The sequence below is a fragment of the Aphelocoma coerulescens genome, chromosome 3 (assembly GCF_041296385.1).
Source record: "Aphelocoma coerulescens isolate FSJ_1873_10779 chromosome 3, UR_Acoe_1.0, whole genome shotgun sequence".
Classification (NCBI taxonomy): domain Eukaryota; kingdom Metazoa; phylum Chordata; class Aves; order Passeriformes; family Corvidae; genus Aphelocoma; species Aphelocoma coerulescens.
Window position 1 is genome coordinate 52,445,260 of NC_091016.1, and position 144,179 is coordinate 52,589,438.

General features: G+C 41.5%; 1 protein-coding gene and 1 long non-coding RNA gene across 9 annotated transcripts; both read left to right on the plus strand.

The window, feature by feature from the left end:
- The first annotated feature begins 348 nt into the window (after window positions 1-348).
- On the plus strand, window positions 349-59,964 carry LOC138108119 (uncharacterized). 8 transcript variants are annotated; one of them, XR_011149867.1, is made up of 6 exons: window positions 349-545; window positions 3,253-3,317; window positions 7,154-7,226; window positions 38,703-38,805; window positions 57,520-58,454; window positions 58,921-59,964. It is a non-coding gene; the product is annotated as an uncharacterized lncRNA (long non-coding RNA). The 8 variants fall into 8 exon arrangements; XR_011149865.1 differs by lacking the exon at window positions 3,253-3,317; XR_011149866.1 differs by lacking the exons at window positions 3,253-3,317; window positions 38,703-38,805.
- Window positions 59,965-76,701: 16,737 nt separating this feature from the next.
- Window positions 76,702-111,711, plus strand: KCNK1 (potassium two pore domain channel subfamily K member 1). Its single transcript, XM_069010286.1, has 3 exons — window positions 76,702-77,230; window positions 105,798-106,193; window positions 109,115-111,711. The coding sequence occupies exons 1-3, from the start codon at window positions 76,876-76,878 to the stop codon at window positions 109,372-109,374; spliced, it is 1,011 nt and encodes a 336-aa protein (XP_068866387.1). The 5' UTR covers window positions 76,702-76,875; the 3' UTR covers window positions 109,375-111,711.
- The last annotated feature ends 32,468 nt before the right edge of the window (window positions 111,712-144,179 follow it).

The following is a 144,179-nucleotide window of genomic DNA, read 5'->3' on the forward strand; positions in this document are numbered from 1 at the left end:
TGCAGTCCCTGACACAGGCTGGTGCTTTTCTCCTGTGATTCCAGCTGAACCAAATGGTACAAGAGCACACCTATACAATGCTGTGCAGTTCTTCAGCTGCCAGAATGGTGATCTTTTGTTTGTTTGGTATACTATTGCTATTCTGTGTAAATACAAATGTTTTCTAGAAGGTTTCTTCATGGCACAAAATTTCTCTCTAGTCAGTGTGAAGTTATCTAGCAACAGCAGGGCCCAACTAAGGGGAAGGTGCTGCAAAGTAGCAATTAATTAGTCTAATTGAAACAACCTGGGGCTTAATGACTTGAAGAGCTGCTAGTGGTGGGCAGGGTTGACACAGCTGATGATTATGTTACTTGAGAGTCAAGGTAGTTATGCCAGTCTTGCTGCGCTGTGTTTTGGGGTGTTTGTTTCTATTACTCTCTAAGTCCTGGGGGCTAAATGTTGAGAGGTCTCTGGATTTCCTATGCTTTGCTGAAGCTGGTGGGATTTACTGAGATGTAGAAGTTTTGGTCCATCCAGGACTATCCCATGCATTCCAGAAGAAGGTATGAGGATGTTTGGGTAACTCCCCCATTGTTCCCTGTCTGAGGATTTTTGTGACTGTTTTTCTGCTGTTTGTTTTAGGCTGTCAAAGCTTAAACTTGATCTTCTGGGTATGGGAGGGTATCAAGGGTGGGTGGGTGTGTGTGTTTGTGTGCACACAGATGCATGTATTTATGCATGCATGCAAAGTTGTGTGTCCGTATGTGTAAATGCACACAGTGTCCACAGATTTTTGAATCACTTGAAGTTCTGAAAGATCTTCAGGCACAACACTGCAGTGAATGAAAAATTCTGTTTTGCCTGAAAGCTATCCAGTTCACTTATGAGCACAGGGGTAGATGGTGTGCTTAGCCAAAGTGATAGTGCTTGTATCCTCTTCAGTGGGCTTTGGGAATGTGCCTGGATCACTGTATGCTCCATATTGAACAATGTTCACTTCAGCTGGTGGCTGCAGAGATGGAGCTGCAGAGTTTGCATTGTGCATGAGCATAATAGAAAACCATGAAAAAGCTCTTGTTCCTGCTCATTTCACCTTTCCTAGCTCAGGAGCTTGTGCTAGCAGCAAATGTATGTACAAATCTTGTCAAAAGCACCGTTGTAGGCTTAGCCTTTAAATCATGTATGTGCCTGCAAGGTGGGACTGGCAACCATCCAGCCCTTTTGGGGGTCATGTCAACATGTTTGTACATTGCATAGGGGAATGTCTCAGTGGGATTGCTTAGGCATTATTGCAATGAAAATACTGAATTATGATTACACTAACAAGCATAAAAATGCATAGATATTCTTTCACCTGAAATTAGAGCTCTGTAGAGCTCCTGTCTTCAGTATGTACATTATGCAAATGCTACAGCAGTACCAGTCTTTCTGTGGAGATGAGAGGGAAAATGAATATTCAACAATTGTTTTAATTAAGCTGATGCTACTGTGGAATCTCTTGTTTCTCTTTGGCTTATTCTTTGAAATGCAAATTTTTAAAAAGCACAGAATTCAAGTGATGACAGTCAATCTTTTCCTCTAGGATACAAGAATTTTTCAAAAATAACTTTTAAACTCTTGTTTCCTTTATAATTTTTCTTTTCTGTGGCAACACTGATAATATTTGGGGGGGGGGGGGTGGTGTATAGAAGTGTTCATGTGTCTGGAAATAAAGCTGTTGGAACAGGATTGGAGTAACACCAACTATAGGAAGACGTCTAATCTTTCTTCTGTCACCTCACTGAATGCTTAAACTTACTTTTCCTCTGAGGATCTCCAACTAGCCACCCAAACACTTCACCTTGTTTTCAGCCTCAATAAGTGCACTTGCAGTCTTGAGTTTAGTCCCTCTGCTATTTTCTCCCTCTGGAGAGGGGGACAAATCCCTAGCGACATGTGGGGCTTTCTGCTCAGTGCCACCTTTCCCTGCTGGGCTTGTAAGGAGTGGCAGGGAAGCCCAGCTAAAAGGGAAACCAGTAGATGTCTAAAAAGAAATATTTGCTGAACTCTAACTTGTCTTTCATACAAAGAAGAAATGGCTATAAAAACTAAGTCCTTTGTTTCTTTCTCTCTGATTAGCTTACCCTTACCAGTGAATGTTGTTTAAAACTGTGTTATACTTGCTCTTACCTATAAACTTACATAAGAGGATTAAGTCTATTTTCTTGTCATCCCAGAGATGTCCATACACTATATAAACATAATAATTACAGTTATTAATACTGAGCTAATCAGTATTTGAACTAATCAATCAGCTTTAAGTAATGCATTATACAAAGGGACTCCAATTTGCCACAATCTGTCTTCCTGAAAGACAGAAAAATGTACAAGACTTTTTTTCACAACAAATATAGAAAATATAGTCCAAAATGGTGCTTAAAAGGGTCTTTTTTTGTCATCACACTATCATTGCCTAGAGTATTTTGATAGACAATAAAGATTCATATGCCACTAACAGTGCCTTGAGAAGGGGCTCTCTGTTTATGAGGAAAAAATGGCTATTTTGAATGGTCCATATGTGAGGTTGTGTTTGTAAGAGTTATTGTAAGATATTACAAGGTATTTGTAAGTTATTATTATATTACAATATTAAATAATATTGTAATTTATTTGTAAGAGACATCTAGATATGGGGGAACAAGTTACCTTTTTAGCCAAGGCCAGCCTGATATAAAGCAAAATGTTCCTTAAAAAGAAGTATTTTGCAGTACCTTCTCAGCGTGATAGCATTGGTACTGGAAAACAATTTTATGGGTGTTGCATAGCCTGCTGTCAGCATAAAGGAGACAGCAGGAGTGTGAGGAGAGATGCACATTTTCAGGTAGTGCTGTGATTTAAGCCCTGGAGATCCGAGGGAATATCATGAGTGGTGTTAGCAACTTGGATTAGAAGCTTCTTGAGACAGCCACATTCATTGCAGGAGAATACAAACCCCCTGGGCTCTAAATCTTCTCACAAAAAAATATGTTAGTGGGGAGGAAGAAAGGAGGGTAGGGAGTTAGATGGTTATTTTCCAGTGTGCATATAAATCCATAAGTTTTGTTTATCCAATGTGAACTGAACCATAGTGTTCTGCTAGAACATAAAGCCTTGTGACGTTGGTCAGGTTAGATACTGCTTACTGTTCCTTCAAGGCACAGCTTTACAGAAAGGAAAGGATTTGGAAAGGCAAATGGAGACTTTTTGCTCTTGTGAAGAAGTTTTCTGTTTCCAAAATATTCCTTTCCACAGCAGCCAGAAGAAACCCTATAACAGACAGCTGGAGTGCCCATCCTTCTGCTGCGTGTGCAGACATGGTGAGCTGGGGCAAAGTACTGGGGGGATTTAACTGCAAGTACTATGTTGGCTGTAGCTGCAATCATCCATCCACTCAGCCACCAAGAGGACATTCTTGCTTCTGGATTTGACTGAGCCTGGATCTGTCTCTTGCTCCCCAGAAGCAGGAGCTTCCCTCCCTCCACTTTCGCTGGACAGGAAGATTTTCTGGAACATCACAAAAACAACATGGAATTTCCTTCTTCTCTCTGTGTCTTTGTTGTGTTTACGACTTCTCCACCTTTGCTAGTGGCACGGTCCATTTAGGCATAAATAAGCACCTAAGCCATAAGCATGGCCTAGGTATTGCACCACAGAACTCAAACCAAGAGCCACCTCCAGTCCTTGTAGGCAAAAGTCAGCACAGAACTGGTGACCTGATAATGACAGGAAGCAGAATTCTTGTTTTGCCATTAAAATGATGGTTAAAGATTTCAGTCCAAATCCATGTGGGCAATTATACAGAAATTTGCTTCATGCAGTCTATCAGCCAGGACCTCCAGGCACACACCAGCAGCAATTTGTACTCTGTGACAATTAGCAAGCTGAAGTTTATCCTGTTAGAGATGCAGCCTGCCACTGCTGTGCCTCTCCAAATCTGTTTAACAGTGACACAAATATTGGGCTCATCTGCTATCCATCACTTGTCTTAAATTGCTTGACAGATTAATATGTTTCATTACCCATGCTGTGGGGAGGCTATAGTGATCTAAGCCTCTTAAAAGTATACTATTAAAAAAAAAAAACAAAAACCCAGAAATAATACTAGGAGTCACAGAATCAGGCAAGAAAAGAGGTATGAAATTGAGTTCAACCTAGGACCTAACACCACCATGTCAACCAGACCATGGCACTAAGTGCTGTCAGGAAGCCAGCAGGGAGACAACTATTTCTGCATAAAAGCAAAGAGGTGTAGGACTGAATTTTAAGCTAGGAGTGTGTGATCTCAGGTAGTCTGCCATGGATTATAGGTTCTCTCAGCTACAGCTGCTGCATTGCTGTTCTCCTGCCTATGGCTGCTGAAAAGACTGCTGGGGCTTGCAGCAGAGGGGGCCATCTCTGGGCCTCCAGAGCCAATTCCATCAATTTTGTGTCTGGGCATGGGGAAATTTAATAGATGGCTGAACTTTAATTAAACCTACTCCTCGAAGTTATTTGAGCTTTGAGATGAGGTCTTTGTTTTGCATATTGCTTTGTTACACTGGGAGACTGGGTGCCTTGCATTACAGCCAGCAGGTTTCTACCCATGTTGGAAGGGTGGGAGCTCGCTTACCTGAGAAAACTCTATTGTTCTTTACATGGTAACAACTTAGAAGAAAGACACTTTTTCTAAAAATTCATTTCTGCCTTGACATACACAGAGCAGGTGGGAACATTTTTCCCCAGGAACCAAGGGTGTTCAGTGTCAAGCACAACAGGGTTGTGTTCTGACAAGCTGTGAAGGCTGTTGTGGTACTGTACCACTGTGATTATACTAATGAAGCTGCTACAGAGCTGTATTTAATTCCTGATCATGTCAGGTATAACTAAACATTTCAAACCCCTATGAAGTGCCTACAGAACTTCTAAACTCCCAAGAATATACAGCTACTCTTAAAATTTTCAAGAAGTAGTATTCTGGGATTTGCTGTGCATTGGTTTTTTGGCTGGTGGGTTTTGTGGTGGCTTTTTAAAATGAGGCATAGAATGGCTGCAGCTAGTTTAATGGGAGTTAGCCTCCTGTGAATTTCTACTCGTGTCACAGGAGAGAAGGAATCCCAAATCTCTTGTTAGTACTTTGAAATGCCATTAGTTTCCCTTTCAGACTTCAGGGAGCCATTTAAAGCCTACAGACATTCTAGCATCAGTTGTACAAAGCTGGCAGCAAAAGTGACCTAAAACCTGAGCACAGAGTGAGTGGTGCCTAGAAAGGTGTCATTCTTTCCATTTGTGTTGGTAAGCCTGAAAATGTGTCCTGAATTATTTTGCTCTTGTTGCTTATAATCCATTTGCCATGATTTTTTCTGTGATGCAAGACAGAAAAGCTTCTCCTGAGCCTTTCAAATTCAGCTGTGCAGAGAATAAAGTCTTGCCCAGGGTTTGACCCAGAATTCAGGTTCAGCTCAGTGCTCACCCATTCTTTCAAGGTCTGTCTGGTGCTATGGCTGCAAAACAAGGACTCAAGAGAAAAAAGCCAGCACTAAGTGGCTTCTTATGTAAATTCATTGAATTTCTCCGGATATTTGGAGAGTGCTCTGGTTTCTAAAATTTTGTACCAGAACCTAAATTATATAAGTGCTCAAGAAGCCTTTTTAATGACATTGGAGCAAAATTATTTATTCTTGTGAAAGTTTCCAAGATATTTTCTTTTTAGTCTCTTTTTGGATTGAAAACAAACTTTGAAGTCCATGGGTTTCCTCAGGGAGAAGGAAGCTCCTTTTCAATAAGTTCTATGGAGAATGATCCTCTTGGAGCTTTGGATCCAGCTCCTACTTGTCACAGATGCAGACATAAAAGCAAAATTTATAGAGATAAATTCATTACTTTGGGATCCTCTAATTCTTAAAGGAAATCTCCTCTGTCCCTTCCATCCTCTTCCCCAACCTTACTGGAATTAAAGCTCTTTGTAAGAAGTCCTTAGCTTGCTGACCTTTTCCCTCTGTGCTGGAGAAGACTCATTCAACCATCTTTAGGCTGCAGCTCCGAACTCTGCTCCCTTGTTTCTGTCTGGAAAGCTTTCTGCAGGTTTGTAAATGACTAGTCATGAGCCAAAAGCACAAATATACTTGACCAAGATAGAGAGGGTCTTGAAAGTAATGTTATGAAAAAAATTATTCACTGCACTTCTAACATCCCTCGTATCCCAAGTAATAGTAAGCCATCATGATTCCCCCTTCTTAACACCTTTTCAAGACAATCCTCAGGCTCATCCTTCAGAGATAATGAGCAGAATTATGGTAGTCATAGAAACCGTGCTTAAATATCTGTTTTGCACAAACTCCAGGGTATGGCTAATTACACATGTGATAGAAATCTGTTTCTGCCCCATACGAAGCACTGCCATTTCATTATCTTTAAGCAAGCCTGTTCTTTAGCTGGGCTTATTGGTAATGAAACTAAGGGAAAATTCTGAACACAGTGCTTGCTGTCTGTTGGTAAAGGGCCCCTTGAATAAAGCAAGGCTATTGTCAAAGTTAGACGAGGTTGTCCAGGCCTTGGTGTAGTTGAGTTTTGAAGCTTCCCGGTGAGAATTCCTGAGAGCCGTCTGAGCACTTGTTCCTGTGCTCAAGAAGTTCATCACAACAGAAATGGTTACCTTGAGGTTTTCACTTTGTGACAATTGCTTCTTGTCCTTTTGTAATGCACCTTGAGCAATTGAAACTAGACTTGCTCTAGAACCTAGAGTAGGAGGTTGAACTGCAAGATATCCATAGGACTAACACATTTTTTTTTGTGATTCTGTAAAAATGAGGAAAGGAACATGTTACTTCAGGTCATGCAACATACCTGTGTTCAAGTCAGGAACATGTATCCTCTAATTTCAAACTATTGTTGCACTGAGTACTCTGTATTGCTCTTGTGGCAGAACAGTATTTCCCTGGCGAGCCTTGTTTAAGAACATTCATGATCTAGTAATAAACAACTTTTTGTTCTCACTTGTAAAAACCATAAGGGGATAGGGAAGAATATTTAAGCCTTAATACTTCCAGACTATCCTGAAGAAGTGATGCTTTTTTAAGCCCTGTGATTTGCCATGTGGCTTTTCTTGTGGAACTGTGTCTGTTTGGAGTAGGAGCCCCCACACTGTGTTCTAAGAGGGCTTTTCTTTTCTCCAAAGGTATTTTTCTTCAGAAGGGGTAATGGTTAAGGTGCCTCTGCATTCCTAGAAGTTCTGTTTCAAAAGAGAAATAGTAAGTATATTCAAATGCTAATATTTTCTGTCGTGATTCGTATCTTGATTACCTCTAATGATGCCATGGAAGTTTTTATTAGCAGGCAGGAAATACTGGTTTTTTCCTGTGGTTCCTGATGTAGCTGTTATTTCAACTGTTGTTGCTGGATTTTAGTCTGAATGGATTCTTCTTGCTGTCGATGCAAATGCCACAAAGTGTTGGGGGTGTGCGTAGGGTTATTTTTTGCTATATTAAGATATTTCATGAAACATAGCTCCATGAATCTGGCTTAGTAATTATGGATATTATTAAAATTTATTAAGACATCTGGTAATAAAACTGCAATGTCTTCAAGACTGGGAGGGGTGGAGAGGAACACAATAAAATCCCACCTGCATTGACTTAATTAATAAATTCTTATTATCAGGTTCCTGCAGATGTTTCTCATAAACTACATTTGCTGATTTCCCTTTCCTCTACAGTACAAAATGTGTGTGTTTATGCTGCCCAGCCCCTTTTAGCTGGTATAATAATTCTTACCCAGCCATCTGTGCTGTGCTGATCAGGCTCAAGAAATATAAAACAGGTTTGCTTTTACTATCTTGGCAGAGCCCTTGGCTGCACTATCATGTACCCTAAAATAAAACAAAAATAAATCAGCAGTTCCACAGATTAAAAGAAACTAAAGAAAAAAACAAGTTATTTATTGGCTATGGCTCTGTGATTAGGCTGGAATCCCTGCAGCATTTCCTTGCCTCTAGCAAAGGTCTTTGTCCTGGAAAGAGAGGGATACCATGCACAGGAGTAAGGCTGTTGGCAAGGGAGGTGGTGGCAAATCTGGCTCTCATCTCTTGTGCAAGACCAGGGACAGGCCAGAGACCGCTCTGTGCCTCAGTACACCCTCCCCACTCCAGCTCTGGAGATGCCAGCACACTTGGTTTGCTGCAGGGCTTTGAGCTTGCTGCTGCATTTATAAATCTAACAGCTTGATTCAGGCTCTCTGAAGGGACCCCTTGCATCTTTGGCCACATCCTCCTGCAAGCGGTTTTGCACCTGATTAGCTCTTTAGTTAAGAATATCTATTCCTTAAAATCTCTGAACAGTTGTAGCTTGCAAGAATGCTAAATTTCTCCCCTGGGCCACCATACTGGCAATTGGAAGGTATTGAAACACCTCCATGTAGGAAGGGTATATTCTGCAGGGAGCATAAGCTTTTGGGCTGAGACATAGGCAGCTAGCCTGGATGAGATCATGGAGTATGAACCATTTAAAAGTTATTCAAGATAATTTTTTTTTTTAATTGCTTCATCTTGACTGACATTGTTTAGGTTAAAGTCTTCTGTGGATCTAAACTCTGTGAGGTGACTTGGACCATACTGACCTCGTGGTTTTACTGTAGGTGAATAGTGGGAAGTGGCAGGTATAAGCTGTGAAGCTGAAAAAGCTAGACACAGCTGCACAGTGCCTAAAGTAAGCCTCATTCTTGGTGTCAAGATGGAGAGCAAGGCTTGAGGTTTTGGTGGTTTTTTTTTCTTCTCCTTTTTCTTTTTTTTTTAATCCCCTGCAAATCACCTCAACAGAATTGAATCTGGAAGGCGACAGAGAATGGAAGTAGGGAGTTGGTGTTGGTTGGGATGGTGGTTTGTGGGTTTTAAAATTGTTTTATTGCTTGAAAGGTTGATGAGTGTGTGTTTTCAGTTATCCCCATTTACTGGGGAGCGCTGAACTGTCCCCATGGCATCTATGAAATCCTAATGCTGAGTTATTTTACTGTTGTTTCTAAGCATCAAAGTGATTATGCAAATGTGAGTTAGGGGGAACAGATATAAGTCTGCCTTTTCATGGGGAATAACCCTTCATTATGGAACAAACTCCTTCAGGATCCACTTGGTAAAACTTAGATAAGTTACATGGGGACAGCCATAATGAAAAAATAACTTTCTAATGGACCTTATTCACTTGCTGAACTCTCATTAAGATACAGTCTGGTTCCTCTGAGAGGGCAGGGAATGGGGGAGAAAACCACAGTGCTCCTCTGCTGATTGTAGGGGCTCTCAGCTCAGCGTGGGCACTGACTCTTGTCTCTTCCACAGAGCTGTGGGCTAGAAGAGCTGTTTTGATTTGGCCTGAAGATGCCTGTAAAATAAACTTGTGTTCTCAGTTGATGACAGCAGCCCCATTCACCACACCCAGCTCTGCTGGTGACAATGGTCCTTCTCTAATCACTTCACTTTCAGACAAAGTGTGAGCAGCTCTGAGGCTCTTGAGAGGAATCCTCTGGAGCTGCCTATATCTGTGCCTTGCTCCTGTTGTTGGCTACACTGCATGTCTCTGCCTATCCTCTGCTGCTAGAGATTACTGACTGCTTTGCTTTCCTGCACTGGCTGAGTGCATCTGGCACTTTCCTGCATCTGGCAAAATCACCTGGGTTAGTCTCAGCTCCCCTGAGATGGTGCTTAGATGCCTTGGATGCCCAGCTGTCTCATTTGGCATTTGCTATCCATCAACGAGCTCCCTTGCTTCCACCTAATCTGCTGCTGCTGAGCACCCACAGAGCCACCTATGCCATGGTTATCAGCAGTTTTAGCAAGAGCACAATCTCTGAATACCTCAGATGGGGTTTTAAAACCACCCCACTGCCACCCACCAGATTATCTCACTGGTGTCCCCAGAGAAAATTGAAACAGAAGGTGCTCAGCCAATCCCCTAGCTTCTCTTGGGAGGTTTACAGGAAGTGTTATGTCCAAACCACCATGCTGAGATACTTCTGCTGTATGCCCCTGGGTACTGGAAGTGGGTGCCCTATTCCCACGTCTACCAGTGACCTGCCTTTTCTCTGACTGCACAAAACAATTTTTGACTAGCACTCAAACATCTTCCTCTGCTCATTAGAGGAATCAAAGCTTGGTTTAGGCTGTCTGTTGCACGCCAATGGCCCTAATGAAGGAAAAGATCAAAATAATGTTGTTGCCTTATCTGTAAAGTCTGCTTGAAAGCACAGTGGGCGGCTCACATCCATTGAAAAAATTTATTAATGATCCAGTTCCAATGATGAAGGTCAGGAGAGCAGTTCAGGTACAAAACCTAATACTTTGAATCCTCATCATCTCTTCTTAAATGTTTTGATAAGAAATACAAGGTTGTGGAAAGGAACAAAAGAGAGACAAAATTTTTGAAGTCTCTCTGGAAACTTGTCTATTATTTGATGCACAACTGACAAGTGAGGTAACTTCTGACCTGCACATCATTAGTTATGTTACAGGAAACTTAGTAATTTATAACTTGCCTCTTTAAGAAAACATTTCCCAATGTTGGAAGGAAGCACACATTTTTTTCCCCAAGATTTTTATTCTAACCCTTTCATCATCCTATGTGTGACAACCTAGCATGGAAAAATCTTCAATTACAATGCAGAGAACTCTTTTTGTAATTAAACTCTCTAGTTTGAAGGGGGGTTTTGGTTGGGATTTTGTTTATTTTTAGTCAGTTCTAGAGGTACAACACCAAATCCTGGTTTACTTGCTTTTCCTCTAAAAAAACCAAACCAAACAGGATATTGGACTGGAAGAATTCACTTTAATGGTGGTTTTTTTCCTTCAGTAAGTTAATAGTGTATAGTATCTGGAATATAATATTTAGCACCTGCTGTTAATACTGACCTGTCTGATGAAGTAGCAGTAGCCTTGCAATTTCCTAGACAGTTGTAGAGTGCCCACTGTGCCAGATACTCTGTACTGGGGATTAATCTAAACAATAGGCACAGCACAGAGAAAATTGGGAAACCCAAATCATGAGCCTTGAACTGACTTTTGCTGAGGATTGTTTCCCTGTGTAGCCCAAGGGGTATTTATGATTGCAGTATGTCTGTAAAGAAAATTGGCTAGCTGTAAGTAGCACTGTCTATACCATTAAAAAGAAAAAATACCCCTCCTTTTCTCACAGCTCAACAATGAGGGCAGAACTCTGCATCCAGAAATGCTCAAAGTCTGAGATGGAACACCAAGACATTTGAACCCTTTGCAGCTTGGCTTGATTGCAAGATTTACACAAGACTGTGGGTCTTTGCTGTATTTAATGAGCTTTGGAAAATCAGACTGTGTGTAAGAGCAGCCTGGAAAGGTTAGGCAGCTGACATTTTGGGAGGCAGCAAATAACACAAGTTGATAATATCAAGGAGTTGGTGCAAACAGTCTTTTGAGGGTTACAGGTGGGTCCCAGATAATGCTGCAATAACTGGCACCTTTGATTTAAAAATTATGTTTCCGGTAGCAATATTATTTCATGTCTGCCCGTGAGACTCACCTGAAATGTCAGACAGCCGTGGTGATATTTCACATGACATTTTTCTTCCTAGCTCTTTTCAGGGGCTGTAGAGGTCTTCCTCAAGGACAGCCTGTATTCCCTTCCTCCCTGTGTTTGTGAGCAGAATTTGCTTCCAGAATACAGACTGGGTCTTTGGGCTCCTAACCTACCCTCCAACACTTGTGCTGACCCCATGCTGATCCTTGCTTGCGCTGTGAAATGAATCCGAAATGCCGAACTGAAGGTTTGTGCTGCAGCGCAGAGCAGCCAGCTCCTACAATTAAACATGGTCAGCACCAGTACATCAAGCTGGCTTGAAAAGATAGCTTTGATAAGGATCCAGAGCTATCAAAGTCAGACAGACACTGCTTTCTTAAGCTATACCGTACAGTTCTGTAACGTAATTTTGGTCTTGGAAAGTGATAGCTGAAAACTTGTAGCCTTTGATGTAACTGAATTCAAATATTTGGGGATAATTCTGTCAGTGAGTAGTGAATCCCTGTCTGCCAATCCAAATATATTTCCTAGAAGCTGCTAGAGACAGGGTGGGGCAGGAGACTAAGTCAAACAATATTAAGTGATGGATGGAAGATGTGTTTAAAAAAAGTGATCTCACTGTAGTGAGTCAGATTCACACCCCTTGGAGCCAGACAAGAGTACTTCTGAATGCCTACAGCACGGAGGCAACACTGCTGCACCTCACGGGGCACCCACTGAGGGCTGGTTTTGATTACAGACCTCCAAAGACCTGCAGACATTGGATTCTTATGGCAAATATCATGTGAGCTTTCATCAGAAAAGGCTGTCATGCTTTCAGATCCCAGGGGTGCTGATTTTTCTCAAAGCTGCAGTTGATATGGCCTATCTGACTAGTACCTTACTTTGCTTCTGGGGTTAAAGCCGCTGTTGAGTTTTAAAGATTATGACTCAGTAGCTGAAGCCACCAGTTTTTGTAATTGACTTAAAGTGCAGAAGACAATAGAGATTACTTTTCACATGTGTCAGTGCTTGTAATTGCAAATTTTGCCACTTACTGAATTCAAATGGCTATGGCCAAATGCACTTCCATAACAGAGACTCTGGGCTTGCACTTTTAAACCACCTTGTCAGCTAAGCTCACTGGATCATGTGGACTGCATGCATACGTGAATATCAGAAATGTGGGCACAGCATCTTTTTGTATTAATGAAAAAGAAATTATTTTTGTGTCTTTATAAACAACATTCTCTCTAATGGCTGCATACCTATGTAACTACCACGTAAATGCTGTTACATGCTGCTGGGATATCAGTAGTATAAGTAAATTAGATTTTCTCCTGGAATTCTGTGGGAAAGCATCCTGGATTTGTGAAAAAACTGAGCTTTGATTATGAACTTAAAAAAGGAAAAGTTAAATTTCTGCTAGTGCCGTGGCATTGTGAAAAGATTAGTTTTGGTTTTAGATGGCAATTATCTTGTTTATCAGGCATTATAGACTTGTGACTCTTTGAATATCAGTTAAAAATTCAATGGAAAGACTTAAAGCTCTCCAAGAGGTGTTTTAATCAGATTCATTAATTCCCTTCTCTGAAAAAGAACAGAAATCCCTTGTGTGTCTGACATTTGTATCCCATAGTATTTACTATAGCTGGTGGAGGGGAGGAAAGACCAGCAGCAGAACCCCAGACATACCAGGCTGGGTATCAGGTAGCAGAGAGTGTCACCTCATAACTGGACAACAGCACATGACAACAAGTGGGTAAAATGCAAAGTCTGTCCCTGACACTTGCAAATTCATGCATTAGTGTAGGATCTTTACAAATTTTATATGTTTGTTAGCTCCTTTGGAAAGTATTTCCTTGGCTCTGTGAGTGATGTGTGAAACCCTAACAAGATATTTTCACAGCAAGCAGGCAGGCTAAGCAGGAAGCTCCACATCAGGAGGAGCTCCTTGGCTTGTGCTAATGGACCCACAAGTTACTAAATAACACGACAGAAGGACCTTGCCCTGGCCACGTCCTTCTCCCTTTCTTGGTACATAATCAGTCCCTTCCACCTGAGCCATACTGATAAATCACTTAAATTGTGGTTTTGAAAACTCCTTTTGCCCTGGCACTACAAGGTTTTAGGTACATAGACAAGGTATATCAAGGTATATACTATATGAGTTACTTTTCATTTGCTGAAGTTCAAAAACTTTTTCCCGCTGCAAGGAGAGTCTGTTGTGTAAGAATTACACTACTGCTTTTGAAAGAAAAAACTCCTTGATGCTGGCTCATATAAGGAGATACTTTGATGCTCTTGTAAACAACTCTTTTTGCTTGTTATAGGTAAGACATGGTGGTGACTCCACCTAGCAGGTAGGCTGAAACATGGAATTGTAATGAGTTAAATAGACTGTCAAACAAAATAATTTTTGTCACAAGACAAAGGGTTTTTTTGTTTGTTTTTTGCTATCCTAAGTGCCTAGAATACTCAGAAATTGTCTTTCCATGCTCTTTATCTGCTCTGAGATTGAAGCTCTGCAATTCCTTGGCAAAGGCCACTGTACCAGCTTCTCTTGAAGGACAGATTGTTTGCTTGTGTCCTAGTTTCAGCCAGGACAGGGTTAATATTTTACAGTAGCTGGGAAGGGGGCATGACCAGACCTCAACATTATTTGATGCCATCTCACATCATTTGCAAGAGGCAGGAGTCAGGAACTCACACTCCCATTTTCCTGCATGGGAAAGCATGGTGTAGTGGGGAAGAGCTGGTCAGTATTTTGTTGAGATTTTTCACCTTCTGGTTGGATTTGGTGAAAATTAGTTCTTCTCTATCAAGTAACATTTTGAGTCAGGATAATGGAATATTAGATGTGCTCAAACACCTCTTTTTACTTAATAAAATGTTATGGTAGGGCTTTTCTTTTTTACTGTGAGAAAGTGAAAAACCCTCTTTTACAGCTTCCCTTTATAAAAAGTTCACATACCCATCCCGTACAAGATGTTTTTGACTCTTCTGTGACAAAAAAAAAATTGCAAGAGATAAAGAATAAAAAGTTGTAAATGTAGGAGCCAGCATTTGAAACAGTCCATTGCTGACTTTGACAAGTGTAAGACGGGACATTGACATCTAAGGTTTCAGAGCAGCTCTTGTGAGGTTTCCCAAATCCCATCTACCCTTACCTGCCTTGCAGAAGAGGCACATGACACAGACATGAAATGCAGCATTTTGGTCCAAACAATCACATTGTCTATTTCAGCATCAAGCTTGAAAAAAGCAACTTTTAATTCCATAATCCTGGTATTTGGTAACCTGCCACATTCACACTATGCGCTTCAAGCCACTGTTCTGCATCGTAATCGCTCAGGGGGGCCCTCAGCTGAGAAATGACACTGCTCCTGTCAGTGCTCACAGAAGCCACGCCTGCCTCCACAGTCAAGGGTGCTGAAGTGCTCCTGGTAGTGGATCAGTGGCAGCAGCCAATGCAGAGCTGTACTGGGAGCACTTCTCAGAGAAGCATCACAAGACACTTGATTTCTGATCACTGACAGATGCCTCTGTATCCTGACCTTCAGGTCAAAAATGAGTGTGTCTCTTGGTTTATGTCATCTGGGTCAGATTTGGGATGGCAGTAGGATGGGACTAAAGGTCAATGCCCATTTCTTTATAGTGTCATTGACAGCACGAAATTGGACTCCTGTTTTTGCAGGCTCTGTAGTAAATCCACTGTAATTTATTCTTAATGTGAGGTGCCTGGTGAGGCTGGTGAGGGGCAATGACAGTGCTTTCCCACCCTGACCTCCTCACTGTCTATCAAGGAAAACAGGATGTCTTTAGGGGGATAAACTGAGACAGTCTGCTACCCATCAGTAATCCCTTACTGCTTGGTACCAGAATACATGGCAGAGTGGGACTCAGTCCTGCTGACCTACTCTGCTCTCATTTGGCTCACCATCTTCCTAGCAGCTCCCTTCCTCCTTCCAATCCATCTTTCTGTCTTTAGAACTCATTAACAGAATCCTTTCAAAACCTTTTACAAACCTGGTCCAAACCACTCTCGACTCAACAACATCCTTTTGCTTCAAAAGCAGAGCATCACTAAGCCTGTTCTTTCACAGCTCAGAACAGCCTAGGTTTGGTGTTTCCCTACTTTGTTCCCAAGCACATGAGGTTTCCTCTATTCAAGTGCAAAAACTCACAAATTTTCAGAGGAGGAAATAGAGTGATGTTTAGAGGGTATCCATTGCTGAGAGAGGATGGAGGAAGTGCAAAAATTGTGCAAGATTCTCTGAGATGCAGGAATTGGTGAAGGATTGTTCTGTCTTATATTCACCATAACTTCATTAGATTAAATAGTTTTGACATAGGTCCATAAATACCTCAATTCATGGAGGAATCAAGAAAATGTCAATGTATATCTAATGTGAAGAAGCTAAAATAACTAACTGTTAAGCATGGATAGACAGTACCATGAATTTCTGTGAAACAAATGTCTCTTGGTGAGCTACTGTATGCCTCTGTAGTGGTTGTCACTCTGGGTTGCTAAGGAACTTCGGTTTTCTGCATTTCTGCCTTTAACATTTGCTTTTATCCTCACACTTCATGTGGAGTATTTTCCTTCTGTGTTGATGCTGACCTTTTTCTTCTCCCTCATTAGCAGAAGCAACAGCTGAGCTGCATTTATCCTCTCCAAGTCTGTTGCTTTAATGCTTGGAAACTAAAATACAGAAAACCTTTAGTCCTGCTGACACTTAATGATATGGTCATTATGCACAATAACATAGTGGAGGAAAGTGGCTTCAAAGGGAAGGGAGCTCTGCTTCTGTTATTAGCAGTTATAATGTGGGCACTTAAAAGAAATGACTGAGGACAGATAAAATAATGTAATCAAAAGAAATCAATCTCCAAAAGAGATGTCAAGAGGTCTGTTGCCCTGCTTTGACATGCCATTACCTTTACCTGTATAATCCCTGACAGATGTCCATCATTTTTACAGAAATAGTGCTGCTCTGTAAGGAGAAATTCAACTAGATTCTTTTCTTTCCCATGTGGATGCAGAGTATAATCTGTTGATTGCTGTCTCTCTTGATGAAATCCCTTTTTATGTTTGCAGACTGTTGTTCTGTTCTCCTCTGCTTTTCCTCTGGACATTAAACAAATCCAGCTTTTTCATCTTTTCCTTACAAATGACACTTCTGAACCTTTGATCATTTGTGTTGCTCCAATTTGGACTGTGACTTTTTCCTACATTTTTTTAAAAGTGCAATTTCTCCAAGAGTGGACATGTTATTGATGGTGACTCTCCAGTGCTGAGCGGAGCAATAATTACCTCCCTCATTTTGTAAATTACTTTTTCCTCCCTTGTACCTAAAGCAAATCTAACACTGCAGACCAGAGGAGCCCTCTCCTTCCATCGAAGCACAGTTCATCCCCTTTCTCTCCCACTCTGGTGTGCTACTCTGCACTTCTCAAAATCAGTTCCAGCTTGCTGCCTTGAGACTGAGCTTGATAAATGGAAGAAACACTCTTAATTTTAATCCTGCCCCAAAGCGGGATTAAGTTTTGGGTTGGACTCTTTGGAAGGTGATTTGCTAGTCCATCACTCAAGTCAGCAGCTTCTAGTAGTTTCAATAGATATGAACTTGGCCTTTCTCCTGTCACAATTAAGGTGACTAATGTGTAATTTTACAGGAGCTTTTATTTTTCCATTTATTTACTATATCTTGGTGGGAAGAGCAAGAATCATAGCCATTGCTGTGTTCCCATCGTCCAAAGTTATTCAAGACTGTTCAGTGTGTTAGCTTTCTTCATTCCTGGATGAAAGCCACCCAGCACCTCAGGTAATTAGAGGAGGGAACACAAGGTAGATGGAGAAAAGAGATGTTAAACAGTGCATAGGTGTCTAGCTAGTATTTCCCTTCCTTGCAAAGAATGAAACAAAGAGCATATAATAAATTCAGCCTGTTCTGGACATAATTCCACTTCTTTCTTCTCTCAGTCACTAACCATGGCAGTGGCTCTTTACAGAAAATTTCACCATAAGAAGAGATGCCCAAATCTTTCCTGCTCTAGCAAAAAGCAGTGATTTTACACTCCCTAAATTTTCTTTTCTGAATTAGTATAAACAAAGCATAGTCATAAAACTGGAAAAATGAACACTTAGGACTAAAGCTGGCTGAAGAAAAGAACTTGTTTTGATTCATCCCACATGAAAAATATAATAATTCATGCCAGGTGCTTCTTCCTTGAATATTTGTGGAAAATGGCCCTTTGGAATGGACAAATATAGCAGCCCAAGAAGCTACCATGTTCATTTAGATGTAAGGTGTGCATCTTCTGTTTCTCATCAAGCACACAGGAGTGCTTGGAAGTCCTCACAAGAGATTTCACATTGTTTGTGCTTCACAGGTTGGAGCTGGTCATGGCGTCTGAAAGTACTGCTGCAGACCTGGGAGCTGAAGGTGTTGTGACTTTCTTGGTCCTAACTCTGCCTTAAGAAGCTTTGGCATAGCTTTTTGCTCCTGAATCATTCACAAATCTGGCATTCCCTTGTGAGGATTCAAGTACCTTAAATCCCAGTTCTGAAGCCTGGGAGCCTGAAGGATCTGTAGCCTTTGGGGAGCAATGAAGTACAAGCTGTATGACAGAGGTTGAAGTCACTTTTTAAAGCTGTTGTTTTGCCGTGAAAAATAGATCAAGCCACTGGAGCTGTCAAAAATATATCTTGGAAATATGTTATCAGTGCTAACTTGCTCCTTCTGGAATTAATGCTACTCACTGTGGAGGATTTTTCAGAAAGCATGTTCCTGTGGCTTGTAATGTTTGATACTTTTTAAATGGCTCCTGGGAAACCTCTTTCCTTGGAGATGCAAGGAGAACCTGAAAGAGTATATCAAAGTGGGACAGTAGCACTGTTTCAAGGAGTGTGACTGGAACACAGCTCAGCTGTATATAATGTTATTTCTTTTAAATTTCTCTGTATTTCTTGCTGAGTATAAATTATAATTTATCATATGTCTTCAAGTGGAAAACCATGCTTTCCAATTCGAATGGGGGAGAGATGGATTTACAGATTGATTTCAAAGTCCCATTGAAATTTGTGGGCATTTTCATAGACTTCAAAAGGGCTGAGGTGTGGTATGTAGCTGAAAGCAGAGGTTCTCCTAAACATTTGTGAGTAATGTGCTCTGGATATGCCTGTGTCCATCTGAGGTGCACAGCAGCAGCCAGATGTCCACTGAGAATTTATGGAGCACAAGGCAATCTCCAGGGTGAAGGGAAAGAGCGATGGTTCTGCTGCAGGCTCCATCTGATTCTGGGCACAACGTCGGGTTTTCTGTAGCACTGGGCTCTGAGGAGAAAAGAGGCCTCTCTTTTGCATGATTTCTTGTTCCAGGACAGTCTTAAGGAGAATTTGTCTCTGCCACTTTGGTGTCAATCTTCACATCCTCTTCTCCTACTGCTAAGTTGCTGCTACAGAGTTGTTCTGGGTTGCAGCTGCTGTGCACCTCTGCTGCCCCGGCACTCATGTTGTAGCTGTGCCTTTGTCCTTTGCTAACTCTTGGATATAGATGTCTGCTTGGTCCCCTGGCAGGAAGACCCTGTTTGCAACTGGCTATGCCACAGTTTGGCTGAATTTTCAAAAAAGAGCATTTTTCAAGATGTCTTTCATTGAAGTTGTTTACACGGTACCTCAGAACATTTCAGTCCATGACATAAAAGCTGTTTTCTAAACAAGACAAGTAGTTTTTGAAGATTTTAACAATACTGTGTGCTTTGTCCTCTGCCTAGGCTCCTTGTACCTACACTTAAAATAAGCTTCTCCAAATGTATCTTCAATAAATAAATAAACACCCAGATTTGCTTTCTACTTTCTTCTCTCAGAAAGTGGAAGTTTCTGGGGAGTTGGATAAGCCAGTAAGAAACTGAAATAACAGCAAGATGGAAACAGATTTAGTTTAAACTCCAGGAGCTGCTGTATCTGATGGAAGCTGAATGCTAAGTGAATCATCGTGACTCAGTAAATAGGATAATGGTCTCCCCCTCTGGGATTTCTATTCCTGCCTGAGAAAGAGAAGCCTTGCTAAGCCTGCAGACAAGTGAAGCCCAGCTTGCTCAAGCCTGGCTTGCAGGAGGGCAGAACATACACCTTTCCACCTGCTGTCATATACAGTAAATCTATCCTTATCTAATACCATCCCAGTTTGATCTGTATGGGTCAAGCATATACTGCGCAACTATCCCACCTATAGCATTCTTTGTCTTAATGTATGAGGAGTCTGAAATCCCTGTTCCTGAAGGAGCAGGAACACCATGTGTCACATACATGATCATAGGGATCCTGTGGTCCTGAGGTTTCCTTAGAGGAAACAGTTTTACTTTGAAGTGTATCTTCTGCTCCCCTACTGTCTCATTGTCTAGACACTAAATCTCCCTGGTGAAAACTGCAGAAAATAGCAACCTGCTTGTGTACATATTTGTGTTGTACTTTTTTAGAGTGTGTAGAATCACAGATTTGGAAGAGAGGCAGAAAGTGGAGTAGATGAGATGTGGGCTGGCTTGAGAGACAGAGAGAGCCCTCACGCAACGGGGAGAAACCAAAAATCCATTTTGGTCAGCCAGAGCTGCAAAAAGACAGCTCACAGCATGCTCAGTGCTGCAGAGAAAAGAGCAGGGGATGCTCACGTGGAGCAGTGGTGACAAGTCTGTGTGGACCAGTAACACTGCTTGAGTCACCTCAGAAGGCTGGGACTGCTCCAGAATGGACCCAGTTTGTGTGGTGCTGCACCTCATGTGCACTCCTGTTCCATGTGCTGCGGAAAGATGCATCTCCATTTGCCATACAAGAGAAGGGTTATGTCAGTTGCTTGTCTAAGAAGTGCTCCCTATCCCTTGCTTTCTCTGGGTGGTCAGGTACATAGATAAAGCAGCATCTGTGAAGTGTGAGAAGCCTACCATCAAGTGGGCTTGAAAACCAGCTCCAGTGGTGTTGGCACTTATTTTCTTATTTATATTTGGTAAAATTTTGCTTGCTGGTCTCTGCCCTCTGGATGTCACTGTTGTGCTCACTTAGATTCCTCTTATTCACAGGCCTGGCTTATCTTTCCTCCGGTATGTGACTAAAAAAGCTTCTAAGAAGTTAGTTTCCCTTCCTTATTGGCCTATCAGGATGTCTTGGCTGGAAAATGGGAAAAAGTATTTGTCTACATCATATCATGCAAATAATTTGAAAGGGTGATTGCCCTTGGAGGATTGGCTTAAAGGTACCCAAGGCAAGCACAGCACCATCTACTCCAGTCAGAACGTCCTTGCACTGTCAGAGACAAAGTCATCTTGTAAATGTTTCCCCAAGGTTTCCTGCTTTAGGTCTTCTCTGAACAACTCCTTGCTCCTTCCAGAAAAAGAGATGATATTATGAGAGAGAACAGTGGTTGCAATGTCTCTCTGTGGTTTTAATTTTACTTTATTTTTGTCCCCTCCTCAGAAGTGTCCAAGTTGTACAGCTACAGAATAGTTTCTACAGTGGGCAGTAGAAATCTCACCTTGATGCAAGTCTCTAAGAGCAGGTAGGGTAGGGAGAAAGGTCAAAATCCTGCTCCTCTGAGAGACCTAAGCTTACTGCAGCAGAGCCCTCCACATTTTGCTTTTGTGCTGAAGAAACCAAGCCCCAAGGACAGGTATGATGTTGCAGCTGGGGAGGCAACTTATAGGTCAGGCAAAGTGGGAGACAGTGATGGTTGACACTTTGATGGGGCAGTGACTGATACAAAAGGAGATGTAGTGTCTAGAAAACTAGACAGCAGGGGAGCAGAAAATACATTTCAAATCTATGATTCGAAGTCAAGACCTGTCAGGGCAGGGGACTCATTCAATTTGTTTTTACTTTCTCTCTCTTTATAAAGCACTTCATCACTGAAGTTCTTTCCCTGGCCAGATTTTCTGCACTGTTGGAGGAGGCTGTGTTTGTAGGAGCCTTTCGTTTTGATTACTGCTTTTCTACTTGTGATTTGCCATTTTATCCACAGACCACTGCAGGTTCTTTAAGATTTTTCTTATGGATCCATATCTTCTCTTTCTTACTCTTCCTGCTGAACCTTTCAGGACTTACGCTCACAGGAATAGGAATCCTCTGGTCTTCATATGTACAAATGGGCATTTTGAGGTGATGAAGCAGGACAGTGAAAATTTTTAGGAAAGTAGAAGGTTCTCACAGAATGTGCAGATTCTCACCACTTCTTTTTGTTGTTATTTTTAAGTGTGTGAAGTGCAGTGATGTGAAAGGAACCTATAATCAAGTGCTCTTAAAGTCTACTTTGTAGGAAAGCTGTCTCTTTCCCTAGGCAGCTGCTTTGCATGGCAGCCTGCAAGGGGTGTGCCTGCATCCTGAGGGAAAACATGCCAAAGAATGATTCCCCTGCCAGGGCATGGTTTGGTGGCTCCATGGGGGTGGAAAGGACAGTTGCCATGATAGCTGGAACCAGTAATTACTTTTCCCATGCTTTCCACCTGGCCTTGTCCTAGCTTTGGTTCTCCTTTCACAGTAGAACCAAGCCATGCTTTTAGTTCTGGCGGTGGGAGAAGCCTCAGAGACAGATGGGGGCAGCTGCTTATGGCAGCTGGATAAATGTTGCCTTTCAAGGAGAAAAAATAGAGATTCATCCATCCTCAGGCTCAGAGGTTATTCCTTCATTGAAATATTTGCTATCAGGCTCTGTACAATATGATGTTATTTTTTACTTTTGAGTGCCTGGAAGAAGCACTCTGTGAAGAGTGTTGTTTAACTTGCCAGTGTAGAGCTGCTGCCTACCTACGGACACAGCCTCAGCAGTGGCAGTGTGGAAGCAAGGTCATGTCCCCAGACAGACCCTGCTGTTTTCTCCTGGTGTAGTCTTTACATTTGACTCTTAAAATGCCCTGCTGTAATTCAAGGTACCATACTAATATGAAAGAAAACATACCTGGGAAGTATGATGGATAATAAAACAAGGCCATATAAGGACTATTGTAGTTTAGAATAGACACCTGTGAATAAATCCATTGTGTTCTAACATTGTCCCATGTGCAGAGATGATTACCACTGTGAGCAGTCCATGTTAGGTGGGGTTTGTTTGTTCTCTCTTGATTCTTTAACATGCTTGCAATTACTGCAGATTCACACTATATCTGTTGCTTGCACACAGTAACCTTTCATTGCTCTCTAGTGTATCACTGTGTTGTCTTTTTGTTTTACTGGGCTTTAAACTTCTGTATCCCTCAGAGCTTATACCTCCAGTTTCTTCTGCTCTGTCACACTGTCCTCAACCTGTAGCCTCCTTTCTCTCAATATAGCTGAAACATTTCAATTTTACATTCTCCAAATCCTCACTGGTAGGCTCAAAGGAAGTCTCAGCCAATTAGCCCTTCCCACCAACTACCTACCTGATCAATAAATGTGTCAGACTACCTTGGAGCCATGTTTGTTCCACTCAGGTCCTCTTATGTTGAGACCAAGAGGTCTCGGATTTTTGTGTGTTGCTTTGCATCCTCCTCTTCTCCTGGTTTTGTTCTCTTTCTTGACTCAATGTCAGCATGACATGTACTTTTTTTTGTCTGTTCAGAGGCATATTTAAGGATTATTTAAAGGCTCAAAATAACACAGGCAACAGAACAAGAACATATTGCACATAAAGGCCACAGGTATAATTCTCTTCCTTTGCAAATACATATTTTATGCAGGGGGTAGGATCTTTCAGTTTCACTAACTGTAGTTGCACCCAGAAATAATGATGGGTTACCTATAATGGTTCTGTGACCATTTTTTACTTTGTATCCAAGGGAATCTCATTAAAAGTTTCCTGAACCCTAAAACTTGGCTTTTTGTAGTCCAGCCTTTATCATAGACATTATAATAGGATTAGAAATCCTATAAGGGCCAGAAATTCTCTTTTCCAAATGAGTAGCAGGTGCTGATACAATTATTAATTACACTGTATGATATTCTGGTCATTAGCTGCAATGAGCAATGATTTCCTCAGAGACAGTTGCTCTATTAAAAATACATCAGTAATAAATGACCTTCTCTGAGGTTCCTGCTGTAGGAGGTACCTAGCAGCTCTGAGAAGAACCATTTCCAAAACAGATGTGAGCTGTTACATCTGAAGCTTGAGAAGAGGACCTTATCTTCATGTGAATACCAGGGCTGGTGATGAGCTGCTGCCACTGAATTTGAGAGTGTAACTTGAGCCCTGTGCTCTGCTCCAGGATCACCTCCTGTTCACAAGGACATCCTTCATGGCAAGGACCATTTGCCATTCTCCTTCTCTCTAGAGTCGTAGTACAATCCAAGCAGTAAATGCACATCCTACAGTCAGGTGGCCAATGTGCAAGATGGGTGAAGATGACCATTCCCCCTGCACCCAAAAAGGCTGTAGTCTTCATCTCCCTCTCCAAAAACAATGATGTGATACCAGGGTTTTGACTAGCATGAAGCACCACTGTCTGCAGCATCATTCAGCGCTTTCCTTCCCTCCTCTCTGACCAATTGCTTATTCTTGACAGACTCTGCCCACCAAGGGGAAAAAGGAAGCTCTATGACTGGATGATACACAGATTATAAATTGTTGACGACTCTGATATTCTTTGGTCTGATAATTGTACAAATATTTCCAAAGTTGTATTATATTAAAAAAAAAAATAAGGTTTGGGGGCTTTTAGTAGTTGGAAATTTTTTAGATATTTGGTGATTGCATGAAAGGCCCCAAAAGGGAAAACAGTGAAAAAGTTGGGATAAATGGACCTCCAGTGCATATATTTTCAAAATACCTCTATCCTCCACTGAGCAGTGTAAGGCTACCTTCTCACTTCTGCAACTTCAGTACAATGGAATATTAACATCTTTTAAAGTATTTCTTGCATAAGAGAAATTGCAAATAAAAAATTATAAATATTTTGATCTGTTGGTAAATATATGGAGAGAAGGACAGAGAGGATGTTAATTGTACTTTGAGATATTTACTGGTTTCTTGATGCCAATTTAGCAGTAAGAGATGTGGTTCTCCATGATTAATCAGCTCTTAGAAAAAAAAATTAGTGAACAGCACACAAAAAACTCAGAAAGCTAGTGGTCAAAGATGGTACTTTGCTAAGCATACATATAGTAGAGCAGAGAGAGAGATTCTTCATGGTTGTCCTGTGATTGAAGTGATTTATTCATCAGGACAATGCCCTTGTGATGTGGTTACTGCCTTAAAGAGTGCAGGGGAGAGTTTATAGACCACAATATCGCAATCATTACATTTCATTGTTTACCCTGGGTGCACTAAATACTTTGTGACCAATCCATTCTTATAATAAACACCTTAGACCTGTATCTTTTGCCAGCAATCTGCAGTGAGACTGAACCTTGCATTTCAGGAATGTGACTTCTCTAGAGGCATGATTGGCCTCCTGATCTAATTTTCTAAGTAATAGTTGATTGGTCCCAGCTGGATGAATATGGACAAGGTGTGCAGATTTTTTGGCAGAACACTCACCTCTGTTGTATTTCAATGCCCATGATGGGTAGGAAAAGAGTGGATTGTGCATTAAAATCCTGAGTTATACTGTTTACTGGAAGAAAAGGGAAGGCTTTGAACTAAAATAATTGTTTGAGGAGGAAGGTACAAGAGCTCTTAGATGGATAATGGGTTTCTTATTCATATGCTCAGCCACTAAAATGCAATCAGCAATAAAAAACTGTTCCTTTAAAAGACACTCCAGTACAGTTGTTGCAATATAACTTATTCCACTTATTCCAACACTTACTAAAGAAGCAATTAGTTATGGTTAAACCTGAATAAATCAAATCTTCACAGATGTGCATTTATTTATTTATTGCTAACTCCTTCATAATTAATGGAGTTTCATTTAGTTGAACCAGTGACTCAGTCACCCAGGAGAGCAAGAGCCATCACTCCTGCTGTGTACTCAGCCTCTGGAAAGCACAAAGCTGAGAGGGGAAAACTCATGCTGGCTAATGCTGAGGCCAGTCTAACGTAGATGAGAATGCCTAAATAAATGAATATTTGTGAGCAGAGCAGCCTCTGTGAGGAGGGAAGAAAATCTATTTAAAATGTGAAATGGAAAAATCCAGTGGCAATCAATCAGAATAGGTAATCAAAAGCAGAGACTTTGTAACTAGGTTCAAATGAGGAAACGGGAAGTGTAATTCCCTCACCCAATTAAACCTCAGGACATACTTGTTCAGCAAACAACTGCCACTGCATTAGGTTTTGCAAAGAGTCACACCTTTCCCTCGAAATGAGATGATTCATCTATCATGGGTAGAAGAGAAGGATGTTAAGTGTAATCTGTTGCTTGACAATTAATGTGGAGCAGATGACACTTTTGGAAAGGCTAATTTAGACATTCATCCTAAATGTTCCAACCTCCAAATATTAATCATGGAATAGTTTAGTCTGAAAGGGATATCTGGAGGTCATCTGGTCAAACTGCCTGCACAGAGAAGGCTTTGTCATTAGAACAAGTTGCTCGGGGTCTTGTCCAGTCAAATTATTATTATCTCCATGGATGAAGATCCCATTTTCCCTACAATGACTCAGTTTAGTGAGCACAAAGCTCAGGAGAGTGAGGGAAGAAATGAACAAACAAAAGGGAGTAAATTAATTGCATATACCTAGATAAAGACAGGACTAGTTTATGATTGATGGGCTAAAGAGAAAGAGGGGATAGAAAGTTCTTTTTCTTTCCCATAACAGCACAGCAGTCAGAAAATGTCTTGGACCAGTAACTGGAACTTGAGATGCATGGAAATGTCTGTCAAACACTTCAACAATAGCTGGAATAAAGAGAGGAACAGACTTTTCTGTGGGTGTTATTACACTGTGGGTGTAACAGATGAGCACGTGAGAAGTATGTTGATTCCTGAGGAAAATCTTTCTGATAGTACAGACAGTAAAACTGGAGTTGTCCTAGCGTAGGTTCTCCATCATGGGTATTTTCAAATAAAGAATCTGTCAGGAATGTCTTACGCACTGCTAATCTGGCCTTGTACTAGAAGGACAGATACAGTGATTTGCCATTTCAGCTCCATTTTCCCTGAGTATGTGATGGAAGAGCAAGAACCTGGAACCTCTTCTATGGTCTTCTTGTGAGCCATGACTCAAGGATTAGGAAGCAGTACACCAGTTCAGCCCTACAGATGTAAATGCATAAGATGAATGCTTGTAAACCAAGCCCTGGAGGCATGATATACCTTAGTTAAGTCAACTGTTTTAAAAGTAGAGAAAGCTCCATTTATATATTTATCAGTGGCTGACACACCAAAAAAATAATATGTTTTCAAATGATGGTCCCTTAAAAAAGGTGTACTCGATGATACAAGATCATTTTTGAGGGCTAAAAAGCTCTGATCATTACCCTATCCTTGTTTTCAAAAACTTTGTGTTTTGGATCTTATTTATAAAGCTAATATTCTTCAGTGAATGGTGAAACATCCTGAGACTTCACAGTAGTGACTGAGTGAAAGAACTGGTAAAGCAATATGGAGCACGGCTATTCAAATAACTGCACCAAATCCTGCCTTTATAATGTATTATAGCCATTTTTTTGTCAGTGATGTTATTTGCACTCCTAGCGAAGAAGCACTCAGATAAGAAAACAGCCCAGTAAGCAGTGCCTTTGGCAGTCCCAAGGGAGAGACCAAGGACTGAATGGCCATGTAGACTGAACTATATGCTGCAATTTCCAGATGGATGCACCTGGTGTAGAGAGCTGCAGTCTCTTTTTACCAGAGGATGCAACACACAGTATTCTGCAGAAATGGGATTATGAGAGTTCATAATTGCACTGTGTGTTCCCTGGAGACCTACCCAAATGCTTCAGTCTTTAACAACTACTTTTTCTTAAACTACTGTGCTTAAACAGACCTACTGCAGCCATAATATTATGCAAGTGTCAGCAACGACTGGAGAAGTGCAAATTATAGTCCAGTCTTATCCCTGTAGTCAATGAAGCAGGTTCTTGAAAACCTTGACATTCACTGCAGGTAGAAAAGATCCTTTGAATACCTTCACTGTCCAACTAAGGATTAAAAAGAATTTTTATAGTAAACTGAATGTGTGAAAACCAAATTTGTACCCTCAAGAAAAAGATATCTGCACCAAAACCTGCACATTGCTCAGCAATGTTTCTGCCCTGCATCTTCACTTACAAATCAAATGTAATCCATAGGTCCAAGTATTCACATAACAGCACAAATCAGACTTACTCAAGTTGCCATGTTTCTAGGAAATAACATATGACTTTGGGGGATCTCTACTTTGAGCTGCAGTGACAAAAAATGAACGAGACCAAGGATTTGCTTTTCAAATAGAAAGCAATGCAAGTTATGTTTTCTGTTTCGCCAGAGTTCAAATGTGTGTAAGTGAAGTTTGTAAGGATGGGAATGATGTTGATGAGTATATGAATGAATGAAATATGTTACTCTTGACATAAAGTGTATGTATTCAGAGATAGGATTGTATTCCAAAATTTTTGTGTTGGTAAGTCTTGTGCTAAACCCCATGGTGTGGTGATATATAGAACAGTGAGAAGGAGTGATGAAGGTAGGTCAGAACTCTATGAACTGTTTGCATGATTTATTTTTTTAAATTTAAATGCTCAGAGTGATGATATATTAGAATATCTCTAATTGTTAAGAAATTCATTGCAACTAACCAGGCTGGATACTGCAGGATCACACTCCTGTCTTCAGCACAGTTTTGGTCACAGTAACATAATCTTTAGCAAGTGCCACAAATATATAGAACATATGGTATTTCCTATGTTTGAAGAATAACAGGCAGGGAACTGCTCATTGTAACAATGTTTATAATATTCATAACTTACTATATAGAAGTGGACTTTGCAGAGGCACCCTGCAAGAGAGAATGCACTTAACGTGTTTCTGTTGGCTTTCCTGGTCTTTGCCACTTTTCTTTACCACTCAGCATAAAAACTTCCCCAGGAATTTAGGGTTCCCTATTTTGTTAAGTCTGACAAATTTCACTTATTCATGGAAAGAGATTGGGAGTGATGAAAGAGGGGAGTGTATGTATCTTTTGGGAGAATCTTTAATAGGAACTTTTTTTTTAATTAAATGCATGTTGGAATTCAAATCACACACTCATACTGTTGTCCCATCAGCAAATAAAGCACATGGGGGATTTGTGTTCCTTCTGAGTCTCCCTTCTCACACGAAAAGGATGGATGGAAGTTTTCCCCATCTTCCATTTTTGCCTGTTCTTGACCCCTGAAAATGCTTTACTGTTGTTATTGTGTTATGGCATGGTGGCAGATCAGTCAGAGCTGCAGGACACTGTAAGCAGAGAGACACAAAAAAATAGTGATTCCTCTCCCAAAGAGCAGAAACATAAAGGCAGACAGAAGGCAGCAGACAGATGCAGTCAGATGAGAGGCTAAAATGAAACAGTAAGAAAATGCTGGCTGCTGTGACAGCCAGCAATTCCCAGAAGACCCGCATCTTAATTGCTGTTAAATTTTTTAGGTGTTGCTCTTAAACTAGAAAAATAGCAAAGGAAGGCTTTAAAGGTGGCAATCAATTGGCTTTGCCTGTGTTTTGAATTTGTTCCCTCTAAGCATAGCAGGGGAACACAGGGGTCCTTAGAATGTGACTCCTTCAAAACATTACAAGGGTATGAAGAGGTGAGTTGACTTGGGGTGGAAATCAGTATTTATTTTACACTGTTTGTCAATAAGTCTGCATGTAAGTGAGGTAGAAACGGTGCTTTCTTTTAGCTTTCTCTTGCAGTCTCCTGGTTTGTGCTACCCAGAACCTTTCCTCCTGCACCTGGGACAAGTTTTGGATCCAGCTGGAGGGTACTTCATCAGCTCTAAGCAGCACAGTATACCAACTGTTCTGTAAAAAGTGTTATGTACATTTGGGAGAATGCTATAGTTTTCTTCTGAGAGTTAAAGTTTAAAGCAGTTAACCTCAAAGTCTTCCTTTTAAAATTCATATGATCTGCAAATTCTTTTCCACTGGCACTTCTAGCAAATGTGGAATGTTTCTACCACACAATTCTTCAACCATTTCTGCAATTTTGCTGTTATCAGTTTCCTAGGGGATTTGATTTGTTTGTTTATTTCAAAAGAATCCTATTTTTCTGGCGTCCCTTACACCTCCAGCAACCTTTAGAATTTCTTATCTACCTTTGCAGTTTTCCCTCTGCTGGAGACAGTAATCTTATTATAATCTATTCCAGCCTGCAGAGAATTCTAATGAAATCTCTTCAGTGTGCCTCAGCACACTTGTTATAAAGGCAGGGTGACTCACACGCTAAAGTTTTTAAGCCATGTTTGAGGAAGGAGAGAACTGGGTAATTCAGAGAACTGGTAAGGTTATCATGACAACTATTTCAGTTTTGAACCTGTTGAGAAGGATTCAAACTGTTCTGGGTTGCTGACTCTTTTACTGGATAATGTCAGATACTATCCCGGTATTTGCTGAGTATCTTTCATCCAAGAATTTCAAAACTTTACATATGTGTTCAGCCACAGGGAGCAGAAAGAAACACGCAGAACTGAGAGGAAAATATACCGAGAACATCTCTGTAATAGACTGAAATCAAGGACTACAATGCAGTGTTGTGTCAAGCCTGCAACAAAGCTGCTTGCATTTCCTGATCTTACACTGCTGTCTAATTAGGCTTAATGAGTTCACTGTGCTTTGAATGAGGTATTAAGTGCACTGCAGAATATATTTCAGCTGTTATAACCAGTAGAAATAATCCTGTTGAGGTGATTTGGCCAATTCCCTGGGTGGCATGCATAATGCTAGCAGAAATTCCAGTGTGCTGACTTTTATTTCCTTCATACGTGGGCATGGCCATATTTTTGTAAACCTAATGTGTAACAAAATGAGCAAAGAATCACCTAGAAAAAAGATCCTGCTTGCTTCATATTTTTATATTTTCATAATTGAAATCCTATCTACTAAACTATATTAATAAATTAAATCAAGCTTAGCAATGGTCCTAAGGGGGAAAAAACATTTAGCTAATATTCAGCAGACATTTATTTAGCCAATTTATTGGCTTAGATCCATGCGTCTTGTAACATTCAGAGTATTAGTAATTTGTTTTGCTGTTTAAATTTTATTAGCTCATGCTACTTAAAATTTCTATAATAAAATAAAATACCTGTAGCTCAAAACTCTCAAGCTGCAGAAAATGCTTATTACTTTCTCAAGGCTCATCAATGCTGAATGAGGAGCATTTGTCCTAACTAATTAAATGCTTAGGAATCTAAACACAGTGATTATATTTTCTAAGACAGAAATAAAATCACATCTATCTATCTATCTATCTATCTATCTATCTATCTATCTATCTATTTCCTCTTATTTTAAATAAATCTATATTAACACATCTACAGACATCTTCTGTAGCAGAACAAACCACGCCTCCCACTCCCCAAACCAGTGAGGAGAGGGCAGAAAGGACATCTTCAGTAGACATGACACCAAGCAGGGTCTTGATAAGCTAATAAAAATTTCTTCATGAAATGTTGGAAAGGAATGAGCCAATTTATCTTCAATAACACACCTAACTTAACCTTCTTTTCCATTTCTTGGTCCCATTACTGCATTGATGATACTGGTTCCATGCCAGCACCTTCCCAGTCATCTTCCAGTCTCAATCACTGTCCTTTCACTGACCTACAGGTAACTTTGAAACCACTCATTGTCCTGGGATTGTCTCCAAATAATTTTACATTATTTCTGAAAAAACAAGTCAGCATAAATTGAGATACAGGCAATAGAAGATTCTTCTTGGCCATGGTTGTGTAAATGGGAGGCAGCCTTTCATTTTTCTAAAGGGAAAAGTAAACTTGGATGAGCCTGAAAGCAAGTACATTCTCAGCATCTCAGGATGCTTGTAATGACTAATCCACACTCATAGGACTTTTAAAAATATAAATAAAGTGTAGGCATTTCCTCCTCCAGAACTCCACTTCCTCTGTTTAAATCTGTATAGCATAAGTTTATCATTTAAAAAGTCTCCTAAGCCTATTGCCCACCGGGAATCTGTTAGTAACTTTAGGAGTAACTAGGGCACATTCTTGCCCCAAGTTGCCACCAAATACTATTAAACTTGAGAGTTTTTCTAGCCAGCCCTTCTCTCCTCACACCACATCTGATTTCATCCCAGCTCAATCAAGTTATCAAATCAACGTCTTTAGTAGATACTTCTAGCACCTTTCTTATTTTCTCTTCATTTACTTTTGTTTCTTTCTGTGGAGGATAATTTCTAATTTTACTCATTACTTGTCTATAAACATGTCTCACTTTTAACTGATCTGATTTCACACTTGTAAAATGAAGATTGCGTCATCACCACAAAAGGCTAGAACAGACTTAACTGGAGATATTAAGATCAGTTTTAGGGGCCTGACTTCAAGCTTGCTGAGATCTAGAGCTATTCTAAATTGCTTCACTGCTGCAAAACATCTTTATGTCCTAAAATACATCTTGCGCTGATGTAGCTTATGGTTGCATAACATCCTTCACTCTTTTGCCAGTGATATGTGGGCAGAATTGGATCCACTTCCAGATCCAAATCTTGTTAATTTCTAGACTGAACTCCACAATAGTTTTGCCTTTAGATATAGAGTTTGAGGTCTCACCCTAAAACTAAAAACTATTTAGAGTATGGGACAGCTACTCCCAGTTTAACAAAATACTAAGAGCTGCCACCTACAAACAATTCAGGCTGAACCAGACACTTGGCATGAAGGACATTACCAGGAATCTAGACAGCAGGAACCAAGCAATTGTTCCTGATGGCACCACTTGCCTTTGTAGTAAATGGCAAAGTTTTAATAGTTATAAAATAGAGAGATAACATTAGAATCACTTTTTCAGTGCAGAGGAGGGGCTGCAAAATGTTCTTGGTAGCTCAGTGAGAGACTACATCTTGTAGTTGTGCTCTGCATTCAAACATCCTCACAGATGACTGTATTTTGCCTTTTAAGTCTTGATTGTGATGTGGTTAAGTCCTGTACAAAGCAGGGACTTTATTGAACAAAAGTATTTTTCATTCCAGTCAGAGGACCGTATATTCTCTCAAGAAAGGTTCTCAGTAACTAATTTTGGTACATTTCTTCAGTGTTTTTTTTTTTTGGTTTTGTTGTGTTTTTTTTTTTTTTTTTTTACAACGGTTTAATCTCATTATAAACTCAGTGGAAAAATTCCCCAGTCAGCACTAAGCTCCAGTCCCTGCAGTTCAGATCACAGAAACAGTCAATGCTCCCTGTTTTCGCAAGTGGAAGGGATTGAATTTTGATTGTCACCACAGCCTTTCCTGCTCTGCTCATGCCATCATAAATCTTCTCTTTAGAAGTATATCACTGTATTGTGACAGTTGTGCTTTTAGAAACATTTTCAGTCATCTTTACAACCATTCTATGAAGAAGTCTGCAGATAGGTTGCTCCCCTTACCTTTTGTTGCACCTTTTCTTCTACCTCCAAGAAATTAGAAATGTTTTCCTGCGATTGTTCATTTAGATATCTCCTTGGTTATTGTGTTCTTTATTTAATAAACCCTTTCTTGTTCTCTGCTCTATTTTTAGTTTAGTTTAGTTAGTCCTATTTTTAGCTGTCCTCTATAAAACACAGATCAGCCTCTTCATTTTTACAATTGAGACTTAAATTGTCTAATAATATTTTAAAATTACATAGCTGTTTTTTTGACCATTTAGATTTTACTACCGCTGCTGTCATTATCTGTCATTTTTACGAGGTTCTTTTAGACTGTGGGAGGCTTCCTTGCAGATCTGAATCTGGGTCTGAACTGATTTTTCCCTTCATACAGATACACTCTTTGAAGCTAAAGGCACCACACAGGAGGGCCTGAGGTTCAATGTAGCACAGCCATGTTTTCCTCCTTTCCATCTTCATTACTGTTTCAAATGAGGTAATTTTAGTTTAACTCTGTGCCAAGTTTCTGGCGGGAGAATGAGCAGAAGAGAAGTACTTTCTACCCTGATCTGCTCCTTGAAATTTTTAAAATGCAACCTACCTAAGTCTCGAATAGCAGAAGTGACATCATTGTGGATCAGAGTTTACACAACTGATCATACAAAATTCCTTAACGAAAAAAGGGGAACATTTATACGTCATATTTTTACTTTGGGTGGTATCTCTGGAAGTGTCTATACCACAAATCACATGCATGGCATGTTTTTGCACCTGTTCTGTGAGATGTAATACTACAACCTTGCAAACATACCAGGTGTGTAGTGTAGCTTCTTTTCCATTTTGTTCAGATAATCTACTGTAATTTTTTTTGACTGACTGCCTTTTAGGAGATGGTAATTGCAGCAATTTCAGAGCCTTTCAATCTATAGTTCATTACAAAGCTAGGTGTAGAATTATACATTATTTTACATTGACTGGTAATTGTTCTAAATTTCTCTATTAGAAGAAAAAGTTGTTGTTGTAGTTTTAGGTGCTGTAGGCTCTGCTGACAGAACATGTCAGATCTACAAGGAAAAAAAGAGTGGAAAAGAAATAAAGTGCTACAGTTGGTAGAAGAAGTTAAATTATACTACATAACATCAATTGAGATGTCTTTGAATATCACTGGTAATCATCCATCATTAAATGTTGTTTCTCAAACTGTATGGTGTATTTTATGAGGTATTTCTACCAACTCAAGTGCACGTGAATAACCTCTTGTGTTATTTCTTCCTCCAGATTTGTGCTGTTTAATCATTTACCCAACACACAAGCACTGTAGATAATTTCAATTATTCAGCCATACCAACCTTCCCACAGTAGCTTTCAAAGAATGAAGAAGTCACAGTAGGAGACTTCCTCAAGTGCACTTAAAATCATGTGTGGCCCATACCAGTAAAGATACCCTCATAAATGTAAACATGGTGTGGCTATGCCAGCATGTTTGTTTTATGACTATTATTTTAGACTGAGTAAGCATCACTGGGCCTTATGCTTTGCACATGAGTGCCAGCAGTTTCTATATGTTTATCAAAGGTTATAAAGTATTAGAGAAATAGAATATGTTCACACAAAGTCTCTGCTAAAACACGAAATGCCCTCATGAGCCCAGTAAAAATTTTTTGCTTATGGAAAATCTTCTCTTCATTTGATCCTTCCTTTCTTTTTATGTCTCCTTGCTTATCAAGGTTTTGATATGCTTACTTTTTAGCAATAAAAACTGGTGTTGGCCAAACTGATTCTTTCAGAGTGTTTGGCCAATCCAGTGCTTTGTGCTGCTCCTGACCATTTGGTCCCTTGAGCAGCACCAACACTTCCAGGGCTGAATTAGGGCATTGTTCAAGTTTTCAGTATTTGAGATAAAGGATGAGAGGAATAATCATTCTCCCAAATATCAAATCCTTACTGCATTCAACAACACTATTTTGTGCCTTTAAGTAAGATGGTGTTGTTCAAGACAGTTGTCTTACAGGGCATCTCTTTATAACTGTTCAGCTGATGTAACTACAATTCAGACTGAAAGATGAGGATCTGATTAAAGCAAGCTAGGTGTTTTCTGGCTCTTAAACATTCGGTCTTAAAGGCACCGAACTGTGTGGTACCAAATGGCACCATTTCCTTCACTGTCTAACTCAGCAGGTGCAGGAAGGCATGAACCAGCCTCTGAGTGACCCTCCTCTGAGGCAACACCAGTTTGCTTTCTTCAAGTTGATCCTTCCAATACCTGAAGCTTTTGGAAAGAAAGGGGATTCAGACCCTCCCTTAGCATCAGGCAAGTCCCATTTCTTCCACAGGCCCTAAACCTGACCATTGACTGTCAGTGAAGGGGCCAAGGCAGACTTCTGCTGAGATTTCACTGTCAGAACCAGGGACCATAACAAGTGGTGATACCAGTCTTTTTGGAGGGAGAGAGTAGAGGGAGAGACCATTTCATGATGGCTGCTGCCGCTTGTCCTGAGTTTGCTCTCTGGCACACTCCTAAGTAGGAGGTAGTGGTGCATTCACTACTCTGAGCTCCTCCAGTATCTGCTCACGAGAGCTGAGATGTGGTGGGGTCACCCACCCCACCTGACAACAGCACCAACAAAGAGCCAGGGCTTCTCCTCATCACAGGCAAAGCTTTGATGAAACATTCTGTTTCATGACTCCTGCTACATTCGCCTCAGCAGGACTCCCTTCACCTCTAAGAAAGAAAGGGCTTTTTCCTGGGTGAGGCAGCAGCTCCAAGCCTCCAGTTCCTGCTGAGCTTGCTGTTCAAGTGACTCTTCAGTGCTGCTCCTCCTGAGTTCAAAATCATACTGAGAGTTGTATAAGAAAATGCCTTTTTATGAGAAAAAGCTTTTTTGTTCTTTTTTCAAGATCCAATCTGTATTGAAAGCATTCAACTATGTTTTTATTTCTTAGGGAATTTATTTAACTACAGCAAAAAAGATTTTATATTTGATGACTCATTACAGGACTTAGAGATCTCTCCAGACCTCACTCAGTTTTCACTCTTCAATGGCTTCAGTGCAAGGTGCATCAATCTTTTAGTCCTGGAGCTGCCTGTTCTCCTCAGAATTTATTTTTTTGTTCATCTCTGATCTTCAAAATTATTTAGATGGCAATAAAGATGAAAATGGAGTGGATAGATAGAGTCACATACTATAGTCCAGGGATTCTCTTTGATGCAAGAAGCTTTCTCTCTGCAAGATCTTTTCTGGCAAAAGATGTGTGGATTGTGACCTTGATATCTGATCTATACTAGAGGAATGAACTTCCTTCCTCACCATATTCTCTGCATCACCTCTTGGGACTAGTTTTGTATATTTTGTACCATTCACCATTCTCTCTCAGAACTGAGACTTTTTCAAATCTCCAGAAGTTTAATTTCAGTTTGAAAACACACAAAAATTTGTTTTTTATAATGAAAACACAAAGTTATTTATAGAACTCTAAATGAAGTCTCAGGAGAACACTCTTCTTTGATACTGAGATTCAAAGTCACCACCATATGTTCCCACAAACACATCAGTTCATAAAAGCTGATTTCTTATTTCTACAGGACTTGAGCTCCCAAGTGTGTGTATGTGCATTCTGAAAACAAGATTCCAGACTAGCAGATACTAAGGGGCAAGAAGGGATTATTACAATTTCAAGACATGAGAAACAGGGCACAAGGGGAAAGAAGGATAGGGACACTTTCAGTTTAAGTGAATGTAAATAATACATGTTGATTTTCTAGTGGGAGATGAACACATAGTGCCAGGTGCTGCTGGGAGCCCAAGAGGGAATGGGATGGAACCAGCCTGCTTGCCTTAGCACTGTGTCCCTGGTCCACACCTGCATCCAGACAGGAGAGAGTAGTAAGGGATGCTGCTGTGCATTAGGGCTTGGCACAGGACATGTATGTAACAAGAACTGTAATATTGCTAAGTTAGTCCTTTGAGCTTCCCAGGGTGCTGCCACAGGAACATCTCAGTGACTCAGGCTCTGCTTTGTGTGCTGAGAAATCTGATCAAAGGCTTCATACATCTTGTCACCAGGCATGGGACATAAGACACAGTGCTCCTGCTCTCCCATTTTGGAGCAAGAAAGAAGAAATTAATTTCAAAAGTAGAGCTGGAGTTAGTAACTGTCCAGTGAGAGTTTACTCGTCCATCCTTATTTGCCCCAATTCTCCATTCCATAGCAGGTACATGGAAATCAGAGAGAAAACATGTCAACAATGTGCCCAATTAATTTTTTCAATTAAATCACAGTATCATTAAAAATGTATTGGTTCACCGAGCTGCCCAGCCTTTGTTCAAAACCCGTCAGGCTCTTAATGACTCATGACCAAGGATGTTTACATCTGCACTTCAAAGAGATGTCAGAGAAGCAGATCCAGTGTACAGAGCAGACTCCAACCCACACTGTGGCGCTCAGATATCACTTTGCTGGCTTGCAACACTTCCCATACACAACTGGGCAAATGATAGACAACTCAAATTTTTTTTTTCTAACGGGCTAATGTTTAGAAAGGGACATAGATGAAAAGAAAAGGGAAAGACAAAGATGTGGGTGCTGAAGCTTGATCGCAGAGAAATTTTTCCAGCTTTCTGCCAGCATCCATGTGGAGGTTTGGCTTTCACACGCACGCTGTCTGGAAACAGTGAGAGGTTTTTGTAAACTAATACCTTTATCTTGCAGCTGCACAGTTTGTCATGTTACTGACTGGAGAAATATTTTGAAATGGGTGTTGTAGAGTTTAACCAATCATTCTAAGAGGTGGATGATCAAAGGACCAATAACCTTATGCCATTCAAGTGAACCAGGTTATATAAACGAGTTTGGAAATTAATAAAAAACATTCCCTTCCTCTGGACCAAAGTATGCCTCTTTTTTTGCCATCCCCGGTACAACCGCGACACAAAGAGGATAGATCACAGAATCGTAGAATCCTTAAGGTTGGAAAAGACGTCCAATATCATCAAGTCCAACCTTTGACTGAACACCACCATGTCAACTAAACCATTGCACTAAGTGCCTCATCCAGTCATTTCTGGAACACCTCCAGGGACGGTGACTCCGCTACCTCCCTGGGCAACCCTTTCCAATGGCTGACCACACTTTCAGTGAAAAATTCCTTTCTGATGTCCAACCTAAACCCCTGCTGGTGCATCTTGAGATTAAATCCTCTTGCCCTACCACTTGTTGCCTGGGAAAAGGACCCAACCCCCACCTGGCTACATCCTCATTTCAGGCAGCTGTAGAGGGTGATAGGGACTCCCCTTCTCCAGGCCAAACAACCCCAGATCCCTCAGCTGTTCCTCGTGACTTATTCTCTAGAACCTTTGCTAGCTCTGTTCCCCCTCAATGTTTCTCTTGAAGTGAGGGGCCCACAACTGGACACAGTACTCTAGGTGTGTCCTCACCAGTGAGAGTACAGAGGGACAGCCATCATGACTGATGATCACAACAGACTCTGATCTCTCCTTACTCCCATTTGCTTTCCCACTTCCTGTGTGTTCCACATGTGGCGTAGTGGAGAGGGACCTGTGTTTGCATCCTGATGACGCAGGACTGATGATACACACATACTCCGACTGGAAATGTATCACCAAAAAAAATCTTGGCCAAGCACAAATGTAAGCTTAAAATGACAGCGTTCTACTGCCTACTTCTGAAGTACTGGCAGTGTAAACAGCTCTGCTCTCTCACCCCTCGCTCTTTGCAGATGCCCTCTCACATGAAAACTCTTTTGATTTCAGCTCCCAGCTCATTCCCAGACTTGTACAGCAGAGGGGCTCCAAAAGTCACCATCTGCCTTTAAAAAATGAACACATTTAGTAAACTCCCATCAAGGCTACACAGGTGACATCTCTTGACTTTATATTATTTGGTTGTACTTAATATTCTGTTAATTTGCTACATGCTTTCTTTGAGGTTCTGACAGTGCGTCTGCTGCGGTAAAAATCAGCACTGCTTCTTGGATCTGATTGCCTATTTCAGCACTGTCCTGTGGAAAACTATCTCACATCATTAAACAGCTTAATTTAATGAAAGCCTTCTAACAAATTCATTTAACAACCTTTCAAGGCCATGGAATGTACATATATTTTAAGGTTTTCAAACAAAAATGCCTGGAAAAAAGGCCAGGCAAACTGATGTACTAAGATGTACTAACTGATGTACTAGGAGTGAAAAAGGGACAATATTTAGGGTTTGGAGGTTGTAAAGATGGCTGAGGTTAGTAGAGAAAGAAAGAGATGGGGATTCAGCCAGGAAGCTGTCACTGTCTCTCTCTGGATTCTGGACTGGTGTCATTAAGGTCCCAGCTGACTTATGTGGCTCCAGACTACATGATTTGATTTCTTTTTTACTTGCTCAGGGCCTTAGCCAAGGACTAGTTTCCCCAATATGAAATTCATTGTGCCCCCTTTATAACCTGCAGTCTTTTAATGTTATCTTCCTTTAGTCTTCCATATCTGTTTTGACATCATCTATTCATGTACAATTGAAATTGTACTCAAAGAGGAGCTCTTTGGACTACTAGGGAAATCCACAAAATCCATCAAAAAATATTCAAACATAAAAAGAGCCAATTTAGGCTCAGTGAGATCTGATGCTGGACTTCTGAAATAGCGTTTGCAGCCCCAATTTCAGTCCTTGACTTCCTCTTTCTATTTCTTAACTTTTACTCTCCTTTGTCCATTCCTCAAGTGCATTTTCTCTTTGATCAATTTTTTAGTTTCTTTATTTTCCCTATTCCATGTGTAAGAACCCTTTTTTTTTGTTTTTCCTCTTTCTCTTAGGCCTTACACTTTCCCTTCCTCTACCTTTTTTTCTGACACCTTCTTCTTCTCTCCCTCCTTCCTTCCCTCACCACTCCTGGGGCTCAGCTGTGGCCACTGGTGACCCTACACCAAACCCACAAGTGGCTTACAGGTGTTCAGGGAGGGGACGTGACCCTGTGCTCCCCCCAGCTCAACCTGAGGGCACAAAACACTTGTGTTCCCACCTCTCTGTATCACTCCTCCCTGGGGAAAGCTGAGCAGACGCTGGACTAGACAGCCCTGGAGCCACATTCCAGCCTGAGCAACACTCATGCTGAAGAAACCTGCATGGCTTTTTCCCTGGATTTAGAGCACAGCAGTAATTTGCTGAATGTGAAGCTGTAATTAGGGCACATGAGGAACCAGAGCCCAGTTCCAGATCTGGTACTTAGACCTCTAGTGAATTGACTTCAGTGTTGTTCATGGGGACTGTTGAGTCTCTGGGGAAAGGATCTGTACTGGGAGGGCTGATTTAAAACTTTTCTTCTCTTGCAGTCAAGATCAAATATCTTTTAACAGGGAACACTCCTTGCCTAAGGGGCTTGATGCTGTCCTGCTAACAACAGTATTCCCTGAATAGATTTTAACATATTTTTTTCTTGTTAACTTAATACTACTTGAACGTGATATTTGAAAGTTTCCTTTAAATGCATTTAGACACGTCCCTGGATGATCAATTATTGCAATTCATGTAAAGTTCTCAGGCATGAGCATTCCCTATGACAGCAATAAATGAAATTTGGTAATAAACTCTCATAAATCTATTATGGCCCCTCAGCCACAGATCACCATTGTCAGTTCATATAATGCTTTCCTAGCTACTTAAAAGCTGTATTACATGCCATTACACTTAAAATCCCACTTACTATTAGTCCACTTAACAAACTCTCAAACATTTGGGATTGAATTTTACAGTCTCTCATCAGTGCCTCTCTGAGGTTTATCGTACCATTTCCTCTCTAAATGTTTTTGTGGTCTGAGAAAGGATTATTCTCATTGAAGTGTCATAAGCCTTGCTCAACTATCGGCAGTTGAATGATGGACCCACACTGGCAGGGAATCTGAATCGTTTATTCAAAGGAATGAGTTGGTTTTATACATTTTTATAAGGCACAGTATTTCCTCACATGGCGTGACCTATCCTGTGTTGTCACATCAGCAACAGTTTCCCAATGTCCTTCTATGGGATGATCACTCGCTGTTCACTCATCTGTCAGCTCCCGGCAGGCTCCTCTCAGTACGGGTCTGCCGTGTGACACCTCCTCTAACACGGTCCTGGCTCGTTGGGTTGAGCTCTGGCTTGTCCTCGGTCAGAAAGGACCCAGTGTTACTTCCACGATGTCCCCAAAGAACGTCTTTGGTGGCAGGGAAAGGCGCTGGTTAGATGCGCGTGCTGGCTCCTCCTCAGAGGAGGCACGACAGGTAACCGATGACTAGGGCTCGCATCGACCTGGAGGCAAAGGAATAGAGAGGGACCTCTGGCGTGGGTTCCAACAGAACTATTGCAGAAGGGTCCAGGGACCAGAAGGGCGCCAAGGAGGGTTGTGCACACCGTTTTATAGGGGGGTGGAACAAGGCAGGGAAAAGAGAGGCAACCAATGGGATACAATCAAGGGGGAGGATAAAATCTAACAAGAACCAATAAGGGAGACAGGGGGGCAGGAGTCACAACAGGGGGGAACTTTCTAGAACAGGGGAAGGCGGTTTGAGCCCAGGTGCCACCCAGGGGGATGCGGCCTAGACTTCGGTGCCACTTAATGACCCACCCTCTGATCCACTGTCTTGGGCAGGGAAACCCACCCCATGGATGGCCCTGGCTTGATTGGCATTTAACTGCTTCAGCCCAGTAATGGGCTGGGCCCCCACAACACTCCTCCCCCCAGGGTCCCATGGAGACAAGCCTCTCTGTGCTGCCATGTGCTCCTTTGTGCTGCCACGTGCCTCTGCAGGCAGGTTTTGCAGCTCACAACTCAATTCTCTCTCATAATTCCCCATAATTCCCCCTTTTCTGTTTTATTCAATTAAGAATTATGGCAGTGATTGAACAGATAGAACTTTGAGAAACAATGTAAAGTTGTCTGAAATTTTTACCATCAGAGTCTGCAACTGTCCTGTTTCACAGTAAAGACTTAGAAAGTCTTTCCTAGGCAAGACTTTTAAGTTTACTTCGAAAGAGGGTCCAGCTTTTGTAAGATCAAATTAGCAAGTCAAAATGACTTGATTACGCTTTTAAGGCAGAAAGACTTGGGTTTGATGGTATAATCCCTAGTCAGCCACAGCTAGGGCTTGGCCAGAGCCTTAAGCTTTGCCTGAGAGGGTTTCTCTAAAATACTTATAAAATTGCTTAAAAACTTTTTAAATATTATTCTGAATGTGATTGAAAAATTAAGAACATATAAACTTCTTTACAGTCCTTTCGCAGGGGGCACACCCCATCTCTGCATTCTTCTTTTTCTGTTCTAACAATATGTAACACAAACATCTTTCAATTTACTAAATTCAGGAAAATGTGTAACATAACATGCAGTTTTCTTACTATGAACAGTGAAATAATACATTTAACAGAACAACAAGCACTCACTGAGCAAAAATAAGCAAGGTAGTATCATCAACTGCTTAAATACTTTACCATTTTACAGAATGTATATAAATCCAGGCTTTGGACATTACAATTATAATAACATTAACTTTCTAAGAGGTTTTAAAAGGTTTCAAAAAGTAACAAGTCTAATTCTTGCTTAAATAAATAGCTTACAAATTATGATTATTATTCATCACAAAAAGCAATCAGAACAATGCAGGGTATTACAAGGTGGTGTGGTAAAAATGCCTATGGACCAGCTGCAGGAACAACATGCCTAGCCTGCAGCCATTCCCGCACAAGCTGGTGCAAATGCTGTGTGCTGCAGCCTCCCCCCCCGCCCCGGGGAAGGGGCTATGGGTCCACTTAGTCCATTTTCCCAGCACAGTATCAGCTTCCAAGAGTCAGCAAGGAACAGGAGCCTTGGCTGTAAGAGTGCGGTCCCTCCGGCTCGCGCAGGCCCTGCCGGCTCACCTCTTCATCTCTCACATGCAGAGAGCCACTTGCAGCCTTCGCCACGAGCTGAGTGGAGCCGCGGCCCTGCCAGCTTTCAGTACCGCTGATCCCGCCCATCCGCGGCACGGGAGCGACTGCTGGGCACAGCCGTGGCGCGGCTTTGCCACGTGCTCGCCGCTATGGCTCGCCAGCATGCGCTCACCGCCACAGCGCAGCTCTGCCATGTGCTCGCCAGTGCCATGCTGCCATGCACTTGCCGGCATCTGCTCCTGGCGTCGCGCGCTTGTTGTTCCCCCTGCTGCTGCTGCTGCTGCACTTTCGCAGAGGGCAAACAGAGATGGAAAATGCTACCAGGACAGGACCTCCCAGCTCCAGCCACTCATCGTGACCTGGCTCCAGCTGATGCCGCATGATGCGGGGCGGTGTGTGCTTTTCTACAGGTCCATCTGGCTTCCCTCCTGTGTCAAACAGGTCGGGAGATGAGGGGCCACCTTCTGGTTCTCCTCCCACAGCCCCGACAGACTTACGGTCACTCGCTGGTGGCGCAGAAGGGCTCGGCACAGCTGCTGTGGTGTCACAAGAGTCTTTCTTTGTCAGGTCTCTGGGTGCCGCATGCGCCATGAGCGCCTTGCACGCTGTCCTCCATGGACACAAAAGCTCTGTCAGCACTGCGTCACCACATGTGACTCGGTCCCACAACGTGTCTAAAGCGTCCCATGTCCAAGGATCAAAAATATCGGTTCTATCTAAAGTTGAATCTCAGTTTTTTGCCCAGAACAAGAATCTGTTCAAATCTGTAGACTCAACTTTCCTGCCATGTTTCTTTAAAATCCATTTTAACGTCTCTGGGACGTTCTGTTCTTGGAATACTCCATCCCCTACATCCCCCATGGCTCACCTACAACTTGTAGGGATTAATCGCTGGCCAGCATTCCTGCTTCTTTCAGCAGCACTTCAAGTCCCACAGGGCTCACCAACAGCGCACAGATAGGCCTATAAAAAATTCCTCACATGGGGCACCATTTGTTGGTGATTGAATCTTGGACCCAGACGGGCAGGGAATCTGAATCGTTTGCTCAAAGGAGTGAGTTGCTTTTATACACTTTTCTAAGGCACAGGATTTCCTTACATGGTGTGACCTATCCCGTGTTGCCACTTTCTCAATGTCCTTCTATGGGATGATCACTCGCTGTTCACTCATCTGTCAGCTCCCGGCAGGCTCCTCTCAGTACGGGTCTGCCGTGTGACACCTCCTCCCCCCAGGGTTCCGTGGACACAAGCCTCTCTGTGCCACCGTGTGCTCCTTTGTGCTGCCATGTGCCTCTCCAGGCAGGTTTTACAGCTCACAACCTAATTCTATCTTATAATTCCCCACACTCAACAACTCACTTATTTCTCCCCTCTCTATTCTTTATGCCTTTTTGCTTTTTCTTACTAGCCCATTTATTCTGTATTTCATTCAAGCTAACCCCTCTCAATGCAGATGACAGCCTTAGGTCCTGGTTGTAAATCTTCTGTGCAAATAGCCCTAGATCCTGCATGTTACTTGAAGTGCCAGGAAACAATAACTTCTGGGGATGTCATTGCCTTTTGTCTCGGTTTGAAAGACAGGTGTCTGCTAAGGAAGGCAGAAGCCTCCCTTGGAGTGGCAGATGTAACCCCTTTCCCTCTGAGTTATGATTTTGGAATCAAGGGTCTTTAGGCAAAGATGTGGGAAATAGGAATAACAGTTCTTTACTATATATATATATATATAGATAGATAGGTAGATATATAACCAGTCGAACAAAACAACAACAACTATGACAGTAACAGCAATCACAAACCCAGTCCCAGCCTTCTCGGCTGTCAGGCTATTTCCCCTTGGGTGCAGTTCCGCTCGCAGCCGGCAGGGATCGCTGGCGGCTCCCGGTGAGCAGGGCAGGTGCGATGGTTCCCCCGCGGCTGCAGGGGGCGCTCCGGAGCGAGCTCGGGGAACACGCGGCTGCTTTGGTGCCCTGGGATCCCGGGGAAGGATGGAACAAAGGAGCTCCACAAACCGGTGGGCAGCTGGTCCCGGGTTCCCGGAAACAGCAGGCTGGACTGGTAGGCTGGAGCGGCAGGCACAAACACAAATCCCGGGTGGCAGACGAGATGTATCCAAAAGGGGAACCCCCCGGGGCTCCAGGCAGGCAGGGTAAGCACGGCTACAGCGTAGCGAAGGCTCGAAACAGCAGCGGAGTAGGGCGGCCGCAGCCCACGCTCCAGCAGGGCAGGGAAAGCAGCCTTGGGATCCCGGTGTTGTTTCCAGCAGAAAGGAAAGACACCGAAAACGGGAACCAGCAGCTCCTCTCTCTGCACCTTCTCCCTCCAGACTCTGAGAGCGAACTGAACTGCCCGCCAGGTGAGAACAAAAGCCTGGCCGGGCCCTTTTGTCTTTCTTAAGTATGGCTATCTCCTCTCAAGTATGGCCATTTATCTCCTAGCAACATGCTATGGGAAAAAATTCCTTTAACAGAAAAAAAACCTAGGACTAAACTAAAAACCCCAACACCTTTGTAGCCTTAGCTGCTGTTATCTTATAAAATAAGCTTTACATCTCTGCTTTCCACTGATTATCTGTAAAAATACACAGCAGTCTGAATCTGTATCATCCCAACATCTCTCCCGGACAAATGACCCCACGTTCAGGTGGATCAGGTATGCTGACAGACCCAGGCCTGTGTTTCCAGCCTGAAATAGATAACCAGTTCTCACCTAGTGTTGCTGGCCAAGTAAAGTTCAAATAGGCTTTGCTATTAGAAAAGCCTCTGGAGCGTGCAAACCACAGTGAACTGGAACTATTGGTTTGTGTTGTCACCCTCAGACTTAGATCAGAGGGCTTCTGAATTTGCCAGGTGAGGCATGACATGAGTTTTACCTTTTTGTCATGCTTTCTGCAGGCAGCTTCTACAGGGAATGTCTGACAAAGTTCCCCCTGTCTGAACAGTTTCCTGGGCAAGTACATAACTGCTCAAGTTTACGGTGATTTTTGTCTCTGTAATGAAGTACGTCAGTATTACGTTGTAAAAGCAGCCATCCATAAACATTACAGCATCATGCTTTTGCAAGTACTTTTGTAGAAGATCCTCACAAGCCATGGGTTTGCCAAGAATCTGAATGCAGATAGAGGATCTGCTTGCCAGAGCCAAGAAAGGTGGACCAAGCTAACTGCTGATCCTGCCTTTACTCTTCCGCTTACCCTGCCAGTAGCTTTTTTCCCAGTAACACTGCACTGGACTGCAGGGGTACAGGCTTCCTGTCTTTCATAGCCCTTGCTGCTGGATCAGCCCCATGGATGGATATGGCTCAGCCTCTCCCAGGCTGCTGCTACCCTCCAAGACCTGTCTTTTCTTGTTGTATAGCTGACTTTGTCATGAAGTAAGGCTTTACCGACAAAATGCTCCAGCTTTTGTGGAAACACAGGAGCACACTGTACACGATGTATGGGTTGGAAAACAACTCCTGCCCGGCAGGCTGGCAGAGAACGGGAGCACTGCTGTGTGATCAATACTGTCCTGAACTTTTTACAGCTCTGCTCAGCAAGGGGCAGCCAGAAAGCTTCCAAAATCACCAGGACAAAGCTTTTCCCAGATAACACTATTAAGATCAAAACATGTCTTTCTATTCCTACATCTGTGTAGTTTTAATTAGGACTTTTTGGCCAGGGGTGGTTTTCCTCCCTCACTTGGTGCTGTAGGCTCCAAGACAGTTTTTTCATGTTCCTTGATGAAATGAAATTAAATGAAATAAAATGAAATTAAATGGTGCCTCAACAAGACAAAACAAAAGGGAAAGGACACCTTTTTCAGCAGAAGAAAACCAGCCCGATGATAAATCTCTGCCACCAGTACGGCGGCTGAGGCGCAGACACAGACAGCAGCCTCTGCGTGCTGGTACACAGCCACCCAACAGCTGCCTGCCAGCCTTTTAATCTGGGACTGCCCCTTCACCCCCGAGGGAACTGCCTGCTACTGGAGGATAGCAATGGGGAATTAAAGGCATTTGCCTCTCAGTTGCTTCCATAAAACATCTGGGTCTTTAGCTAAAAATTACAATAAAGGAAACTTTGTTTACGACTTCTAGGAGGTTTGGGGATGTGTGCCTTGCTCTCCCAGCCCCGCTGCATGGGCAACACTGGCAAAGAGGCCAAACATTCTGCTGAGGGTGGAATCACACCCGGCCCTCTGCAGCCTGCTCCAGAGAGTGGTCCTGCAGCCTCACTTGCCATGCCTGCTCTTGTGGAGATGCTTCCATTCCCATCTGGCCTATGCCATTTCCACAAGCACCAAGCTGGGCTGGAGCTTCTCCAAGGAAGCAAATGGCAGAAGACAGCACAGTCTGGTTCTCTAAACAGCTTTTTTTGGTGGGAAATCTGGATTGTCACACAGAAGCTTGTATCACCTGCAACCTATATATTGATAGAATTACCCCAGATCAAAAGGTAAGCCTTTTCTATATATTTAAGCTGTAGCACTAGTGATTTTGAAATTTCCTGAAAACCCCTTGCATGCTTTTTTCACATCAGTTTAAATTAGGTGGATGACGATATAATTATCATCTCTTTGTTTTGTCTTTATGGATGCTGTAGAAGGAATTCTTTTCTCTTTTGCACTTTGGTATTTTTTGGTCTTGGTATTATTATGCTGAGGCTTCAAACAGCTGAGTTGTCTGGAAATTCATATTTCCTCAGAAGAACCATTTGGCTCATCTGCTGATGGCAGAGAGCAAAAGTTGGCACACTTTCAAAAGAGAAAGCTTATTTTACCAGCAGCAACTGTTTTTCATTCAACCTGGACCAGGAGATAGGAAGCCAAGGGACTGTTCAAGAAGCAATTCCAGGCAAATTACAATCTGAAATCAGCTTTGAAAGAACTGTGATGAATGGCAGCTATATTATTTCTTTGAGTTTTTGTCTTGTTGTTTTCTCCCCTTTTGTTTTGTTTTTTTTTTTTTTTTTAAGAGAAAACTAGAGTCAAACCAATCTTCATTCAGGAGGAAAGTAGAAAGTATATTGATTCAGTTTCATGTCTTTCAGATTATTCTTCTCTCTGATTTGTGAGGTTCTAAAAGGACACTTTCCATCACTTTGGAGAGGTGATTTGTCCAATATTTGAAATTTGTGTATTTTGATTCCTCAGTGACTTCCTTGGCTTAGAACTTGGGGTTTTTTTATTATTGTATGGTATCTAGGCTTGAAATAGGCCTATGAATAAGCCTATGAAATAGGCTTTTGTTTTATCAAGAGACATTCTTTCATTCCTTTAATGAAATAAATTTTATTTTCGTGTGAGATCGTAATCTTGATTCTCTCACAGCTCTAATTCTACTGAATGGAGGACTGTGCCCTGTGGCTACACTTCTCAGAAGGGGAAAAGGTCCCACGTAGCAAAAGGTACAAAGCAGTAATACTGGATAGAGTTCCTGTTTCCTCCCAGCTGGTGGTCTTGGAGAAGAAAGCAGATGTGTTGCACATGCTGAATGCTGTGCCTTTGTGTGTGTACGTGTGCCTTTTCCACTTTATAACATGCCAAAACTTGGAGCAGTAAAAAACTGTACAAGAGTTTGAAAAGTAAGAACTGAGGCAGTAACTGCAGTGCACCCAAAGTCTAGGTCATATCGTTCTCCACCAAGAGATCAATACTCTAATTTGCTTTTGTGGTCTTTTATTGTAATAAAAGTCCTGAAGAGGGTACATGTGCATGTGGTTCTCCATGTTATGGTGCTGGCTGAGGCCACAGAACGCATCCTGCTCGTGGCCTGCAGGAGGTTGTGGGGACTCTCCTGCCATGGTGACCCTCGTATCGTGGTGGACACTTGAACGCATGTTCTAGTGCAGTAACACTGCTGTGCAGAAGGAGTCCAGGACACAGATGTTCTGTCCTAGGGCCACAGGCTGGGCACCCTGGTACCCACCTCAGGGCAGTTTCACTGCTGAAGGCATGATGCACTCATCCTCTTACTCTTTGTCATCCCATGGAGGTCAGCATCTCTCACAGCTCTTCTGTTACTGTCTTTCTCATGATATGGATGCCTGAAATAATGCTATGGCAGCCTAGTGAAGACTGTAATGGATATATAAAACATCTATGCTGTGTGAGTTGAAAGATTCACCCAGCCTCCAGCTGTGCCCAGAAACAGGTCCTTATGAGAGAGCAGGACAAATGCAAAGTGGGTACCTTCCCAGCTACAGGTTTTCATAAAGGGGCTTCCTGAGCCAAAGGTTGCATCCAGACAGTCACATTTACTCACCACTGGTGGACGTTCATGCTTACATGAATTTGTCTGATCCCTTTTTAAATTCATATATAGGTTTAGCCTCTGCAACCTGCATGAGCAGTCAGTTTCACAATTTAATTAGATGCTAGGGGAAAAGGCATTTCTTTCTCATTGTTTTAATCCTGCTGCTGATAATTGGGGTGCCTTCTAATTCTCATAGTGGGTGGAAGATTGAGTAATTGTTCCCTGTTTACTTCAGTTATCATTATAAACCTCTATTATCTCCCCTCTCAGCTGTCTCTTCTTTTCAGCTGAAGAGTCCAAGTCTAATTAGTCTGTCCTCATTTCTGCAAGGCTGAAACCAGCTCAAAATAATTGCCAAGCATGATCCTAGCACACTGTCCAGATCATACCTACAGTACTCTGGAGGTTATTGGGCTACTTCTAAAACCAATGCACACCTTTACAAGGCCTGCTGTGAATGCAAAGGGCATGTCCAGGGTACTCGGAGCAGAAGGATAACACAATAAATATGTGACATTTTTGTACATGGTGTCACTTTTGATCAGCTATAAGGTGTAACTGAATGTACTGGTAAAGACCAAGTGCTTTTATGTATACAGGATCTTGCACCTGGCACAGAAACACCTGAGAAGATGCCAAGTAAACTGTGCTTCAACTCTGATTTCTGCTGAATGGGAAAAATTAGGACAGACCTTTAACTGGCAAAGTTCAACAGTGGGAGTTCTGTAGTGGTCTGTTGTTTTGTGACATGGATAAATCTAGCTGCCAAGAAATGGATTGGGTTATTATGCACCAAGAGCTAAGATGTTTTGAAAGTAGATAAATATAATTTAAAGGTGTCAAGATTATAAAAAATCATGTTAGTAAATGAACCACAGGTACAAGAATTAATGCCTTTGGTATGCTTCATTCAAACTAGATTAATATCGGAATCCCACTTGTCTTAGCCAAATCACAAGGAAGGGGGTTCTGTCCTTTGATTATATTCTTCTCCCTGTTACACTTTGCAAACTAATCTTTTAATGTTCACATCTGTTACAGTATGTAAAAATGAGACAGACATAACTTCATCTATATGCATTTTAAAATCAATCTGATTTCACAAACCAAATTAAGAATGTGATTGTACTGAGTATAAAAGGAGTCTGCAATCATGAAGCTTCAAGTCTGCTGAAATAATTTGTATACGTTTCAAGTGAAGGGAATTTCGGTTAGATTTCACATGTAACCATGTGTCTCGGTTTTGAAGACAAAACTTCGGGAGGAAACACTCTGGAATGAGTGTCTCCTCCAAAGGGAAAAGGGCCTCCCCTTTTCCTCCACCAATAAGACAAGTGGGTCACAGCAAGGGAGAGTGGAAAACCCCAAACTTTTTATTAACACACAAACAAAATAGGGTAGAACAGGATAAAACCCGCCTCAAAATACAACAAATTCCCGGGGAGGGAGCAGACACATGGGCTTGGACCAGCCGGGGCCACCCCGCAGGCTCCCTGGACTGGCAAGGGGGGAAGGGAGGCAGTGAGGCAAGGGGAAGGAAAGGGAAGAAAAGAACAAGAGAAAAACCCAACAGAGCCTTTTCCCAGCTAGCTGGAACACAAAGGAAACCCAAAGAGCAGCACAGCGCTCCCGGGGCACTCCCTCCCGAGCCCTGCCGAGCCCCAGAGCCCCCGAGCCGCCGGGCCCCGTTCAGCTGCCCCGCACTCGGTCCTGTGGCCCCGGCCCCGGGTCCATCTTACAGGCACAGCGTCCTGGGCATTGAGCGGGCGGGTAAGGAATAAAGCGGCTTCAAAACGTCACCCCAGGACACCATGGCACTGCAACGTACTATATATTCAAAATAATCACATACAGATTTCTGTGCACAACCTGAAAAGAGTCTGAATTTCTCTTTAGAAGCACTTTTCCCTTTGACAGTATTTGTCTTTCACCTTCCATACACACAAACTGTGTTTTCACTTCCCACGTGGCTGTCAGGGATCCAGGAGTTTGGGTACCGCCAGGCACTGGCGAGGCAGAGGCACTTTGGCCTCCTGGGCTCCTGGTCCACCTCAGTATAGACTGTTCCCTTCCAGTTTATACAAACTTTAGAAATACAAACTTTAGAAATCTGGAATCCTATTATAGAAATTTGGAAATTTCTAGAATACTAGAAATACTGGAACTGGAGGAAAACCAGATTTTGAAACATCTAAATCCTCTGTGAGATAAAACTGACCATCTCTTTCTCACTCAATTCTAAACCTGAGGCATATTTCAACCAGGAATTTTATCACATGCAGAAATTCAATAACCTTTATAAACCAGAGATTTAAGTTCTGTAATGAGTCCCAGATTTTCAGATGACATTTAGGCTTAGAATATAGGTGTTGTCTGGGCAGCTTAAAGGGAGACGGAGGGAAATTCCTGAATGGATGTGATGTATCCTAAAAATAAAGAAAATGCAAGCTGAACACCCAGCTATGTAAAGAAAAACAACAGGCAAAGATAGCCAAAATAAGCAAAATTGAAGAAATACCACTTAAGAACCCAGTCAACTAATGAACATTCAGATCTCGCAGATTTAAGTGTGGAAAAATGGGATGTGAAGTGCAGACAGGCACCTGGGGAGTGACATTCTGCTGGCTTTGTACTTGTGCGTCGTGGAGCTGCCAAGCACAGGCAGAAATTGGGCAGTGAGGAGCTGAGTTGCCCAAAGTGAGTGCCCTGAATTTGCTCCCAGAGGTGCTCAATCCTGGCCACCTGGGGCAGGAGACATCTTTCAGGCAGTTTCTCCACATTGAAGATAGCACTTGCTGGACTTAACCTTGGCTCTTCTGAGGTTATTCTGCCTTGCCTTATTTGCCCTTCATCACAAATCAAGTGCATCTTCACCCACCTGAATGTGAATTATCTCTCTGGTAGTCAGCAGCACTTGCAAAAATCTTGCTGGCCAGCATCTTTTAAATTGCTTGGTATTTTCCACATTATAACGATTATTTGTACAGTGACTGTCAGTTGCCTCCTCCTTATCCTTCTTCTAGGCTAATAAAAAACATAGCTATTGATAAAGTCAAGAAACCTGGTATAGTACTTCCTAGATCTTTGAGATATCATGCTGGTCATGGAAAATCAATTTTCAGACTCTTGAAATGGAAAGAAAACTCCCTAGTGCAGCAAAATCTCAAATGTTCCTCCAGCAACAAACTAAAAATTAGTTCAGACTTTGGGACAGAGTCCCACATAACTGTTCTTCTTTGCTTTTCTAAAAGTGATATAGCGTCCTCATTTATGTTCAAGGAACTATAGTTACCTTCTTGTTCTGGAATTGGAATATTCTGGAATATTTCAAGGCACACATTTAAGGAAATGTAAATCCTGATATCTCATGGGTGGTGGGCTCTTTCAGTTTCCTTTAGGATTCAGAAGGCAGGCACAGGGGGTACCAGTCCTCTTGAGTAACCTATAGCTGAACGTAAAGCCTACATCTTGCAGGTAGCTGAAAGGAAAAAATCCTGAGTTTTCTGTAGTGTGGGGCTACTCAAGGATGACACATGGAAGCAGGTAGAAATGCATTGGTCCTGAGCTTTCATCTGTTCATTCCTTATGAGTACAAAATGAATTTGAAGTGCAAACTGAGAAGAGTTTTACAAGCACTGAACATGGGTGTAAATGATTACCCAGGCTGGGTGTTAGTAGCAAACAGTTACTGACGTGGCAGCAATTTCTTAACTCCTTCTTTCCTTTCTGCTAACCTGGGTATCAAGGAATGAATTGGGATGCATCAGTGGCTCACCCCAAGCCTTATGGAAATGCCCTCTCTCATACATGTGATGCTCTGTGTTATGCAGCTGGTGATGTGCCCCCTCGATCTCTATTTTGTTTCAGTTGTGATGTTTGAAGCGTTATAGGTGTGTTGCACAACATAACTATGTGGTGTGTTAACATGCTTTAACTACGGAGTAAAGCAATAAGGAAGGAAAGAAGCAGAGCCAAGACAGAAGCAGGAAAAGCATCTGTCAGGGAGTACAGCCTTAATCTCCAGTGACTTGTGCTTGCATTGATGTCAGTCAGCGTGAAGTGTATGTTCTTATATGTACCTGTGTGATTCCTGGTTGTTCTTATTTTATGTCTGTACTGCATTGTTTTCCCTGCAGCAGTGTGCCCTGGGTAGGTCTGATCCTCTGTCAAGGAGCAGAATTAGAGACAGTGGGGCTGTGTCAGTACAGCAGAAGTCATGCTGGGGTGGTGGGATTGTCAGCAGCAGCTGCTCTCAATGCAGCAGGGCAGCTCTCAGGAATGCCTGCTGAGTGCTAGAAAGATGCTTCTGATACAATCCCAAGCAAGCAACAAGGTTTATTTTGGTCAGTCTGTGACTCTTTTAATTACAGATGATTCTGTGATTTTGGAAATCATCTCTCCTCTTTATTAAAGACCAAAAAATTCAACTGTTCACCAAGTATAAACCAAGGTGGAGAAATGGTGATACGGAACAAAAAGTGCTGGAACATATAAGGTTGATATATCTTTTGTGTATTAAGAATCATGAACATCCATACTCTGAGAGGCTGGTTTTTCTTGCTGTGCTTAGTGGAGATCTAGTACAAGGAGAAACAGAGCATCTACTGATTCACTGATCTGGTATGTAGTAGATTTTTCAAGCAATATCCCCAAAGAGTAAAAGAAGAAAAGAATGTCAGTTATTGCATGCTAGAGACACAGTGCAGAGACAGTAGATCCAGCAGACATTCTGTGCTCTGCTCCTTATTTCTAAGAGCTACACACATAATAGTAGTTTTAAATTCAAGCATAGAATTCACTTTCTATTTACACGACATCAAACAAGTGTCACAGGATAACTCAGTCGCTGGACAGAATCAGTTGTATCTTACGATGAAATGTCAAAAACCTGCTGTGTGCCACACCACAGGTGTGACAGGGAAAATGGGAAATCAGCCTCATATCCATTTTAAAGGCTCTGTTTAAAGACTCCCAGTCCTGATCCATGTCACAGACACTGCACAGCAGCGCTCCTACATGGAGCTTGTGACCCAACTCTCACAGCTAGGGCTTTTCTGGGTCACGCAGATCACATTAACGTGCTTAAGTGAACTGAGGCATCCTTCCATTGCAGCTGAACTGATGCTTCCATTCCTCATGGTATGCTGGGAAGCTGAAGGTCCTTCATGGGTAGGTGGGACTCCTTTGCAGGCAGAGCACACCTACACATAGCCCTAAACAAAGTAGGGCAGAAGCCCTGATGCCTTCAGCCTTTCTGCTGCCAGTGTTTGCAGCAGTGATCACTGCACACCACACTGAGGGGGGTACTGTGCAACTGCCCAGCAGCCTCTCCTTCCCTGCCTTCCCACCTCAGCTCGCCTCTCCCTGTGTCCAGCTCAGCAATTCACAGAATTGAATCACCAGTTTTTCAAGGGCTTTCCTTATGAAAATGGCTTTGTTTAGATAGAGCTGCTCCTTATGCTCAAAACGTGTAAGCTGAAGAGCAGCAAGCTCTGGCTGAATATTTGCTTTTTTCCTTTGCAGATCCCCCTGGATCTACTCCATTCTGTCCTGCTCATTGTTCAATTAAGAACTGAAATGGGAATGTGATCGTTCAACCCAATACTGAGGGCCCTGTGGACAGGCACTTGATTTCTCTCCTATCTGTCGTAATGGCAAGTCCCCACACTTATTCCCCTGGTGCTCTGCTGTACTGCTCTGATGAGAAAGTCATTACCCTTTTCAGGAAAAAGCTCCATGACATGTAGTTGTCAAAGGCCTGAAAAGTCAGAAAGCTGTTACTTTTGAAACAAGAAAAAAAATGAAAGAAATGGAAAAACAGTTTTTGGAAGCTGCAGCAGTTTTCTCAAGGACAGCTGTAAATGGCACTTACTGCATACAAACAGGAGCCAGCAATGATGAAAAGAAAGCAACAAATAAACAAATCAATGACCATGCCAACAAAAAAGTGTTCAGCTGCCAAGAACATACTTTATCTCTCATTAGCATAATTATTGCTTAGAGTTTCAACTCCAAATGCCACAAACAATTAAAAAGTTATGTTATGCTTAAATATTTTGTCATTTCTTGGCAAGAAGGCAGGCTTAGGGAGAGGAGGGTATGAATTGCATCCCTGCCTTGTTCTATGAAGTTATCTCACTCTTTTGAGGAATTACCCTCTTGCACTGATAAGCCAATGGCAGCCAAACCTGATAGAAGCCAACATGGCCCCCCTGGAGCAGAGAGAGTAGAGGGAGCTGCTGCCAAACTGCAGCAGCTCTTAGATTTTTAAGATGCTGGAAACAGAATCAAGAATTTTCCCCAAAGAATATTTCACACTTAACTTTTTACTCCTAGGGAAAGGTTGAGAGAGGCAAAGAGCTGAGATCGGGTGAAAGAAAGTTGTTTCAATTGTTTATCATGGATATTGCTTCAGCTACCTCTTTCCCCAAACCTTGGAGCATATATAGACAGAGCCTAGGGACCCAGATGGGCAGTGAGCAGAAGTTTGGTGTCAGCTGGGAAGGAAGGAAAAGAGCAAGCAGTTGGGACTCCCTCCAGCCAGAGAAAGGAGATAGGATGGCATTTCCTAGTCCTCCTCAAAGCACTGCTTTTAACTGTGTATAAAATTAACACATATCCCTCCAAATGTAGCCTTATATTTAGGCAGTGAAAAATCTCAATGAAGACAGTAATTTCTACTCAGCCTAGTCCATTGCATTTAACTAGGAAAAGTTACTGGCGTTTTGAGAAGCAATGACATTCTTGAGTCTTTTATGAATGGATAAATTTGAACTGCATATTTCTGCCTAAATACTGTGCTTTCTTGTCTCAAGGATGGTCCATATTGTTTCCAAAATAAATTTAAGGGAGCTTTGCTGGTAACTTCCCTGGGATTAAAGTCCTGAAGCTGAGTGAGTCATGTATAATGGATCCACCTCTGAGAAGTCCCATCAATTAAAAACCAGGTGTGCTGCAGGAAAGTGCTCTGGCAGCAAATCACCATCAGAAGGACCTTTCAGAGTCAAGTCCACCCTTGTTTTATTGCAGGGGTCTGCTGGGTCATTACCTTCGGAAATCAATTCTAAAGTGTGACAGATGCTTTCAGCTTGCAGAGCTATGCACTGTGGCAGGCACCAAAGAGCTGCAGAGCTGCTGTGGCTTTTGTGGAGTTTATGGATAGCTGGTGGCTATAATTAGCAGAGCCCTTTATGCAACTGTCATGTCCCTGAGAGAAATCAATGCTGCAGCATTGTTTTACCTTACTTGCCTTACCTAGACTGCTCTAAATTGAAGAACAAATGCAACCACGAACTGCAGGCTTTGAACCGCATTTTAAAGAGCTTCACTAATGTAATGCAATGTTTCAGCAATAGTATCAGGCGGTGCAGAATAAAGCTTTTGCTCATATAATTGCCTGGGGAGACCTCAGGGCTGGGAATCTTTAACAGGTTGGACAGATGTTTATCAGGTATGACACAGTATCATTTATCCAGCTGGTTGGTTTAGAAGCCCCCCAGAGGTCCCTGTTTTCTTTTCTGTATGTGTGGGATGATTGGGTTTCTTACAAATTGTTTGGCAAACTGGAGGACCAATAAAGCTTAATTACACTCCTGTGTGGATTCCCTTACATTTAATAATGTGGATGGTGTTTACATTTCTTTCAGGAAAAGCATGTACAGAAAATTTTCCCTCCACAGAGTTTTCTGTTGCTGTAAATCTTACAGGACCAGAATACCTCTGAGACCTCCAAAGCTTTGACTGAAATTGGCTGGTTAGTACAGTAGTTATTAGACAAGTGCTGACACATCTACATGTGAGGAAGCACAGAGACTGATAGTGAGAGCCCTATTACACCATGAAATCAGGTTGAAATATGAAGCTGATGCAGGAGCCTTATGAAGCAATTTAACAAATGACCACTCTGCGGGAGAAACAGGAGGAGGCACATAAGGTTTTAATTACACTGGTTATGGAGTGGATTTTTTAGTGCATTGCAGCCGTAATTTTGTGATAATCAGGAAATTCAAAGCCATCAGAAGCTCTTCTTAAAATTTTCTCATTTATTTTGTGTCACTGGTAAAGGAACCTGGGTGTACCAGCGTATCTGATTCCTTTATAGTAGTCATCACTGGTAAAACACTAAGGACTGTAATATGCACTAAGGGCACATTAAGTGGGATTAAAACAAAGCACAGATTAATAGCATGAATTTTATGTGGAATTTTATTTTCGTATGCTTCAATGCCACCTCCTCCTGAAGGCAGAATAAGAGTTGCAGGTGATGAACTCATGCATGAGTTTAGTCCTGATGATTTTTACTTACAGAAGGTAAAGCTTTGGGGTTGTATTTGACTACCTGTGTACCATTGCAGGAGTATATCGACCCTAACATCTCTCAGAAAAGCACAGGAGAATGTACCAAGGAATGTTAGTTAGCTGTGTTTTTTCATAAAACTCTCTCTCTCTTAATAGTGACGAACAAATGGGGGAACTCCTTTGAATCTCAGAGATTGTTGCAGATGATCATTAAAAGTGTGGGTTGGAACACTGAGGACATGGAAGAGGGAGCACATCAAGGAACAGCATCCTCATTAGGGCAGAGAGTGATGTATTCCACACCCACTGGAGGTAGAAACGATGCCTTTCTTTCCCTATCTGCTGCTGACACAAGAAAGGATAAATAAAGTCAAAGGAATCACACTGAGACCAGGTCAGAGGAGCTAATGAAAAACTGTGTGGCTCTATCTAAAGAAGTACAGGGTATTAAAACAGAACTGACCAAGAAAATCAAGTTTATCTTTCTGCTGTGGTCCTTGCTTTTCCCAGTTTGTGCACTGCTTGCTTTCTCAGTGTGCATTTTTACAGTTTCATGCAAATTTATCCCCAGGGATTCCAAACAAGAAATGGCAGAATCGGATGGAAATATTTTGCTCATCTTTCATTTACCTGCAGTAGCTCTTCCCTTCTGTCTAAATACCAAATACTGCCTGTAAAATAACAAATGGGATGCACTGGAGTTCAAGACTGCAAACAGCCTAAGGGAAAAATGTGCCATTGATGGCTGCAACAGGCTAAAGGTGTTAAAAATGCCACTCAAGCTTCTCCTGCCTTCCTCTGCACACATGCATTAAGAGGAATCATCCAGGGGAAGCCACTGGAATTTGATGAACCTAGCCTTATTCCAGCTGATTTGATGGGCAGGGTGGAGGCCAGTGGGAGCAAGCCCTGGAAGCACAAGTTAAAATAGATTATTTGTCCATTCTGTGGCTTGGGGTCTTCTGCTGTCAAGTCTTACCCACTGATGGTGGCTTTTGCTGGTCTCTGAGATGGAGCGTGATGAGGGTCTATGCCTGTTTCCGGACTGCACTGGGAGTTTGAGACCTCTACCCTTATTCCAGCTCAAAATGGTGAGTGAAACATGCTGCCAGTGTGCTGCCATCCCTCTGTCCTCTCTAGGATGTTTATCCAGAGCTGGAAAGGTGGACACAGCGTACTACTGCAAATGGCAGCATGCAGACAGCTCTGTCCCAGTCAGACTGCTCAGGAGGGGCAGGGCAGCAAAGAAAATACGTTGTTTTGTGGGGTTTTTTTTGTTTGGTGTTTGGGGTTTTTTTTGGGTTTTGTTTTGTTGCTGTTGTTTGTTTTGGTTTGGGCTTTTTTGATATGCTTGTTTTTAATTAGCAGCCTATAGGAAAAAAATCACTATATGCAAAATAGTTTTTCCCTTGGTTTCTTAAACTCCCTGGTGCCACCTGTTTGTAGCGCATGGTGTACTAATGCTGGATACAAGAGTCCAGCAGCTGGCGTAGGTAACATTTTAATAATTCATACATGGTCTGCTTGTCAGAGCTGTTTTCTCTCTTTTCACACCAGCACACCAGCGCTTTCCTTACGTGACAACTGGAATGTTCCCTCCAGACTACTACTGTGCACAGTCACTCCACACTGCTTTCAGAGCCCAGGCAGCAGATGCAAGTGATCAAGGATGCATAAATCTTCAGCAGAAGACAAGGCTGGTACGCAATGAAAAGATGAACCACTGATCTCTGGATATCTTCCTGTCTTGTCCTGCCGCTGGTTATTTTAGCAATTTCAGCAGCTTTTTGAGGTATACCAACTCTACAGTTCGCTGCTGGTTCTTGTTAACAAAGATTCTTGCCAGGGATCATTTCTGATTAAAGGATTAAAGCACAAGGATGAAATTGAGAGAGAATCGATTTTGATTTCCAAGTCTTTAGATGCATGAAAGATGTTTTCTTAGCTCTGGAGTCAGAAAAACTGTATCTGTGCTGATATGTGTTATGTTTGCTTCATCCAGCTGCTGAAGAAAAGAGGCTTCACTCCCTTTGAAGTTTACCCTTCTGAGCTTAGTGCTGGTACAAGTAACTGAAGTGGCAGCTTTGCCCTTTGAAGATGACTCATTTCTGTCTCAGAGTTTCCTTCATTTTTTCCTCTGGAAGCTGATGGAGTTAAGGGAATACAGAGCCAGTGTGAACTCAATATCAGTAAGGCTCTAAAGTCCTGGTAATAAGAACACTGTAATAAGCCAAGTGAAGCAGTAGCATTATCATCATCAGATTTCATTACATCTAGCCCTGCCAGAAAACTCTTTATTTGTTCTGGTCTCTCCATGGAGTGTTGTGGTGTTGGAAGTGGCTCCCTCACCATGACTACAGAGGGGTGAGTCTTGTAACTTAGCACTGCCATTAGGTACATAAACCCAGATGAAGCAAACACTCTACAGCACCCCATCAAATCCATTCACACACCACAATTCCTCTAGCTCCTCAGAGATATGTAGTACTCGACCCATTTCATCATATATTTTACATTTTCCATTTAATTTTTCTATGTTCTTAATTAGCAATTAATTTTACAGCATCATTCTGTCTTCTTGATTATTCAAACTTCTTTATGTAATATACTATAGACAGATTAAAAAAAAAAGTTAAAAAGTTCAACCTCTCTCAGCCATTTTCATTATTAATTTAATCCATTTCTCATTTTTAATTGCCATGTTATCTCTCTAGCTCCCTTCCCACTCCAATATGTTAGGGGGAAAAAACCGATCCAGACCAACCTTCTGGTTTGTCCTAGCCCCTTTGGCTAACAGTAACTCATTCTAGGGTTTTAATTGCATTTTTAATTAAGGCTGCTACAGCTATTGGCTTTGAGCCTTTCATCATGCACAGTATTTTTTTAGCATGCAAAGCAGTGCACACTGTTCAACAGGGACAGCCTCTGACAGAGGCAGAGATACAAAGTGGAGCATGTTATGTTGTCTGCTTTAAGAGCCTGGGCAGGGAATATGGAGCTGTTAGTTAATTTCTTAGCTGTCTCACATGTTTGGGTTTAATTTAGTCACCTCATCACTGTCTCAGTTCTCTGCCTGTAAAATATCCTCTCTCTTCCCAGCTAGTGGCCCAACTACTCAGAAATAACTCAGCCTCCTTCTGCCTCAGTCATCCTACCATTAACCAGCATGTTCCTTGGCACATGCCCTCACACAGGTACCAAATAGCCCCTGCCTCAGCACCATTATTTCTGGCATTTGCAAGGTGCCAGGATGGCTGCCTTCTCTCACATGTGTGCCAAACCCCTGCATCAGCTATTTTCTCATATCTGAAACTCTTATCTACTGCACAGAGCCCAAGAATGAATAGAGTGATGTGGCTGCCTGTCCCTACCTAAACTTTGCCCTTCCTCTGCACATTTGCACATCCTTTGTGTGATCCAGGATAGGAGTGCATGCTCTCTGCTGTGGACAGAGAGAAAATCCATCCTGCCCCTGCTGAGTGCTGCAGTTGTGCCACCTTAAGCAGAGCGGTCACACACCATTAATGCCCAGCTAGTGTAGAGGACGCTCACCTAGCTGTGGGTTCAGTGATCTGCTGTTACTGCACTGTGTATGACTCATCTCTCTGACCTTGTGTTAACATAAAATCCAGACTGGTGCTAATGGGAGTCGTGTTTAAACAGTTGTAAGGGAACACCCTTGACACTGCAGTCATTAAAAATGGCATTATTTCATTTCCAAGAGTGCACAGATTTTAGCTTCCACATCCTAGCCAAATTCTAACTGAGTATTTATTTTTTGCATCTCAGAGTGGTTTCTGTCATTTTTTCTAGCAACCACAGTTTTGCTTCCTACCCTAAACCCTATTAGATAGCTCATGTACTGTATATAGTGTCACACAGAATGAAGCTGTTAGAGTACTTGTGTATTGGAAAACATTCTGAGAAGAAAACATATAATGTTCAAACATAAGAATGTATCTTATTAGTAATTGATACATTCTTTGAACTGTTCTGAGTGTTCATAAAATGCTCTGAGTTTCTCTGATGCAATGTGAGCTGTGAGAACAGTCATTGCTTACACAAACTGTGTAATCACAAATGAACCTGAGGTGTCATAATTGCTCTGCTTCCAGATTCAGCAGATTTCACAGTGCACTACAAAAGCATAACCAGTAATAAGACTGCAGGGTAATTAGTTCAGTAAAAGCAGGGTGGACTTCCTGTAAAACAAGCTAACATACCTCATTTATTTCAGCTTCTTCAGGAAAATCTCTTCAGGCTTCTGATAACCACTGAGCCAGGAGCTGACTCAAGCACAATGTTTAAGGAACCGGTATGAGATCAGCCCGTCCCATGATGAACCCCCCTGGCCAGGTTCTGAGGAACAACTGGTCAAGTTGGAGCTCACAGATTCCCCCTGCCCAGTGGGGACAATCCCAACAATAAGAAATGGAGCAGCTGCACAGAATAATTATAGGAATAATTCATTAATAACTTTCAAAAATTACTAGCATTTAAAGTCAGTTTCCAGAAAAAAACTACTCACTCTGGTATGGCACCCAGAAAGGTTTATTCCTATGGCTTCAGCTGTCAGAAGATGTTTGTCCAACTAAAGTGTCAGGTATTAGACAAGTCCCAAATGCCAATTTTTCAGTGATTGTTGTTATTCCTTGGAGCCAGTCATACTCATCGGCATTCCCATGAACAGAGGGACATTTTTCCCAGACAGAAAGAGTTTCAAAGCCCAAACTTCCTTCCAAATGAAGAATTTCTTCCAGGCAGCAGAATATCAGGATACAAAATGTAAGTGAGGCTTATCTATTCATCACAGCTACTTTTCCTCAGATCGTGTACAGAGTAGGGTGCACTCTCACTGGAAACGAAGCACAGCTCTATGCTGAACCATGAATAAGGCTCAGTGACTACAAAGAGACAGATGCTCACCATGTTTTGGCTGTTCAGACTTGATGCTGCAGAACAGCAGCCTATGGATTGAGCTGGTCACAGGGAGACTTAATTGACAGTTCATTTGAAGGTCTTACAGGGTCAGATACAAAAGTCCTCTAAAAATCACTACACCGACTCCACACCCAAGCTTAACAATTACCTACATTCTGCTCAGTGGGAATCACAAATCACCAAGAATCACAAATCAGTCCTTGTGATGCTCTTCCAGATGGCAAATCCAGATGACAAGCAAAGAGGTGTAGTTCTGGATGTAAAGAATATTCCTATCTTCTGAGCTGCTGGGGCAGGTAGATGACAGTGGTACTTGTAAGTAAAATTTGGGAGGTAGTTGAAACAGTCAGGTTTAGTGATATTTCTTAGAATTCCACCAAGTCACTTTTAGAAGCTTTTAATGTGTAATTATTTGTAGATCCCTGCTAGTGATTCATTAATGTCAATAATTTCTTTACGGATCCTTGAGTTTCACTATATTCACGTATACTCAATTTTTTAAGCTGTCTCCTTTCTGCTTTTTCTTGATAGTCAAAACCTTGTTTTCTAAGTGTTTTTTCTTTTTTTGTTTTTCATTACTTTTTCTTTTGAAAGAGAGTTTTAAAATAAAAGTTTAATACAATGCTATTTATTAGAAAATTGTAACCCTTGCAGGCTTTTGAAGCACTCTGTGGAGTTTAAAGGAAAATTGTATCTTCTGTAGAATGTTAGAAGAAGCCTCAAGAGTATCACCAAAAGATGCTTTTAACAGTTCAGAGGTTTTGATAGCAATTTTCAGTAGGACCTTTTGAATTTGTCCGTAATTCTCCTGCAACTTTAATAAGATCTCTTGGTACAATCTCAGCTCACTATTTGTTGATGGATTTGCACCATTTCCTTGAAAGTTCATGGCCTGAAGGCTGAATTGTTACACATCCAAGACCCTTCCCTTTGCCTTATTTGGGCACTATCAATGGGCCTTAGTAGGAGCGTATAAGCAAAAATGGGAATTAGCTACTATCTCTTTGTGTTTGGGAAGACACAAGTGATGTGTCTGAAAGACTTTCAAAGTCACAGGAAGGAACCACTTCTCTGATTTCAGTGGGTGTTGAGCCAGATGGTTTCCAGAAGGGGACTTTCCTTGCAATTTTTCAGCCTTTTGAGTAATCTCTGTAAACCTCTCTTGGCTGCTTCAAGTGCTTTGCATTTTCTTTGTTAATCTATTTTTAAATAACCAGACAGACACCCTATTATAGTTTGATTTATTCTTCAATATTGATTTTTTAGGGTGGCATATGATTTGCTCCCATGACTGTTTGCAGTGACAGATCTTTGGAGTCAGGAGTTTTTGATAAAAGAAATTGCATTGTTTCACCAGCCACATGGTCTGTAAGCAAGGAGAGCCAGGCAGGCTGGATCACCTGAGCTGCTCACTCTGGAAATCATGGCTGTACTTACATGACAAGTTAGTGAAAGTCCATGTATATGTCCTAATTAGATTTGAAATATCTGAACTCAACATTGTGTGGTACAAAAGGTGCCAAAATGGGAGATGCTACCTTACCTACATAATGTAAAAATTGTTCCTTTTTTCTTTTTATGCCAGCGTTTAAAGTTAACAGTTTAATTAGGTTAAAGTTTCAAGTACAGTCAGAATTCATGTGGGCTGAAGCATGATTTTTACAGTTCATTTCTGGCTAACAAGGGGAACTATTTCTTCTGAAAATCAGAGGTCCCAAATGGGAAAATATTTCCACTGCATTATACTTCAATTGATTTAAACACAAATCCAGCAGTGGCTGAACACCTGAGAACAAGGTGTACCTGGTAGAGGAGGGGATCAACTCTGCTTTTCTCAAGGATGGAGGCATCCACATCAGAATTGCAGGTGTAACAAACCATCTACATTGGTCTTGTTTACTCTGCTCAGTGCACCTTTACTTCCCATTCCCTCCACCCTGTCACTGCTCCAAGACTGATTTGGAGGGCATATGTAAGCTGGTCAAATGTTAGAAGTGAACTGGAAGACAAGGAGGGAAGGATCACGGAGGCTTGCAGCAGCTACTGCATGAGTACACATCACCAGGACACACAGCAGAGCCGTGAGGTGGCCAGGGGACACCACAGGTTTCCTGTGTGTCGTCCTCCTCTCTCCATCTCTCCACCCTATACATATCCTATGTACTATAAGATATGTACCCAGAAGACACTAAAGCACAGTAATGTCTTGATAGCCACATGAACCAGTAATATGGTCTCAACGGTTTCTTTAGGAGTCACTTTTTATCTTCAGTATATTTTTCAGAAAATATGTCTCAATTTGGAAACACGGGTGGATGAGTAAAAAACCTAACCTAATAAGTGATGGCATTATTGTAGGCAATAAAAAAACCCAACAAGAGCTGGTCAGTTGGCATCTTTTCTACAAAAGGACAGCAATATAAATATCTTTCATACTAATAACTTCTTTTTCTTTATTTATATAGTAAGATCGCAGAATAAGAAAAAAATATTACAATTGCTGAAATTCCACTGCTCTTTATGTAAATAGCACTTCATATACACAAACATCACTTGTAAAATACAAAATAGAGACATTTATAGTAAAATTCTGTACTATCCTTAGCTACAGATGAATAATTTTCCTCACAATCTTACAACACACAATACATAGAGAAAAGCAAATGAAAACAAATTATGCCACAGGAATGAGACTGAATCAACTATTAGATTATCTTTTCCAGCTGATATAAAGAAATACTCTCCTAAAAGCATGCCACAGGGTCATAATTTTCAAAAGGGGAAGGCTATACTCTGGAACTATATACTTCATAAGGACGACGGTCTGCAGAAATGCTGAAAGGCACTGAAAGGAGTGACATTTAAACCTAATTATAGACAGATTTTCTAACTCAGCAGACAATATAATTTCCTCTATAGTTTAGTGAAGCTATTTTAAAAATAGCTTTCCTGATTATTCTATTTTCATAACCAGAACCATTACAATATAAAATGATGAGGTGAAAATGCAGATTTCTGCTCTAACATGAAGCAGAAGAAATATGTCTTAGGGAGTTCATTTGGGGGGCTGGAGGAGAGATCTTTTCTTGCTGCAAAGCATCACACCATTTGTCATCAATTTAATGTATGAAAGAAGTGCCTTGGGAGCAAAGTCACAAAAGTATATTGCACAATTGTACGTGAAATGCTGTGATATATATTTTTCATAAATATTTAATCTTCTAGGGTAGTTACATCCAGATTATCTTTCAGTCTGAACTTCCCAGAAGACAGGGAGGATTTATATGCTCCTGTGGTAATAGCCCATTTTGTTCCCCCAAAATAATGTCTATCTATCACAGAATATGAATGGGAATGTCTAAGCAGAAAGGAGCCTGTGGCTAAAAATTTTGGAGTGTCTATCTTCATGTTTCAGAATTGGCATTTAGGGAATGAACCACAAGACTCTTGGCTTTCCTGAGCTGTTAGAGGTTCTTTTGTGCAATGGTCCTTCAGGCCTGTTGTCCCCTTTGCCAGTGGAAAACCATACATGAGCCACATAATGCCACATGAAGGAGAAGGCAGCAAGCAGCAACTGCAGTGTTCCTGGCACATGTCACACATTTCCACCACAGCCTGGACACCACGGGAAGTCACTCAGGCCAGCTCTGCCTGAGGTTCTATGCTGGAAGGTAAGGGCTGCACACCAGTAGGATTCTTCATCCATTGACATTTAAACTGGAAACAACTGTTGTTCTTTAGTGGGGAATAATGTTTGTTGAATCATTAGCAGGGAAGGGTGTCAAGTAGAAAGGGCTGATGGTGACTGGCATCAGAGTGGTTGGGACATGGATGAGTTTTGGACATGCCTGCATGCATACAAACATCCAGAAAATCCTGTAGGAATTACTGACAGGTAAAGAGTGTGGCCCAGAGAAGGAGCAAGGTAAGACCCTGCCAGGGAACAAAACCTTCTGGCAGAGGCCAGCTTGGAAATCAGACATCCCTTCCACATGCTGTAGAAAAATACTCTTTCCCTGTGCTTTGCACACAGACTTATTTGCTGGCAGCAAGCAACTGATTCCATCATTGCTTTCTCCTCCTTGCAGTGACTCCAGTCACTGGGGATTAGATGTTTAGGAGGCAGGCAAGTCCTTCATGAGACTGCAAAAAATGTACTGCTATCAACTGTACATGTCAACTCCTAATGATGTCAGTAGGGGTTTGCTGGCATTCCTGACTATGTTATTAAATGCTTCTCCCTATCTCATGGTGACTGGCTTTCAGAAACATATCTTCTGTTTCTATGGCTCTGTTTTTCAGATATAAAATGAGAAAACCAGAATTTCCTTACTCAGAGCCTGTCAGGAGATTAAAAGCACAGAAATTTTCTCTCTTTTCAGTACTCAAAATTATTAAGCTGTTCAGTAATTATGGCACAGTAATATATTTGATAAATTTTGTGCTGAATAGATAATAGCATGAGGATATAAATATTCAATAAGATTGAGGTTCGTTGCAACCCTGGACCAAATTGCTGTGGTTTTGGATAGTAGGAATAACCATCACCAATTTCTTCATCAATATAGTCCCATACAACCCCACCCATTGTGTGATTCTTGTAACTATTATTACCTGATAAATAGTACTTCCCTTCTAGTTGCCTTAAAGATGCCTGAACTCCACAAGATCCTTTCATTGATCTTGGCTAGGGGAGACTTGTCCTTGCTGAAATTCTGAGAGGAGCTCATTCAGCCTCTAGCCGCTTGCTGCATATCCTGCTTGAGTTCTCGTGCTTGCTTCCCTTGTGGAACGGGACTGAGAATCCTTTGAGGACTAAGGGATCTAGTCAGCACTAACCTAAATGCTTAGTATCAGTGAAACTTAATGTTAAATATGTATTACCATGCACTATTCTCACAAAAATCTTGCTGAAATGTTCTTTTATCACAGCCTAATTCTTCTGGTTTCGCTCCTTAGAACGTACTATGCCTTATATTGAATTATTGTACTCAAAGCTCAGATTAACTAAAGAAGAGTATACAGCCCCTAAGTTACTTCTCTATTAACAATACCTTCCTTTTGAATTCAGTAATAGGTTTTGGATGTACTGAATTTCATCAGCAGATTTATTTTTGTTCACCAACAGTGCTTTGTACTGTTGCAGGTAAATTGCACTCGATTAATAATGCTTTTCAAAAGGAAACATTCAATGTGGTGTGGCAGGCACACAGCATATAAAAGCCTTTGTATTTTATAGTCAACCTCGACATGGTAAGAATTTACCTGTAGTGAAATAGAAGACATCAGTACAATGTGAAAACTATTCCTTTGTCCCACTGACTAGTGATATTAAAAGTTACTCTTACATCCAATAATATTAGGGTTTCTCATTTGTCTTTCCTTCTCTGTGCACTGCCTAGTAAAACACTTCCCTTTACTTAATAAACACAAAATAAAAGTAACTGTCAATTTGGCAATACATCTGATTACTATTAGTTATAACTTTATATTAATCATTAATATTTTGATTTGTTTTATGTTGATGAGGTGTATGTTGTTGACTTGGAAACAGAGGTTCATCCAAAGCATAAATTAGGAAGTTTGTTCTAACACTAAGCTGTATATCTATTTGTAGATACAAAAATGCTGCTAGCAAGGATTTTCTTGCTATTTTCTAAGTCTGTGAGAGACTTTTCTCTCTCACAGAAGAGGTAGCAGAGTTATGCAAATGACCAAACACCTGCAGCCTTGAGAAGCCTTGTTTATGGTACAGTAGAAAAATATTTTGACAATGGATGTTTTAGGATTTTAGCCAATCACCCCAAGGGGCGGCTGATCCTTTGTCCAATTAGACTATGAAGAAAAAAGTCTATAAAGAGTTCGTAAAATAATTAAAGAAATCAATCTTGCTGCACAATTCCTGCCTGCTGGACCATTTCCTCCTCCTCCCTATGGCTGCGGGACACGGTGATATACCCTAGGGCTGCATTAATACCTACTGTCCCAAAATTAATTTAACACCAATTAATTCCAGTTTCACTGGAAAACCTATGCTAATGGTCAGTTCTGCAGCCTGGTTTAAGATTTGATCATTAGTTGTTTGCACTGAGGTAATGCTTAGGTTCAGGCTTCATTCATGAAAGGATAGCTTGAAAAATATACATAGTGTTAATTTTATTTCATTTTTATGTTTATGAAAATATAGTCCTAAATTCATTCTATGGGATGTGTAGAAGAGGACTTTAGGAGCAAGAAGAGGCACAGGTAGGACTAGTTTAAACAAAGAAGTGGGGGAGGTAGAGATAATCACAATGCAGCATAAAAAGAAAATCTACAGTTGGCAATGTTCAAAAGGGCTGCGAATGTTAGGTCCCAACCTAACATCTTCTCAACCTTTTTGTAGATCTGTCTTAAAATCAGGTGTGAGACATCAGCGGACAAATGGTGGCACAGTGAGAAATGTGGGGGTTTTTCCCTGGAAACTGGGGTATTTCAGTCTTTTATTCTTTATTCCTGGCCAGGCTGAAGACTTTTTGAAGGATAGCAGGCTGGATTCTGGGAAAGAGATTTTAAGAGGAAGGAAGGAATGATCTTCTAGCATGTGTTGTAGTTGTTTCCTATATATGTCTCATGAGTCAGACAGAATAGGATCAGGTCACTGATACTTGTTTTACCATAACAACAAGAAAAACAGATTTTGGTGATAGGGGTGGTGGTGAGGTGTTGTTTTTAAATTGCTTCATGCATTTTTGAAAGTACAGGGGAAAAAACTGTCTTGCTATTAACAGAGGTTCTTCTGCATAGACCTACATTTTAAGTCATTTCTTTAACAGCCTGTAGGCCAAATATCTTTTATATTTCTATACCTGGTAAATGTCATAAGAGTGTACAGTGCACTCTGATGGAAGTGGATAAATCAATGTTACTATTGTATTATATTTAAAATTAAGCAACCTAATAGTATAAAAGCTTATATTAAAGTTGTCTTACTTCACAGAAGTTTTTCTCTTTGTCCTGTGATGTTCTTTCTAAGGTGTACCTTTCCAAGGAAGAGTGTAGACTTTGGCCTTGCCGAAACGGTATTTTTTGTAAACTTTGTAATATCTCACATGACTCAAAATTTGTAAAGGTATAGGGCTGAGTGACAAAACCTTTCTTTTGTACTTCTGATTGGTTTGTTAGGTTGATTGAAAGTCAGTGGATGATAATAAGATTCAGCCTCAGTTTTGATTGATGAGTCAGATGACACAGTTGAGAAAAAGTAGGACACTGTAGCTTGTGCTCCCTCTAAGTGGATAAAAATAAAGGACTACATTTTCAAAAGATTCAGGTCACTGAAATAGGCTTTGGTGTTCATTATAGCAGGTGCATGTGGCAATAGTACCCATGGGCTGTTCCAGACATTGGTTCAGTGAGGCAATGAATAGCACTTATTAAAATTTAACACTGCTGAGGCAGAAGGGTTGCCTGGAAAACAGACCTGTCCAAATAGCATGGCGAGATGGGAGTATCACAAATTAGATGGTTTTGCCTGTGTTTCCTCATCGGCGAGTAGTAATTCCTGCTGACTTCATTGTGGTAATGTGGGCCTTCAGCTACAAGGAATAAATGCCATGGCTGAGGGTTTCTGGTACAGTGTGTTGGTTTGTTCTGCACTCCCAGAGAAGAACTGTTAGGCCTCTGAGCTATCAGGACCAACCACAGAAACACACAGATTTGCCCTGCAGGAATGGTGAGAGAAGGATGCCTATTTCAGTGCTCACCCCTGCCAGGTGCTGGCTGTAAACCCTGTGCCCAGAGAAGAAGTTGCCTGGGTTCTCCATCCTGCTAGGACATTTTCAGGGAAGCATTGAAACTTATGCCACCCTACAGTTAAACATTAAGCTCCTTTGAACTGTAGGATCCAATCAGCACAGGAAATACCCAAGGTCATCTCAAGTGTTGTTTTCAGGTATGCCTGAGTATCTGGGTTAGAATGTATTTTACATATTAGAGGCTGAAAAGATGGGCTTCTCATCAGGATTGCTCTCTAGGAGTCTAGAGCCCTGAAAAGCCAAGCTGCAGTACATCCTAGCTATCAGCTGTGGATGCAGCAGGAAACAGAGATCCTTTCCCAGATCTGCAACCCGACTTCTTCCACGGTTGATTACTTCTTGGGCAGCATCTAGGCAGCATCTGAAACTCATCCTAAGAACCTGCCCTGTGTGATCCACATGCAGGCAGCCACATCCAACACTGGACTTCCCTACTTCAGCGAAGTATCTTGGCCTGGAGGTGATGTGCACTATCCACTAGGTCTATGGGCTGGAACTGTTGTGTTGCAGGCATCCAGACATTCACTGCTACAAATGATAACAGCTTCAGAAACACCTCCAGTCCCTGGAGCCCAGCTGCCTAAGGCAGAGTCAAAGAGTATCAGTGTCCAGACCAGGCTCCAGCACACCGGCCCCAGTACATCCAGTCCAAGTGTGCACATGCTGTTCCGTCCAAACTCACAGCCCAGGGCAAGGAGGCCTTGGAGAGCAGTGCTGGGCTGTGTACACATGCTGGGGCCCGGGAACACAGAGTCAAATGGAGCTGAAGCTGAAAGCTGTTTTGACAAGTTAATGTGACCTTTCCATGAATGGGTAAGAGGGTGCGTGAGCTGTCAGAGAGAACGTCGCCACTGCTGGGTCCAAGATTTTGTCTGCCACTGTAATACAAGCTCAACTCAGCCTGTTGCATAAAATTGATTAAACAAGTACAAAAATTCTACAGCAATGCAAACTGAATTAAAACAGGCAAAAGGATTTGCCTGATATTCACCAACAGCACCACTAAACTAAGACTGGGACTGGGCCTCAGTTAACCAAAATCAGAAACCATGAAATTATAGCCAACTAAAGTAGCCTACTTTTTTACTAAAAAAAGTAATTACAGACAGACTATTTCATGCGTAATTCTTTCTGGGGCTGTGTGTTTTGAAATGGATCCAGAGAAAGCTGGTGGGCTTTGCTGACACCATCATTTCCTGGGTGCCCAAGAACTGGTACAACATCTTCAAGACAAAACCAAAATCGGTCCCAGAACTGGTAAGATCAGGATGGAGGGCTGGACACCCACAGTTGTGTAAGCCCACTTCAGCTACTTCATTCTTTTATTTCCCACTAAAACCACCTCTAAGAGCAGACTGCCAACCTGGGGGAAGAAGGATAAAACATTCTACAGAGTAGATGGAAGAGATATTAAGTATTTTGTGACTTGAACCCTTATTTTTCAGTATGAAGTATTAAGTATATTAACAATTTTTCTTCTTTTCAACATCTTGAACAAGAGATTAAAAAGACCAATTCTGCTGGGTGACTGCCACAGGACTTAGGAGGACAAGGTCACTTTATTGAAAACACTGAATTTTATTTAATGTAATTCTCTAATAAGGTCATGTTGACATCCTGAATTCTCTGAACTAATACACTTCTTTAGTGTTAACACATTCCTACAAATAACAGGTAATTACCTTTCTACAAAGATGTGGCACAACTTAGAATGTAATAGTGAGGAGTTTGAGGAGGCATGCTATAGATATAATTATATTAAACCATAAATGTATATACATGGATGCATGTATTTATGTACATATATGCAGCTCTCATCCCCAATGGACCTATACCTCTTGGAGAAACCAAGCTGCTTTCTGGGTAATGTCATTGGGTAAATCTGATGGGAAATACACATGACATTACTTTTTCCATTACATGAAATGCTTATCTTTATAAAACAGTTATCTATCAGTTATTCTACCTGGACACCAAGATTATTGCTTAACTATGAATACTTACTGAAACTCTAAGGAAAATTACATTTATGCTAAACAAGAATGACTCACTCAAGAAAGAAATTGTGCCTGATCATGCATATAAACTTCCTTGATTCTCACTACTACTTCATGATGTAAACCTTCCCCTAAAAATAGCTCCAAACTAGGCACATTCATTCCTTTGCTATCACACATCAGTGGTCTAAATCTTTGTGGATAGTGTTGCACCATTAAGTAAACAGCATAAAGTGGTCTTTTTTTGAGGAAATCACTAAATCTCGAGCCTTCTCCCTTCCCTCTCAAGCAGAATTTAGCCAGACAGGTTTTGTTGGAAATGGCATGAACAGACAGAGGTTTCGCTGACTCTTTTTCTTCCATGGCAGTATTTCTACTGTCACCAGTATGGCTGCTGATAAATTTTAAAGACCTAAGTACATCTGTACTCTCTTATTCCATCTCCATCGTCCTGCCAAATTAAGATGGGAATGCATCCCCTCTTCACAGATTACTTTTTCTCCTAAAAAGTCAGGCTCTGTTTGTTTCAACTTTTATAAGTTTTACTTTATTTGACCCAAATCTAGATGATTCTGTTTAGCCAAAATAGAAGACTTTACCCATTGGAAACAGAACACATGGCAACCCATCTGACTGCTTGTCAACTTAACTACATTTGTGTTAGTGCCTGTGAGGATGTGATTCTTATAAATTCACATCCTGCCTGCCCACAGGGCCATGACATTCAATCAGAGCCACTAGCCAACCTTGTATTAACTTCTGCAAAAGCTCGCAGATTGAGTATTTAGAAACAATCGCTCAGAAATATTTTCTTCTATAAAAGAAATGTATTACGTTCCAGCCTTCACTTAACAGATTGATCAAATCGTAAAGGATTCTACCTCTCAGTTTCATTTAAGAAATATATTAGGGGCAGAATCATTAATAGAAGTGAATTCAGAGAATCTTACATTTATGGCAACCTTTCTTCATGTACTCAGTCAGTCTTTAAGCTTGCTATAACTGCTGAATTTATACCCATGCCAAATTTGCAGAACAGTCCTGAGGGACAAATCAGTTCCCTGTTGCTAACTAATATTCAGCTGTCAGGGTGACACAGCTTTAATACTGCCTCATGTTCTCCCCACATACGTGTTTATTGCCTCCCACACTGTCCTGGTTCATCCCACCGTTCCTCACCACCACCTCCTCTGTTCCCTGTACTGTGAGGTCATACTGTAGGTATGCCAGAGCAGAACAGGTTTGGCAGGGTAAGTATTGCCTGGTAACTAATTTTATTTACCCAGCTTCTGGGACTTAAGGTTCTTCAACACAATGAGAGGAAGGGCTTTTTCTTCCAAGACTGATTTAAAAGTTTTGTGATCTGGCCATGAGACTACTCTTTTTGGGGGGAAAAAAAGGAAACAATCCTTTCAGTCAGCCTGAAGCTTTCTGTGCCTCTGAGTAATTTTCAGTTTTCTTTTTGGAGTTGAAAATATTTTATAGTCTTGATATTATTAACAGTGCCAAACATGGGCAGTTCCCTTTCCCCAGATGCCTCCCTGCTCACAGGATTACAGCAGCAGGGCCCCAGTGTCAAAGCTCCTCTTTGGCTTATGCCACCCACCACAGACCAGGCTCTGGGTACTGGAGCACTGCTGTGAGCTATTCTTACTTGTCACTGAAGCTACTATTTTTATCTATTGTCATTTTCATTCACTGGACAAACGACTAAAGTATGGTGATCCTCCTCTCTGGTCACTGTCTGCCACCAGGCTGTCTTCCTCTAGCCACCTTCTCCTTGTCTTCTGGTGTTTCAAGCACTTCAGCATTTCATTGGAAATGTTTTGGTAATTAAAGATTATTCTAGTTAACCAAAAATCTTAGAGAAAAACAGACTGCCATTAACACAAAGCCTCTTTACTTCTCCCAACAGAAAATGTCAGTGATTCATACAGCTCTGAGAGGGCCTTACACTTCTTATGTACATGAGAGGATTTTCTCAGCCTCTGGACTACGCTATAAGAGCTGCTAGCCCAGAGATGTGATAGGGGAGTTGTCCTACCTCCCCAAGCAGCAGAGTTAGAGACTACTAACTTTCTCTGTGGTTTTCTAGCACCCCAGGACACAACTGTGGTTTCTGTCTCAGTTCCATGGTGGATTAGAATGTCTGCCTTCTTTTCTGCCCATGTAGACAGGCAGCTTGTATTTGCATTTTCTGTAGCTCAGAGGGAGTTTTGTGCAATGGAGATCACCAGTATCTACCAGTAGTGAGTTTCTTCACTCTGCTTGCAGCTGGGCCTCTCCAGCAGTAAGGAGCCCAGCCACCACAGAGCATAGCTGGTGGACAAGCGATGTGATGATGTGGTACACTTTATTAACTGGATTCATGTTTTATTAAGAGGAATGATCACAGTAGAATGAAACTTCTGCTGGGTAAAGGCTGTTCTGTAACAGCCTGCTCCCCAATTTCAGTCACTCCCTGCTGAAGCACGTTGTGACATCCTGTTATACAGGACATAACAGAATTCAGTACACTGAATCCTTGACTGGCCTAGTCCTTGACTAGCAAAACAATATGAAAATGGATATAGCATGCTGTGGAATGAAGCTGGAATGCCATAACTGCATTCACATGCATCATTACCATGATACTATCACGGTAAGTACAACCACTCAAGATCAGATGAATATGAAGACACCTTTCTATCCCAAAGAAATCTGTAATTAAGGTATCAGTTATGTTAAGCGCTTTGAGTTAAGCCATGAACATCAATAACAGCGGCTAAAACTCAGACTGTCCAGATGTTTGCTTTGGAAGCAAGAACTGAACACTTTGGTGACACACTGTGACGGTCTGCCTTTGTTCCCCTCAGTCTATGCCTCCAAGAAGCTTTGGGGATAAAATTTGAATTAGAAGAGTATTGCAGGCTCTGTTCAGCAGAGTCCTCCTTTTCTCTTTAGCGCAGCAAGCCTCCAAGTGTGAGAGGCTTCTAAAAATGGAGAATGACTGATTCATAAAAATGGAAAACTGAAGGAGGATGGTAAATAAAACTGTTCAGCTACCCAGCCACAGTTTCCTATAACTGAAGAGAGGTGTGTTCTTAGGCAAACATTTTCTAACCTTTAAACAAATATTTGGCTTGAAGGTTGGGAAAATACTGCTTTATAGCAAAGACATGACCACTGCCTATCACGAATACCACACATGTGCTCCTGGCACAGTCATCAAGAGTCTGCCTGCTTGGCCTGTCTCCTGTGTACCTCCCACATCCCCCAGGCGCTCTACTGACCAACCGTTCAAGCAGCTGCTGTTTGCATGTACGAGCACATTTACATTTTAATCATGAAACAAGGGGGTGGGGGATGCGCTGAAGCCCCTGGAATGACCCAGCTGTGGCTGGCAGTGGGGAATAGATCAGGAACTGGATGAGCTGTTCTGTCAGGCCAGATTAATCCCATAGTTTCATGCAGCTGTTGTATAACAGGAAATGTTGACATACTGTTTTAAGTTTCCAGACTGAAAAATTGTTTTGTCCCTTTCATTTTTCTATTCTTTTCCCACAGTAGTCCTTAAAGCTTAGAGGTGTACCTCACAACTTAAGATAGGCTGCTGGATTTTATTTACCCTGTCCAAACTCCCTGGCTCAGTCCTAGTAAATTTCTAAATTGCAAGCTACTACTTTGTGTCTGTATAAATTGCCATCAGCTGAGAGGTGAATGGCAGAACTTTGTGACCAGGGAATCTTCTCTCTCTCCTTTACCACAAGCTGTCTTTATTCACTCTAAGGGACACTTTGGGAAGCTATAATTTTTACTGCTCTTTTCATCTGGTGGGGAACCTCATCTGGCAAATTTACTGTGTGGCTGCTGGTTGGAGTTTGAGATGGATGAAGAAAGAAGCATTCAGAGTGAAACTTGTGAAGATCGCTGGCTGGGACCGCACAGAGGGCTGGCTGCACAGCGCATTTGTATTCACTGTGGATGCTGCCCTGAGCACTAGCCAGGCACTCCACACCATTAAAAAGTGTCTCCAGGAGCCCTGCACAGGAGCAAAGACTCTTTTAGTTTGTCTGGGGAGCTGCTGGAGGTCAGCTGGTTCAAACTGCACCCCCAAACAGGCCCCATTTTGAAGTTACAGACCTGAGGGAGGACTTCAACGCCTTACATCTGGGTTTCTCCTTGAACTCATCACATTCTGCACGGAATGAAATTCAGCCTCTTGCTTCACACTGCGTCACGTTATTCCGCGTTGAAACGTGAACGAATGAATAAATAAGTAAATCATAACAAAAAAGAGTAGTGGAAGGAGTTGCTGTTTTGGGGGGTTCTCACTGCAGGGGGGCGGGGAGCAGCGGGGCAAGGAAATCTCCAGAGACTTTTGTGTGGAAAGGGGAATAAACCTCCGACGCAGCGCGCGGCGGGGGGGGAGTCTCTCGCTCGGCTTCTCTGAGCGCCAGCGGGGGATTCCACGCGTTACTCGGAGACAAGGAACTGCAACGAGAGAAAGCGCCGGCGTCCCGACCGGCGGCCGAAGCGGCGGGAGCGGCATCGGCGGGAGCGGCATCGGCGGCGGCAGCAGGAGGGGCAGGCCCTTCCTCCCGCCGTCCCTCCCTCCGCCGCGGTACCTGCGCCGCGCGGCCACGTGAGCGCCACATCAGCGCCGCTCCGCGCCCTCAAAGTCCGCCAGCGGCTGCAGAGGGGGCAGGTGGTGGCCGCGCTCCCCCTTCCCTCTTTCCCTCAGCCCCCACTCCCCTCGGCGGCCCGGCCCGGGGCTCAGGCGGCCCCGGCTCGGGAAGATGCTGCAGTCGCTGGCGGGCAGCTCCTGCGTGCGGCTGGTGGAGCAGCACCGCTCCGCCTGGTGCTTCGCGCTGCTGGTGCTGGGCTACCTGCTCTACCTGGTGTTCGGCGCCGTGGTCTTCTCCTCGGTGGAGCTGCCCTACGAAGACCTGCTGCGCCAAGAGCTGGGCAAGCTGAAGCAGCGCTTCCTGGAGGAGCACGCCTGCCTCTCGGAACAGCAGCTGGAGCAATTCCTGATGCGGGTGCTGGAGGCCAGCAACTACGGCGTCTCGGTGCTCAGCAACGCCTCGGGAAACTGGAACTGGGACTTCACCTCCTCCCTCTTCTTCGCCAGCACCGTCCTCTCCACCACGGGTAAGGCAAAGGCGGTTCGCCCGCCGCCGGAGGCCTTCCGGGGAGGCCCGGACCCCTGCGGGCCCCGCGGCGGCGGCGGGGCCGGTGTGGGGCGGCCGGGGCTGTGGGCACGGGCCGGGGCCGCCGCACGCCCAGGGCCGGGGACACGGAGCGACCGCCGGCCCCGCACCGGCCCCGCCGCCCTGGGCGTGAGGGGGGCTGCGGAGGGAGCGGTGCTTCCCAAACTCTCCCGTGCGACGGGCATGTTTTGTGTAGGATGCATCACCCATGTTTGAAACCCCCCCGAACGCAGCGCCAAGAGCCCGGTTGCCAAGTTCCCCACCTTGAAATCGTTGGCGGTTTCGAAAATCCGGCGAGGTGCCCATCTCTTTCTTTGAACTTTTAAATGCTTCTAGGGGTGTCTTCTTAAGCTCTTGGTCTTCTTTGCTTTCTCTTTTTTTTTTTTTTTCCCCAGGCTGATTTTCTGCAGTGCGGGGACACACACACACACACACACACGGATGGACGGGGACGGGCTGCTAACCTGGTTGTAGTGAAATTAAATTTCATTTTCATATTTTACTGTCAAGTTCCATTTAATATTTGCATGTAAGTGACTGAAAGATAATGCTTCTTTTCTTCCAAGTAGTGATTTGCAGTGGTGTTTTGAAAAGCTCGAGGAAACGTTCATCTGACCGTAGTTTTTACAAGCACTTATTTTTACAGTAGTTGCATTTCTCATACGATCATAGTGGACAGCTTTCTCTTAAAGGATGAGTGCAAGCAGTGCAAGCATTTGTGCTGGGAAGCTGGGCTCTGGTGATCTGAATGCAGGTCACTGCCATAAATAATAAGGGCTTATCAAATAAGAAGAGGTTTAAAAAAAAAAATCACCCTGACATTTGTACAACCAGAGAGGGCTTTGTGTCTTGGCAGTATATTGATATTACTATAAAAGATGCACCGTTTCTTTTTTCTTTTTTTCTTCCTTCCCCTGCCCCCAAGTTAGCACAGCTGATATTAGTAATGACATTTAATAATTTTCTTACCCTATCATATGTTAGTGTTTCCTGACTGATCTCAAACAGGCAATGCTTGTCCTATGAATAGTTGTCATTGAGTATACATATTAGGGTTATAAGGAAGTTTGTTTTTAAAAAGTGAAACAGGCTTATGGGTGTTGCCACAGCACCTCCCCTCCCCACTTCTTAGTTACTAGCGTTAGAGTTTGTAAGAAGAGAGAAAGTGACATACTTGTGGCAGTTAAATGCTTTCAGTGAAGAAATTTCTATGCATTAATCAACATATAATAATAGTCCTGGTGAAAAAAGCATGGAATTGTGATAGTACTTCAGCATTCAATTTTTTTCTTTCCTTTTTTTTTCTTTTTCATTCAGTAAAACTGTAAAGCACTTAAAGCTTAAGGAGTTGAATTGACCTTATAATGCTTGTTTTCATTCCTAATCAGTTACACTGTTAAGTATTTTGTCCAAGAGCTATTTTTATATTCAAATAAGTTTTTCTGTAATGTAATAACCCACATTTTAAAAAAAAAGATGTTGAAAAAAGTCCTGTTAGGTTGGTTTTTTTGTTGTTTTTGGTTTGGTTTTTGTTTTTGTTTGTTTGTTTGTTTTGGATTTTGGTTTTTGTTTTGTTGTTTTGGTTTTTTTTTTGATGAATCAGTCAAAAAGTGTTCACAGTTGGGATAGAGGGGGTGGGACTGAGTTGGTAACACCTTAATGCTTCCTGCTGATACACAGCAACTGGATGTTTGGATTCATTAGTACAGCTCAGGCAGGGACATCTCTTTCCCACTGCACATCTGCTGAAGGGCAAAGTATAACCCGGCCCTGTGTGTTCAGCTGCCTTGATCATAGAGGCCTTACAAGGGAAGAAGACCCAAGGTACCACTGTCCAAATGGAAAACCTTTTGGAAAATGCCACTTACATGGCATATGCTTAGAAAACCCAGAGGTCTGACATGCGTGAGTTTTCATTATTTCTGTCACCTTCATAAACTGAAGTCATCCAGTCATCATTGATGTAATAGACCAGGCATCAAGTGGTGGTTCTTCCTTTTGTGTCTGATAGTCCTTTGAGTTGGGCCCTTTTTAACCAAATTTGTCTATTTCTTGTTTTATGCAGTGGCCTTTAGCTGTACCTAATTCCTGTTTAATATAAATTAGAGTTTATACAAGTAGACAAGATAAAATGTAAATCCAGACCAATAAAGTGTGTCCAATGCGTGTTTGAATTCTCCCCAGAGCGCACATATTTCTGGTGGGGTGCATTTTTTTCCCCTTAATTAACTCTGCATCTGTGCAAGAAATCTTTCAAGTCTCTTGAAATGGTCATTAAAATGAAAGACAGGCAGAACAACTCACCTGGCCACCTCAAGCAGTTGTTCAGAAGTGTTTGAACATTCAAAATATGCTGTATTGTTATAAACTGTACACCTGAAATGCCCTCTCTTTGCCAAAAGGCAAAAGCAGAAAAGAGCAAAAGCACAAAAGAGAACCCTGGTACTGCTGGGTTGTTTCTGTGTGTAAGTGAAATTACAGGGAGCACCCGGATGTTCCTTATGTTCAGCTGACTGAATTTGTCTCTCATATGTAAATAAATACACACCTACCCCTTGTGCAGAGGACAAGGCTTCTTTCATAGCCTTTCAGTTTTCTATATAAAGCATGTAGGGAAAGTGTTTAAATTTGGCAACCCTGACTTGACTTCTTGTTCCCTCCTGTCCTTATTATAGTCTTTGGCTTCTTACTCACTAGAGAAAATCCTTGAAGAAAATGATAAAGCCAGTTAAGACTTTGAAAAAAAAAATCTTAAATGAAAGGAGATTGCAGAATAAGGCAAATTGCTACTTGAAAGCAATTAATATTGCTGTGCACATGGGCTGTCACAGGACTGTCACAAGCTGCCTGAAGGACGGGCAGACAAAGGGCAGTGAAATGGACTGGTGGTGAGGCTTCAGCAGATTGGAGCAGTGACTGGCAGCAGGTTTCTCTTCTGACTTTATTCTTCCCTATGCAACTTAAGCAGTTGTGCAGAATGCCATATGAGCTATGTGTAAGATGAAGCAATTTGATCATTAATAATTGACAGCATAAACACTAAGAATATACAGTTGTGTGCATTTAAATAGTGTCTGTCTTGGAAACTCCCTGTAATTAATACCTGACACACATCTATGGTCTTTGCTTGTCTCAGTGCTAGATGCCATCGAATCATCATACTGAAGCAGTTCTTTCTGGTTGGCTTTGTTGTGGTGCCATCTGTACTAAAGTCTTTTATTTCTAACAATAAAAATGAAGTAATTTTTTGCACTCACCTTTCCAGGTGGTGTTTTCACTTGTCTTGGCATGCTGTCAAGTGTCTAACATCTTATCCCATATTGGCACAATGGGAAAACACAAGTTGTAAGCAGAATGAAGCAACCAAAGAAATTGATGCTGGTTGTGTTGACAGATATGAAGAGTACACTGACTTCTGCTTGTTGAAGGAAAATAGGTAGGGAAGGAAAGGAGCTGCTGTTTTAGGAACTTGGGGCCTGTAGTTTTATGTTTGTTTCTGGAAAGACTCTTCTCAGTGTGTGGATATCCCATGGCATTTTATATGAATGGACTGTAAGTCTTACTCTGACTGTCCAGCTTTGAGTATTTTTCCCTTCTTCTACAAGCCTTGCTATCTACAAGCATGACTGGAGATTTCACATAACAGCTAGCAGAGGGCTGCTGAGAAAGAGCTTCTTTGGGTCCTTATCCTTCTCTGCTGTGATAGGGTTGGCAAGATACCCATTAGAAGGAAGTGAAGATCTCCTGTGCAAATCTCTAAATCAGGACAAGGCTAAGTGAGGAGAAGTTGCCTTGTCTACAATGGCAATGCATGTTTTAAATTTTTTGATGAAGGTCAGCTTGCCTCTCATGTGAGCCACAGGAGTTCAGACAATACAAGAGGAGAGGACTGTTAGTATTCAACCCCTTTGAATCCTGTAACGTGGTTGATGGCAGAGCGGTTTGTGAAAGCAGCATCTCCACAATTCAGCCTGTACCAGTCTCATTGTAGGTGCTGAGGATGGGTATTGTGCTGCATTCAGGGAATGTCACCCAAGATCCATAATGTACTGAGTTTGGGTTTGCTTGCTGTACTCTGAATGGAGTAAGGAACAGTAGTGATTCAGTAGTTGCAGATAAAGGCTGACAGAGGCTGTTACTTTGAAAGTGCTTGGTTAAGTGCTAGTAAAGATACAATATGGCTTTCAGGGACAGTTTTGCATTCAAGTTATTTAACTGCCAAGCCATATGAGGAGTTAATGCATATATAATTTGATTTGTAAGGGTGTTCTCTTACAAAAGGGTGTTCTCTCTCTCTGTTAGGTCTGACTCTCATAAGCATTGCTACTGACGACTTAGAAGAGAAACTAAACTATGCCTTTATTTATGAAAAGTAACAGGCTGTGAGTCTCTGCTGGAGTTGGTACTACAAAAGAAAGTACTGCAAAGGAAAGTGCATTCCTTATGAAGAGACCAGGGAGAGAGAAGCCTGGCAGTCTGCATCATTTTCTCCATGTTCTTCTCGCAAGTGCTTTATTTTCTTGCCTTTCTTTCCCCCCAGGGGAACAGGCCCCACATCCAGTGCTTATTCAGTGTGCATTACAGATCTTATCAAATCCACAGAAGATGAGAGAGTGCCATGAAAGCATCACAGTGGAGCATTACAAAGACATCATAAGATTTGTAGTCTCTTACAGTAGAGCCTTCAGGTGGAAGAGACTACTTGGGTCTCTGTTCTCTTATAGAAAAATGTGAATATAACTTAAATAGATAGGATAATAAATAAGAGGATAGTTCACTTTAGAGGCTTTAGGGAAAACAAGGGGTTTTGTCCTATGCTTGAATTCAATGTAAAATGCATATGTTACTTTTGCTGCTGTCAGAATATGTGGGCTGTGTCCCTGGTGATGCCTGTATTGTCTCATTAATACACACCAAATAAATGTGTTTCATAATTTATACCAAATATTTGTCTAGAGACCTGACATATGATTTTTTGTTGCCTCTTATCTGAAAATATACAAACTCGTGATGGATTAAAGTCAGATCTGTCTCGCTGGTAGTCACCCCTGACTCCAGCAGAACACTGAAGCTTCATTGTTCTGTTCCTCTGACTGCAGCACTCATAGATTATTTAAATCGGTGTGATGAATTGCAGCTATTCATCTGCCATTGAGTGAGAACGCCAAACGTTGGGAATTTTGTTTCTCTTTTGAGTTGTTTGTTACTTGGAAACAACATCTACAAGAAAAGGTAATTTGCTGTGGGTGATCTCAAAGGCAAAGGGAGGTTGTGCTGTGCTCTGCAACAGAGTGGTTTTTATACAGGAGAGCTTCTAAGAACAGCAAAGGAAATGATAAGGTAGGTTGAGAAAGATGCCAAAGGAGAAGGATTACATTCAGTAAGCCAACTGGTAGGATCTGAAGCCAAGTGGTTGAAGCCTACAGGGTTTTCTGGAACAGGGTAATCACAGCTACTGGCCCCAAGGCTGCTGGCCTCCAGATCAATAGACTGTCCTGGAACCAGGCTCCCTGAATATTGCATGAAGTGGTATAAACACAAAGAGTCATTCTGTCTGCCTGTGCCTGCTTCCTTCTCAGGGGAAGTTCCTTCATTTTATGCTCATGGAGCAGTTCCACACTTGCTGCTGTCATATTTTATTCTGGTCCTGGGGTTAAGATGCTGTCGCTCCTGGGATGTGGGAGGCTTCAGTTGAGTTCAGCTTAATGTTATTCTCAGGACAAGGATTTGAACTAGGGTTTTCTAGAACTCCTTAGGAAGAAGAGACAAAAAGACCATCAGCTAAGGAAGCTGTGAAAGAAGTTGAGTATGTATGGACTAATACTGAGAAAGTATCTTGAATGTTTCTGATATCTCTGCCTTACAACACAAAATCATGGGAATGTTCAATGAAATAGTAAAAAATAAAAAAAATTTCACATTTAAAACCAGAAAAGAAAGGACTTGCCAAGTTAAAAAACCCAAGCAAATGAAAAAAAATCCCGCAAAACAAAACCAAGCAACCCTGCCAAAACACACAAACCAAAAATGTGTTGTGTGAATATCTCCAAAACCCCTGTATTTTTTTCAAAATCAATGATAAATAACCATTTTTGAGAAAGATATTAGGCTCTGGACTTCAGGACAGAATGCACTGACTGATAAGAGATGAGTAATGGAGATGAGTTACAGCTGGCAGATTGGTCACATTATCTCTTGTGTGCCCAGGACAGACGTCTTGTTTTCTCTACTGAAGTAAGCAGTATCAGGGAGGAAATCTGGGTCTGTCCCTGTCTTGTGTTCCAGGCAGGCTGGTAGTTCCTGGTTTCTCATGGGATTACACAGCAATCAGCTGTGCCAAAATCCTGCTTGTGCTTGCTGAAAGAAAGGGTGTCAAAAGTCACTCTAGACCAATATTTGGCCTGCTTTACAGGCCAGTGAGTAGTAAAAAACCATCTCCTGACAGAAACTGGAGAAGCCATGGATTAGCAGGACTGTATTATTGTTTGGAGCAGTGCTGGCTGCTGATGGATGGAATGTGTTTCTTACAAACTCTGTCCTCACTTCTGTATCCTCCAGTTCCACTTGCCTTGCTAAATTCCCAATGATGAGGAGCCACTCCAGCAGCTCTCAGCAGGTGAAGGACTGCAACTGCTGCCTCTGTAGTCCTTTTATGTTTGCCCTAGGGTCATTCTTCCTGTCTGAAACACAAACAGTTGAAAAGCAAGAGAGTAATCTCCTCCAAAATCGCCTTTCATTAAACATTTTCTATTTTTTAACCCTTTTGTAAAGCTGAAATTTTTATTATTATTCTACTGACATCTCCAAATCAAATCCTAAGCTAAAAGTCATGTACACTTTCAGAACAAGACTTCTAAAACTTAACAACCAAATCCTGCAGTTCCTGGCCATTATATGGCAGGATTTTCACTTTTATCTGAATGTAATTTAAAAAAGGTATTTTAAATTTGTAGTTTCTCCCGTTTTCATTTATTTGTTGGCTGTTTTGGTTCTTTCTTTGTTTCACTTTGGCCCACTGCATCATCATTTTAATAATCTGTGAGGGTTTTTGGATAGAGGAACATCATAATCTGTGGACAAATGTCTATTAGTCACTGCTTCAGGTTAATTATAAAGTAGGTTACAAGCTACTTAGCCATATGAAGACCAAAATATTTTTTGGCCTGCGAAGAAGTGGAAGTTTAGCCTTTTGAGGAAAAATTAGGATTCCTATGAGAGTTTTGATGCCTTCAGGATTAAAGAACAGTAATAAAAAGTTTCTTGGGAATTAGCTATCTAAATCCCTACTGTTTCTGGGTCTGACCTGAGCTGCTTGAGAGTTACAACATTTGTGCAAAATTCAACTGAAGACCTACAGTAGTTACTGATGGTGACCCAGAAGATCAAGGAGAGATGTACCAGTTGTTTTTTTTCACTGAAGAACCTTGCCTAAACCTTAAACAGATTGTTTCTTGTGAGGACAAAATAGCAATGTGGTCCTGGTTAAGAGCTGGACTGAAAGGAATGAATGGAGCAAAGCTTTTCAAGTGGCTGTGCTTCACAAAAGTATCAAAGTGCCTCTTGGAAGAACATATGGATTTCCTTTTCCTTGGAAAGGAAAAGATACACATTCATCTCTGAAAACAGTCTGCCAGTGCCCTTGTAGGAGAAGCACTTATGAATCCAAGTGGTACACCAGCTGTCACCAGACTCCAAGCATTTACTATCTGATGCTCCCTAAGAATTACCATAGTCCGTACTCTGAACGGATTCTGTGCCAGTCACTTGAGCAGTTTCAGAAGTTATCACATCATTTTTGAGGAGCCGGGGAAATGCCAGTTGCAGGTTAGGCTGGGAAACAGGTTTTGCCAGTGAAACAAGCCAGCCCAGTAGCCCAGTGTTCCAAATACTCTTTGCTTGTGTGTGAGAAATTGAGTCTGTGCCCTCTGACAAAGTTGCATACTATTTACTGCTAGAAACTTTAACAGCAGAATTCCATCTTTCTCCTGAAAATTGTGAGTCCAGACTGTTACGGTAACAGCAAGTAGAGGCTTTCTGCATCTTTCTGCTGTCCTCTACTACAAATGGAAAACTTCTGGCATGAGCAGAATCTCTGTATAGAATGTTTTCAAGCATAATTTATTATCATTGCAAATGCAGCTTTTGAGAGCACTGTACTATGAGAATGGGGTTTTGTCATATATTTTGCTCCTTGTGCATTTCATGTCCGACACACTGCATGTTTATTCTGAATATGTTAGAAATAACTCAAAACTAAAATGAGAAGGTAAAAATGTACTTCTGAATTTCATTCTACTTGTAGTATGAGTACCTCCTTCTGTGTCTTTCAATTATTTAAAGACTGTTTAAATTGGCTCAGCTGAATAACCTTAAATTCTCTAATAGCAGCTTCTTCACAGAAGGTTTCTAAGACTAGATGTATAAGTTAGTTTAAGGTAAAAGAGGGACCAACCAGAATTAGATATTGAAATGATAAGGTTAAGACACATCATTGTTCACTTTTTTTTTTCAATAAGCAGAATGAAAGATGAATGTAGTTTCAGAATTGTGGCTTTTGCAAAAGAAAATGCATTTCAGGCAGTGCTTAGATTTTGTGACTTATTTTCTTTGTTGTACTGGCTGTATGATATTTCTAGTTGTATGTTGAAATGACTGTAGAAGTAGTCCTTCTCTCAGCTTTATTGGAAATGTTTATGGGAGCACCTCTCCTATGAGAAAAGGCTGAGAGAATTGGGATTGTTCAGCCTGGAGAAGAGAAGATTCTGGAATGATCTAATTGTGTCCTTCCAGTACCTGAAGGGAACCCACAAGAAAGCTGGAGAGGGACCTTTTACAAGGGCATGTAGTGATAGGACAACGGGAAGTGGCTTAAAACTGAAAGAGAGTAGGTTTAGTTTGCATATTAGGAGGAAATTCTTTACTGTGAGGGTGGTGAGGCACTTGCAGAGGTTGCACAGAGAAGATAGATGCCTCATCCCTGGAAATGTTTAAGGCCACGTTGGATGGGGTCCTGAGCAACCTGATCTTGTGAAAGGTGTCCTGCCCATGGCAGGGGGTTGGAACAAGATGATCTTTAAGGTCCCTTCCAACCCAAATCATTCTATGATTCTATGAAATACATACTAAAACTATCATTATTTCCAAGTGTGGGAAGATTTCTCAGTATTAAGAGGCAAAAGTAATCCTTCAGAAAATCTCAAATGGTGTAGCAATGACTGAAATGGGACTTACGTAGGATTTTATTTTAAAGTCTGTATTGAATTTTCTCTTATGTGACACTTGGTCTTCTACTTTCTTTGTTCTTTTAAAACTACATGGCACACTATGAGCACATATTTTGCTTGGTTGAGCTTTTAAAATGTGATTGGCAGTCTTAGACATTGCAACATGCAGTACTAGTGCCAAGGTCCAAAGGCAAGTTAGAGTAGGTATCCTCTTTTGTTTACAATATAGTTTTAAAAGGAGATGTTACTTCAGAGTCACCAAGTGCAAACACAAAGCAAAAATCTGATTTCACCTCTTCCCCAGTAGGCTGAGACTGTACTGTATGTGGCTTTAAAGTGGGAAAAACCCCCTTCAGAAAGTAGCAACATGTCCAGAGATCTGCTAAATAGCTTGGATGTTTAACTCTTGGGGACTTCATTATAGAAGTCTATACATCTCCCTCCACAAAATGGAGAAGAGTCTTAAAAGTTGATCATTGTATTTAAGATTAATATGGGAAGGCCTCAGAATCTCTGCTTAGTATATTTTTTAAAGTAGCTATTTTCCCAGCTGTATGCTGTACAAGAATGGCATAGACCTTTTCCTTTGAAGCCTACATCCTAAAGGAAATGAGAAAACTCTAAAGCAAACCAGAGAACTTCCATCTCTTGTAGAGTTTCAGAAGCTGTAGGCTGTATGATTTACTAATGGACAATTAAATTTTAAACACTTCACAGCAGGTCTTGTTACTTATTTATACATATTATATAGTTTGATGGTTAGAGTTGGTGATGCTAGAGGGTTTTTCCAACTTTAACAGTTCTATGATCAGTGATTTCCATGGCTCCGTTTTTGGTTAGTGTTGGAATGCTGACTCAGCAGTATAACAAAAATGGACAGGGCTCAAAGAAGTGTCATTGTGTTCCTGTTTGAAAATCCCAGCTACTGTAAACTGTAAGTGATGCACAGAAATTAACACAAAATGCTGTAAATAATTTGAGTGATTAGTACTTAGCAATGAATTTCTCTAATGTGAGCATTGTTTAATTTACCTCTGTGCATTTACACATTTGTTGAGAAATCCAGGACTCCAGCCTGGCTCCTGGTCCACTGCTGCAACTCTGGTTGGGCAACCAAAGAACCATGAACACAACAGGATGTTACACTGTGTAAATCAACAATTCATGTTGATAAGAAAAAGGTAAATCCAAGACTTATGTCAGGCCTTAGATTTAGGGCTTAGTTTATTATTGGAGTTGTTATGCATTTACATTCTGCCTACCTACAGTGCAAAGATACATCTTTAGTTTTCAGTTGTATCTTTTAGTGCAGCTCTGTTTACTTAGTGAAGCCACCTGAATGTTCAGGTCAGGTTTTCTAGGTGCCACCAGAGAGTATTTTGTATGCTGCTTTGAGGAAATTGTCAATTATCCTAGTAGTTATTGGTAGCCATGAATCTCAATCAAAGCAAAAGATGGAAGCTCTCTCAACATCTCGAACAGAAGTTTGAGCCCCAGGTCTTAACCTTGCATTATACCATGTCCTTGGATGTCATGAGGGAGATGGGGATAATCTTTCACATTTCTGAATAATGTTTTATCAGTAGATCTTGAAGCACATGCATACCAGGAACTGCTTTGCTCATTAGTGCCCTACTGTTATGTTCTGCATCTTGAGAGATTACAGTGACATTTCTGTATGTATTTTGCTAAAGGATGAACTAAGACAAAGGAAAAACAGTCATGAAAAACCACGTATGAGCCATTAGTATGGTTGAAAATAGAAGCCTGTGTATTTTGTCTTGCAGTTCTCCATTTCTGCTGCTAGGCTGTGTTCCCATACAGTAAGCTGATTTCCCATCCTGTGGATGCACTTCAGCATGCTTTTATTTTCTTGTATTTGATGTTGGTTTTTTTCCCTTTAGTAATAGTTTTTCTGCTCAGTAATATTAGAGGAAATTACAGCTACTTGAATAAGGTTTTACCTAGAAGCCATATCAAAGTGTGCAATGCACATTTCTGTATCTTTCCTTCAGTGGAGAATCCAAAAATATTGCTTCTCCTTTCTAGGGAATTGCTCAGTTGTGTACTACGTGTAGAAAACAAACTACACACCAGACAATGCTGCCCACATAACTGACCAAATGCCTGAGTAGCCTTTGTGAGAAGGTGGCAGTATTTTCTATGCTTTAGCATGCTGGATGCCTCTCTTTACCTAGTAAAGAGTTTGCTCCGGGTGTTGCAAAACAGAATGGGCTGAGCCTACCTAACAGCTTTGCCAGCAGCAGGAAGATGGCTTGAATCCCTGATTCTCACCCTGGGGTCCAACCCTGTGCTAGGTGTGTTGCCAACAGGACCACAGCAGTTTATTGGACTGGAAGAAACATACTCCTTTCCTGCTGGATTAGCTTGCTCTCAGTTATTACATTTGAGTAAACTGCAACCAATACAAGAGCGGCCAGAACCAACAGCAACTTTTTTCCTAGCGGTAACTCTGGAATTAGTTAGGCATTTCATGTAGCAGTGTGGTAAAAGAAAGCATCAAAAAAGCACAGTCAGATTGTCAACAGATATAAGAAAGGCACTGGCAACCTAAAAAAGTGTTTCCTGTAATGCTAATGTATCTGACATTTGCTGGCTGTCCCTTGTAAAGGAGCATTATTTCAAGCAGGATTAAAATGTCAGCAAGCAAAGCTGAAAGAATTTTAACTGGACTCCTTTTCGTTAATTCAGATGCCACCATTAAAATATTCCTATCCTGTGTATCTCAGGTACACGCATCTCCAGGGGAACTTCATTTTCTCCTGCTGGGTAGCTACTGTTATGTGGTAAACTGCATTGTCTTTGAAGTTAGTAAGGAAGCAATGCAGTCATACCATTGTAGCCAGTTTACAAATTCTTATCATTGACGATTGACAAGACATTGATGTTGACAGTTACAAGAAACTGATTGCGTTCCTAGGACAAGACACTTGCAAAGAAATCTCTCCCTTGTAAAGCTGTATTAACTATCAATTTACTCATTGCTGTTCAGGCTCTTCAGTGCTAGGCCTTTATTTTGGAATTACCAGCAATTTTACATTCCCCTCCCCTTTATGCTGAGGTCTGAGAGATGCCATGTAAGCATCCTGCTTTCCTTATGGAGTCACAGGTTGTATCAATCCAGCCTTTTTCATGTTGGTCATTGTTTGCAAATGCAGGTGCTGGCAGGAGGGTGCTGAACAGGAAACCTTCAGACTGGATGATTGCTAAGCATTTCTGATATGTGTGCTACCTTACTGGAAGGGGATTTAAGGAAATGGGTCTCAAAGTCATTGGTCAGTGTCAATGGTCTTTGACTGACTTGATGAGTCCAGAGTTGTGATTGGGCAACTGGAGTATTTTTTGATGAATTGTCATACTGATTTAATGTTGCCTGCTTTCATTATATGCAGGGCTGTCTTAGGGCTATTCTGGCCCTGAGAGGTTGGAATGATGTATTTCCATGAGGAAAGTCATCCTATAGTTGTAAGAATTTCTGGAATCGTCAACTATCCCACCAAGAGACATTTTTGTAGCTAAGTGAAGAGCATTGTTTTACAACAAATTGACATTAGTCTAGACAGACAATATATGTAAGTGTTGGGGTCTCCCCCCCTGCCATGGAGCCCTGGGAGAGGGGCCCTGGGGAGGAGACATGGGTTTTCCCTGCCCCTGGTCAGCCTCATTCCCGATTGGTTGGTTTGTGTTCCCCTCTGTGGGAAGGACCCTCGGTTCCCCTGACTGGAGGAGTTCCTCAGCAGAGCCCCGGCCATGCGGCTGGGGAAATAAACATCTCTGAAACATCTACCAAGAATCCGTCCATAGATATTTCCTTTCCACGGGACTCCTGGTTTGATATATGCATGTTACAGTAATCCCCGCTGTAACATATAAGGTTTGAAAACCACAGAGTATTTAAGTTGCTCTGTGTCTTTACATTGCTGGCTAAATGTCTTGTGTATGTAGTTTACTTGTCTAAATGCTACATCCCTATTTATTTCTAAATACTTTCTTCTAGATAAGCAAAACCCTCTACATTTCATTTCCTTGTGAACATAAGTAGTATGTTCAACTACAGTTCTTCTCCTTTCTCTTTATATACTGATAGGACATACAGTTGTGATTACCCTGGGTGTCCTTATTCCAGTGTAACTAATCAAATTTGTTTCCCACGATTCTTGTTTGCTATGTGGGATGCCCTTAACATGTGAATAATTGAATAGGACTAGTGTATCTATAAATCAGTTTATGGTTCAGTAAATCAGTTCTCACAACAGTTAAAGTATTTTCCCATTGAGATTTGCAAATTCGTGTTCTATTTTGAGCTTGATGAAATGGTGAATATATTCAGCTAGACTGTATTCAAACGAGAAAGTATCATCGAGTATCATATTTAGGACTGTGATTTAGAATTTTGAATAAGTCATGTGTAAAAGTATCTCACTTTGGTCCTTATGTAAATATTGTCTCATAATTTATCTTCATTATTCTAGATGGAATGTGCTTGCATGAAAGTGGAGTGTGATGCACTTCAGATCTCTGTGTTTTTGCTAGTTGCTTTAGTGATTTTTTCCCTATTTGTGTTAAATTGTTTTGCTTCTGTTTGGCTTTGTGTTGTTGAATTCTTCATGTTTCTGAGAAATAGCTATTAAAACAGAAGATAGTAATAGGATTTATTCACGTGGAGATACATTATGGTGACTGACTGACTTATATATGAAATATTGAAATACCTTACAAAAATAAGCAAGGACTATGTGTCTTCCTCTGCCAAACAACAGAGCTGATGCTCGTAATTTCCCTGAGTTCCACATGTCAAATCAATAACAAGATTAGAAGTAAATATTCCTATTCCCCTGCTGTATCTGGTAGATAACGCTTTCTTCTACGTGAGGTTGCATTTTAATGCAAAGATGCTGCTTACAGATTTGATTTTAACTCCACAGTGTGAAATGGCTTAATTTTTTAATGTTGTGTGATAATTCCTTACTGCCCACAATACTGCTTTCCTTCACTGTTTTCGTGCTCTGTTCTTTCTGATGGTGCAATAAAGCAATTTTTGTTTCAAAGTGGAGGTGGAAAGCATACTAATTTGCAGCTGGTTGTTTCTTTTTATTTCCAGATGGTAGGAAGAAAAGCTGTGGTTCATTTCAATGCAAGAAATTACTAAGTTAGCAAGACTAGATAGGTATTCTTCAGTGATTGGATGTGTGATTAAAACACTTCAGTAAGTGCCACTGCAACACATTCAAAGCTTTTGACACAACCCAGGGTGCATTTGGGATGGTAACAGGTGTGAATTATAAATTTTTAGAAATCTCTTTTCCAATGAACTGTACCTGGCTTCAAGCAGAGCACCACAGTGCACAGGTGCTGGGTTCAGCAGTGGCAGCTGGCACATCCCTGTGGTATACTGTGCATACTCAAGGGCTTACAAGTGGTGGAAAGCTGAAGTAACTGATTGAACTCTAAAACCTGTTATGTGAAAATTAGAGGCTGTGGAAAGACAAAGTTGCAGCATGAAATGAATCCATGGTTCCAGACCTTTTCTGGTAAGAAAAAGCTCCTTCTTCTATCAGTCTCTTCAGAAAGTGTGTGTCCTCTGACCTTCACTGCCAGTTAGATGCTATATGCGTCTTAGCCGCTAAAAGGAGTTTTTCCATAGGTGCAAACTGCTGGAATTAAAGACAAAATCTAGATGTGTAAAATCTATTGTGTGAGATATACCACTTTATGCTGCAGCCAAGGTGAAAGTCTCATCATGTTTTTTACCAAATCAACGTAAGAAGATCAATATCGTGGACAAGCTACTGGCTAAGTCTAATAAATAATGACACTTCTTCTCTGCCAAAACATTGTCCATGTTTAGGTTTTTTTCCTACTTTGAATATTTCAGGATGTGAATCTGAGGAAGAACTAGAAAGGCTTGTACCCTGCCCTGGTTTCAGCTGGGATAGAGTTAATTTTCTTCTTAGTAGCTGGTACAGTGCTCTGTTCTGTATTGAGTATGAGAATAATATTGGTAACACACTGAAATTTTAGTTGTAGCTCAGTGAGCTTACCCCAAGTCACGGACTTTTCAGCTTCCCATGATCTGCCAGGGAGCAGGTACACAGAAACTGTGGGGGCTCATGACCAGAACACCTGGCCTAAACGGACCAGAGGGGTATTCCATACCACAGAACATCATGCCCACTGTATGAACTGGGGGAAGTTGGCTGGTAGAGGCTAGTTGCTGCATGGGGATGGGATGGACATCAATCAGCATGTGATGAGCACTTCTGTGTGCATCTCCTGTCTGTCTTGGATTTTATTCCTTTCATTCTCCTTTTCATTATTACTATTACTATTGTTATTGTTATAATTATTATTGTATTTGACTTTGTTTCAGTTACTAACTTTTATTATCGCAACCCATAAGTTTTACTTTTTATTTCTAATTCTCCTCCCCATCATGAGGGAGGAGTGAGCAAACAGCCATATGGTGCTTAGTTGCCATCTGGGGTTAAATCACAACAACCCCTTTCGATACCTTGAAGTTGGTGTTGAAGTTCTTAGGAAAGTTTTTAAAGAACCTATTTCTTTGATTGCTTGTTAATCTTGATGATCAGTGGCTTTAAAAATACATTATTATGGGAATGCTGTTGCACACATTGCTGAACATTCCGGTGCAAAAACCTCATCTTGTTTTCCAATGTTTTGGAGGACTACAAGTAAAACTTTCCTAATAAAACTCGTTCACATTTCTCTTTTATCAAATTTAAGTTTCTCAGACTTACGTAGTTTGTTCTATTAGGAAACCTTCATAATAAAGTAGTCTGTTGGAGCCCCTACTTTGATACAGATTTTTGACCATCTGTTGCCTAGCGGGCAAGTAAACCAATAAAAGAATAATTGGAATTTTCCTGGCTGAATTCTCAGAGGAGCCTCTCAGGAAGTCTCACCTTACTTTTGACCTGTTGGTTGAGTTTTATTCAACAGACTTCTGTAATTTTTACTTCTTTCTCTGTTGAAAAATGAATCTGAGATAACAGAAAATAACTGTTGAAACAAGAGTTTTTTTATTTATGCTAAATCTTTGCTAGAGGCAGATCTAAAGATGTTATGTTTGTATTTTGGATAGGTATTTCTAGAAATGTGCTGTTACTGGGAGTTCTGTGGGGGAAAAATAGCCTAACACCAGATGGATCCTGGTTTGATTGCAGTTAAACTCTTACAGGGTCCTAAATCCAGGATGACGCTAAGAGGAACCGATTTCCAGTATAAAGACTTTAGACTTTAAAAAAAAAAGTGCTGTTAGCTTTTAAAAAAACAAGAACAAACACAAACCCAAAGGGCAAACCCAGAAATTCATGCACACCTCTTGACGATCATTTGTGATAGAAGTAAGGCCTGAATGCTTTGGCACAGAGATTTAGCAGACTTCTGCCTGCTGAAGTCAACGTTTAGTCTCTGCTCCTGTCCTGTGAAGCACACAGAGGACAGGAAATCTTTAATGACACGTCCAAAAAGCATGACTGAAGTTGTCAGGGCACCGTGGGAGTATGGGTCCAACCCACACAGACTGTGTGACAGGCTGGAAGTTTAGCATGTCCCAAGAAAAAGGAGTTTCTCAACAGGCAGTCTGATAGGAGCCATGTAGCTGACAGTGTTTGAAAAAATTTGCTCTTGCAGGGTAAGTGGGAAAGCTTTGCCTGCTGTCTGAGTGCCTGGAGAACATGTTCTTTATAAAGGAATATTTACTAGCCCTGGAATGGCAAATATGCCTCACCTAGAGCCCTGCCACCCTGTGTCACACATGGTAGGTATCTTTCTGGTGGCAAGGAACGTGTGTTTTCAAGTAGACTCTGCTGGGAGGGTGTAACAGTTCCCTTAGGTTGATAATACCTGTTTTGGTCATACGTAATCTATCCGGGCAGGATTAGCAAGATCCGGTGTTGGGTGGTGGCAGGAAAGAGTGCTATTATTTTCAAGTTAAAGTTACTATCTTTTGAGCTGTATTTCCCACTGATACTGTTGTTGAGAAGAGATAATATTGCACCAAACAATCATCTCAGATGCTGGGGGGGAGATAATGATTTCTGTACTTAATCTTACGTCTGTGTTTGGTTCCTATGCAGTGGATTCCATCTGTTGTTGTGCTGCTCTAGTAACAGCTACTTCCTTGTACACGCCCCCCACATCTTAACTGCTGATATGGGAATGATTTCATCGTTAGCATCACTGCTGTGGGGTTGTAGTGTTTTTCACTTACTTGCTCTGGGTAAATACTGTCTAAAACAGCAGTGACTGTAAATGGACAAAATGTTACTGCTTGCTGCCATTTGGAATTCCCATCAGACTGTAGGTGTGCCTTGCCTTGCATGGTGGTGTGAGAGAGACATGGATGATCTTTGTGATGACAGGAAATGTACAATATTGTCATCAGAATTAGGCGATACCAACATTTGTTGGGTTTGGCTCAGAGTTGTATTTAGTTTCCCTTTAATTAATAGAGCATCCTTGTATATTATCAAGTGACCTGAGGTTCAGGTAGGCTCACAGACTTTTAATACTGTTGTCATTCATCATATTGAACTATGATGGCAATTCAGAAACAGTAAGTGAAAGTTTTTCCTTCCAAAAATCGGGAGCCAATCAGGGAAGTATGGGGAGCTGTGATATTAAGCCAGTCTGGCACAACTCTGCTGTGGAATACCAGTGGAGGAGCTGATGCTAGGGAAGCAAAGAACTCAACTTCAAAATCTGAAGGCAGCTGAAGTCTGCCAGATTTCTTGGCCCTGTAGTTCTGTTTGGTTTCAGATCAAGAGTGCACTACAGTTCATTCAGACTTCCTGTTTTGGTTCACACTTGTGGAGGAGTTTTGGAGCATGTAGACTGGACTTCTTTCCAATTAAACAGCCTGAAGCAGTGGAGAGTACCTCAGCTATTACTGGGCATCCAGTCTTTGTGAATAGAGTAGAGCAAATCTGAAGCAAACCCTGGCTTCCCTAAATGCAATCTTGAATTCAGGTACATGCTACCAATTATTCTACTCTATGGATCAACACTCATTGTGCTATAATGCTAATGTAAACAAGGTGGCCATGCAATTCTTTTTATTCTGTTTGTTTTTTTTCCTGTAGCTATACTTGGCGTTCCAATGGTCAAAAGAATTGATTTAGGGCAGGAATTGGCAGATACCCGATCCCTTAAGTAATATGATGAAATACTGCTTTTTTCATGACATTCAGATATAAGCTCTAAGCTCCTGTTGCAACCAAACTGTTTTCGTGTTTTAAAGTTTTGTTCACAAGCCCAACACAAAAACATTTTCTGCATCTTGCAGTTTCTCCTGCTGCATTGGTGGTATGTGGAGAGTGTCAAAAATTATCATGTTTTGAATAGTAAATTGCCATCTATAAATATGTAGTGTCCAGGAATCCCCCTGCACTGACTGCAGCTTTTTTCTTGCTGATTGAAATGACAAGGTATTTGTACTACTTAATGTTTTTCCACTCGAATTTGATTGAAAAATGTCTTTAGCTTGCATTTTTAAATTAGTGTTTGTGAATCATGAGAGCAGCTAACTCAAAGGTGAAGCAGAGCAAAGCTATTTTTTTGTCAGTCTTCAAGAATGTGGGGTTTTTTCTGGTTTAAAAGTCATGTTTATATTTTAATCTCTACATGACAGAAGTGTATAATAAGTCACAATCATTTATACAAAAGTATGTCAGAATTTAAAGAAAGAAATAAATTTAAAGTTATTTGTGCTTTATTGTCACTTGTCCTGAATACTTAAGGTGACAACAGTTTCTTCTGCTGCATTATCAGTACAGAAAAAATGTGGAATTGGAAAGACGTGCCCAGGTCACAACATCAATATTCCCACCTTCTATACTTGTATATGTTTATGTACAAAGGTGCACAGTAACCTTATATAGATTACAGGGTACAGAAATTTCTCCCTGAACAGCTAATTCTCCAGCATCAGCAGCTGTGTTGGAACAAAGGCAATAACCATCTTAATGCATTTCCTAGCTGAGAAGAAAATATTCCCTGGAGATCATGGAAACTGGTTAATGGTAAACATAAATAATGTAAGAATTTCTGTGCCTTAATTTTGGAATTATGAAATGTTTTTTGGAACCTGAGAGTTCACAGGAACACTAAGCTGCAGAAGGGGATGGCATGTATCTCTCTAGAAAAATGTAAATGGTCTTAACAATAGCAAAAAAGATACAGAACTTCTTGTTGTAAATAAATGGTTCTGTAATTTTTCTCGAGTTAAGAAAATTAATAGATACATAATGTATCTATCTAATGGCTTTACTCTGATCCTGCTTGTTTGACTCATTTGAAAAGACTTAAAGCACGTTCAGTTTTCCTTGCGTAATTTAGGGCTGAAGGAGAGCCAGCAGCAGGCCCAGGTGGGGCTCATGGTATGCTGGGTTCCACTGCAAGTCCTGCCAGCAGGCTGGGGGAGATGATCCTTCCCCTCTACTGAGCACTGGTGAGGCCACACCTGGAGTGCTGGGTCCAGTTCTGCACTTCCCAGTGCAAAAAAACACCATGGAGCTATTGGAGAGAGTCCATCCAAGAGCTACCAAGGTGGTGAAGGGACTGGAGCATCTCTCCTGTGAGGGCTGGGAGGGACTGAAGCCGTTGAGCCTGGAGAAGAGAGGTTTTGTGGGGAGCTCATCAGTGTATATGAATACTGAAAGGGAGATTAGGATAGGGAGTGATGGTGCAGGTGGCATATGGATGCTGCTGTGTTGCACACTGCCCCTGTCAGATCGTTCTTTTCCACCTTTCCATTCATGTTCACTAAATGGCTTGTATTTTTTACTTAAGCTGGACATTTTGAAGGCAAGGAAATATTTTTATTCTGCTTTGGTAGCACAGTAAGTGTGAAATAACTGAAAAGAACATAACCAGTAATGATAATTATTATGGGATACATAAAACACTTTCACATTAGTTTTAGTTTAGTTTTAAATACTTATATTTCAAGTTCTAAAGGCTTATTACATTTATTTAAAAACAATATGTACACAAATTATTTGTTAAATACTAAATTTTTTATGTGTTTTTGTATGGGTAATTATTTTCCACCAGAAGTGCCACTCTGTTCAAATGTCCCAGTCAATAAGAGCCTTTGCTGTCTCTTTGTGTAGGACTCCCAGAGAAGACATAGAGTTGGGATGGGCTTACTGTAGGAAGGCTTTTTAGAGGACTAAGAACATACCCAGTAGGAAATTAGAAGCATTACTGCTTCTGCTACCAGGATATGTTGGCTTTTTAAATTTTTTTATTTTTCTAATTTACTGACCACCACAATTTCTGAATGAGGATGTGTTGCAGGTCCATACACAGTAAAGCCACTTTCACACAGGTTATTTAAACTGACCCAGAATATATAAGAATAGGAAGTGAACATCAGTGTTTTGCTAGCACTGGTACAAATCCATGGGCTGTTTAAACAATACCAAATATAAGACCTTAGACCAAGCTGTTCTTCTTCACATGAATATGAATAAAGTGTGAAAGTATCCCTTGTCCTCATACGAACCTTTTCCCCAGTTTGATTCATTAGCATCCCCTTTTCCCAGCAGCTGTGGATACAGTTTCTTTGGGCAGGTGAAATATTGCTTCCGGTGCAGGAACAGACAAGGCAGATTTTGTATGCTTTGCAAGATACAAAGGTTCTGATATACAGCTGTTCTGGTAGAAACTGATTTTGAAACTGGCTTTGACCACAGAAGTGAATGTATCCGTGCCTTGTTTCTTTGGTTCAGGTATTTCTGACAGTAAGCCAAATTACTCATACGAGTATTTATTTAGTATTTATTTATTATTTAGTATTAATTAGTAAACTGACTGTGTTAAAAGCCATTTCAGCTTTTCTTGGTGCAGCAGGTGACATTTGTGAGCTGATTATATGAACACGATCCTTTCCAGGGCAGGTCCAGCCCTAGCTGGCAGGACGTTGATTCTGAGGAATTAGCAGTCGTTCACTTTGCTAACTAGTGGCAGCAAAGAACAGGCTGAGAAGGAATCAAAACTGCATACCATTAGGAAATGCATGTAAATCAGTGCATTGGACTCTCTTTGGAGTTTTAGTTGGTTGATTGGTACTTCTGGAAGAAGTCCTTTGACTCTAGAAATTGGCAAAACAAAACAGTTCTGTTCTGAGAAGTGATTAGGTGAGATATTGCTATGAAGAAGATGTAATCTTCATGGTTAAATTAATTTAAATATTGTTTTACTACTTTTATTCTAGTGAGGTTTGAGGGGTATATTATTATTGAGGAGAGCTGGATCAGCACCATACTAAATCATGTCATCTTGAAGTCTAAATCACTTCTAAATCACTTTTTACTGGTGCCGTGTGAGAATGAACCTAATGAATATTTTCTTTAGTGGCAAAACTGGTTTAAGAGGTTTCTGCCACTCCCTTCATCACGTCTCTAATTGTCCCAGTGCAAGTCTTTGAGGACTGCATAGTAAGCTTTTATTAGTGAAGTGAACTAGGTTTCAAACAAATCTCATCATCATTTTCCCTCTTTTTTTTTTCTTTAAGCAGATTATTTCATCAGTTTAGTTTACAGGACCTCTTCCTCTTCCTTCTTCTAATGAACACAAAATCAGTTCCATTAACTCAACTGTAGGAGTTGAGGAGGTAGCAAAATGTAATTTCCAAATGGATTTCCTCTGCTTAAAAATGCCTGTCATAGTGACATGTTTCCTTCTCCTTTCTGCAATATAGGGTAGTGTATCTCAGCCTGGCTGGAAATCAAAGTTCTCTGATTTGTTTAGCAAAACTGTGTTGAGGAACTTTTCCAAAGTGTTTAACAGTGAAATACATATCTTTTGTAAAACTAGGTCTCAAACTATTCTTTTCTATTGCAAGGAAGAGCATAGCAGCAACCAGAGTGATCTCTCTTACTGCACAGATCTACCATCACCTGACATTTCCCTTTCATCTTGGAAGATAATAGACCAGTTATGAAGAAGGATGTATTTCACTGTTAAACATAGTGGAAAATGTCAAAGGCTTATAAAAATAAAAGTCTAGAAATTATGTAAATATTATCATTGACCATCTTCATTATACTCCAGTGAGTCATGTTATGCTTGGGATGAATTAAGGATTTTTGCATAACTTAAAAATATATAGTACATGATGTACCTAATTTATTGGGGCAGTTTGAGATTATGAGCTGACTTAAAGGTCTGATGTCTCTTCAAGGACGCTGACTCAGACCAGCAAAGAGATGAGCACACTTGCGTTATGCTGCCACATTGCACAGTGTGATTCTGCCACTTCAGTGGGTGTGATGGGGAGGACACTGGATGTGCTGAATATAACCCTCTCCACACCCTGAGAAACTCAGTGGTGCTACCCAGGGCTGGTGGTGTTGCAACAGGTCACCTGGGGCCAGAGGGAGCTGTGGCTTGACAAAATCGGTAGCAGAAGAAAAGGAGAAGAGCACATGGGAGAAGAAAACAGACAACACAAAACCACTGATGGTATAATTCATGAAGGGAGAGGAGTGAGCTTTTATGCTGTGGACAGTGTCCCCCATTCATGTGAGCAGCCTGTGAGAGCAGACGTGGATGGCTGATGCCCTGGGAGCATAACAGAGGGGTGAGGGAGGCAGTGCTGCAGCCTGGTACACACCTGCCAGGCTTCATCACCAGAGCCTGGGAGAGGCTGGCTGGGGGAAGCTTCCCGAGGGCTGTAGCACTGCTGTTCGCCTGTTACTTGCCTCACCTGATGACAGATCCATCTCCACCATTCAAACATCCCCTCTTTGAGCATCATCTGGGGACTTGTGTGGAAGTCTAGGCTGGGTTATTACGACACAACTGTGGCACCTCTGCACTCTGGCACTAAGTACTCAATTCACGGTTCTGAAAGACCTGTAAGGCAGCTACTGCCTCTTAACACAGAGAAGAACTCAGTAATGAGCTACAGGAGGGACTGAACTATGAAGAGGCAAAGCAGTGATGATACACAACCACTTAGATTGGTCAAAGCGGTGTCTGAAAAGGATGAAAGGAGTAAACACCCAGTCCCAGCAAGTGCCAAGCTAATAGAGGATGGAAAAGCGTGAAATGCTCATAGGCAATGCTGGGTTTGACACAGGCTGTTATGAATTGGACATTGTTGGAAGCTACCTAGAGACTCTGGAAAACAAAGTGTGATGGTGTATATAAAAATGGAGGGAGAAAATATATCTTAACTGGAATATAATGGCCAGTTCTGTGTATTTATCTACGAAGTGATCTAACAGGAGCAATTAGTCACAGGTAAGACAGAAGAGAAAATAACTGAAAGAGGAACAAGAGGGATACAACCCACTGGGAAGTGTAGAAAAGTCATGACTAAGCCTTTTTAGAAAGATGTAGGAACAGAAGACTAACTTGAAGTACAGCAAGTGGAAATTTTTTTACTGAACACATCATTGACCTGTATAACTGATCACCAAAGTAAATGTAAAAAGGTTAAAGTATTTTAAATTATTTCTAAAAATAAACACTTTTGTATGCTGTCACTTTTGTGACAACATTTAGAATTACATCAGAACAGATTTATATGAGCATGTAATAGTAGAAATCCTCCAAGTCATAAGAGTGCAAGTGACCTTTAAGGAAAAAATCCCTGCATGTGAACAGAGCTGAAACACAACTCTCAATATCTTATGGGATTTTACTCTTTGTGTAATCAATCCAACATGGTCTATCTCAAGACATTGAGCTAGATGGATCATTAATCTTATTCCATTTGGTAAATTCTGCTGGTAGTGATTGCATTCTTTTCCATTATTTCTTTTTTTGAAGGAATAGCACCTCTAAACTATGACTAGACAATGGAAGGGATTATTTGTGAGTAATGTCCTTTATCTCTAGTGTCAGTGTGAGTAGCAGTGCTTGGGCAGGTTATCTGAGGGTTTGATTTTTCAAAGGTCAGTGCTTTGTTATCTGATGTTTTCATTATACAATATAAAAATACAGTATTCAATAAATCTTGTTTTTCTTCATAATTGGTAACACAGTTATCAGACATGCTGCATTGCTGATTTAATTCTGGTCACCCATAGCAAATGTTCTTGATAGAATAAAAAAATGTCTTCATAAGTAGTCTGTGGTGGCTGGTGAACTTATGTTACACAGGACAGAGAGTTTTCAGTAAGACAAGTCCCTAGTACCGCAAGAACCTCTTTAGGTTAGGGTGACCAGAAAGGCTTCTCCCAGGATGCTTGTTCTGTTGTGTTAATCTATCCCAGTTTGGCTTCCCCGGTTGGCTGTCAGCCTTGATCCCCCCTTGTCACTCCCCCAGGGGTTCCCCATTGGCCCCCGTTCCCTAGTCCCGCCTTTTCCCTGCCCCTGGATAAAACCTCTGAGTTCAGCATTGTTCTCCTCTTTGACTCGGTAACCTTCGGCAGTGCGGAAGGAAGAAATGCCCCTGTTGGAACATAAACAAAGACCCTTCCTGCCTCTTTTGCCACCGACTTTGTACTGAAGCTGCCGTGCGTTGGTGCGTGCCTGCGTGTGAGCCACAGAGCCAGACTGAGACAGTAATAGTAGTCCCCTTTTGGTGAGCATCATTTTTCCATAGCAAAAACAGCACCTTAGGGTTGCAACTGTAATGCTTCCGATCACGGTGGTTTCCACTGAAACAGGCAAATGGGCACACACACCTCCCTGAAGAGGACACAGTACAAAGAAGTACAAACAGGTGCAGGAGCAGTGATGGGAGGCAAGAGAGCACAACGTGTCTGAAAGGAGATAATGAAGTATCTTGTGCCTTTGAACCAATTCTTTTAAAGTATGGCTGTGTTGGTTTGGGATGTTTTAATGACTTTTGTACAGTGATAAAACTAAGATTATAGGCATTGTCAAGGACAGTTACATAAAAGCTCTTGCATACTGGGAAAAAATAGGAATCCTTTTCTTTCTCACTTGCCATAGCCTCATAAATTGTGACTGTTTCAGCTCAGGATTTTCCATATAATTATTCCCAAGCAGTGCCTCTCTTTCCCAAACACTGATCACTCATACATTGCTTTTCGATGTCATCTTACTGCTGCTGGTTGAAAGTAAATTCTCTCCTCAGTCTGAAACTGTCAATGCTCTTTAGTATGATAGTTCCTGTAATTGGTAGGAGCTGGGGAGCAGAGTGTTCTTCCAGACTCACTTCCTCAGAGCTTAGGTACATAGTGTGTAGCAGTAATTTCTGTCCTTCAGAAGGAATCATGAGAGAAGTAACAGAATCCCTCGTCCCATCCAAGAAATGAGCCTATTGCTGCCTGGGTCAGCACAGAGGTTGGGATTAAACCACCATCAAGCTGCTTTGTGCGTAATGATCCAACAAATGTGTCAGATACTGTTGTTGGTATGCATGCTACAGATGTTTGTGTTCAAATTAATGAAAGCTTGGATTCATTGTACAGTGTGAACATACGTTCAATTTAGGAGCCAGGAGTTTGCAAGGGACTTTCTAGGTCTGGAAGCTCAACTTCTGCTTGTTATGTATAGCTTCGTGTTCCTGCACCATCTATAAAGTTGCCAAGCTTCATCAGGCTTCATTTTAACACAGACATTTGGGGCTTTTTTCCCCAGTTCTGGAAATGGATGGCTGCTCCAAAACTCTTCTCTGAAGCTTATAAACCTTCTTCTAATTTCTAAACTAGAAATGTGTTTATGTTATATCAAAGCCATTTTTTTTTTTGGTGGCACTATTATTATTCTTCATCTAAAGCATTTCTTTTTGCTGGTGCTTGTATGCTGATGCATTAACAGGCAGATACTCTATCACTTTTCAACCTCTAGTCAGTTGTGCCAAGAAAGTCAACCGTTTTATCTTCCTTTCATAAAAAGTCTCTATTCTTGTGCTGGTTTCAGTAACCCTTTTCTGCTCTTCTTCCAATGTGCGTGCATTCTTTAAGCATGGATATACAGAATGAGGTAGATTATTCCAAATGAGGTCTGATCTGCAGCTTACTCAAATAACATACCCATAGTTCTGCTTTACTGAAGAGATGGAGAAGTGCAGCTGCTTTTTTTGGTGTTTGTGTCACATGGATCAGTTTTAATTACCCTGTGATATACTCACAACACTCTTCTCTGTCAAACTTGCAGTTGATTCTCTCACAAAATATTTTCAGGAAAACTAAATAACTGGGACTGGTCTGGCTGGATGTGAGATAGGGAAAGATAGCAAACAGAGTAGGAGAAGTGGTTAGTTCTTGAGGGAATGGTTAGTTCATTCCCCTAGGGAATGTCACAAGTGGTGTTACTTGTAGATCTGTGTTGGGCTTGTGCTGTTCAACTTATTCCTAAATGACCTGGCAGAGGGAAGTTTACTAAAGATACAACATTAATTAAGGCAGTAAGGATGATGGAAGAGCCCCAGGACAACTGGGCAGTAAAGTGTCACTTGAAAATGAGTGTGGATAAAATGTTAAGTCATGCTCAGTTTCATGTATGAAGTGATGGGATAGGCCCTGGTGGATACATGATCCAAGGGATCTGATAGACAGGGCCAAGAAAGCGACAGCTTGGTGTTAGTCAGAAATGCCAGTCAAATCTCCAGCACCATTATTGGGCACAGAGTAGAACACTTCTCTGCAACTTCATAAATCTGATTGAACTGCTCGGTGGAGTTCTGATCCTCTTATCTCAAAGCGGATAAAGCAAGCAAAAGGTGAGTTAGGAAGAAAAGCCATTAATTAATACGATTTTCCAGGGCTCAAAAGACTGAGCTTGGGTAAATTATTCATAATATCATTAAAATTCAAGTACAACTGAAATTTCCTGTTGGGTTAGCTAACACAGAGGAATTACACCTCATGTGCTTCTTCTACAAGACTGTACATTATAGTGATAAGACATTTTGCCTGCCTCTCATTGTCCGGAAGTGTCTCTGTGCATATTAAGAAAAGGAAATGTTATTTTTTATTTACTCCTCTGGAAAACTAAAAAAGCAATGATTCTATTATTAAATCCATCAAAGTAGAGAAGAAATCTCTTGTGTTCGTATAAAACTTGAAGGGACTTGCAGAACAGCCAGTTTCACAGGAGAGCAGGCAGAGGATTCCCAGGAGGCCTCATGGAATGTGTGCCTGGTCTAGTGCTGCGCTGGGCAGACTGGGGAGGTGCAGAGTGAGTCCAGTTCAGAAATCAGAAGCAGCATAACTCTGAATTCACTGTGTGTTCTGCCTGGACTGCTCAAGATAGCTAGTTGCAGTAGTTCTGGAAAATGCCTTGCTGTACAGCAGTAATGCAACCCAAATGATGTGGCTGATCTGGGGTGCAGAATTGGCAGGGCCTGTCTGCACTTGCTTGGTTTGATATCAGTGTAAAGGCTGCCCAGACTAAGTTTCAAGAGATTGCCTTTTCCTTGCTGCAATGAAAAGAAAATACTCTTTTATTTTCTTTTTTTGGTTGGCAAACAGAAAAAAGCATTCCTGGTTTATGCTGGATTTACTGTTCCTTTCTGTGCTGACTTACGTTTAGAACTGAGTGCTGTCTGTCAGAGTGTGCTTTGGCAGCATAGCCACCTGCACTGGGTACAAGTAAATTGCACAGGTTTGTGACATTGGGATTGCTGGCTGGGATCAGCCTGTTGTACACCAGGGGATCCATTCCTGTACTCTGAACACATCATTGTTGATCCTCCTGGTGTGTAAATGGCAAGGCAAAAATCTAGCCACAGTGGCTAGATCCTTGGAGTTGTGATGTGAAAAATGTTTGTTCTGCTTTTAGATACCTTTGATGGATTATCATTTGTGGAAGCATGGAATTAGATAGTTTGGAATGTCGGCTATAGTACTTCTACATAATTTAATTGATTTTCACAACAGGTGTTAGAGTGTGTTACTACAAAGTAGATGTAGGAATACTTTTCTGAAGTATTATCCCAGTTTACTGGGTGGGTAGAAGAAGTTAAATCAGTTTGTAAAACTAAATAAAAAGTTCAGCAGAAAAACCCAGAATTAAATACAAATCTCCTGGCATAAACTTCCACTCCTGACTAGGCCTTTCTTCCTTCTCTGAAATAAGCATTTATACAATGATGTTCACAATTTTGAAATATAAAAATGTTTGGGTTTACTTGCTCATGGCTAGTACTGAGTTTTGTTTGCCTGCTTAAAACAGACCTTTGAACAGCATTTGTCCAGAATCATGGAATTCAGAATTGGCAATAGTGCAGCTTGTTCTTCTCTCTCAATATAGCCGATATCAGACTGGTACCTGAGCTCTGTTTAACTCCATGCCTCCTCTGCTTTGTTCCAGGTTATGGACACACAGTGCCTTTATCTGATGGAGGAAAGGCCTTCTGCATCATCTACTCAGTCATTGGGATCCCGTTCACGCTGCTGTTCCTGACGGCGGTGGTGCAGCGCATCATTGTGTACGTCACCAGGCGGCCGGTGCTGTACTTCCACATTCGCTGGGGCTTCTCCAAGCAGGTCGTTGCAATCTTCCATGCCATGATCCTTGGGTTCATCACTGTCTCCTGCTTCTTCTTAATCCCAGCAGCAATATTTTCTGTCCTGGAAGATGACTGGAATTTTTTGGAGTCTTTTTATTTTTGTTTCATTTCCCTGAGCACCATTGGCCTTGGAGACTATGTGCCAGGAGAAGGCTACAATCAAAAATTCCGAGAGCTGTATAAAATTGGAATTACATGTAAGTGTCAAACTAACCAGCTAAGTAAAAGGCATTTTATATTAAAGAAAAAATCAACATCAAACTGGCAATCAGACTTCTCCTCTCCACTCTGTGGATAATGACCATTTGTGAACTGTCAGCTAGCAAACTGGGCACTAATTTAGGTAGCTCTGTAAAGAGGAGACTGTTAAGTAAGGTCAGTTTTCTTAGTTAAGAATGAAAAAGCTAGAACTAGAATGCCATTATTCTTCATATTCTTCATATACCATAGCTACTTCCTCCCTTATTAATAGTAGGAAAAAAATGCTGTTATGAAAATGGTTAAGAGCATCTTGGGCTACCATTTCAGTGCATCACGGAACCAAGAACATGTTCTGTGTAACCTAAGATCATCTCATAAGGTGAGGTGACAGGTGGACAGAGATGAATTAAGAAGCAGTGGAAAATGAGGCAGAATAGCAAAGTTTCTGACTCCAGTTGTAACAGAAGGTAGCTGAAGCTGGCACTGGTACATACCAGCTGTCAAAGACAGACAAGTAGACTGAGATGATAGCAAAGCAAAACCATGAATGTTAAATTTAAGTTGTTTGATTATATTTGACACAAAAGAAATCATGGTGATCAGTGATTCTAAGAAAGTAAAGCTAAGAAAATTACCTTTGTGTTGGTATTCTGAGTAAGTGTATGCTGAGAGCAATATTTTCCAGTGACAGTGTTTTGAAGCATTGCAGTTTCTGGTATGGCTTCAGTCTGAGCAGTCTTTGGGTCATCAGAGGCACCAGTTAAAAGATCTGAACAGCCAAAGCAAACCTTTCCTGTCAGGTCCATTTCTAAGGCTGGTCTGCATTTGACTCTGCTTATGTGTATGATCCAGCAGTCGTAATGTAGGCAAAGAGTCTGTTAACTTGGTTTTGTGTTTTACCTGAGAAGAGAGGTTTTCTCATTCCTTGAAGCAGGGCTTTGAACTAGCCAACAGAACATTTTGGTTTATTATCCTGCTAGGCCTCTTGCCATTGCAGATTTCCTCTTCTCCCTGTCATACTTATCTTATGAATGGTAGCTTTTAATTATTAACCTGCTGCTCTGCAGAGTTGATTTGGGGATGCAAAATGATGAAATGAATGGAAAGTCACACATGGCAAAGGTCTTGTTACAGGCTTGCTGTTCTGAAAACTCAAAATCTGAAAAAAACATTAGGGCTCAGATTAAAGCTTTTTCAAGCTGTAGAACAATTAGGAAATAAATTGCAGGAAATACTAAAGGAAATACTAAAAGGAAAAAGTAGCTTTTAGGCAAAGTTATGACCTTAGAATATCTAATTTCAATAGGTTTTAAGGTTATAACTTTTAAATTATTCTTTTTCTTTTTACATGAACAATTCAAGGAACCAAATAAAATGTTTTCTTCTGAACCTAAATTTTCTAGAAGACATTTTGGACTTCTACATCAGAAAATGCTTAATGAGTACTACAGGCTTTTCAAGAATTTTTGGGAGAACACAAGTCCCATTCTAAATCAAGTGGCAATCAACTGGACTGAGTTTCAGAGATAATTACAAATTCTCGGTGCAGATTTGTAGATGCTTTTCAATTGGTATAGCGTTGTCAGTTCTTCCTTGTGTTAATGCATAGCTCCCATTTGATGTTATGATATAAAGCTTAAAAACAATTCATAAATTTTAGCTGTAGTGCTGATTGAGATCAGTATCCAGTATTAAAAAATTGGTTAATGGTACTCCTGGAAGGAAAAAGAGAGCGTTACTGCCAGTGAATAATCTGTAACTACAGGTGAAATATTTATGCCTTTAGGTAATAGAACAGTGACCATATGGAAATTATAATCGTTACTCTGTGTTGGTTTTTCAGCACATTTTATGTTCAGCCCTTGCACAGGTGCGTTCTGCTAATAGTTATACGCTTAGCTTCTGCTCGATTTACTTCATTGAAATGGTAAAATAATTAAGTAGTCATGCTCCTCATTGAATTGTAATGATCAGAAGTAGGGATCTAACGAAACACTGAGATTAATCAATATTCATTTTAACACCTTCCTTTAAACTATACATGCGTATGTTTGGAGAGGAAAAAAAAAGAGCACGGTGTGCTGCTGGTCATGGGGATCTTCATTTCCGAAAGTCTCAGTCTATCAGAGCTGGCTATGGCCTCTAAAAATAAGTCAGTCAGTACATGGCTAAAGTCATTGGTAATATATTTTAAATAAATCACTTCCAAGTTTTGGGTAATCTATATTCCTTAGTAAAACATTGCAAACATCCCCAAAAGATGGAGTAACTGTGTCAGGTTTTTCGAATTCCAGGAGTAATTTTACAGTAATTTTTCATTTTGGTTTTATCGGGCTTGTACACGTTTCTAGTTGCTTTCTTTTTCCAGGTATTTCAGGGTGTTGTATGTCTAATAATTTTAGAGGAAAATAATTCCAAAATTTTCATTAAATAGTAAGTGATTTGTCCTGCTAAACTGATAGAAATAACCAATGTTCATAGTTAGCTCCCATATTTTTACTTGTAATATGTAGGAATATTGTGGGAATTTTGTTGAAATTCTGTTTTTGATCTTTTGATCGAAATCTTTTGAAGGGTACTTAATCATGAAAGTCATAAGTAAGTAGGGGAGCGTGCATGGGGTAAATCTTAGTATTCTGTTTCCTTTAATACCTTTACACGTTTTTTTCTCGTGCAATTGTAACAGAATTGAAGCCTCTAGCATTACTTTTTCTGTTTATGTGGGGTCTTGTTGGTTCTAGAATTAAAAAGGAAAAAACAAGGATATCAGAGTCCAAAGCTCTGAAATTATGCCATAAAGAAAATTAACATACTAGTCAGAGATGACAGGGGTGAGAAAAGTCACAGGCTCAAAACTGTTCCAGCCCTACTTGGTTTGCTAATAATTAACTTTTAAATTTTTTTTCTCTTCACTCAGGTTATCTGTTGATGGGCCTTATCGCAATGTTGGTCGTTCTTGAGACTTTCTGTGAACTCCATGAGCTCAAAAAGTTTAGGAAGTTGTTTTATGTGAAGAAGGACAAGGAAGAGGACCAGGTGCATATAATGGAACATGACCAGCTCTCCTTCTCTTCCATCTCAGACCAAGCAGCCTCCATGAAGGATGATCAGAAGGCAAACGAGCCTTTTGTGAATTCCCAGTCCCCAACTTCCAATGACAGCTCTCTAAACAATTAATACATGGGTATCCATACCTGTGTTCTGGTGCATTTATGCTATTTACCATAAGAAATAGAAAGCCTCATAATTTTTTTCTCAAAATATAAAAGCTGGAAGACTGTGCTACTTTAACAAGGATTCATCACTTCTGACATAGAAAAGACTTTTGGGAACAATGTGGGAGCCACCCTGGGAAAAGGGAATAAATGTAAGATGTGGCTGGGAACATAAGGCCATTTTGGTTGAGGGATAAGGATTTAGGTGTACCACTTTCGGAGAGGCCAGAGAGAAAGGCTTGCACAAGCAACTTTGTTGAACATCTTTAGAGACTAGGCCTTCACTGACATCCAGCTCATTGAGTTGCATGCCCCATCTTGTAACTGCTTGACAGCAGATTTTGGGATGTGCACTTTTGACAGTCATAGTTTTAATCCAATAGGTAGCATCTTAATCTGGAAAACATTTTCAGAGCAATATCTCTAGATCTGGTGGAAGGGGAATATCTAGGTCATCCCTCTATTACCCTGTAACTTGCAGGTGCAAACAATAATTCTAGGAAAGAAAAAACAAGACTACAGTCCCTCCTTTGCCCATGCCATTTACATTTAAATTTCCTACTTCCTTAAAAGGTCCTCTAATGACGAGAAAAATGTTGTCCTGAAGAGAGTGTGCCTTGAGTCTTCCACGCTGTTTGTTTTTTGTATGAAATACTTTTCTGAGAGATGGCAAAAGCAATTCAAAGCTCTGGATGAGATGAAATGAGATGGTAGGGAAGGAATACAGATGCATTTCAGTCTTCTGACATGGGCAGGAGTGGGTATTTAGCTGCATGGAATGGAATCAGCACATGCCACATATGACTGGCACAGTCATGTGCTTATGGCTTTCTCCTAAGAGAAGGGTGAAATCTGTTCAGCAGAGGGACTCAGTGCTGTTCCTCTGACCATCCAGCCCAGCGTGTGCTCTGCTGAGCTGGTGGGTACAAGGAGGAACAGAAACAGCATCACCTTTGAACATAGCTCCTATTTCTTTTGCTTCTCTAGCTGGTACTCGGAGCACTTTGGAGGTGAAAGGAATGTTTCAGGGCAAAACAATTTTTCAGTTTTTCATATGGCAAGAAAAAAGGAAAAATGTCACATTTGGTTCGGATGGAACCGAATTTTTTTCCCCTTGGGAAAAGTCACTAAAAAGTCAAGATCTCGCTCAACTTCTGAAGCTGGAACCTCTTTGGCTGTAATAGGAGAGGTGTTTTAGTCCAGCTACCAGTCACTGTGCTGAATGCAGGGACCTCAGAGTGAATTTCTGTGAGCATGAGATGAGACTTAAGTGGTTGTAGTACTTTCTCTTCGGGCCTTAAGAATCTTAAGATAGGGGAATCTTGATAATGCTTTGCAATGAACAGAAGATCTGGAGCACAAATAGCCATATTAGGACAGCCTCCCACATAGGAACAGCGTAGAGGAGAGCCTTTTACCTGCAGTGCAAGCATGCCAGATTGCCTGTAATTTGGCTTTTAGTGTTTAGAGCTGAATAATATTTTACTGTAAAAGAAAACAAAATGCAGTGTGTCTAGATTTAGCGCACGGGGGAAAAATACTTGAAAGTAAATAACCCAAAATATACTGTGTTTCAGCTTAATGATAGCTAGCATCAAACAGATTTTTATATCTTTACTGGAAAAACTTTACGGTTAAATCAGCTGAAAGTCTTCAACTGAAATTTATATTTCTAGAAAATCAGCTAAAGGTTTTGGTTGTTTTGAATTTTATAGATTAGGTGAGAGCATATTGCATTTGCATGTTCCCAGGAAAGTGGCTATTTTTATACTGCTTAAGTTAACACAGTTCTATTTATAATGAATGTTAACCAATATATATGTACATATATACATAAATATATTTATATACTGTACATATATCATAAATCACCAGAGTTTAACAGATGTAGGAATGACATTTTAGATAATTTTTCCCCTAGTCTTCTCTTTATACAGTCAATATTTGAAAACTATGGCATTAAAATGACACTGATATAAAATAAGGAGTACTGTACTACAGGAAACATTTATACAGTTTTTTTCAGTGGAACTTTATTGATTTTTTTTGGTACCTTAAAATTCAAACTTTCTTTTAATTTCTGTGTAACATTAAGCTCTAAAGGATATGCACAGATGTTAAATGATATACAAAGTTACTTCTGCAGCGTGTACACAAATGCGAAATGTAGACACGTGAAATGAAAGCACAGAATTCAAAGCAGAAGCGATAAACTAAGCAGTATACTGTGATTGTAGGTGAATATTTGTTATTTTAAACTTAAATAAAAAGTCTGGCTTTTGCCTGTCTGCACTGTGAAGTGGGAGTATTTTCTTTAGTGGCATGTGTGCATTGAGGAAATCCTGTCTGTGTTTGTGCATCCTTTACTTAGCCTTCCTCAGCTCAAGGAGGCTCTGTTAATGCCAGTGTTGTACCTAACCTTGATATTAATTGTGGCTTAGTATTGTGCTGGTTATTCCTTAAAAAAAAAGAAGACCAATCCAAGGTATGTTAGTTTTTGTTTCAGATGCTGACTGATTGTAGCAAATAAAAGTAACATACCATTTATCATGTCCTTATGAACCAACTGCTCCAATATTTGAGAAAATCTGAAAAACTGTCATTGGAGGTTATCAGTACCACTGATCAAATAATGGCCTTCATTTCCTACAGCTTTTACATCTTCACTTGAAGCCAGCATATAAGATGAGTTAAAACTGGAATCCAGATCAGGAGAAAGACTGTCATGCAAGACCCTCAGTATAAAGTGCATCCCTTACCTAGAGGCAAACTATGAAGCAGGTGCATGTAAACCCAAATGGAGAGCATGGATCATAAAGCACTGGTGCTGAAAAAAAGTTGCAAGAGAGAGTTAGAAATGCAAGCAAATTACTTGTATACATGAAAGAATTGCCTGGGTTCTGTCCTCACTCTCCTGTCTTCAATTGTTCCAGGCATATATCCCATTTATAGTTTTATTCCTGTGCTACAGCTGACATTTGCCATCTTCTCTTTGTCTGTCAGTCATTAAATATAAACCTGTTTTATTGTTATTTCAAAGGAAAGAACTGGCAGGGTATTCATTGTGTTGGATGAAAGAAAATGGAAAAACCCACCTGAGTTTTGATTTTGAAGCTGAGTGACAGCCATGTTGTCCCTTAAAGAGCATGTTCTCTTCCTGAAGTTTCTTCCCAAGGTTCACCAGTGGCACCTTGTGTGGGTGCTGAAGACTTGCTGGAGGTTGAAATGAGTTATTTTCTAAGTAGGTAACCCCAGAGACTGGGGCAGTTTGCAGCTCTAATGTCAGTACTGCAAAACCTCCCTAGCTGGGTGCTTATGTCCAAGGAGTTGCATAAGACCAGCAGTTCTGGATTGCATTAAACTTTTATCTAGCCCAGAGTTTTGTCTCTGGCAATGGCCAGAAGCAACATGTGAACTTGTGTAAGGAAAGGGCAGGTGTGTAGCAACCATTCCCCAGGATGTTAGTGCTCCCAGCAGTGTGCAGCTCTGGACCATGACAGTATCTAGGAGGGATGGAAAGTCACTGTAGGTGTGGTGTGTGCAGGATATTTTACACTGAGGTGCCTGCTCTCTGCTTTGGTCAGTGAGAGACCGTCCTGCACGTGATCAAATGGAGATTTCCCACAAAGCTGTTTCAAGTTAGGTGCCGTGCAGTTAGCAGGTAACTTACATGGGATGGGCTCTTGAAAAAGGGAAGAAAGGCAGGGGAAAGCCTTTTATGTTGGACAGTGCTGTCCTCCAGCTAGGTAGGAACTTGCACAGAACCTGTTTGCTAATGCCGAATCTTGAATCTCCATGTTACAATTGGCTTTGTAAACAGTAGCAGGAAATGTAGTGAGATGAACCATAAGTTGCTAAGAATACTACTGCCCTAATGTTATTCCATTATTATTCATTCTTCTAGATTCTGCTTCCAACTGAAGCAAAATAAAGTTACTATGATGGGAAGCAGTGTTATTCCAAATTTGCACCAGTACAAGAGAATGGGGCTTCTTTTCTCTGCATTAGTAACTATCAGTATTGTAGCATCTATCAAAAAGCTCCTAGATAGCCAAAAATGTTCTTGTTGCTTGTTTCAAATGGAAACCAGATTATTGAGATCCTAGAGGCTACCTCTGCAAAGCTGCATGCTTGCTTAATGCAGATTGGGTATTTGGTGTGTGTAATTTTAATGCCTACCTTGTTAGTCTCATCGCTTCCTAAGTTACCATTCTACTTGCTTTTTATCACAGAGTTCTTATCACAGTTATCTTCAAAGGTCATTGTGTTGCCACCGAGTACGAGGACTGTGATGCAGTTATTTTAGTGGTGATGATGCAGGTTTGCCAGAGCCATTGCCTTGGCTGATAATGAGGCAATCTCACACGTAGCAGTTGGGGCCAAATGACAGATTTAGGTAATGAGGAGGGACAGTGTGGCTGGGAGCAGGTGCACGGGCTGACGGCCAATGTCAGGGAAAAAGCATCCTGGCAAACTGCTAAGTAACCACACCATTTTCACTGGGCTTCGTTGCCTGTCACTAGGAGTTAGAGGAAGGAAGAGCAAGGACATTGCCAAAAGTCATCTGAAATGAACTAAGTTTTTCACCATTTATCTACAGTCTGCAGCTCTGTTACTTCAGTTGCACCATATATCCTGTGAATCAGAATAATGGTTTGGCATTTCCCCAGTGCTCCCCAGGGATGGTTCCTGTGGCCCCTGAGGCAAGTTAGGCTTGTTACCCTAGCAAGTTTTTTCTGTGTGAAGTTTACTGAGTGTTCAGACCCATGAGCAGGAGCATAGATCAGTATCACTGCTGAAACTTTCAAAGGGCAAATGTGGCTCAAGGCACTGCCTGGCCTTGGGTCAGCCTTTCATTTTAGTGCCCAGGCTGTCTGGAAAGACAGGAGTGAACTCTCTACCTTAAAAAGTGAGAAACCCAGTCTTCTGGGAGGCTCAAACCTCCCCAAATCCATTTGGTGCTGATCACAGGGGTTTCATAGCCTTGTGTGTATAGTGCATACGTGCAAGTATCTGGAGTAGCACACAGAACTGTCACTTCTCTATGCCTGATGTTTTTTGAGACTGACTGACCCCCTTAACCTTCTGAATTTATGTCCCCCATTTAGGAACGTGGCTCACAGTATTCTCTGATTGTCCTTAAGCTCTCACTAGTACCTGGCTGGGCCATATCAGTAGGTGGCAAGGTGAGATTCAGAGAGTAGAAGGGGACTTCACTGTCTGTGCTAATGATGGGGACCAGGTGAGGGGACAGGAGAGCCCCATTCCTGCCCATTAGCTTTAGCTGCAGCCACCACTTCATTTCTAAAACCATTTCCAGTGTCTGGCACGTAGGACTGTACAGTTCACTCGTCTGCACTGTGCATGTCAGCCAGTGCTCATGCTGCTGCTAACATAATAACATAAAAACTAATAGCTCATCTAGAAGAATTAAATTGTTCTAGTTTTCTTTTTGAGTGCATTGCTGCTGTGCTTATGAGCATTAGACTGATGGTATTCTGGCCTGCAATATTATATCTGGACATATTATCCTACAATTGTAAAGCTTCCATCTCAGCCCCACGTGGGCAAAAATTAATTAGCATGTTTGCATAAACAGAAGACAGCAAACTGTAGTGTCCATTTAAATAGGAATTAGCAAATCCTAATTCTGCATTTCTGGGCTGGTTACCTGATTATGGGCAAAGATCTGCTAAATTTGTTTAGCGATTGCCAGCTGTGATTTGAGGCATGCTTTCTGAACAGAGATGCAAAAAATATCATTGCCCAGTAATGAACTACAACATCACCTTTGGGATAAAGTCCCTCAAACGTTTAATAGGCTCCTTTTTCAGGTTAATGCTATTTGCATGGGATAATGAAGCCCTGTTTGAAATTTATTATGCAAAAATGAAAATCCACACTCCATTTAACTCCAATTCCTACTGCTTGTTCAGTGAAGAGAAAAATCAATACAAAAGGGCTCATTTTGTAGCCCTTCTTCTGGGGAGCTTTACCCTGGTATTGCTGACCCTGCTGTGAGCTGAGAAAACCCCCTGGCTTTCCTGACCCGTGCAGAGCCTGGAGTCAGGCAGTGTGCTCTGGGAAGGTTTGCAAGCAACATCATCAGCCTCGAGAAGGTGGAGTGGTCCAGGGAGAGCAGCTTCCATGGACACAGGAGGAGATACCACAGCTGCTCTGAGGCCAAAGGTAGGTAGCAAAGCTGGCCATGAAGGGGGGCCATGGTAGGGCCTGGAGGGTCAGGGGCAGTCAGCCTGCTCCAGCCCAGCTCCTGGGGAGGGGCTGGTGCCCAAGGCAGTGTGAAGACGAGTGGAATAATTTGATAGCAGGATTATCAAAGAGGCAGTGTCACTAGTATGAAACTAGTGAATCTGTTCCAAGTAGGAAGTGTGGAGGGAAAAGATTAATTTCTGCCTTTTAAAGGCAGAAAGGACCCTTTTGATGCTCTTCCATGGCCTCTTAGAGGAACCACGACACATCTGCAGCATTAGAGCAGATAGGATTTCCAGGTCTGACAGAACTGTCCCAGCTCTCATCCTCTGTCCCTGATGCTAATTACTTTCCCTTTTAAAAATTCCTGTTTCCTTTGGCTAACTGCACAATTTCTAATTAATTGTTCCAAAAGCAGCATTGTGACAGGACTTTAAGTGTTTGTCTGCTAGGTGACAGACCCTGCTATGTTAGCTAGCAGCTTGCCCTGAAAAGATGAGCGTCCTTGAAATGTCCTCTTTATTAGGTGAAGTAGGCCATGCTCCTCTGAGCGCTGAACATGAGCATCTTGTCATAAGCTCAGCTCTGTCCTGGTCCAGTTTTTCAACATGCATTTTTCAGCACAGCACTGAAATCAGGGTGCCACACTCCTGCCAGTACCCAGGGTGGTAGCTCTGCAGAAGGGCTGTGCTGTGGCCATGGAGTGGAAAAGAGAGATGGCATTCGCCACCATGCCCCTACCTCCATGCTTTCTGTCTTTTTGGGGACCCCAGGTTTCACTTCATCCCTCTCCTCACCCATGGAGCACACCTGAAACTTGTTCCTACTCCTACTAACCTGGGGGACATGCATGGGGGACAGGAGAGTCTGTGGCAGCATCTCTGCCCTAGATGGTCCTAGGTGTCCGACACAGAGACTCTGATTTTAAACACACTCTGCAGCACCGTGTAAGAGCCAGGAGCTTTGCAAATGCCTCCTAGTCCATCTGCCCAGCCTGCTGTGCAGAAGCTGTTTGTCTCTTGTGTGGCCCCTCAGGATGCAAGAGGTTGTCAGAGCTCAGAAGGAACGTGGGCAGACCTGCCAGAAGGGTCAGTTGCACATTTACTCTCAGAGCACTCACTTTGGGCAATCAGGCTATCTCATCAATCCTGCCCTCCTGGCTGCACCTCAGGCATCAACAAGGTGCTGAGCACTAATATGAATGTATAAATGCACCCTTGGTCAGGAGTAAAGCCCTTTGCAGGGAGGGCATTGCACAGAGAAGGAAGATGTACTTTTATTAACTTCAGGGTACAGCTCAAAAAAATATATTACATCCATCCTGGAGCTGCTCCAGGGCTGTAACATCCCCCTGTGATAGACAGTGCCCCTGTGATGCTCATGGGGACACTCGTGCTGCAACCCCCTTGGTGAGGTCTGGTTGTGATTAAAATGCAACTGAGGCTGCAATTTCCTGTTAGAGATGAGGCAAGAGACGTAACTCCAAGGTACCGAGTGAGTAAGGCAATGTCCTGGGTCAGGCAGCGAAGTCCCACCTCTAAACAATCCAAAACCCTGTGAGGATCTGCCAGGCTACAGATAATTTTGATGGTGCAAGTATTGCTACCTCATCTTCCCACGAAAGTCATGCATTGAACCATAAACCAATCTCAATGTGAAAACAGTTTCTTGGGAAGTTTTAGTCCTGAATGCCCTTAGATGTGAGCTTGGTGACTAAACAGAATAATGTATTGATTGGTACACAGACAGGAGACTGACACTGAATGCTTGAACAAAAATAGATCCCCAGGGCAAATGGTTACCCAGGCCTTTTTTTCCCAGCTGCAAAATACAAGCCTGGGTGAAACTCCCAGAGGTGGTAGCTGGAGCAGAGAAGCAGAGATAAATGGAAAGCACAGACCTGGGTAGATAATTTCATTGCATTCCAAGAAAGAAGAGGATGTGTGTGCACCAAACTGACCTAGAGGATAGCAAACAGAACAATTTGCTTCTGCTATCTTTCTACCTTGATGGCACTGTCACTCTTTGCAGTCATCCTGTAATCCAGAAAGTGTCACCCTTCCTGAATGCAATTCAGGCTTGGTTTTAAATGTTTTTAGAGATGTTACATCAGCAGCATGATGGTGTGCTGATGCTATCATGTTGGCAGCTCCTTGAGGCATTCCCTGAGGTTATGTGGTCAATCTGGCGTTTTAATTGCATCTCATCATTTAACCTCATGTCTTGTTAGATGTGAGATATAAAAGCAGTAGAAAACCAATGTGTGAAGTATTGCAAGGAATTACCACTCCAATTTCAGCCTGTATTTTTGCACCTCTCTCAGAAAGAACCCAGTTTATCTTGTCTGATGATTTTATAAACCCTTCTGCTTGATAGACCATGGCTCTATCACACTTTAAAACTGCAACCAGATTCTGTCCCCTTCCTATTTGTGCTACTGTTTTACCACAGATTAAAGCACTGACACAAACAGTTTATCCAAGAATCAGATGTATGAGACGTGGAGCTTCTCCCTCGATCTCAAGAGCCCAAATTCATCTCTGTAATGACAAACTGGTCTCTGAAGGACTATGAGGAAGCAAGAACAAGCAATGAGATCAGAGCTGATTTTCAGTTCCTGTCTTGCTTATATTCAGTTCATATTCTCTCCCTGATGCAGCAGCCACAGTGCACGTTACCATGGACATTTAGCAAATTTAACATAAATTTGGCCTACTTTGCCTCCAAGCTTCAAGGCCATGCAAAAACCACAACATTAACAGCTATTCTTCTCTGTGGTATTGTTTAGCCTCAGACCCAGCTAAGGGGATTACAGGAAGTTATTTGTGATGGGCTGGGAGCTGCTGGCTAAATATTTATCATCTAGAGGGACAAATTCAAAACAAATAGAGACTTGGGCTTCATAGCAGCTGCAGGTATGTATTTAAGCCATGGCAGAAAATATGTTTTTAACAGGTTGAAGTCTTACTCAGTTATCAGTCCTCAGAGATGCTGCTGTCAAATGGTTTAGTCTAAGTACATCCAGCGTGTTCAAGGGCTGCCAAGACTGGTTCTGAAGGAGATTTTGGCTAAACAGTGTTCCTGCTGAGGAAAGAAGACTTCATGCCCATTTACATTACAGATTAGCAGCTGGGAAATATTCCTAGGTTAAAAATGTGCACTTTAAATAACAGCTCTGTTGGTTATGTGTAAATGGGTTGTACTTTTCAGGTATTTATATTCAATGTTTTCTATTTGTTGTCACTTAATAGGATTTTGTTCTCCTGTTCTAATAAAATAAGAAAACCTGGATGAATGTTCAGCTTGGGAAGGGTACAGACTGAAAGCCCTACTTCACAAATAGTCATGGTTTCTGTAGGCAAATTTTCCCCAAAATGAGAGGATCTCTCCCAGCCCAGATCTACTGATACGTGGAAATCTTTGTAGGACTGGACTCAGTTCAGGTCAGAGGAAAAAGCCTCTCAGTTGCAAGGACATCTCAATTGCAAATGGCAATGCCTTTCTTCATCTTATTCTTTTCCAGTTTCATGCTCAGTCAGCTGCTAAATGTGAGAGTCTTCCTCCATTTTATATAGTGCCACTTAAAATTTCATGGAAAAGAGCAATCAAAATTGCTTGCTGGACTGCTCTGAGGTCAGGGGAGGACATAAACTGGTGGGCTGCCTAAAAGTTGTCCCTGCGCCACTGAGGCATCCATGCACCTGGACTAACATCCTGATGCTTGCTGAAAAAGCTGTAGTGCCCTAAAGAAGAGTAAAGTTCAAACCCAAAATGAACAGCATCAAGCAAGGAAGAGAAAATCTGTCCTGGCACCAGGGGATAACCAGGAACCTGGCCTAGTGTGAGATCTAACAGCTAAGTCTAGTGTCACAAACACATGTGACAAAGTCTCCTTTCAACTGGAATTCTGAATAATACTAAAGCAATTGAAACCCCATATCTCACACCATCATTTCCAAACCTAAGAACCATCCCTGTGTTCACACAATCTCTTCTGTAACTTAATCCGACCTTACATTGTAACAGTCAAATACCTTCTCCCAGCATCCCTGTTCAAAGGCTGCTCTGGCATTTTATTTCTGGAAGTTACATTTCTTCTTCTTTCTAAGCCACATTCTTTCAGGGTCAGTGTACACCTGCTTAATCTTGTAGCAGCTTTTATCTAAATTGAAATAATTCCTCTCTCTTCCTGAATTTATTGCTCAAATATAACCCAACCCTCTCTCAATCCTCTGTTAACACAGCTACACAAGACAGGCTATTTGATCTGCCCTTCAGAAAGAGAAATTCAGCTCATGTTTCTGAGCAGCCCTTTTCCCTTTGTCTGTTTAAAATCATCTTTTTGAAAGACATCTGATGAGAAAAGTGCACACTGACAGCTCAATTTGTGGTGCCTTAGCCAGTGCCAGAACCCTCCATGACACCATGGAAAACTTCTCTCGTGACACTTCCTGGATCTACTGTCACGTCTTTCCTGGCTGTGGCATTTAGGCTAAGCAGTAGCGTACGGTTTTGCAGTGTAACCAGATCCTCCTCCTCCCCAGCATCCCTTGAAAATCTCAGCACAAGGCAACAGACCTTCTTTGACCCCAGGTGAACTAAGCCACTTTTTTCCCATCACATTCCATAATTTTACTAGCTCCAGGAGTACTTAGTTCTTCCTATGGCAGAATCCAGTCATCCATTATAAACACAGGCCTTGTCTTGCACCATGGGCATGAAGGGAGATGGGCTAATTTGTGATTTGAGATAGCTCTGTGGGCTGGTAACACCCCTACCAATTGATCTTTTCATACCGTCCTGCAGGCAATAGGGGATACACATCATAAAGTCACCCCAAGACATTGTCCACGTCCTTATGCTGTTTGTAATTCTTGTAGTACATCCCAACTTTGCAAACAAATCCTTGTGAGCCACTGTATTAAACTCTTCTGTAGAGATGAGGCCGACCAACCTGTGCCATTTTCACAGCACTACCCATCTGTATGCATTTGTGTGTAACACCCAGGTATTTCTGTGATCATGTATTCTTTTCAGGGAGCATGGTGGGCTTTGTTATCTTCCAGCTTTACCCCTGCTCATTGATAAAATGTAACAAAGGAGGTGAAAAATACTTGCCATGTGTGCTTGAAAGAAAAAGGAAGCATCTTGTGTCTTGATGGACAAAAGCACTGGCAGTACATGTGAAATAAAAGACCTAGTATGGTTTAGTCTATTGGGTGTTTCTGCTCGATATCCTTCCCTGTCTCCCAGTAAGAGGCGGTCACAGAGAGCCCAGATCTGCCTCTGCTCAGGAGAAGAGTGCCTTTTGTTTGCACAATTTCCAGCAGGTCCCCAAGTGCTCAAGAGTTAAATGAGATTCCCTGCATGTGAGGAGTGGGGAGAAGTCTGTCTCACCTTCTCTTGCCTGTGAGGAGGAATATTGGCCAGGGCCTGGGCTGGCTGGTGCCTTCCCATTGCTTGGCAGGCAGGATGGCAGATGGTCCGGAAATCAAACCTCCTTCTGTGCCGGCTCATCTCCCTGCCATGGTCATTAATAAAGGTGCTTATGCTGGTTTTCTCAGAAAGGTCAAACATATGCTGGCTAACAGCTCTCACCAATTCCTTTTCCCCAGAAATGTAGAGTTGCCATTTGTGGGCTTTCCCTGTCTGTGGGCTTGCCGCAGAATCTGCTTCCCACAGAAGAGGGCTTTAATAATTCCTCCTTGGGGCGAGGGTTTGTTTGTTTGTTTGTTTGTTTAATCATCTCCTGCTCTGTTGTGCCGAGCTCTTTCTCAGTGCCTCACACTCCCCCACTCTGTTCAGTGCCTGCTGTTACTCTTGGCACCCAAATCAATGCTAACTGGTATATAATCAGCCTGTGTTTTACCAACCAACATTTGTTCCACTGTCAGCTTTCATTTCAGCTTCTGCTCTGATGCCAGTTACTGTTCTGCTCTCTGGTGTGGAGCTCTGATTGCTCTGTGGGGTGCTGTGCACCACTCTTTGGGCCTCCTCTCATCGTGTCCCTGTCTGCACCAGGGAAGCTTGTTATCCAGTGTCCCACCCTCACTTCTTCCTACTTGGTCCACTTCTACTCTGTGCCTGCATGTTCTGTCCTCTTGTATTTGCAGGTTCATGTGATTGCAGTTCTGAACAGAGTATTTCTTAATTTTAAACCCAATATGATAAAATATTAAATAAATGGCCCTTGATAGGCACACATAGATTATGAGATAACTCTTTTGGTGTTGCGGTATAGAGCTACTTTATTACGTTCTGCCTGTGATAATGGAAATGCTAAAAACCTATTTTACTTGATCCCCCCTCTTCCAAATTTGTATTTTATTGATCACTGGATGCATGTGTTCTGCTGAACCAGTAGAAATGTAGCTACCTAGGCATTTATCTATATATTGTCCATGCTGTGTGCGACTAGATTGTGTAGATCAGACTTTGATTTTTGTGAGTAAGAGGCCACAATTAAAATAAAGGAAATGGTTGTACACAGGAAATGGCCATGGTGTTTGGGCTGGTGGGGAAGGGCACGGTGACCAGGACATGAGACCTGTGGTTAATGAAGCACAAGAAATGGAATAATACAGACAGAACAGGTGGGCTTGTGTGTCACCTATTCTAGACTCCAGGAGTCTTTCTTCTCCAGCATCACGTAGCTGATAAGTTCCTGGCAAACTGCAAGGAGGACACACAGTGTTTCATCATCCAGAATGTGAGAAAAGTCTGCTGGAAAGAGCTGAGCAGCCAGGAAGGGCACTCACACCAGAGAGCCAGAATATAAAGGGAAGATTAATATAAATTCTTTTTTTAAAAAGTTTCCTCAATTTAAGAAGCAATAAGGTAAAACACCAAAAACCAAATAAAAAGAATCACAGTTCCTTAGTTACAGTATTTTGAATAAGGAAGAGATAGAAGGGCGAACAGGGGATAAAATATCCTGATAAAGATAAGATGTGGCAGTTCATTTTAAAATAATTAAAGATGACAGCCTGGATCCCAAGATAAGGAAAACGATGGTACAAAAAGGAATCATCAGCTCAGTAAGAGTCTGGAAGCTCTTTTGTGTGGCCTGATGTGTTTACAAAATTAGACAATACTGTCTGTTGGGCAAATACCAACAGAGAGTAAACAAAGCTGTACTTTTTTTCAACAGATAAAGTAGATATTACCTTAAAGGGGGAGTTAATATTCCTCAATAGACCAAATCCTGCCCTCAAATCATACTCAATGCTATCTTTAACATGTTGTCATTTTCTTTTAGCTAAAAATGTTTGCTAACTTTACTGGATTAATGTGAGTGTACAGGCACAAAGCGACCTGCAGAGCTCCATAAAGAAAAAAGTGTGTCCTCTGGGGGTCGGGCAGCCCCACCTTTAACTGGCCTCAATGAGGCCAGGCAGCTGATGTAGCTGATGACAATCAGTGGCTGGGTGGGGAAAGGTTGGTTTGAAGAGCAACAGTTTCTCCTCTGTGGAGGGTCAGACTAGATGAAAAGGAATATAATGAAAATATAAGGAAAAAAACCCACCTGGTTAAACAAGTCCTGGCAGCTTTAGCTATGGAGTAAGGGCTTGCAGCAGAGAGTGATGATGGCTCTTATCAGTGCTGGCAGGTGCAGGAGGTGTGAGCAGCCTTGCAGGCAGACTATCCAGGTCAGTGCATGCACGTATGTTCAAAGGCTCTGGCCTTGCTCCTGGAAAAAGGTAAGACACAAGTGTGCGTCTCTTGCTTACTGCACCTTTCCCCAGTTCAGGGCCAGAGCTGTGGAGCATCCTGGCCTGATCCAGGGGTTCCAGGGCTGTGAGGGGATGCATCTGGTGCTTGGGGTGGGTGCAGCTGTGAATGACTGAGGGTGATGTTGGGGAGTGAGTAGCTCAGACTAGAAAGAAATCAGAGGGCTGTGCTGGAAGCAAGTGTAAGGTAAAAGATCAATTTTCTTTTTAGATTCTCACAAGTGCTGTTTGGAGACCTAGAGAAAAAGGCTAAACTGACCTGGAACTAAAGGATGAGTTTCCTATCTGAGGGAAAATAGCAAGGCAAGGATAAAGCCCTTGTTATGAGAGTAGCCAAATATATTCCTTTGATCTAGCTGGGTTTAAACCTCATCCATATGTTTATTAGCTTCCTCTTATCTGAGCCATATGCCCTCTTGGAGCTGCATTTCCCTTATCACACAGCAGTGGAAAACCCTCTAAATGCCTAAAAAGCATGTCACTCTTTCAAATGCTTCATGAAAGCCTGCTGTCACCCATATCAATGTCATAAATCCCTAACTGCCTTAAGTCCTCCGTACTTTCCCCTTGATTGCCTACTCCTTTCTCCTCCCAGTCTTCCCTTCACCCCTGTCCCCCTTCTCCTCTGACCACCTCCCGCTGAACCATCCCCTTCTGGGGATCCTTGGGCTCTTTCCTCTGTCTCTGCTCAGTTCATCAAGTGGATGGTAGCTTTGAAACCTATTGGAATGCAAAAGTGCCTTCATGGTGAGTCTCCATCACCTTTACAAGCTCAGCGGCTCCAGACACTCCTCAGGAGAAGAAATCACCCCATTGTGAGGCCAGGTGGATACCAAAGAGCTGACTGTTGTGGGGTGTCAGACATTAGGGTTGAACGCCCATGAAGTTCCAAAAAATGAAGCAACCTTCAGCAAAATGTAGGCTGTCAGAGACTGGAAGACTGATATGTCCCTACTATGCTTATTTGGGAAAGATTTTTGCATGGAACATTCCCCCAAGCCTGTGGGAAGGGGGAGTTGTATGTTGATACCCTAAAGCACACCTGCAATGATATGACCTCTGTCCAATCTCCTCCTAAGGCTGGCACTTGGCTGTGTTTAGGCTGACTGAAATTTCACATAGAAAATATCTTTCCTGCATACAGCAACTCAAGTCACAACGTTCTGGCTGAGGGTGTTCTCCCAAGGCAAAGAACCAAGCCCAGGCTCTGGTGCTGCTCCTGGAGGCCCAACAAAGGGCACAATGAAAAAGTCCACATGGAACAGGGGTTTGGGGTTTGAGACTTTTTGGAGGTGCCCTGCATGGAAGTAGTGTTTGGGCAACTCCAGTTGCAATTACAGGCCTCCACCTGCCTGTGGCCCTTCTCCAAGGATTGTTTTCCTTAAGGCAGGTACATGCTGTACCTCCATCTCACACAGCCCCAGCTGAGGGAGCTGTGGCTTGCAGGAAGCCGTGATGTTGGTAGGGCTCTTCTCTGCCCACGAGGCTGGGATGCCCCGGGTGGCACCTCGCACCAAGCAACATGGCAGAGGAGTCAGGGGGTTTTAGTTTTGTTTCGTTTGGGTTTTTTTATTATTGCACCAAACTTCACTGATGGAATTGCCCGAGACATGCAGAATTGCAGCTTTTGTATGATTGATTTGTCAAACCCCCCTGCATATGACTAGATTGGGAAAAGTTCACACTGGATGGCTGCAGTCTGCCAGAGCTCTTGCTTCTGAATTTATCTGTAGTTGGCTGTCAGCTACAAACACATCTATTTTATTGGGGTTTTTTTCCACTATAGGATTTTTTTCTCTCCCTAACTTTCTAGATGGGGTAATTAGCAAAGTGATCCACTGTCTCCAGAAGAAACTTCACCTCCAGGATTTTTCTGTGTTGCTAAAGTTTCACTACTGCTCTGCTAACTGGGGAAAATACTTGACAGGGAATAAAAGAGGAAGAGAACAAGGGCACACATACAAGACAGATGGACACAAGCTCCCGTGTACTACTTTAGTGTGGTAAATAACTGCCCAGCTTTGCCAAGTCCCTCAATCTTCCCTGAGCAGTGTATTAATGATACATGAGGGTGCAGGCAGAGTACCAAGGTGTGGCTGGAGCACAGACAGCATTCTCACAGCTGTGCTCGGCCAAGGGCTGCTACAAAGGACAACGTGGCAGGAGAGTGTAAACAGGCTTAGTCCAGTGTTCTGCATTAGCAGAACTACTCCTAAACACTTTTTCTTGCACTAAATCTTCATTAAAACAAATAACAGAGTTGGGTTCACGTTAGGAAGATTGCTTAGGACCCTTGATGTTAAGGTGGTGTTTGGTCCATCCTCCAACCCCATCCAGCCTGACATTTGAGGACACCCTCTTGCCCCACCCCAGCAAGGGAAGGAAGCCAGATGCACACACAGCAGGGTTACAGCATTGGGTTTATTGTCCTGCTCCAGGCTGTGTTGATGAGGTGCATGGATGTTTGACAAGTAATCCACAGAGCCCAAATTACATGAGTTGGTCACCTAGCAATCCCTTTTAACACCTTCCCTTTCCCAAATAACCAATCTGCCTCTATTTAATTTTCACCCACAGGGCTCAGTTTTGTTGATTTGACCTCAGTGACAGCCAATAAATTAGCATCTCCCTATCTCTTCAGGTTTCACCTAAAGGGAGTTTCCAATGCTCCGGTTTCACTTGCTGAAATGCCTGGTAGTTTTTTCCAGTTCCTGTTGGATTACTGCAGTCCCAGTTGTGGCTGGCCAGCTGCTTTCCCTCTTCTATCCTGTGCAATGTTTGGTGCTTTTCCACACTGTTCTGTTAGTTCAACCTTAGGGCCGCTCACCTGTGCACAAACCTTAACAGCTGATAGTTCCTTCTAAAGACTGCAGAATATAAACCCATTACAGCTGCATTCCAGTTTGTTGCTTTCAAAAAATGGTGGTTTCAGTTCTCTATTCTACCAGAAAACTAAGGCTGAGTGAAAGGAAAAAAGGGAAAATACTGAATCCTGTGAACTCTGTGTGTGGAATGCCAGTCTCTCCCAAGCTGTTCAGCTGGCATTAACAGTACACCCAGCTTCAAGGTTTCACACATTTGTAACTTTTTTTGGCTAAAATATACTGCCTTCAAACCCAGACCAGACTTCATAACAAGTATCTGGTGTTCATTGGAAGAAGTAATGCTTTTTCAGACACTGTCAGCCCTAAGCTTTCATCGCCTTAGCAGCTGGGCAATTTGCTTTTTATACCCTCTGTGGCCTCACTTGCTCTCTGTGCCCTGTGTTTGCTGGGGGACCAATTGTACATCACTTGACAGAGAGATCGCAAAGGCTCTTGGGCAGAAGAATCAATTGGTTTGTTTGTTGGTCTTGAAGACAGCAAAAGAGAAACCACTCTCTTTGGACTTTCTGCCCAAGCCTGTAGCAACCTGGAATGCTGATTTACTTTCTAATGTTTGGGCACGAGCACTGCACAAAGAGTTGGCAGAGCTGGATGAGGTCCTATGGGAGCAGACGGTGGAGCAGGAGTCTTCAAAAGCTGTGCTTACAAGCTGAGGGAAGCAGGAGAGGAGAAAGACACAGGATGGGACACCAAGGGAAGAAAGACTAGAAATGGGGACCATGCCAAAAGGGGCCACAAAGAAGTAAGACACAGAGAGAAGAGGCAATGATTTGAACTTTTGTAGATACATGGACAGAAAGACTTTAATTCTCTAGAATTTACTGTTGCCAGTGACAACTTCTGGAAGAAAAATGCACGAATCACATTGCTTTTCTTCATAGGAAGATGCAATTTTAAGGGTCAAACCTTGCAAAACCCATGTTCTAAGCCTCTATGAGAGGGAGCTGTCTGGCAATTAAATGCTGACATCAGACAAGAACTTGCCTCCAGGCACTGTGCTCCCACCTGAATCCCTGCTTTGACACTGTGACAGCTCTTGGGAACATTTTAGAATTACCATGTATAACCACTTGGTAAGTGTGGTGTATTTGCTGCTGCAAGCCACAAACAGAACCATAAATAAAAGGCTTTGCCTGAGTGCATGGGCCATGACTAGTGAACATCCACCATCACCTGGGTCCTTCCCTGCATGGCACACTGCACAGCCTGCTCTGAGTCTCTTTCTCCCATGGCATGAGCTGTACTCGACTCTTTGTGCAGAAGCTGACATACCTCATTTTGCTGTGCAGACAAACCCTGTAATTTATTCCCCCTCTTTTCTGATTAAGACTTAAAAAGGCACTTGACACTCAAACACACCTCTATTAAATAGCTAGTAACTGGGCTTCAAAGCTGGAGGTGGTGCCTAGGTGATGTGGCACTGGGTTATGAGAGGGCTGGTGCTCCCTTGCACAATGCAAATACTGCAATCCTTTGTGGCTCTCACAGCACTGCTGGCTCACCTACAGTATCTGAATTAGTCCAAGTGTCACCATGCCCCCAGCACATCTGCTGTTATAGAACTCTATAATTATCATGTGTTACAAGTCTGTATAATGTGAGTAGTCTGTAAGGAGAAATCCCACCTGTCTGAAGTGGACCATGCAATGAATGGATGGTCTGACATTTCAGTTTCTCTTTATCCTCCACCTAGAAAGGGAGAGAAAGTAGAAATCCCTCAACACCAGATTGCTGTGGCAGTAAATGTACACCTATTTTTCATGTACTCAGACATTACAGAGTGAGTGTGCAGAAAAATAGAAAAGCAACAGTTTCCCTGTCATGAAAAAAAAACAGAAATAGTGTGGTTAGACAAGACAATGAAAGTGAGATAAAACACTGAATAGCTGTATTAAGCAAGCTCCTACTTTGTTCAGTGTACAAATGGGTCCCACAGGGAAAAGCAAAACAAAAAGCAAGTGGAAACCTGTAATTCAATACACTGTTTTAAAAAAATTGCCTCTGCTGCGATGTTTCCTGGCATTCAGATAGTTCAACCAATATTACAAGACCATTAATGTCATAGACTGTGTTTTATTTTACTCATAATCCAAGAAAATGGAAGGGGAAAAGAGATTTGTGGCAGGTATGTTCAGTAGAAATTCTCTACAAAGGTAAATGGCTGATATGCCAGGAGATGGTCTGGCTTAAATTTATAACATTCCCCCTAGAACTGTAGGACTGGATAGTGCCTGCACTGCCAATGCCATGCAGTGTGCTGCACATTTGGTGCAATGGGTAAAAGAAAGATTGTATGTGTAAAAGTGATGCAGCTGAAGCAACAGCTAAACAGCATTTTGGAAACTGCTTTCAGTGTGGGAGATCTCAGGCTTTGAGAGACAGGACTGGATCAACAGAAGGGCTAGGGGAAGAGGCAAGGAGGAGTTGCATGTGGGTCTGGTTTGTCTGTTCATCCCTTGCCTCCTCTGTACAGTTAGCATCACACAAGGCAGTCTCTCATACAGTAGATTATTCTCTGCTGCCCACAGTCTGGGTGGGATTGATAATGGAATGGGGTTCTTCCTCCAGGTTTGATGACTGAGCAGAAAAGGAATAGAAAGCACATTAACTGAGCATGGCCACACTCTTGAGGGAGGGTTTATCACCAATCTCATATCCTCTTCCAGCTTTCCATTGCACCGATGTTAGCAGGTATCACCCAAGTCTTACCTGATCACTTTGAACACTTGGCTGTTCCATGCCCTCTGTTCCATGCCCTTGTCCTCAAAAGGTGACATCTGCAGAGGGCAGAAGTTTGGTTCTGCATCTTACCTGAGTGCTTTCATCCTCCAGCAGGTCCTCAGTACCAGTCTGGGACCAGAGCCTTCACACCTTGACTTCTCTCAATTAATTGAGTATACATGATGCCACAATTTGCTTTCCAGGCAGATGGTTTTTCTTATTCATGAAAAAAATAGTTATGCTGTCCTCATCACTTTGGAGAGAAGGTGTGTATCCACCTTCTCTTAGTCCAAGTGCTGTACACATTTTCTTATATGAACATGCTTTTATCTTAAAGTAATCAATAGCCTGAAGTTTTCAGATGCTTTTATCCTATTGACCATCACCAGACACATAAATGACCTTTTAGTTTAAACACTGGAAGGATGATTCTTGTCAAAATGTGGCCTGACTGCTCACTGTCTGCCCAGGCCAGCACTGTCCTGGTTTCACTTTCAAAGGCCCTCTGTCCTTCTGCTGCTCAGGTCAGGTACCTCAGTGCTCTTTTTCAATTTTAGCAGGATTTTGCATTCTGTTTGACCTGCCAGCAGATATTTCCACCCTTTAGTAGCAGCTAAGACAATCTTCTTCTCAGGCTCACACACAAGCCCCAGTCCCCACACCTGTTGCTCACAGGTAGGGTGAGCAGCCATCTTAATTTTCTTTTACCAGAAGAGCATGGCTCAAAGTCTCTAGAATATGGAAGGAAATACGGAGATCAGTGGAAGTCATATATTATGTCTACTTATTTTCTGTGTTACTTAATACTCATAGATGAGGTGCATCTACCTAATAAGCATGAAGAAGTTCTTCTACTGGGGAAAAAAAGGAGATCAAAACATATAGCTGATATAAAAGTCTGGAAATAGAAACTGTGCTCATGTGTATATAGTGTATAAAAATGGCACGTGAAAATAGGATTTATAAAGCCCATTAGCTGTTGAAAAGCAGATCTTCTGGGATTGCAGTTTCCATTGCAAATTTCTTTTTTTTTTTGGTATCTATATATCACATAAGAATATTTTCAAGTGCCTCAGGTGAGAAAGCAGCCTTAGGTTCAGAAGGTGCAGCCCACTTGTGGTTTTCAGAAGTCTAAATTATCTATTGAGTGTCTAATGAAGATTTGGAATAACAAACTCTGATAAACAATTTGATCTATGTAATATGTGGAAACTCTTTCTCAAGGCCCCCCTTCCAGTGATACAAAAAAAAAGAAGTCGTAACATGCTGGGCTATCATTTTCAGTTTGCCATAAATCTGGATCTATTGATGAGTTGGGATTTCATTTTATTTTCTTTAATAGACACTCTCCAAATTAAAAGGAGAAAGATGAGCCTTCACTGAACCCCCAGCTGGTGAAAGGCAGAAGGGATCAGTGCTTTGCACAGGTGTGGTGTTATCTGCTGTAATTACTGACAAATAGAAGGGTGAGGCATGGACTGCCCCTGGTTCAGTGATGGGACTTCTTGCCGGGGTGTCTGCAACAATGCACAAATCAGGGGAAGGACGGAGATAAGCAGCTCCTTTGTGTGCAGAAAGGATCTGCAGTGTCACAGGGAATTTCAGGTCACATACCACAGGGCTGTCCCTGCCAATGGCAAAACACCTGTCAAGTCTCTAAATATTACTTTTCCAAACAAGGTATTGCCACTGGCTCAGGACTGTTCTGGGTCTGCTAGACAGAATTAACTCTAAAAATGTGTTTCTACTTTAAAAATTAATTTCTACACCTACCTATGAGCAAAGTATGATCACACTACAGTTTCATGTAGGAGAAGAACGTGGTTTTGGAAAAAACAAGAAGAGCTCGGGGTAACACTTAAAACGCAAATGTGCTTCAGGAAAACTGAGTAAGGGAGGTTATGTCACAAACCTCCCCCCATTCTCTTAACATATTATCCCTATTAACACACATATTTTACATACATGTATAAATATATATGTCATTGCTATTTTTTACTTTCATTCTAAAGATGTTTGCATAGTAGAAACATGAACAGAGTATTTAGTCAAGATACTAAACTGACAGGTACACCTGTGAACCTGTCTCAAATTCTGTAAACAATATTTAATTTTTAAGAAACAACTACAACAACAACAGTCCATGATCAATAAATATTAAATACAAAGAGATGGACTGAAATCTGCTTAATTACTGGATTTGTGTTTTGTCTCCTGAGGGAAAGGGAATCACACAGTACACTGCTCTGATGTGCACTGTAGCACTCTTCAAATACCTGTTTGTGACAATAAAGAAACTACCTGGTCCTGGACCAAAGAATGTATAAGCAGAGAAATGTCACATAAGCAGAAAGAATATGCTGTTTCTGTACAGGTTTATTATATCACCACTGCAGGAATAAAACAACCTGCTCTAGACCTAATTCTCTTTTGCACAATTCTTTGTGCAAAAGAGTTCAAGAAAAAATTTTAAATGGGAGGAAAAATATATAAAATTTAACATATTTGCTTACTGCAGTTGAAGGTTAAGACATAACTTGATCATGGTCCACAGGTATAAGAAAGGGATTTGAATACTTAGGGAGAAAAGCTCAAACAAAATAAAGAAATCTTCAGTGCTTTAGTGACAAACTATCACATCTCTGTATTTCCTGACAAGTTGGAAGTCAGAGAACTTCTGCAACTTAGCCTATAATCTACTAAAACAGATGTGAAGCAATTCTGAAATCCTCTTTTTATCTCATGATTGTTCAAAGAAATATTAAGTTGTTAAACTAATGACATAATGAAAAATGTAAACAGGAGCATCCAAGTATAAAAATCATTTATCTCTCCAGCTTAAAGCAGAGTCTCCAAAGACTGTCCTTTAATTCCTGGTCTTGTTCAAACATCATAAATCAGGTTCATTTCTGGACTAAGAGAAACTGTCATCTTTCTGTCTGAAGTGTTTCCCTATACCTTCAAAATCTCCATTTCAGGGATCCATGAGAAACATTGGAGGCCAGGAGAAATGATAGTATAGAAAGGTACAAGAAAATTTGTACGCTTCATCAAGTAGCATTTTCAGAAATCTGTTTGGATCATAAAGATCTCTTGTTTACAGTCTCTTTTGGAGCTGTGTACTCAAATAGACAACATACAGATGAAAATCTGGGTTTGTTTATTCTCCTGCAGGCTGGTGGCTGAGGAGAAATCCCCAGAGACATGCTAGTAGATTCTGTAACAACTGGATAAAGAAGAAATGCAAGTGTGTTCCCTAATTGGTGCCTAATTTGTATGGAAATGGGATTACTTATATACATTTACCTCTCCCTGGCACCAACGCCTTTCCTGTGATCAACGCATCACTCTTCTCTCTCATCTTGGCACAAAAAGTCAAGCAACTTTAAAACCCATAGACATTAATATAGCTCTACAGTATTGTTCCCAAAATGTACTAGTATAGATCCTAAATATGACATGTACTTTATCTTAGTCAGATGGAAGGAAAATAAATCCAAGCAACTCAAAAACTTACTGTAGGTTATTTTCATTAAATGTAAATTGCACATCTCTGATGGGCAGAAAGGTTTTTCTCTGTCATATACAAACTACAGCCTCATTGAATGTATACTTTAAGATGTTTTATGCCCAAAATTATCCTTTATGTAGGTATGCAGCAGTCAGTTTGTGATTATTTGTGGCCAGGATGATTTCTCCACATACATAAATATTTTCTGAAAGTGCAGATTATCAGCCTGGTCTCTTGTGGAAGTGCTACCTATGCATGACACATTTTCAGTCAGATACGTATGATCTGAGCCTAATGAAACACCTGCTATCTGTACTTCTGTTAAAAGCGACTCCCTGATGTTTCTTGCTGTCTTTCACTTGCAATCATGTGAACGCAAAAGGAATTGGCTTTTTCTCTCTCTTTGATATCATACAATTTATATTCGTATCTTGCAGAATGGTTAGCTGCAGAATTGACATGATTGCTCTGAAAATTGCACCTAACTCATGAAAGCTGCAATTGATTTTAAAATGGTGACTATTCTCACTTTCTGTGATCTCTGATTAGGCTTGGATACACTGAACTTTGTCTTAATTTTCTGGGCATCTCCGTAAAAGTGTTTCATTAATGGGAAGCTACAGTTTTCATTTGCAAATTTTAATGGGTCTGTGACTTCCCACGATCTCACTTTGGATCTCCTATGGAAACTAATGGGAATTGCTTTGGGAGAATAAGAAGCTTCCTGAGAGTCTCTGCAAAGACTTTCATGCAGCTTGTGAAGATGGCTCTGGGTTGTATTAACACCCACAGTGCACAAATAAATACTGTTCAGATAGAGTGCTTCTGCACAAATGGCTGTAATCTCCGCCAGAGGCAGTCATTGCCTGCCATATTTCAGATCTTCAGCCTCCTTTGTCCTATTCTTGCCTCTAGCATCAGCAGCTATATACACCTATGAGAGAGCAAAATGTATTAATCTAAGCTCACCTGAGTACATGAGGCTTGAAGAGTTTGGCGGAAGAGCTCAGGTGAGCACAAACTGGTTCAACATAATTCTGTGATGTCTTGTAGAGAAAACTTACCAGTGGAATGAAGTCTCCCTGCCAGGAAGCCCTGTGAAATCTTCTTATTTTGTATCTTACTTCAGGACTCTGAACTGGGGGGCAAGGGAGCAATTAAAAACCTAGTGACTGGACTCACTACTCAGCACGGCCTTGACCAAAACCTCGTGGCAAGCCTCACTTCCTATCAGTGCATGGCAAAATGACACCTCAGTGCTTTAGCTTTGCCTCAGGCCTAGGGTTTCTCTGATAAATGTTATGCTGCAGTTGTTGCCTGAGCTGAAAATACAGTGAGTACTGTTCTGCTGTGGCTGGTATTTCTACTCCAGTGAGTTGCACTGATATTTTAGAGTGCAAAGGTGCAGTGTTATGTTGGTTGCTGCCTTCTTGCAGGTTGTACGTTTTCTGGGGTGTTTTGGGGTTTTTTTGGCCAACACCTTCATGAAAGTCAAAATAGCTTTTCTCATAGTCCTTTCAGAGCTTGCCATGGTTGTGTTGCAGTAGCCATCCATGAGAACACTCTCTTTGCAGTGACTATGATCCTTTGCTTGCCAGCTCTGATCAGCTACGAACTGTTAGCTATTGACATTTTGTGTTTGGTACAATCAAATTCCAGATGTGCTTGTAATGGAATGGATGTATCTGGAAAATTCTCTCCCCTTTAGTCATAATTACAGTTGCACTGTACAGTCTTGTGCATAAATGTGCTGCAGTAGGGCCCAAACATTATAGTGTTACCTTCTCTTGCAATGTAGGTAACATGGGAGGTCGTCTTCCAGAAATGTGGAGCCGTCCAGACGGGCTGGTGATACCTGGATGTTCAAAGAACCAAAACTATTGCTGCAGTGAGAACTTTGGTCATACTGCAGATCTTTTCTCTTAAGATTGTCAAACATACAGTGAATGGACAGCCAAGGTACTGCATAAATGTGAAATAAAAAAAACAACTTATGCAATGCATTAATTACTGGGAACATTAATTGTTAGCAACAGAAAGGATCTGGTTGCCTGGTGAATCTGCACCTTCCAAAACAAAAAAATATTGACAGTTAGCCAAATGTCTGTAAAGATTTCTGTTAGTATTATACATACAATATTTTTCAAGAATCATGTAGCTATAGGAGAAACAATATTTTTTTAAAGTGTTTATTGAATGAAAATGTTTGCATTTGAAACTGACTTTAAAGCTGTTATATAATTTCTAGTTTTTTTGAACAGACTGAAGTGAAACCAATGCTGTATCTCAGATTTCTGCTCTTCCCATAAATGACTATTACTGATATGTATTTCACAAGTGGTAGACTGCACTGTACGCAGGTTTTAGAGCTCTGTCCCTTTGCTAGTGCATTCCTCATCATCATGGACTTTGGACAGATAACGTAGTTTCATCAGCAGTAAACTAGTTAAGTTAGTCTTGCCTGAAACTGTTCAGTGATTTGAAACAGAAGACTGTTGTGCTACAACAAAAATATTTCATAAATCTATTGTGATAATTACAAAAATAATGTTGTCAGTATCATATTCTTGGACTCAATATTTTTGTATTTACAGGGTTTTTTTCTGCTTAAATGAATATTGTTTCTGAATTAAAGCAGAATGACAATGCTCATGTTAGATACTTAGGTTCAAAGAGATAAGTAAGGAACTGTGAACTCTGCTTAACCAGGTTTTTAGACAGCTTTCATATCTTCCTCTGTTTGCTTGTCTTTAAGATTATTGCCTCCCACTTAAAAGTCTTAAATTGCCTCCCACAAGTCTTAAAAGACTTGTTGATCTTGGAAATGTGAAAGATTGCTTTCAGGATAGCTGGAGAATGCACAGTCTCAAAAAGACTTAGGAGAGAGCAGTACTTGAAAAACTTACATATGGAGGCATAATGTTTCTTTGGTATTCAGGTTAAGGCTGGCCAAAAAGCTTCAAATGCAGTTTATTTTTATCCAGTTTGACTTACAGTTTATACAAACCTACCTTACCCACTGAAGACAGCGGAGATTGGCACAGAGCTTTATATGGATCAGGGGATCATGGAATAAAAGGTAGTATCTGACATGAGTTTGGCAGGTGAGCACTAAAGATCTCATAGCCTGCAAATCTGGGTGCAATTTTTTGTTGCAGAGTCCTTCTATTTCCACCCAAAGTACCATTTAAATGAAGGCTACGTTAAGGCATCCATAGGCAACACAGTATTGCAATTTCTATCACAGTGTCAATTCCTATATGATGGTGTTTGGTTTGCAAATGTAGTATTATCTGAATGCATTTTTTTAGCAGCAGTGAGGCTACTGATGCTGGAAAGCCACCTCTGGGGTGGTTTGCATTCTACTGCTGGTTCCAGGCTAGATAAGAGATTGGAGTGATTTTGGTCAAAGCAGAATAGTTAGCAACTATAGCAGCTCATCCGTACTGCACAGGTAAGTGCCTTCAAAGTGAAAATTCGTATTTCTGTGGCATTAGAGAGCTCTAAACCATAAGCTCTATGGTTTTCATGTTCATAATATTTGCCTGATGAAACATGTAGGAGGGCAATCCTGAATACAAATGAACCTCTGCACACTGTAACATGCTGTTAACTGTTCCAGTGGGAAGGAGCAGCTGGGTCCCTAGGACTAGCCTGGGTGTTTGAATGCAGCCATTGCTGTGGGTGCAAACACCCTTTGCAGCTCAATGCTTAGACAAATCCAACCCTGGATCCCATCAAATGCAGCTTATTGGTGCAAAGAATTACAGTAGGTGACTTGTAGCACTTCACAGTTATCTGAGGCTGAGGCAGTGACAGGAAAACAGTATCCTCTGCCACATTAATCTGCTTGAGCCATGAGCTCATCCTTTCTGACTCATCTGCTGAGTACTTTCCAGTTCCTACAACAGGCACAGGAGTTGGTTTAGCCCTTTTCCTTGCACAGCCTTGATTCAGTCTGCAGGCAGGTTCATCCCATGATCTGAAGGAGGAAGGCCCTGTGCAGAGCACTGCCTATGAACACATGCCACCACCCACAACAAAGTGTGCAGTAAGCACACCACAGTAAAGCTGTAAGAGCAATAGTAACTCTCTCACTTCTTGATTTCTGAACCCTTTTCTTTCCAACCCCCTATTATACTTTCTGGTGTATTATAATTTTAAGTGCAGCATCTCCCCTCACTATACTGAACAGCGACTTCCACACAAGTAACCCAAAAGTTAATTAAATTGTGCTTAATCAAAAAATAAAACCTCCAGGATATGTCAGTCGACTGCTTCATCTATTCTATTTCTTGCTTGGAAGATTACAGTGTCTCCAAATTCCTGCTCCTGCTTCAGAGTACCATGAAGAAAGGCAATAAAATTCATCCAGGTATAATATTCTGAGCTATAGGCCAATGATTACAATTATACTTTTAAATATCTTTCTGCCCTTATACATAACACATTACAGTCAAAATTAAGCATTGTTTTTATATGATGAAAATCAATGAAAACATGGTGCAAGCATGGGCTTTTACTGGCATGAAATAACTGAATGAGTCACAAAAGTCTCCTTTTGATAATACGATTTAAATTTTTTTTTACTTCACTCTGTCACAGCTCTTTAACTTCATCCTCCCTCAGATAATGCTATTTGAGTAAAGGGCTGTTTTCATGAAAAATCTTGTGACAAGGAAGAGTTATATTAAAATGACACCACTAACAGAAATGCATAGTCCTTTATTTTGCACGTGATGTTTGTAGTTCAAAACCCTTGAGCTGGTTATATACTTTGGAACTGGCTTGTTTCACAGCTTAAAAATCCCAGTGTTTTGCTTTCTAATACCTTAAAATAGACAGAATAGTTTAGCTTAATGATCCCTCTGAGGCTGATAAGTATTCAGTTACACTCAAACCTATATCCCAACAAATTTCAGGGGAAAGTGGGCTGTGATGTTCACTATTCAGAGGGCAGCTGGGATACCCTTCCAAGGAGTTTGCTTGACCCAACACTCAGCTGGGATACTCTTGGGGACAAAAACCCTGTAACTTCTCACAAAGTTGCAAATGGACCTGTAGAAGAGAAGTGCTGAAAATCAGGACTCTCCTGGCAGAACTAACCTGGCAGAAGTGGGGACACTGCATAAAAAGATGCTTACTGCACACATCAGTTCTGATTCATCCCACAGAAATGTGTAGTGACATTTTAACAGGTATTATTAGGATTTTTCTTGGTTTGCACACCTAATCACAGTCCATCCACTAGGAGTGCACTGGTTTTATTTCAGGCAGAAAGGAGAATTTGACAGGTAAGATAGAGATCATGTATATTGAAAAATAAATACTTAAATACACTTATGAATCCTAGTAAGAGCAAGTAAGATTCTTCAAGTGAAAAGAAACTATTTTCTCAGAAACAAATCTAATCTCTATTTCCTGGGATTTCTGTCCATATCAGTGTGAACACTGTATTATGAATGGTCATTGAGAACCTGTCCGTCCATGTTATTATTGTAAGTGAATTATAGGTATAGTGATGTTTCTCACATATAGAAAATATACAACTTCTACAGTGGCTTTTTTTAGGAGATGAGAAATTTTCACGTGTATTCCAGTTCAGCAAAAATGCTGAGATAAAACATAATTCTTTAGCTTATTTTAGATGTTGAAGCTGGAAAATACAAAGTCTTAGGACATATGCAAACTGTGTGAAGAAACAAAGAAACAAGTAGGCTTCAGCCTTCATACCAGTTTTCAACTGGTTTCAGTTTTCTTAAGTTTTTAGTTGTTAGGCACCTGGATTCAAATACCAAAATGGTGCATTGAAATAGACTGAAATCTTGCACACTGCCAGTTTAGAAACAAGTACCACGTAGGGGATTTGGCACATTTGGAAGAATAAGCAAAATCATGGCAGAAATTACAGTTTCTGTGAGGTGATGTAAATGTGATTGTCAGTTTCTGAGCATTATCTTGAAAACTCTGAGGAGAAAAATACCTAAAGCAAGGACAAATAATTCCAAGTTCTCTTACAGTTATTCCCAAGACTGTAAGGCTGCAAAATCACCCCTGCAGAGCTATTTGGCTCCATGTGTAGGAGCCATGACATAGACGTCTGTAGTATCCACAGGTGTTCCTCCCATTAATAGAACTTTTTTTTTTTTTTTTTACTTTCCCAGGTTACTTGTTTCTAAACACTCACTATGACAATTTTCACTTGCCCAGATTGATACTACTGTCAGAGCACAAGTGAAAGTATTTACAAAATACTAACAGCAGAAAATCATGGTACTTGTAGCTGCTCCTTTGCCACAATTCAGGTTCTTTCTGTGTTCAGGGATTATAAGTTTAAAACAAGTGATTAGCAATAGTGAAAAGGTTAATATTCCATTACTAATGCTTATTTCCAGGTTTTATGCAACTTTTTTCAACTTGGTGAACGTGTGTAAATTTATCTATGTGCATATCTGTTCAGATAAGTCAACCAACAACTATGTGATACTGAAACCCGGAGCCTAAGAGCAGCTCAGTAGTGTTTGAGGAGGATACAGGATATCAGAGGATTCTGTATCCGACTGGCAGATCTCCTAAATCCTCCTCATGAGCCACATCAGCCTTTGCTCTGTCTGTTTCAGATCCCTGTTGGAGCAGAAAGCGGCACAACAGCCCCAGGGCCACTCGGAGTGCAGCCGTGAGGTCCCACAGCAGCACACAGCACATCTGCTCACTTGGCAGCCTGCTGGCTGTTTGTTACCTCCTCCCAGGTAATGAGGAGAATTGTGTTTTCCCTGGTGACTTCTGCACATCCTGTGTAATATCTCTATGTGTCTCTTGTTGCCTCCCACTATCTGACAAGCTTCTGTCCCCTGTGGCCAGCACTGCACAAAATGAGCACATGTAACAAGAACTCTTGGCCTGGTCTTACAGCTTTGAGATACGTGGGAATGCTTCTGCAGAAAGTTGCAGGCAAGGCAAAAAATAACACTCTCCAATCACAGAATGGTTGAAGTTGGAAGGCACCTCTGGGGATGATCTAGTCCAACCTCCAGCTCACCAAGGCTTTCACTAGAGCAGGTTGTCCAGGACCATGTCCAGATTCCGCACAGCTTTTAAACTTAAGAAATAAAGGCCAGAATACTAGCCTCCAACCTCTTCTAGAACAGAAGGGACGGTCTACAGAACCCCAGGAGTGTACCAGACCTTGCTCTGCAAAGACACAGTGTCACATAGATCAAACTCATACATTCTTGGTAGGTAACCTGTACTGACCCATAAAACTAATCTGAAAATAGGATGGTTTGGTATGCATTCTGCCCTAAAGATCTGTTTAGACAGGGAGAAAAGACATGGAGCTCATATTTAGGAAAAAAATCTTTATTCTTTTAAAATGGGGAGAATTAAAGACCCTGTTCTCCACAAACTAATTTCAGCACAGTGCAAAGACTGACTGAAATACACTGATACTTCTGAAAGTATGGAGGACCCCTTGCAAAGAGCCAACATGAAGGAACTGCATTGTGTCATTTTTCTATTGTCAGGGCAATGCAAAAGCATGTCCAAGTGTTTCTGGAAATTCAAGCAGTTTTTCTATCACATTGCCATAAAAATAGCTGCTCCTAAGCATTTGTACAAAGGCACCTGCACACAAGAAAAGTGTTTGTCAAAACTTGCATCCTGTGAGAGAGATACTACAAGGTATTAGAATTAAACCACTAGACTGGTTTAATTATGAACTGATATTATTGTGTTTTAGAAAAAACACCTTTGCATTCTTCCTAGTCATGAGACATTGCCCTGCTCTACCAAATGAAAAGACCGCTTCCTCCATCCATTCTTTTCAGTATATTTCATAGATATTCTTCCCATACTTAGTTATTTTGGGGTAGAGAGGGGCTGTTTTGGAGTGTTTATTGGCATTATAAAATTGTAAAAATATCCTATTTTAGTAAAATGTCACTTTAATTTTGATTGTTCTTTATAAGTGAAGAAACAATCTGCTTTCTGTGGAGAAGAAAGATGCTTTAAATTCCAAACATTGTAAGACTCCAAAGAATTAATCCAGGAGATAAACCAACAAATTCTTCTGAAGACATTATTGTTACTATAGAAACATGCCCACATCCAGAACTTCATTGTGAGGTAAGAAGGGAGAATTTGCTTCATTAATCATTTTTACTCTCTTGTCACAACTTGGTCGATGGGGATGATGGCAACCACAGGGCAGAGAAGCACAGAGGTAAAAGCATCTCCTTCCCACTTCAGTAAAAACAGACTGAGAAAAATGCAAGTTGTTGTGCAGAGCTGGTGCTGAGGGGACCTTCCCTTCAGCCACCAGGGTGTGTGTTAGAGAACCTAATGCCAAAACTGTCTTAAGTCATCCCCCGCTCAAAGACATCTACAATTGTGTAGTTATAGCTTCAAGATTAAAAACATCAGCCTGTAGCCCTTTTGAACCTGCAGTGTGGTCATGGCCCTGCTTTCTTGCATCCTCATTCCAAAAAATATTTTTTTTAAATTTGATGCTTCTTTATGCAGACTTTCATTAGCTGGTGGGTTGTGCTGCTGCAGGAAGTCACTGGGCCACATACTGCAGCATGAATTTTAGAATTGAATGGACAATATTATTACTAAAGTTTTATCCAATATAGGAACACAGAAAAGCTGTAACAAAATCCCAGGCTTTAGAGAGTATGGATGCTTTCCTCTGCCATTCCACCACTGCTCTCTTTTCGGTTTTAATAACATTGCACATATGCTTCCACCTTCCCTGTTGTCATTTTCTCAAGAGCCATCGAAGGCCATCCTCTGCATACGCAAAACACCCACAGGAGCCAGAGCTGGGCTGTTACTTCCCTTAGATACCATTTCAGTGATTTAGTTCCAAAACAACAGGTTATGAGCCAGGTTGTTGGCCAAACAGAACACAGAAAGGCAGATCAAGGACATGCCTGGGGTGGCATGGAGACTTCCAGTGGTTTTACTTCTGTCTCTCTATGGCAGTTCCCAGAAGCACACCATGCCAAGATGAATGTCAATAGAATTGGTACCCATGACATTCCTTGCTGGGAGCAAAAGCTGCCTTGCTGAGATGACAGCCATGCTCTCTGGCCACTAGATTCACTTGGCTGAAGTTTGTTGGATTTAGAAGCCAGGAAGGAGCTAAGACACCCAGAAACACGCTCATTGAACTTTCCATTAAATTTTTCACGCTCCCTGCAAAGTACCACAGAAAATCTCATGTGAAGGTAGGAAAGGACCTTTATGTACAGATCCTTGGCGCTAAGTTAGAAAGGAGAAGGCACTTGCAATGGCCATTTCTGACCCAGGGATCTCCCAGATTTTCCAAGTAGCCAGGCCACATCCATACACTCCTGACTTCATTTCAAACACAGACACACAGCAGCATGTGTTGTGGAAGAGATCTGCACTGCACTCCATCCAGCGTGTCCTCAGCCTGGCGGTGCAGGAGGCCAGGACTCCCCACGGACCAGCTCAGCCGAGGCTCATCCCCGCCCCGGTGTGAGCCGTACCACGAAGGGCAGCACGCTGTTCCAGAGGGAGGCAAGCTGAGCTGCTGGCTCCTCTCCACACGTCATGAAGAAGGTAAAATTATGTAAAATTATGCAAAAGCTGACATGATTTCAACTGTAGTATAACTTTCTTGGAAGACCCTTTACAAGGTTTAATAAAGATTAAAGCAGTAGATTGCTTGAAAAACTATTGTTACAACTACAGAAGTTAATACAGAATACCTTCTCTACTGAGGTATTTCAAGAACATCAATTTAAAAATGCAATTGTAAGGATGATTTAAATTCCCTATGGATATTCAGAAGACTTTCTAAGGAGATCTGCCATGGAGAAAACCCATTACCTTTTTATCAGGCTCTCTAGGAATCTCCCATAAATTGATTAGCATCCAAAGCAGAAAGTACATGACTTTGCCTCTATTCCTCTGAGAAGGAGTTTGTTTCTAGCCCTCCCCTGCCTCTTAGTCCTAAAATGCCTTTAGAAACTTATGATCCTTTCTAAAAAAGATACTAAAAGTTGGGTTCCTGCCAAAGCCATAATTAATAATCAAGCAACCAGACTGACGTACTTGCCTCATTTTTTCTGTGTTTAATAAATATATATTTTATCGTGGTTAATAATTTTTATTGATGGCACAGAGGTGTAATGATTTTTATATTAAGAAAAAAAAAGAAAGTGCAACCAAGTCATAACCTCTGTAATAATGAAGATATAAAAACTAAAAAAAAGGAATACATTAGTTTGCTTTGTGGGTGGTTTCTTGAAAGCTACATTTCATGAAAATTTAAAACATGAGCTTTCCCATTTGAAATTTTTTATAGTTCTGGATTACATAGGTAATTAATACTGAGGGGTTTTTTTCTTTTTCCATGCAGACAGCTATGTACTGTAGTCAATATTCTTAGTCGCACTTTTGACAAAATAAATGAACTACATTTTAAAGTCTTTCTCTGTTTGAGGAATTTGCTTCAGCCCTTTAATCACTTCATAAGAGTTCTTTGCACTCATTTGATTTTGCAACGTTCCTTAAAAAATGGGAGTAGCTAAGCACAATCCTCTATTGCTATATCAGCCTCACCAGCCCACAAAGAGTTCCCCTGCCTTCTGCACCCTTTACCCCTAGGCATCAGATCAGCCCACTTTCCAATACAATGCCTTTAACAGCTCATAACCTATGTGGAGGTACAAGCACCCTTTTCTTCCTCCTGTAGCAGCCTGGAAAGGGTTAAAAGGAGCCTGCTTCCTCCTCTTGCCCAAATGGCCTATTAGGCAGGACTGCTCTAGAAGGAAGCTCTCAAGACAGTCCTGGAAAGGGTGAAAAATGAGAAAGGTTCATAAGAGATCTACGTGTAGGAAACGAATAAGAGAACCCTTTGCAGGCTCACATGGGAAGGGTGAGGGATCTTATTTTAAACAGAATTCAACATGTTCTTCATACCAACAAAAAGGAGGCCCAGAGTCCATCTGCTGGTATGAAATTCCCACCCACTCTTGCTCTAGTATCAGTGGTGCTAATTTGTGGCCTCTTAGTTGGGACTAGGTGGCAGGAGGAGTAGGTATCTGTACCTCAGACAGCCTGGGAGAGAGGGAGCCCTAAGAAACCCTTACCTGGACTTCTGCAGGTGGCTGCGGGAAGAGGGAGATGCCTGGGCTTGTGCTGGGTAGCACAGCAGGTGAAGGCTGTTGGAGGAGGTGCAGTGTGACCTCAGGTGGAAGATGTCAGCTCTGAGTCCCTCTTCAGGAGCAGTGTAATCAGCAGAATTGTGCCTCAGGAAGCTGCTAGTTGCTGGTAACTGGTGAGTACAGAATGAATAATTACTGATGTGGGTCCTTCAGCCTGCCCCCACATGCAATTTCTTCCTCTGGTTTGGTCTAGTAGTGCAGGATAACTCCCTGCTTCCTCTCCTCCCAAAACTTGGTTGTTGGCACAATGTGGTTCAGTGTGTGGGGGACTGTGGTTGACTTTTCCTGTTTTGCCTCTATCTAATGTACAAAATAAACTTTGCTTCTTGGGGTTTTGGATATCAGAAACACACTGGTGAGAGGGTGGATGGGAAAAGAAATGACTCATGGCAATTATCAGTTGAAACTAATACTTTGTTATGAATCCCTGTTTCCTACACAATCTCATTACTGCAAGGTTCCTACACTGATTGGAATCACAACTTGAAGGTATCAAATTTTAAAATAATCAG

Excerpts from the sequence above, each read along its gene's own strand:
- KCNK1 (XM_069010286.1), top strand. The coding sequence starts at position 76,876 with ATGCTGCAGTCGCTGGCGGGCAGCTCCTGCGTGCGGCTGGTGGAGCAG. Across the intron at positions 77,231-105,797 it reads CACCGTCCTCTCCACCACGG|GTTATGGACACACAGTGCCT; the intron begins GTAAGGCAAAGG and ends GCTTTGTTCCAG. Across the intron at positions 106,194-109,114 it reads GTATAAAATTGGAATTACAT|GTTATCTGTTGATGGGCCTT; the intron begins GTAAGTGTCAAA and ends CTCTTCACTCAG.